The sequence below is a fragment of the Crinia signifera genome, chromosome 1 (assembly GCF_055691185.1).
Source record: "Crinia signifera chromosome 1, ASM5569118v1, whole genome shotgun sequence".
In the NCBI taxonomy this organism is placed as follows: Eukaryota; Metazoa; Chordata; class Amphibia; order Anura; family Myobatrachidae; genus Crinia; species Crinia signifera.
The window spans coordinates 454739259-454883437 of record NC_139217.1 but is presented as its reverse complement, the minus strand read 5'-3'; the positions used below and the strand labels follow the sequence as shown (position 1 = coordinate 454883437).

General features: G+C 46.5%; 3 protein-coding genes across 4 annotated transcripts in view; all 3 read right to left on the bottom strand.

The window, feature by feature from the left end:
• The window catches only part of MYO5B (myosin VB), a 169446-nt gene extending 167877 nt beyond the window's left edge, over nt 1–1569 (bottom strand). For both annotated transcript variants that reach the window (XM_083155107.1, XM_083155112.1), the window contains exon 1: nt 1327–1569. In XM_083155107.1, coding sequence (XP_083011233.1) covers nt 1327–1353 — 27 coding nt within the window. In that variant the 5' untranslated portion in view covers nt 1354–1569. The remainder of the gene's footprint in view (nt 1–1326) is intronic.
• Nucleotides 1570–34717: 33148 nt separating this feature from the next.
• Nucleotides 34718–50007, bottom strand: GOLPH3 (golgi phosphoprotein 3). The gene is made up of 4 exons (XM_083155097.1): nt 49599–50007; nt 39636–39767; nt 37013–37127; nt 34718–36467 (listed from the first exon to the last, which is right to left on the bottom strand). The coding sequence occupies exons 1-4, from the start codon at nt 49797–49799 to the stop codon at nt 36043–36045; spliced, it is 873 nt and encodes a 290-aa protein (XP_083011223.1). The 5' UTR covers nt 49800–50007; the 3' UTR covers nt 34718–36042.
• A 15485-nt stretch (nt 50008–65492) lies between these two features.
• MTMR12 (myotubularin related protein 12) lies at nt 65493–115768 on the bottom strand. The gene is made up of 16 exons (XM_083155091.1): nt 115599–115768; nt 102847–102907; nt 89991–90127; nt 87345–87417; nt 84568–84704; nt 80529–80622; nt 79250–79379; nt 77776–77851; nt 76830–76936; nt 75882–76006; nt 75227–75305; nt 74115–74185; nt 73220–73389; nt 72731–72901; nt 71549–71707; nt 65493–67991 (listed from the first exon to the last, which is right to left on the bottom strand). Exons 1-16 carry the CDS (start codon nt 115671–115673, stop codon nt 67416–67418), a joined length of 2241 nt encoding a protein of 746 aa, XP_083011217.1. The 5' UTR covers nt 115674–115768; the 3' UTR covers nt 65493–67415.
• Nucleotides 115769–144179: the final 28411 nt, after the last annotated feature.

Here is a 144179-nt window from a genome sequence, read left to right as displayed (position 1 = left end):
AATGAGGAGCATCATATATACAGGTGTGACACACAATCCAGCAAGTGACACCAGACAACGCAACACAGATTTAATGCATCCCTACCGTGTACATAATATTTATATCACAAAGTAAAGCAAATGAGTGTGGTCATACAGGGGTGGCAGACATGCAGCAGGCAGGTGACAGAGGGACATACGCAAATCACTGCATGTTTCTTCCGGAGTGACAGAAGCAGGACATCAAGGTGCTGTGTATGGCCCAGTGTGTCCCCAGTATAGCCAGGTGTATTTGTGTCCCCAGTGTGTGACCAGTATAGCCAGGTGCAGTGTACCAGTGTCCCCAGTATAGACAGGTGCTGTGTATCAGTGTCCCCAGTATAGCCAGGTGCTGTGTATCAGTATCCCGTCCCCAGTGTGTGACCAGTATAGCCAGGTGCTGTGTACCAGTGTCCCCAGTATAGACAGGTGCTGTGTATCAGTGTCCCCAGTATAGACAGGTGCTGTGTATCAGTATCCCGTCCCCAGTGTGTGACCAGTATAGCCAGGTGCTGTGTACCAGTGTCCCCAGTATAGCCAGGTGCTGTGTATCAGTGTGACCAGTGTGTGACAAGTATAGCCAGGTGCTGTGTATCAGTGTCCCATCCCCAGTGTGTGACCAGTATAGCCAGGTGCTGTGTATCAGTGTCCCATCCCCAGTGTGTGACCAGTATAGCCAGGTGCTGTATATCAGTGTCCCCAGTATGGCCAGGTGCTGTGTATCAGTGTCCCCAGTATGGCCAGGTGCTGTGTATCAGTGTCCCCAGTGTGTGACCAGTATAGCCAGGTAAGGTGTATCAGTGTCCCCAGTGTGTCCCCAGTATAGCCAGGTGCTGTGTATCAGTGTGACTAGTGTGTGACCAGTACAGCCAGGACCAGGTGCTGTGTATCAGTGTCCCCACTATAGCCAGGTGCTGTGTATCAGTGTCCCCAGTGTGTCCTCAGTATAGCCAGGTGCTGTGTATCAGTGTCCCCATTGTGTGACCAGTATAGCCAGGTGCTGTGTATCAGTGTGACTAGTGTGTGACCAGTATAGCCAGTTGCTGTGTATCAGTGTCCCCAGTGTGTGACCAGTATAGCCAGTTGCTGTGTATCAGTGTCCCCAGTGCGTGACCAGTATAGCCAGGTGCTGTGTATCAGTGTCCCCAGTTTGTCCCCAGTATAGCCAGGTGCTGTGAATCAGTGTCCCCAGTATGGCAGGTGCTGTGTGTCACTATTGTCCCCGGTGTGTGACCAGTACACCCAGTGCTGCCCCCAGGGATGGGACTGGAGTCTGGACTGGGAGTCCCAGCAGGTACAGTCACTCACCCGGGAGTACAGCTCGTACACGGACATGCTGATCCGGGCGGGGGGTCACTGCGCACTGTCCATGGGGCACCCGGTTTCCCTCCTGCGCGGCCGCCGGCGACCTTTAGCTCCTGGTCCCGGTAACAGAGTAGCTCCAGTCCCCGGCAGCGGCCGCTCCACTCCCCTCTCCACCTCCCGCCGCTCCCTGCACAGGTATATGGGAGGGAGGAGGCGGAGGGAGCGCAGCAGCGCCGGGCACAGCGGCGGCAGCAGGAGAAGCACACTCTGTACTACTGTATAACACACACACTCACTGTATAGCACACACACACACACACACACTCACTGTATAGCACACACACTCACTGTATAGCACACACACACACTCAATGTATAGAACACTGTATAACACACAATCACTGTATAGCACACACACACTGTATAGCACACGCACACACTCACTGTATAGCACACTGTACTACTGTATAACACACACTCACTGTATAGCACACACACACTCACTGTATAGCACACACACTCACTGTATAGAACACTGTACTACTGTATAACACACAATCACTGTATAGCACACACACACACACACACTGTATAGCACACACACACACACTCACTGTATAGCACACTGTACTACTGTATAACACACACACTCACTGTATAGCACACACACACTCACTGTATAGCACACTCACTATATAGCACAAACACACACACACACACACACACTGTATAGCACACACACACACTCACTGTATAGCACACTCTGTACTACTGTATAACACACACACTCACTGTATAGCACACACACACTCACTGTATAGTACACACTCACACTCACTGTATAGCACACACACACTGTATAGCACACGCACACACTCACTGTATAGCACACTGTACTACTGTGTAACACACACACTCACTGTATAGCACACACACTGTATAGCACACACACTCACTGTATAGCACACTGTACTACTGTATAACACACACACTCACTGTATAGCACACACTCACTGTATAGCACACTCACACTTACTATATAGCACACTCTGTACTACTGTATAACACACACACACTCTCTGTATAGCACACACACACACACACACACACTCACTGTATAGCACACTCACTGTATAGGACACTCTGTACTACTGTATAACACACTCACTGTTTAGCACACTCACTATATAGCACACACACACTCACTGTATAGCACACTCACTATATAGCACACACACACTGTATACCACACACACACACTCACTGTACTACTGTATAACACACACACTGTTTAGCGCACAAACACACTCACTGTATAGCACACTCTGTACTACTGTATAACACACACACTCACTGTATAGCACACACACACTCACTGTATAGCACACACTCACTGTATAGCACACTCACTATATACACACACTCACTGTATTGCACACTCACTATATAACACACACACACTGTATAGCACAATCACTATATAGCACACACACACTGTATAACACACTCACACACTCACTATATAGCACACACTATATAGCACACACACACTCTGTATAGCACACACACATACACACACACACACACACGGTATAGCACACTCACACACTGACTATATAGCACACACACACACTCACACACACTCACTGTATGGCACAATCACTATATAGCACACACACACTGTATAGCACACTCACTGTATAGCACACACACTCACTTTACAACACGCACACACACACACACATGTATAACACACACACTGTATAGCACACACACTTGACCCACTGTATAGCACACACACATCCACTGTATTAGCACAATGTATAATACACTCAATGTATAAAACTCACACTCACTGTGTAGCACACACACACACACATCCACTGTAGAACACACTAACTATATAACACACACACACACATATATGTTATATGTACTGCATAGTACAAGAGGTGCATGTGCTCTGCAGCTGGTACACTGTATATAGTAGTGAGTATATGTATGTAAGAAGGAGTGTGTGTTATACAAAGTGTGTATAACATACACTACATACATACATACATACATACATACATATATACATACTCCTACTATATACACTGCAACAACTGCAGCGCACAAACACACACACACACCTCTTGTACTTTGCAGTAAACACTACTACATACAGTGTACCTCACACTGCACCATATACTACTAGATACACACAGTGTACCAGGGGATGCAGTTACCATCCCGGCGGTCGGGATCCCGGCGTTCAGAATCCCGACCGCCGAAATGCCGACACTTTCTCCCTCCTGGGGTGTCCACGACACCCCAGGAGGGAGAATAAATTAGTGTGCCGAGCGTAGCGAGGCACCTGGCCCGCTGCGTGGCGAGCGCAGCGAGCCCGCAAGGGGGGGCGATCCACGTCCCCCCCTTGTCGGCATTTCGGCTGTCGGGATTCCGGCGTCGGTATTCTGAACGCCGGGATTCAATACTGAATCCTGTACCAGTACACACACACTCCTCCTGTATCACACACACTGCACCACATACTACCATATACACACTCCTCCTGCACCACATGCTACCATATACACACTCCTCCTGTAGCACACACTGCACCACAAAATACTACCATATACACACTCCTCCTGTACCACATACTGCACCACATACTACCATATACACACTCCTCCTGTACCACACACACTGCACCACATACTACCATATACACACTCCTCCTGTACCACACACACTGCACCACATACTACCATATACACACTCCTCCTGTACCACACACTGCACCACATACTACCGTATACACACTCCTCCTGTACCACACACTGCACCACATACTACCGTATACACACTCCTCCTGTACCACACACTGCACCACATACTACCATATACACACTCCTCCTGTACCACACACTGCACCACATACTACCGTATACACACTCCTCCTGTACCACACACTGCACCACATAGTAACATATATACACACTCCTCCTGTACCACACACACTGCACCACATACTACCATATACACACTCCTCCTGTACCACATACTGCACCACATACTACCATATACACACTCCTCCTGTACCACATACTGCACCACATACTACCATATACACACTCCTCCTGTACCACACACTGCACCACATACTACCATATACACACTCCTCCTGTACCACACACTGCACCACATACTACCATATACACACTCCTCCTGTACCACACACTGCACCACATACTACCATATACACACTCCTCCTGTACCACACACTGCACCACATACTACCGTATACACACTCCTCCTGTACCACACACTGCACCACATAGTAACATATATACACACTCCTCCTGTACCACACACACTGCACCACATACTACCATATACACACTCCTCCTGTACCACATACTGCACCACATACTACCATATACACACTCCTCCTGTACCACACACTGCACCACATACTACCATATACACACTCCTCCTGTACCACACACTGCACCACATACTACCATATACACACTCCTCCTGTACCACACACTGCACCACATACTACCATATACACACTCCTCCTGTACCACACACTGCACCACATACTACCGTATACACACTCCTCCTGTACCACACACTGCACCACATAGTAACATATATACACACTCCTCCTGTACCACACACACTGCACCACATACTACCATATACACACTCCTCCTGTACCACATACTGCACCACATACTACCATATACACACTCCTCCTGTACCACATACTGCACCACATACTACCATATACACACTCCTCCTGTACCACACACTGCACCACATACTACCATATACACACTCCTCCTGTACCACATACTGCACCACATACTACCATATACACACTCCTCCTGTACCACATACTGCACCACATACTACCATATACACACTCCTCCTGTACCACACACTGCACCACATACTACCATATACACACTCCTCCTGTACCACACACTGCACCACATACTACCATATACACACTCCTCCTGTACCACACACTGCACCACATACTACCATATACACACTCCTCCTGTACCACACACTGCACCACATACTACCGTATACACACTCCTCCTGTACCACACACTGCACCACATACTACCATATACACACTCCTCCTGTACCACATACTGCACCACATACTACCATATACACACTCCTCCTGTACCACATACTGCACCACATACTACCATATACACACTCCTCCTGTACCACATACTGCACCACATACTACCATATACACACTCCTCCTGTACCACATACTGCACCACATACTACCGTATACACACTCCTCCTGTACCACACACTGCACCACATACTACCATATACACACTCCTCCTGTACCACACACTGCACCACATACTACCGTATACACACTCCTCCTGTACCACACACTGCACCACATACTACCATATACACACTCCTCCTGTACCACACACTGCACCACATACTACCATATACACACTCCTGTACCACACACTGCACCACATACTACCATATACACACTCCTCCTGTACCACACACTGCACCACATACTACCGTATACACAATCCTCCTGTACCACACACTGCACCACATACTACCGTATACACACTCCTCCTGTACCACACACTGCACCACATACTACCATATACACACTCCTCCTGTACCACATACTGCACCACATACTACCGTATACACACTCCTCCTGTACCACACACTGCACCACATACTACCGTATACACACTCCTCCTGTACCACACACTGCACCACATACTACCATATACACACTCCTCCTGTACCACACACACTGCACCACATACTACCATATACATACTCCTCCTGTACCACATACTACCGTATACACACTCCTCCTGTACCACACACTGCATCACATACTACCATATACACACTCCTCCTGTACCACACACTGCATCACATACTACCATATACACACTCCTCCTGTACCACACACTGCATCACATACTACCGTATACACACTCCTCCTGTACCACACACTGCACCACATACTACCATATACACACTCCTCCTGTACCACACACTGCACCACATACTACCATATACACACTCCTCCTGTACCACACACTGCACCACATACTACCATATACACACTCCTCCTGTACCACACACACTGCACCACATACTACCATATACATACTCCTCCTGTACCACATACTACCGTATACACACTCCTCCTGTACCACACACTGCATCACATACTACCATATACACACTCCTCCTGTACCACACACTGCATCACATACTACCATATACACACTCCTCCTGTACCACACACTGCATCACATACTACCGTATACACACTCCTCCTGTACCACACACTGCACCACATACTACCATATACACACTCCTCCTGTACCACACACTGCACCACATACTACCATATACACACTCCTCCTGTACCACACACTGCACCACATACTACCATATACACACTCCTCCTGTACCACACACTGCACCACATACTACCGTATACACACTCCTCCTGTACCACACACTGCACCACATACTACCGTATACACACTCCTCCTGTACCACACACTGCACCACATACTACCGTATACACACTCCTCCTGTACCACACACTGCACCACATACTACCATATACACACTCCTCCTGTACCACACACTGCACCACATACTACCATATACACACTCCTCCTGTACCACACACTGCACCACATACTACCATATACACACTCCTCCTGTACCACACACTGCACCACATACTACCATATACACACTCCTCCTGTACCACACACTGCACCACATACTACCGTATACACACTCCTCCTGTACCACATACTGCACCACATACTACCATATACACAGTCCTCCTGTACCACATACTGCACCACATACTACCATATACACACTCCTCCTGTACCACATACTGCACCACATACTACCGTATACACACTCCTCCTGTACCACACACTGCACCACATACTACCATATACACACTCCTCCTGTACCACACACTGCACCACATACTACCGTATACACACTCCTCCTGTACCACACACTGCACCACATACTACCGTATACACACTCCTCCTGTACCACACACTGCACCACATAGTAACATATATACACACTCCTCCTGTACCACACACACTGCACCACATACTACCATATACACACTCCTCCTGTACCACATACTGCACCACATACTACCATATACACACTCCTCCTGTACCACATACTGCACCACATACTACCATATACACACTCCTCCTGTACCACATACTGCACCACATACTACCGTATACACACTCCTCCTGTACCACACACTGCACCACATACTACCATATACACACTCCTCCTGTACCACACACTGCACCACATACTACCATATACACACTCCTCCTGTACCACACACTGCACCACATACTACCATATACACACTCCTGTACCACACACTGCACCACATACTACCATATACACACTCCTCCTGTACCACACACTGCACCACATACTACCGTATACACACTCCTCCTGTACCACACACTGCACCACATACTACCGTATACACACTCCTCCTGTACCACACACTGCACCACATACTACCATATACACACTCCTCCTGTACCACATACTGCACCACATACTACCGTATACACACTCCTCCTGTACCACACACTGCACCACATACTACCGTATACACACTCCTCCTGTACCACACACTGCACCACATACTACCATATACACACTCCTCCTGTACCACACACACTGCACCACATACTACCATATACATACTCCTCCTGTACCACATACTACCGTATACACACTCCTCCTGTACCACACACTGCATCACATACTACCATATACACACTCCTCCTGTACCACACACTGCATCACATACTACCATATACACACTCCTCCTGTACCACACACTGCATCACATACTACCGTATACACACTCCTCCTGTACCACACACTGCACCACATACTACCATATACACACTCCTCCTGTACCACACACTGCACCACATACTACCGTATACACACTCCTCCTGTACCACACACTGCACCACATACTACCGTATACACACTCCTCCTGTACCACACACTGCACCACATACTACCGTATACACACTCCTCCTGTACCACACACTGCACCACATACTACCGTATACACACTCCTCCTGTACCACACACTGCACCACATACTACTGTATACACACTCCTCCTGTACCACACACTGCACCACATACTACCGTATACACACTCCTCCTGTACCACACACTGCACCACATACTACCGTATACACACTCCTCCTGTACCACACACTGCACCACATAGTAACATATATACACACTCCTCCTGTACCACACACTGCACCACATACTACCATATACACACTCCTCCTGTACCACACACTGCACCACATACTACCATATACACACTCCTCCTGTACCACACACTGCACCACATACTACCGTATACACACTCCTCCTGTACCACACACTGCACCACATACTACCGTATACACACTCCTCCTGTACCACACACTGCACCACATACTACCGTATACACACTCCTCCTGTACCACACACTGCACCACATACTACCATATACACACTCCTCCTGTACCACACACTGCACCACATAGTAACATATATACACACTCCTCCTGTACCACACACACTGCACCACATACTACCATATACACACTCCTCCTGTACCACATACTGCACCACATACTACCATATACACACTCCTCCTGTACCACACACTGCACCACATACTACCGTATACACACTCCTCCTGTACCACACACTGCACCACATACTACCGTATACACACTCCTCCTGTACCACACACTGCACCACATACTACTATATACACACTCCTCCTGTACCACACACTGCACCACATACTACCATATACACACTCCTCCTGTACCACACACTGCACCACATACTACCATATACACACTCCTGTACCACACACTGCACCACATACTACCATATACACACTCCTCCTGTACCACACACTGCACCACATACTACCGTATACACACTCCTCCTGTACCACACACTGCACCACATACTACCGTATACACACTCCTCCTGTACCACACACTGCACCACATACTACCATATACACACTCCTCCTGTATTACACACTGCACCACATACTACCGTATACACACTCCTCCTGTACCACACGCTGCACCACATACTACCATATACACACTCCTCCTGTACCACACACTGCACCACATACTACTGTATACACACTCCTCCTGTACCACACACTGCACCACATACTACCATATACACACTCCTCCTGTACCACACACTGCACCACATACTACCGTATACACACTCCTCTTGTACCACACACTGCACCACATACTACCGTATACACACTCCTCCTGTACCACACACTGCACCACATACTACCGTATACACACTCCTCTTGTACCACACACTGCACCACATACTACCGTATACACACTCCTCCTGTACCACACACTGCACCACATACTACCGTATACACACTCCTCCTGTACCACACACTGCACCACATACTGCCGTATACACACTCCTTCTGTACCGCACACTGCACCACATACTACCTTATACACACTCCTCCTGTACCACACACTGCACCACATACTACCGTATACACACTCCTCCTGTACCACACGCTGCACCACATACTACCATATACACACTCCTCCTGTACCACACACTGCACCACATACTACCATATACACACTCCTCCTGTACCACACACTGCACCACATACTACCGTATACACACTCCTCCTGTACCACACACTGCACCACATACTACCGTATACATACTCCACCTGTACCACACACACTGCACCACATACTACCGTATACACACTCCTCCTGTACCACACACTGCACCACATACTACCATATACACACTCCTCCTGTACCACACACTGCACCACATACTCCCATATACACACTCCTCCTGTACCACACACTGCACCACATAATACTGTATACACAAAAGACCTTAGTCTAGGCCGTTTGCAGCAGGGCTGCGTTCGCACGGGGACTGATGTTTTTGCTCTGCCCATGTGCATACGCAGGGTGCGTGCACCCATGACGAACAGACTGTTCGCACTTTTATATGCGGGCACCATCCACATGTTTCGATGGCTGGCAACCATCGAAAGATGTCGAAGGTTCCCCCTGCCCGGCGAATGGCAGGGGGAACCTCCCACATTCATTCGCAAACCCTGTAAGCGAGTCACCCTTGCGAATGGGTGGGTCCAGCCAACCATTCGCAAGGCGGGGTTTTGTGGACTCGCAAGGCTGCAAATTCACAGAATAACCAGAATAACCCCTATAGTGTACCACACACTGCACTACCACACTACCATATATACATAGTGTAACAGCACACACACAATGTACCGGGATGCGGTCAAAATCCCGACCGCCGCAATGCCGGCACTTTGTCCCTCTATGGGTGTCCATGACACCCTTAGAGGGAGAATAAAATAGTGTGCAGAGCTTAGCAAGGTACCGGGCCCGCTGCGCGGCGAGCACAGCGAGCCCGCAAAGGGGGGGGGGGCGATCCACGGCCCCCCTTGTCGGCATTCATAGATAAATCTTATGTGCAGCCGCCAGCGGCACATCGCGGAACCTAATGACCCATCCTCGGTACACTATTTAGGGACACATTTAGTATCCCTTTAATTATGGTATTTGTTAAATAAACTAACTGCTAGTTTAAACCTAATGACAACAGCTCCCACAAATCAGGAATACTAATAATGTACAATCCCTAATACTCCCCAGAAGCAGTAACTCCCTTGTAGAGACATTTGTAGCTTGTTGCGCCCCCTGGTGGTACATAAAACAGATTCACCATTGTGAATCTGCTGTATATCATATTCTTCTACATTGTTAATCCGGCCAGTGACACTTTTTAAATGTGTGTTACCAGGCAAATCTTTAAAATGTCCACTTTATTATCCTATTATTTCCATAGTTCCAATATACAGTATTGTATTCCATTGCCTGCTTTAAAAACTCTGTCACGGAGACGCTGGGAATCCCAAATTTGTCCAGAAACATACAGTAGTTGTAGCTTTGATACCTAAGCAGTTGGTGAATCCCCCTTATTCTATTGGCTGCAGCTCCTTCCTTTTGATGCAGCTTGATTTGATGTAGCTAGAGACTAGAGTACACCTGAAGGTGTGGTTTCGCTGTGATGCAGCTGGGGTATGACTGAAGGTGTGATTTCACTGTGATGCAGCTGGGGTATGACTGAAGGTGTGATTCAGCTGTGATGCAGCTGGGGTATGACTGAAGGTGAGATTCCGCTGTAATGCAGCTTGGGTATGACTGAAGGTGTGATTCAGCTGTGATGCAGCTGGGGTATGACTGAAGGTGTGATTCCGCTGTAATGCAGCTGGGGTATGACTGAAGGTATGGTTTCGCTGTGATGCAGCTGGGGTATGACTGAAGGTGTGATTCCGCTGTGATGCAGCTGGGGTGTGACTGAAGGTGAGATTCTGCTGTGATGCAGCTGGGGTATGACTGAAGGTATGGTTTCGCTGTGATGCAGCTGGGGTATGACTGGAGGTGTGATTCCGCTGTGATGCAACTGGGGTATGACTGAAGGTATGGTTTCGCTGTGATGCAGCTGGGGTATGACTGGAGGAGTGGTTTCGCTGTGATGCAGCTGGGGTATGACTAAAGGCATAGTTTCGTTGTGATGCAGCTGGGATATAAATGAAGGTGTGGTTTTGCTGTGATGCAGCTGGGGTATGACTGAAGGTGTGATTCCGCTGTGATGCAGCTGGGGTATGACTGAAGGTGTGATTCCGCTGTGATGCAGCTGGGGTATGACTGAAGGTATGGTTTCGCTGTGATGCAGCTGGGGTATGACTGAAGGTGTGATTCCGCTGTGATGCAGCTGGGGTATGACTGAAGGTGTGATTCCACTGTGATGCAGCTGGGGTATGACTGAAGGTATGGTTTCGCTGTGATGCAGCTGGGGTATGACTGAAGGTGCGGTTTTGCTGTAATGCAGCTGGGATATAACTGAGGGATGATTTCACAACTGGGACAGATGCTTAGGGCATTTGGGGCACACAAAGGGCAATATCATCAGGTAGTATACCTTTTTTGTAAAAGTTTGGAAAATCTTATACTTTGTGTGTGTGGGGGGGGGGCACCAAAATAATCCCTAGCCGTGGGGGTGAAAATCCTAGTTTCGGCCCTGTCCATAATGCTACCATGCAGGCCCTTAAGAGAATCAGTGGTGGATTTTCCCTTATCACTCTTGTTGTCACGTCACCCGGCAGCTGACAGTGATACGCACTGCAGCATCATTCGCTCTGTGTTAAGCAGCAGAGCCATGATGCTGATTAGTGAATGGCTCTGGCCATCCACCAATCCCAGTGGTGGGATGCTTCAACAACTGATTGGTGGATGTCTGGAGCTGTCCACTAATCAGAGCGCATAAAGCTGTAAGGAGCAGCACTGAGAGATGGCAGTATAGAAGGTAAATCTGCAGGTGGGTATAGTAATCATCAATGTAGTCACTCGACATTTGAGGTCTGTTTATTTCACTTTTTTGGAAGGGGGATGTACTGTATATATTGTGTATATACACTGCTCAAAAAAAAGGGGGAAAACTTAAACAACACAATGTAACTCCAAGTCAATCACACTTCTGTGAAATCAAACTGTCCACTACAATTTCTCATGCTGTTGTGCAAATGGAATAGACAACAGGTGGACATTATAGGCAATCAGCAAGACCCCCCCAATTAAGGAGTTGTTCTGCAGGTGGTGACCACAGACCACTTCTCAGCTCCTGTGCTTTCTGGCTGATGTTTTGGTCACTTTGGAAAGCTGGCGGTGCTTTCACTCTAGTGGTAGCATGAGACGGAGTCTACAACCCACACAAGTGGCTCAGGTAGTGCAGCTCTTCCAGGATGGCACATCAATGCAAGCTGTGGCAAGAAGGTTTGCTGTGTCTGTCAGCGTAGTGCCCAGAACATGGAGGCGCTACCAGGAGACAGGCCAGTACATCAGGAGACATGGAGGAGGCCGTAGGAGGGCAACAACCCAGCAGCAGGACCGCTGCCTCCGCCTTTGTGCAAGGAGGAACAGGAGGAGCACTGCCAGAGCCCTGCAAAATGACCTCCAGCAGGCCACAAATGTGCATGTGTCTACTCAAACGGTCAGAAACCGACTCCATGAGGGGGGTATGAGGGCCCGACGTTTGGCATTTGCCAGAGAACACCAAGATTGACAGAGTCTGGAGGCACCAAGGAGAACGTTCTGCTGCCTGCATCATCCTCCAGCATGACCGGTTTGGCAGTGGGTCAGTAATGGCGTGGGGTGGCATTTCTTTGGGGGGGACGCACAGCCCTCCATGTGCTCGCCAGAGGTAGCCTGGCTGCCATTAGGTACCGAGATGAGATCCTCAGACCCCTTGTGAGACCATATGCTGGTGCGGTTGGCCCTGGGTTCTTCCTAATGCAGAATGCAGGAGGGGAGGTAACTATGGTGTAACAGTGGGTACTTGTGTAGTTTCATGACGCTGTGCTACTTCCGGGTTCTACGCTCGCCACAAAATATGTCCAAAAAAGTAACTTAACTCCATGCCAACATGGATAGTTCATACCTCCACTATCCATGTTGGCATGGAGTTGATTTTAAATAGCGCGGCGAGCCACCGAGCCCGCAGCGTGGGCGAGCGAAGCGAGCCCCGCACGGAGACTCAGACGCATGGCGCCATGAAACTACACAAGTACCTAACAGTGTAATGTGGGCTAGGTGACATGAGGGAGATTGCTAGACTAATGAGGGAGAGAGGGAAATTGCTGCTATTTCAGGGAGTCTCCTGCAGAATGCAGGAGGGAGGCGGCTATACATTGGAGGCAAAGACAAGTTTATGAAGAAATAATTAATTTGATTCCTGTTTTTACAACTTTTGAAAATAATTCATATGTATCTAATGAACTTTTTATTTTTTTCTTACCCATTGTTAATGCAATAAAAAAAAAACTATTGGAAAAAAATAAAATAATATATATACTCACACAAGCAGGTTTCCCCTTCCCCAAATAGGCATGATACTTTTATCTGGCGCCTCTGCAGGGTAACATGACTTTTAAGCATTTTTTTTTAATTTTCACACAGTCATCATTATCAATGCTACCCTTACACCAAGGTCTGTGCCCCCGTTATTAATGTGGGCCATACATTTATGGAGGTATTCCCGGTGATGCCAATCAGCATCATATCACTGTTAACTGGCCAAGGCCCGGCATGTGCATTACCATTAATGATCTCCTACTACATGACTGTAATGCGTCTATAACCTGGGGGAGTGTCATTGGTGGCTGGAGGTATTATCCTTGGGCTGAGGCGAGATGTAGGACAATAGGCCATTCTGTTTATATGCTGTGGTTCTCCAGCAGAACAATGACGCCGTTGTGGCTACCTTGTGGCTAGTTAGCTCCGTGTTCATTGTCCTAGTTCCCTCAATAATCTCACTTCCTGTTTGTCAAAGTGGATCTGTGTCCCAGAGCAAGATCCCAGGATTGGTAAAACTGTAGACGAGCAGGTCCCAAAACAGTACCTGTCTATCTCTGTTCCCCAGTCAGGTGAGTCTATGAAAACATATTTAATCTCTTGAATCTCTCCTGAAGAGTCAGAGAAGGCTTATGTTTATACTGTGGCACTGGCATACCTCCGTCCCAACTTCTGTGTTGGGGAAATAGAGGGCGGGTCGTATGCAAATGAGGGTGCGGCTTATGCTAATTAGCCGCAACCTCATTTTCATACGAGAATAGACGCTGTGCGCATACGCACAGCATCTATTCTATTAGATTGGGGCAGGGTTGCCTAACCTCCCGGAATGGCCGGGAGGGTCCCGGAAATCGTGTCCCCCTCCCGGTCCCCCGGAAAGGGTGGCAATCCTCCCGCATATCCCCCCCAGCTCCTGCGATGTGTCCCTCGGCGGGGGGATCCGCAGGTATAATGCCGCGATCGCTGCATTTTAGCCCCGCCCCCCGCAGTGCAATGACTGAAATACCGGCATTGCCCGGCGGGGGGCGGGGCTAAAATGCCGTGACGCTGTAGACATGCCCCCAAAAGGGCATCATCTCTGTGGCCACGCCCACGGACCACCTCTTTTTCCAGTCCTGGAAATGGCCCCGCCCCCCTGCCTGACAGAGCTGGCAGTGGCTGCCCTCTCCAGGAGAGGGCAGCTCAAAAGTCGGCAACTATGGATTGGGGGGTCTCCCAACTGCCACCCCCCGCAGCGGGACAATGCCTGCTGCGGGTGGGACAGCGGGACAGGACCCGAAAATCGGGACTGTCCCACTGTAATCGTGACAGTTGGGAGGTATGCTGTGGTGATATGTGGCTGCCCAGGGCAGTTTAAGCGGTGGAGCTGGTGTAAGGGCTCTGGCAGTGGCGGAACCCATTTTACCGGGGCCCGGTGGTTCTCAAACTTGGTCCTCAGGACCCCAAACAGGTCACCTAGCAGGTATACAGGTGTGTGCATTACTCACCGACACAATTGAATCACTTGCATGGTATAGACTTATGTGATGTGACTGCTGGCAGGAGTGCCTTGCCCTGGCCAGGTCACATCACATACTTTGTTGTGGCCCCATTGTGGGTAATGGGTCAATGGGCCGGCCAAATTAAGGTCGACATACATTGGGTCGACCACTGAAGATTGACAGGTCTTAGGTTGACACATGAAAACGGTCGACATGTCTAAGGTTGACTGGATCAAAAGGTCGACACAAGCATTTTGTCAACATTGAAAAGATCAACAGTCAAAAGGTCAACAGGTTTTTTTTTTTGTCCCGAATGTCAACACCGTTGACATGGACACCAAAATAGTGCACCACATCCCCTCGCATGACTCGCTGCGCTCAACATGCTTTGGGCTCGGTGCCACTCCATGCCCTAGTGGATGGTAAGGCATGAAATATCGCCTGTCGGCACATGTCGGCTCAAAAAACACGTGTAAAACCCCATGTCCACACTGTATAATGTGCATATGCCTATTTTATTCATTTCTGATGCCATTTCGCTGATTTCTGGCATTTGGCATCAGTGGGGCTTACGTGTGACCTGCCTGAGTGGAGATTACAATTTTTATTCCCTATCATATGGACAGCCATATACAATATGGTTTATTTATTTTGAAAACAAGAGTACCTGGAGGAAACGTGGAGAGAACATGTAAACTGCACAGTTAGGGGCTTGGTAGATACGTGTTATTTTGCAAATACTGCATATCTATGAGAACAACCACTAGAAAAAATACACAAACAAATTGGTGATAAACTAAAAACAAAGTATACGGCATGTGACAATTCTGGAAGAGTGAATAGGAAAGCAGAGGTTGGATTAGTAGAGCTGTGCGGCCATCTTGTGGCAGTAAATAGGAACAGCAGAGCCTGCTCTTCATAACGGGCTCTTTATAGAAGAAGTATGTACTGTCAGTTATAGTAGAAAAAGGTAGGACTGTGGGGAGATAAGAGGAGGCCGTATAAATATAGATTATGGGCAGTGAAACGTCTCCTCATATTGTGATATGCAGAGTGATTATGGTTACATTTACTTACAATGGAGAAGTTATTTGCTAGCTAATATTTCCCAAAGATGTAAGAATGCTTGTCAGCCATACGTTTACACATTATGTAGGATTGCTTATAGACTTATAGTGGGACAGGTAACATTTGCTGTTCTACAAGAACATTTGTGGGTAATAATGGGGGAAATTTACTAAAGGAAATTTGTAAAAAAATAGGTGTATTTGTATTTAGAAATACACTTATTTTTTATATTTACTATCCCGAAAATACGGCAATTCGTATTGATGTGCTATCAATACAAATACGAATTGCCGTATTTTCGGGATAGTAAATGTCAAAAATAAGTGTATTTCTAAATACAAATACACCTATTTTTTACAAATTTCCTTTAGTAAATTTCCCCCAATATGGCTGTATGGGTGTAATATTGCCACCTTGAATGCTCCTATAGATGTTAAAGGACCCAACACAAATACCAGGACTGTTGAAGATATTTAGTAGCAAATAAAAATGCAATGGACTGCGTACCCCGTCTATATAGCAGTTTGCCGTAGTAACCGTGCCGGCTGACTAATTTAGAGGCAAACCCCGTCTATATAGCAGTTTGCCGTAGTCCCCGTGCCGGCTGACTAATTTAGAGGCAAACCCCGTCTATATAGCAGTTTGCCGTATGTCTGGCCCCTGGAGGTGAACGCTTCTTGTTTACATGCTGTGCTGTAGGAGAGATCATGCAGCTATGGAACGCCCACATGGACGTTCCAATTTTTCCAGTATAATCACAAGAACGGCCAGCATATCGATCATTTTTGGCAGTTTATCGATTGTACAGAAGGAATCGGGACAGCGTACACACCTATACAATCATACAGCCATTCGTCCCAGAACGGCAGAACGATTGTATATATGTGTACCCAGCTTAACTAATGCATGTCTAAAGCTGTGTACACACTAGGGTTACCACCCGTCCGGGATTACTCCGGACAGTCCGGTAACTGAGACCGGCGTCCTGGGTCCGGGCGGGTGGCTGTCCCGGACTATACAATGTCCGGGAATTGCTGCCGCCTGACATGAGGACGCTCCGTCTCACTCACTTTTACACTCTGCCGCGGCACGGAGGAGGGAGAGACTGTATGTCACTCATCATGTGCTGTCCGGCTCCGGCTTTCTGACTTCTTCATGTGCTTTCTGGCTCCTCCTCCTGCGGCGCTGCGTGACGGCGGGCGCACCCCAGCGTGAGCCAGTCCCAGTGCCGGATCAAAATTATACAGTTATCTTTCCTGGCAGCCAGTAGTCCACCTGCTGCAGTATTATATACGCTTAGAAGGGGTGTTCCTCGTGTGTGGTCCACTGGTGCCGGGTTGCTTCTGGCAGTTGGTGCAATGCTCCGGTGACAGCATGGCAATCTATATACAGTAACTCCGGAGAAAGCTTACTGCCAGCCCCCACACCCCAGACTGAGGAGGGCACAGCATTCATCACCTACGTGGGATGCAGGGAACAGTCCTGTCAAAAGGTAAACCAGGGGTGTGTGCACTGCAGGGAGTAGGGACGCCAGCTACCTGCAACACACCCCCTGGCTTTATCACACAACAGCCCGGTACTTTATACATCAAAGTGGGACTAAGTTCTCCACCAGCCCCACTGGAGATATATTAAACTATTGCATGCATATCCCCTTTTTTTGGTTTTACCTAATTTGTGAATATGTTTTGTTAATACATTTAGGCATATATTCAATGCCGTGGGCGAGCGGTGACTGCGAGCAGGACTTTTTGCTTGCAGTCACCGCTCTCCCTGTCAGTATTCAACTGACCCCCCTCATTCGCAAATTCCCCCTCGCTCCGTTTTTTGAGCGAGGGGGAATTTGCGAATGTGCCTCCAAAAGCTGCGAGAATCGAGGCTAATTACAGCGAGTTTGCTGCACTAGCCTCGGCTCTCGCAGTTTAGGGGAATCCTCGCCGTTCTGTGACTGCGAGGATTCCCCCGGAACGTTGCATAGTGCGAGCCGCCGGCGTGGGGGTTAAACTGCGAGGATCACTGGTTTTCTGTGATCCTCGCAGTTTAACCCCCTCGCATCGGCATTGAATACTTGCCATAGTGTACTAAATGCCCATTACGCATTATGGTGTTTGCTATAATGCGTAATGGGCATTATGGTGTTTGGTATAATGTGTAATGGGCATTATGGTGTGTGGCATAACGTAATGGGCATTATGGTGTGTGGTATACTATGTAATGGGTGTGTGACATTTAATCGGCATTACAGTGATTTTTTTTGTGGCGCGCACTGACTATGTTGTCCCTACTTTAGAAAACATGTCAGTCCTGGCATAACAAGTAATGGGCATAATGTGTAATGGGCATCACAGTGTATGGCATAACATGTAATGGGCATTATGGCATGTGGTATACTATGTAATGGGTGTGTGACGTAATCGGCATTACAGTGAGCTTTTTGGTGCCCGCCTTCGGCGCCCACTGTCCGTTTTGTCCCTACTTTACAAAATATTTGAGTCCTGCCATAACGAGTAATGGGCATAATATATAATGGGCCTCATGGTTTGTGGCATAACATGTAATGGCCATTATGCGCGCCTTGTCCATGTTGTCCCTCATTTGAAAAAAAATCGTTGAGTCCTGGCATAATGTGTATTGGGCATCACGGTGTGTGGCATAACTTGTAATGGCCATTAATGTGTGTGATCTAACATGTAACTGGCATTATGGTGTGCAAAATCAAGAATGAAATTGAAGCAAAGGTTAAAAAAAAAAATCAACATAAGGCGGGTCAAAGGGCGGGGCTGGGGCGGGTCAGTGGGTGTGTCAAGGGGCGGGCCAATGTCCGGGAATCTCTCAACAAAAAGGTGGTAACCCTAGTACACACGGTGCAATATCACTAGCAATATGGTCGCTGAGCGACCATATTGGCAGTGATTTGTTTGTGCTGCAGCGATAAATCACTGGGTGTGCACTCCCGTGTTTAGCCCCTAATGGTTGCTGGTCACAGAAGCTTGCTCCTGCGATCCGCTGTTTCTCTCTGCGGCTCCCCTGGCAGAGTCTCCTGTTCATCAGTGACCATCTCTGGTCGCTGATGAAAACTGGACACTGAGCGACATATTGCAGTGTGTACACAGTTTAACTTTTGTCAATGTCTAACTAGTGCATGCCTAACTTTTGTCAATGTCTAACTAATACATGTCTAACTTTTGTCAATGTCTAACTCAGGGCTCCTCAAAGTATTTTGCTCTGAGACTCCATCAGAAGGTAAAAAATAATGACAGGAACCCAGCAAGTTACTGCAGAAGGTCATCACATCACATGTGTAGTCAGCAGACAGTACATACATGGCAGCATTGTGGAGGCACAGAGTGATGGGAGGAGTCTAATATACCATAACCCATCACATCACACGTGTAGTCAGCAGACAGCACATACATGGCAGCATTGTGGGGGCACAGAGTGATGGGAGGAGTCTAATATACCATAACCATACTTGCCAACCCTCCCGCATTCAGCGGGAGGGTCCCGCTTTTAGCTTGACCCTCCCGCTGCCCCGCAAAGCCCCTCATACCTCCCGGTTTCTGGGATTATTTTCTGGAAATTCGGACTGCGCATGCGCGCGTCCGTACTGGCGGGGGGCGGGGCCTGTGTGGGGGAGTCACAGCCGGCCACCGCGGTGTTATGGGTAGCGGTGACCAGCTCCTGTGCGTACAGACCGGAAGTCTGTGCATCAGGTCATCTGGCACTGCAGTCGGGGCTTCCCTGAGGCTGGGCCCGCCCCCACACTCAGCTCCGTGTTACACAGACCAGCTCTTCCTGCCTCTCAGCCTCCCTCCCTCCCTCACCACAGCACATGGCTGGTTCCCTGCAAGTCCCTGACATGAGCAACAACACAGCCAGGTGAGTGCTGTGTACACTGAGGAAATGGGGGCTGGTGTATTATGTGTGTGTACTGGGTGTAATATGGGGCTGCTATGTATAATGTAATATGTTGTGTGCAATGTGCTGCATGTACTAGCTGTGTGTAATGTATTATGGTGTTGTGTACATTATGCTTTGTGCACAGGGTGTAATATGGGGGGGGGGGTTGCTGCTGTGTATATTTAAATGGGTGTAATATGGGGGGGAAGCTGCATGTGATATACTATGGTGTTTTGTACAATGTGCTGTGTGTACTGTGCAGGGTGTAATATGGGGGAGGGGGGTGCTGTGTATATGTAAATATGTGTAATATGGGGGAAAAGCTGCATGTAATATACTATAGTGTTTTGTGCAATGTGCTGTGTGTACTGCACAGGGTGTAATATGGGGGAGGGGGTGCTGTGTATATGTAATGGGCGTAATATGGTTTGAAGCTGCATGTGATATATTATGCATACTTGCCTACCCTCCTGGTGTTTGTTCCATTCCCCCCCCCCCCCCCCCCCCCCCGAAATGCACTGCGCATGCCCGATCGTCATGTCTCGGGGGCGGGGCCCTAGTGTCATTGAGCATGCCGGGTACCGCGCGGGGCTGTGTGGGTATCCGGCAGCAGCAGCAGAGTGAGCGGAAGCCGGGAAGCGCACGGAGTAGGAGGGCAGCGTGGACAGAGAGGAGCAGCAACTGTGCGTGGCAGCGGGACTGTGAGTGACAGCGGGAGCAGCGACCAGCGGTAAGTATAAGCCTGCTTTTTTTTTTTTTTGGTGGGAGGTGACTGAGTATGGGGGGTATATGTGCCAGGTATGAGGATGTATAAGGTGTGCCCAGGTGTGTATGTATGAGGTGTAATGCTGGGTGGTGACCGTGGGTATGGGGGTATATGTGCCAGGTATGAGGATGTATAAGGTGTAATGCTGGGTGGTGACTGTGGGTATGGGGGGTATATGTGCCAGATATGAGGATGTATAAGGTGTGCCCAGGTGTGTATGTATGAGGTGTAATGCTGGGAGGTGACTGTGGGTATGGAGGGTATATGTAGCAGGTATGAGGATGTGTAAGGTGTGCCCAGGTGTATATGTATGAGTTGTAATGCCGGGCGGTGACTGTGAGTATGGGGGTATATGTGCCGGACATGAGGCTGTATAAGGTGTGCCCAGGTGTGTATGTATGTGGTGTAATGCTGGGCGGTGACTGAGGGTATGGGCGTATATGTGCCAGGCATGAGAATGTAGAAGGTGTGCCCAGGTGTGTATATATGAGGTGTAATGCTGGGCGGTGACTGTGGGTATGGGGGGTATATGTGCATGGTCCTCCCTGTTTTTTTTTTTTTGGGGGGGGGGGGGGGGGGGCAGTAATCACTGCACTTATATACATAATGTATTGCAATCTGTCGGTTTTGTATACACGGATGTCTGCAAAGTGTTAGCCTGTTTAGTGATTGATACATCAAGAAAATGTAGTTTGTTCATGCATTTAAAAAGTAAATTTGATATTTGCATCTCCTTAGTTCAAGTCACTAGACACGCCTTTTGGTTGATGACACACCCCTTCAATGGTGCGCGACGCTGCGCTTGGTGCATTTTGCTAGCATCTAAAATCTCCCTCATTTTGCTTTTGAAAAGTAGGCAAGTATGACCATAACCCATCACATCACACGTGTAGTCAGCAGACAGCACATACATGGCAGCATTGTGGGGGCACAGAGTGATGGGAGGAGTCTGATATACCATAACCCATCACATCACATGTGTAGTCAGCAGACAGCACATACATGGCAGTATTGTGGGGGCACAGAGTGATGGGAGGAGTCTTATATACCATAACCCATCACATCACACGTGTAGTCAGCAGACAGCACGTACATGGCAGCATTGTGGGGGCACAGAGTGATGGGAGGAGTCTAATATACCATAACCCATCACATCGCACGTGTAGTCAGCAGCCAGCACGTACATGGCAGCATTGTGGGGGCACAGAGTGATGGGAGGAGTCTGATATACCATAACCCATCACATCACATGTGTAGTCAGCAGACAGCACATACACGGCAGCATTGTGGAGACAGAGTGATGGGAGGAGTCTAATATACCATAACCCATCACATCACACGTGTAGTCAGCAGCCAGCACGTACATGGCAGCATTGTGGAGGCATAAAGTGATGGGGGGAGTCTAATATACCATAACCCATCACATCACACGTGTAGTCAGCAGACAGCACATACAGTACATGGCAGCATTGTGGAGACAGAGTGATGCTAGGAGTCTAATATACCATAACCCATCACATCACACGTGTAGTCAGCAGACAGCACGTACATGTCAGCATTGTTCAGGCCCAGAGTGATGGGCGGAGCCTGAAATAACAGACAATTCAACAGATTTTTCAGACTCCTTGAATCACTGACTGAGATTAGAAAAGTCATCAGCCTGATGGTCAGCAACATGGAGTCGAGACCCCATGCTGAGAAGGTCGGGACCCACTTTGGGGTCAGGACCCACAGTTTAAGAACCGCTGGTCTAACTAATGCATGTCTAACTTTTGGCAGTGTCTAACTAATGCATGTCTAAAGCTGTGTACACACGGTGCAATATCACTAGCAATATGGTCGCTGAGCGACCATATTGGCAGTGATTTGTTTGTGCTGCAGCGATAAATCACTGGGTGTGCACTCCCGTGTTTAGCCCCTAATGGTTGCTGGTCACAGAAGCTTGCTCCTGCGATCCGCTGTTTCTCTCTGCGGCTCCCCTGGCAGAGTCTCCTGTTCATCAGTGACCATCTCTGGTCGCTGATGAAAACTGGACACTGAGCAACATATTGCAGTGTGTACACAGCTTAACTTTTGTCAATGTCTAGCTAGTGCATGCCTAACTTTTGTCAATGTCTAACTAATACATGTCTAAATTTTGTCAATGTCTAACTCAGGGCTCCTCAAAGTATTTTGCTCTGAGACTCCATTAGAAGGTAAAAAATAATGACAGGACCCCAGCAAGTTACTGCAGAAGGTCATCACATCACATGTGTAGTCAGCAGACAGTACATACATGGCAGCATTGTGGGGGCACAGAGTGATGGGAGGAGTCTAATATACCATAACCCATCACATCACACGTGTAGTCAGCAGACAGCACATACATGGCAGCATTGTGGGGGCACAGAGTGATGGGAGGAGTCTAACATACCATAACCCATCACATCACATGTGTAGTCAGCAGACAGCACATACATGGCAGCATTGTGGAGGCACAGAGTGATGGGAGGAGTCTAACATACCATAACCCATCACATCACAGGTGTAGTCAGCAGACAGCACATACATGGCAGCATTGTGGGGGCACAGAGTGATGGGAGGAGTCTGATATACCATAACCCATCACATCACACGTGTAGTCAGCAGACAGCACATACATGGCAGCTTTGTGGAGGCACAGAGTGATGGGAGGAGTCTGATATACCATAACCCATCACATCACACGTGTAGTCAGCAGACAGCACATACATGGCAGCATTGTGGAGGCACAGAGTGATGGGAGGAGTCTGATATACCATAACCCATCACATCACACGTGTAGTCAGCAGACAGCACATACATGGCAGCATTGTGGAGGCACAGAGTGATGGGAGTAGTCTGATATACCATAACCCATCACATCACACGTGTAGTCAGCAGACAGTACATATATGGCAGCATTGTGGAGGCACAGAGTGATGGGAGGAGTCTAATATACCATAACCCATCACATCACACGTGTAGTCAGCAGACAGCACATACATGGCAGCATTGTGGGGGCACAGAGTGATGGGAGGAGTCTAACATACCATAACCCATCACATCACACGTGTAGTCAGCAGACAGCACATACATGGCAGCATTGTGGAGGCACAGAGTGATGGGAGGAGTCTAACATACCATAACCCATCACATCACAGGTGTAGTCAGCAGACAGCACATACATGGCAGCATTGTGGGGGCACAGAGTGATGGGAGGAGTCTAATATACCATAACCCATCACATCACACGTGTAGTCAGCAGACAGCACATACATGGCAGCTTTGTGGAGGCACAGAGTGATGGGAGGAGTCTAATATACCATAACCCATCACATCACACGTGTAGTCAGCAGACAGCACATACATGGCAGCATTGTGGAGGCACAGAGTGATGGGAGGAGTCTAATATACCATAACCCATCACATCACACGTGTAGTCAGCAGACAGCACGTACATGGCAGCATTGTGGGGGCACAGAGTGATGGGAGGAGTCTAATATACCATAACCCATCACATCACACGTGCAGTCAGCAGACAGCACATACATGGCAGCATTGTGGAGGCACAGAGTTATGGGAGGAGTCTGATATACCATAACCCATCACATCACATGTGTAGTCAGCAGACAGCACATACATGGCAGCATTGTGGAGGCACAGAGTGATGGGAGGAGTCTAATATACCATAACCCATCACATCACATGTGTAGTCAGCAGACAGCACATACATGGCAGCATTGTGGAGGCACAAACTGATGGGAGGAGTCTGATATACTATAACCCATCACATCACATGTGCAGTCAGCAGACAGCACATACATGGCAGCATTGTGGAGGCACAGAGTGATGGGAGGAGTCTAATATACCATAACCCATCACATCACACGTGTAGTCAGCAGACAGCACGTACATGGCAGCATTGTGGAGGCACAGAGTGATGGGAGGAGTCTGAAATAACAGACAATCCAACAGATTTTTCAGACTCCTTGAATCACTGACAGATTAGAAAAGTCATCAGCCTGATGGTCAGCAACATGGAGTCGCGACACCATGCGGAGAAGGTCAGGACCCACAGTTTGAGAACCGCTGGTCTAACTAATGCATGTCTAACTTTTGGCAGTGTCTAACTAATGCATGTCTAACTTTTGGCAGTGTCTAACTAATGCATGTCTAACTTTTGTCATGTTCTTACTAATGCATGTCTAACTTTTGGTGTCGTCCTTTTGACTGTCTGGCTAGAAATTGTCTGTAGAGAAGTAGGAGCAGGCAGGGAAGCTGGACCGGGAGTCGGGGACAGTGTGGCCGCAGCAAGCAGTGAAGAAAAGCTGGAAGCCGCAGCAGCTGCAGGACAGACGGAGAAACAGTAAGTGAGGATGAGGATCACACTCACAATCAAAAAAAATATATATTTCTGCTGTTTCCTGAGGTGTCCCCGTGTATAATAATAATAATAATAATGCCATGACACCACAGGCTGCGCCTCCTGTATAATCATTTATGTGTCATGGCATTACTTTTATTATATTATACAGGGGGAGCAGTCTGTGGTGTCATGGCATTATTATTATTATACAGGGGGAGCAGCCTGTGGTGTCATGGCATTCATTTTATATTATACAGGGGGAGCAGCCTGTGGTGTCATGGTATTCATTTTATATTATACAGGGGGAGCAGCCTGTGATGTCATGGCATTCATTTTATATTATACAGGGGGAGCAGCCTGTGGTGTCATGGCATTATTATTATTATACAGGGGGAGCAGCCTGTGGTGTCATGCCATTCATTTTATATTATACAGGGGGAGCAGCCTGTGATGTCATGGCATTCATTTTATATTATACAGGGGGAGCAGCCTGTGGTGTCATGGCATTCATTTTATATTATACAGGGGGAGCAGCCTGTGGTGTCATGGCATTATAATTATACAGGGGGACCTACAGATACAACCGGCCCTTTGAGGGTGACCAAACTGCTGATGCGGCCCCCGATGAATTTGAGTTTGACACCCCTGGTCTAGATGCTGTCAACTATCTTTAGATGTCTAACTAGACGTGTCCAACGAAGCGTGATCGAATAGAACATGGACAATCTAGTTACTGTTGATGGGATTTGTGTACGGACACCGTTATAATAACATAGGGCACTAACAGGCAGAACGGCGAAGCTCCATTATTACAAATTCCAGCAGGACATTTTATTGTCGCCTACATTGGATTTACACATGAATTGTTTGGGCACTACATTGCAGTAAGAACTAATATAAATTCACTATTCATAACAACGGACATGGCATCACAAATTAATGTCCAATGTGTTAGTCTAATAGATCAAAAGTGAGGAGGATAATAACCTCCTCCAGTTATATCCACCAATCAGAACAAGCCTTTTATACAACGGATCCACACTCTGGGCATGATTCAGACCTGATCACTGCTGTGCGAATTTGCAGATCTGTGATCAGATAGCCGCGGCCCAGAGTGAAATCCCGCCCCGAGGAGTCTGCGAATGGATTCCGCAACTCAAATGATTTTACCAGTCTGTGCAAGTGTGCGTAACTCCAGACTTCCACAACACTGCAGGATTATCACGTCCAGTGTGGAGGTCTCCCCGAAAACACCTGGGCTTTCCTAGAAGACATCTGGTTACCCAGCTTATGACATTACTTTGAGAAACCCTGCAGGAAGGGGTGTGCATTATAAGACCGACGAGGTCTAGATCAGTGGTGTCCAAACCGGTCCTCGAGATCTACCAACGGTCAACATTTTGCAAAACACCTAGCTGGTGCACAGCTGTACTCATTACTAACTGTCACATGTCCCAGATCACCTAGCTGGTGCACAGCTGTAGTCATTACTAACTGTCACATGTCCCAGATCACCTAGCTGGTGCACAGCTGTACTCATTACTAACTGTCACATGTCCCAGATCACCTAACTGGTGCACAGCTGTACTCATTACTAACTGTACCATTCCCCAGATCACCTAGCTGGTGCACAGCTGTACTCATTACTAACTGTACCATTCCCCAGATCACCTAGCTAGTGCACAGCTGTAGTAATTACTAACTGCCACATATCCCAGATCACCTAGCTGGTGCACAGCTGTAGTCATTACTGTCACATGACCCAGATCACCTAGCTGGTGTACTGCTGTACTCATCACTAACTGTCACATGTCCCAGATCACCTAGCTGGTGCACAGCTGTACTCATTACTAACTGTCACATGTCCCAGATCACCTAGCTGGTGCACAGCTGTACTCATTACTAACTGTATCATTCCCCAGATCACCTAGCTAGTGCACAGCTGTAGTAATTACTAACTGCCACATATTCCAGATCACCTAGCTGGTGCACAGCTGTAGTCATTGCTAACTGTCACATGTCCCAGATCACCTAGCTGGTGCACAGCTGTAGTCATTACTAACTGCCACATGACCCAGATCACCTAGCTGGTGCACAGCTGTACTCATTACTAACAGTCACATGTCCCAGATCACCTAGCTGGTGCACAGCTGTAGTCATTACTGACTGTCACATGTCCCAGATCACATAGCTGGTGCACAGCTGTACTTATTAACTGTCACATGACCCAGATCACCTAGCTAGTGCACAGCTGTAGTAATTACTAACTGCCACATGTCCCAGATCACCTAGCTGGTGCACAGCTGTAGTCATTGCTAACTGTCACATGTCCCAGATCACCTAGCTGGTGTACAGCTGTAGTCATTACTAACTGTCACATGTCCCAGATCACCTAGCTGGTGTACAGCTGTAGTCATTACTAACTGTCACATGTCCCAGATCACCTAGCTGGTGCACAGCTGTACTCATTACTAACTGTACCATTCCCCAGATCACCTAGCTAGTGCACAGCTGTAGTAATTACTAACTGCCACATATCCCAGATCACCTAGCTGGTGCACAGCTGTAGTCATTACTGTCACATGACCCAGATCACCTAGCTGGTGTACTGCTGTACTCATCACTAACTGTCACATGTCCCAGATCACCTAGCTGGTGCACAGCTGTACTCATTACTAACTGTCACATGTCCCAGATCACCTAGCTGGTGCACAGCTGTACTCATTACTAACTGTACCATTCCCCAGATCACCTAGCTAGTGCACAGCTGTAGTAATTACTAACTGCCACATATCCCAGATCACCTAGCTGGTGCACAGCTGTAGTCATTGCTAACTGTCACATGTCCCAGATCACCTAGCTGGTACACAGCTGTAGTCATTACTAACTGCCACATGACCCAGATCACCTAGCTGGTGCACAGCTGTACTCATTACTAACTGTCACATGTCCCAGATCACCTAGCTGGTGCACAGCTGTAGTCATTACTGACTGTCACATGTCCCAGATCACATAGCTGGTGCACAGCTGTACTTATTAACTGTCACATGACCCAGATCACCTAGCTAGTGCACAGCTGTAGTAATTACTAACTGCCACATGTCCCAGATCACCTAGCTGGTGCACAGCTGTAGTCATTGCTAACTGTCACATGTCCCAGATCACCTAGCTGGTGTACAGCTGTAGTCATTACTAACTGTCACATGTCCCAGATCACCTAGCTGGTGTACAGCTGTAGTCATTACTAACTGTCACATGTCCCAGATCACCTAGCTGGTGTACAGCTGTAGTCATTACTAACTGTCACATGTCCCAGATCACCTAGCTGGTGTACAGCTGTAGTCATTACTAACTGTCACATGTCCCAGATCACCTAGCTGGTGCACAGCTGTAGTCATTACTAACTGTACCATTCCCCAGATCACCTAGCTGGTGCACAGCTGTAGTCATTACTAACTGTCCCATTCCCCAGATCCCCTAGCTGGTGCACAGATGCAGTCATTACTGTCACATGTCCCAGATCCCCTAGCTGGTGCACAGGTGCAGTCATTACTGTCACATGTCCCAGATCCCCTAACTGGTGCACAGCTGTAGTCATTACTAACTGTCACATGTCCCAAATCCCCTAGCTGGTGCACAGGTGCAGTCATTACTGTCACATGTCCCAGATCCCCTAGCTGGTGCACAGATGCAGTCATTACTGTCACATGTCCCAGATCCCCTAGCTGGTGCACAGGTGCAGTCATTACTGTCACATGTCCCAGATCCCCTAACTGGTGCACAGCTGTAGTCATTACTAACTGTCACATGTCCCAGATCCCCTAGCTGGTGCACAGGTGCAGTCATTACGGTCACATTTGTATGCTGCATTCATTCCTACTAAAGATGCACATGTGGCCTGAGAGACATGAACTGTTGGTAGATGTTGAGGACAGGTTCCACCACCCCTGCTTTAGATAAAACGTTGACAGTTACATGATCTACATGGATTTAAATCAACATGGTAAAGAGATAAACATGTAAATGGTAAATGCAAGAAACAAAACAAAAAGCAACCTGTCAACCAAGTCTGCATAAATAAATGTTACCCCAGTCATCATTACCTGTCTTTCTACTATCTTTCAATCCGCTGAATGTTCCTAGCTGAGCATTTAATAAATAATCCTTTAAGAATCTTAGTGCAGAACCCTTTCCATATAGGAATAAGGATGTGTCCTCATACACCTTTGCTGCAGACCGACCAAACAGCTCCTCTTGACACGCCAGGTCGCAGTGGAAATCTCCTATTGTAGAGCATCATTTTCGCTGAGTGCGTCTTAACGCAATGCAATGCAATGTGACTAGGACACATGAGGAGACTGTGCCCATTAACATGATGACACATATCTGTGTGCGACTGAATCTGTACATATAGCGCTACAATGTAGCGACTGCTTCCTTTTTCCAATACAATTCCTGTTCTGTATATAGACACGGCCACACGAGAAATATACAAGTATCGTATCACAGTAATAAGCACATCTCTTGCTGTATTGAGGCTAGATGTATCAGAACATCTGTAGTTTTTAGCAACAATAATAGTGTACAATCCTTTTTATTTGTATCTAAACATCAGCTGCTTAAACTGTGGCAAATGTATTAAACCTTTGGGTTCCAAGTGAAAATGTCAAAATAGGTGTGAAAATATCTTTTTTTACACAACACTATTTGAATTTATATAACAAATCTGAGCAACGCTGACATTTTTAGTGGGTATTTTGCACATCTCTCCGAGAAGGGAAAGGGGAACATGACAGAAACTTTCAAATATATCAAGGGTTTTACCAAGGTACAGGTGGGAGACATTCTTCACAGGAAGAGGAGCAACAGAACACGAGGACATGCACTGACACTAGAGGGAGGAAGATTCAGGGAAAATCTGAGGAAGAATTACTTCACAGAAAGGGTAGTAGATAAGTGGAATAGCCTCCCATCAGAGGTGGTAGAGGCAAATACAGTAGTACAATTTACACATGCTTGGAATAGGCATATTGATATCCTTACAAAAAAATAAGGATCAAATATGGTTTGAGGTAACATGTTTAAAAGAGGGGCAGACTAGATGGGCCAAGTGGTCACATTCTATGTTTCTGTGATGTTGGCACAAAGGGTTAATCCTTGTGAAGTAATAAAGTGGGCGGTGATAACGCAGCAGCCAATCAACTCTTAACTGTCAATTTTCAAACCCAGCCTGAAACAGGACTTAGGAGCCGATTGGCTGGTGCATGATCACCGCCCACTTGATCACTTCACCAGGATTACTACATCAGCCCCATTTTATCTACAAATAAAAGCAGAGAACCATCACAACAGCGGCAGCTATAGGATTGTGACTAGATCACCAATAGTCATGCGATAATAAGAAGGATTGTTTCTAGAACCATACAGCTATCAGTTAAGGTGCCCATACACGGTACAATTATTGTATACAATATCTCATCTCATTGCATAGGTTTTGCAATGCAATGAGATGAGATCTAGTACATATAATATGTGCAGCACATACTTTGAGCTTTGCGATGAGATGTGAGACGGGAGCGCGCATCTCACCGCACCCAGCAATCGTACTGTGTATGGGCACCTTAAGACTTGTAACTAGGTCTTACTATAAATATTTATACAATAGGTGATATGAGACATGAGTTTTTCACATTTTTTTGAGCCGACATGTGGTACTTCATAGCCTACCACTCGATAGGTAATGGAGGGAAAATAGAAGTGTGCCAAGCACGAACCATATGAGGTAACGAGGTACACCGATACAGTGTCCGTGTCGACTCATGTCGAAATTATTGACAAAAAAAAAAAACATGAAAAACTCAGTTCAACTTCTTGACTGACTGGAAACAATAACGCACAATGTGATGGTACATAGATAATTAAACCTACAATTTTAATACTAGGCAAACCAGATTTAATGTATGTACATTATCCCATGTAACACTTCTTAGAATACACTAAGACAATATAAACTCGGAGGGGAATAATCAGTTATAAATCAGAAGTGTGTACGGACGTCACTGTAATTAGTTTCTCTGACATCTTTGCAGATCTTTTCACAGATATTGCAGAAAAAAGGACATGTTTTCATATTAATAAAGTTGATTGAAGCGTGCACAACTGTAACCATTATCTCCTGCCACTTTCATCACGGTAATTACCTAGGATTGGATGGATCGTATACCTGGTGCAGTTGGCATTGTTCTTTAGGGAAACAGGGCACGAGGCAGAAAAAGCTTTGTATCTGGAACAATCCATGCTGCAATGCACAGGGGGGCACATACATTTACAGATTTTCTGTGCCGGGTAAATACGGTCTGCTTTTCAGTGTGGCCAACATTAGACTTAAATCTTACACAGTCATTTAGATTTCCATTTGAACACACCCCATGGAAATCCACATTACATCTGCCCCACCTGCAGTGTAGCATGATTTTCCCCAGATACACAGGGGTAGATGTACGAAGCAGTGATAAGGGAGAAGGCAACCAATCAGCTGCATTGTATAATTTTATATTATGCAAATGATATGTTACTTCAGTGCTGATTGGTTGCCATGGGCCACTTCTCCCTGATCACTGCTTCATACATCTACCCCACAGTTACTTGCTTTTTATTGCCTCACTTTCATTTCTGACTCAAGCCCAATAGGTCAGTGTAGTAAGGAATGAGTGGCAGCAGGAAAACATTCAATTGTGTGAAGCAAAATTCAGCTTTTCCGTTTATCTTCATTGATAGGGACACATAAGGGTGATTGGAAGTCTGACCATGTCAGGTGCTACAGCTTAACCTTCCGCGCTCCACGAGAATGTAGAGCTGAAAAGTCGCAGTCTGGCTATATTCGCCTGTTCAGACACAATACAAGCAAATTGGGACTCCATTTTTTATTTTTTTAGACTCACCAGTTTCAGCTTGGAATTGGGCCTCTAGAACAGGCATTCCCAACCACGGTCCTCAAGGCACACCAACAGTGCAGGTTTTAGTGATATCCAGGCTTCAGCACAGATGGTTTAACCAGAATCCCTCAGATACTAATTAAGTCACCTGTGTTCAAGCCTGGATATCTACAAAACCTGCACTGTTGGTGTGCCTTGAGAACCGTGGTTGGGAATGCCTGCTGTAGAGCATTTAGGACCTTATTCTGGTTGACTCACAAGACTGCTTACATTCGCAGGACCGCCCCCTACTCTTGCACACCGGCTTGCCTGCGTGGCTATGAATGGATGTTTTTGTAAAACATCCATTCGCAGTCTATGGGGTGACACCCACATCATCGGTTGCTGACCATCGAATGATGTGGAGGGTGCACACGTATCTAAGTGACTCTCAGGGTCACGTAGCTATGCTTGTACACTTGACAGAAACTGGGCGGGCAGCCGACATCCGGTGAGGTCAGCTGCCCGACCACGGCACCCATGTCAGGGCTGATTAAGAGGAGAATGCGGGGCGTTCCCATGGACACAACTACCCGCTGCCCCACACCGTTGGGTGCCTCTTTTAGAGTAGACATACCAGAGGTGCAAGATCTGTCAGTCCTCACTAATCCTACAATCGTCCCGCTTCTTCCAAGCCCACCTCGGAACCTGGCCAAATAAAGCGTTAGAAGTGCGCAGGTGCCATAGATCACAGAGCTATGCCCAGATCAGCCAATATCTCCATTCCAGGAGCTAGTCTTCCTCCACTAGGATACATCCCCCATGCCTGGGCCTATTAGTCTTTATCCTGGTATAGGTCATAGAGTCGACTAAAGGTCGACATGGCTAAGGTCAACAAGCATTGTCAAAATGTTGACATGAGTTTTTCGCAGTTTTTTGTCCACGCAAGCCGACATTGACACCGTATCAGTGTCCCGCTGCACTCACCATGCGCTTGGCACACTATTATATTCTCCCTCCACGACCTAGCGCAAGCCTGGCCGACCTGTGACTCTCCAGATGTTGTGAAACTACACATCCCAGCATGCCTTGCCACAGTTTTAGCATATAGAAAAATTGTGGCAGAGCATACTGATACTTGTAGTTTCAAAACAGCTTGAGAGCCATAGGTTGGCCAGGCCTGCCCTAGTGGATGGTAGAGTATGAAATAAAAAGAAAAAAGCAAAAAAAACCATGTCAACCTTCAGACCTATTTCATGTGTCAACAAGCCGTGTCGACCGTATCCCCTTTCTGCATAGCACGGATTAAACATGGCGGGGTAGTTATGTACATCCATGCATGAAGCTGCGCAGGACATCTCCATAACCCGGTAATTTGTCTTCATAGGCCACCTTATATTACCAATATTACAACACACATTTCTGTACAAAGAAAATGTATCCACTAGGCTTTAGACCAGGCATGTCCAAACTGTGGCCCTCCAGCTGTTGTGAAACTACACATCCCAGCATTCCTTGCCATAGAATTAGCATTCCCTAATAGCAAAACTGTGGCAAGGCATGATGTGACTTGTAGTTTCACAAAAGCTGGAAAGCCATAGTTTAGACATACCTGCTTTAGGCAACCCTACATTGCGCCTCAGAGGTTACTGCTCCGTACGGTCCAGGTCCGCCTCGCCTTAGTGTAAACCACGCAGCGCCCCTGAGATGAGCAGCCTCCGTCATGCATCGGAAACGGACACAATGTAAACCAGTAACATTCGAATGGACCTTTGGCAGGATAAAAGACACAAAGATCTGAAGTTTCAGGCACTTTAAAGATCATAGTTTATTTACTGTATAATAAAAAGCTAGTATACAGAGGGAATCTGATCATTGCAACAATCGCTACGACCTCATTTTTTTTGCTCTCCGTTAATGTTTAATCTTTGAAAAAGCCCCCGTGCCAATCCTCTGCTGTTCCTGTGACTACACGTACAGGTCCCGCTGGCAGCGGAGGGATGATTTAGCATTAACGTAATGTCTCATGAACAGGGAAAACGGTATGGAGAAAATGTAACAGGAAACACTGATCGCAAACATTAGTGTTCAAAATATAGATATCTATATTTTAATTAGTGTAAAATTGCCAGGTTACAGCGAAATCTGCAGTTGCAAAAAAATGCGCATGCGTTTATAGGACTAAAAATCTGTGTTTAAGCCTATACAGGAGGACAGTGCTAAGCAAGCACAAGGACCTATATGAAACGCACAAAAGAAATAAAAAATAAAATAAAAAATGCACTCAAAAAGAAAGACAAATTGATGACAAATATATATGACGATGTTGCTTACTGTACACGCGAACACGTAAAAATGACACATGTAGCGCAGCGAGTGTAGGTCACAGATGACTAGGATTTCACTGGTCTCCCTTACTATCAGAGCTTGAAATGTGCTATAGACGTTGGGTTGTACAACCAAAATACTTAGGACTTTTTCTCTATACAACAGCAACTATTTACACTATTTAATGGAATGTTCCCCCATCCCAAATTGGCTCCCCCCCCCCAAAAAAAAGAAAAAACAGACGTGTCCTTCCGCATACACTACAGAAACGCTTAGGTTTAAAAATGATGTTTACAGTAAATTTACAGAACAATGACGGCCGGCTGAGCTGCGAAAAAATGAAAGGAAAAAAAAAAAATTTGAAAAAATAAAATAAAAAATAGCAGTTAAAATGTTTTTCAGTACAAGTAACAAGTGTACAAAGCGAAGAAAAGGGGACAGAAGCGAATTAAACTTTGGTGACGTAAAGGCCTTTCTGCGACAACTCTGCAGAACTGTAAACCACCATGCGGGAATTCTAGGCGAAGCAAATTCCGGTGTGCATCCAGGTGTCTCGCTACAAACTAACAGAAATAAACCTACGTCTAAACAGGTTGTTGTTTAAGGAGTAGTGGAATGCCAATATGGCAAGAAGATCATGTCACTCACTCAACAGGAAGCTCGTCTCGTACCAACTCGCTCCTGCATAGACACAATTCGACGTCTTTCTGAGGCGAGTCAAAGTAAAAAGGTAAAATTACTGAGAATGTCGAGCGGAAACAACTGGTTTTAGGTAGAATGAACGCTGCCGTCCTCTCCGTTTATTTTGTAAAGGTGGCCACCACGGCCCAAAGAATCTCGTTAGCATTTGCCTTGGTGGCCTCGACTTCCGGGTCCAGATCGAGCAGCTGTCGGACTCTCTTCATGGCCAAGTCATACTGGTCGTCCAGGAGCGGGGCGAAGGCGTTCTCGATGACGTCGGAAGAATGGGCTAGGTAGATGAGGGCCAGCGCACGCTTGTCCATGCGATGAGGATCCTTCACCCATTTGTCAAGTACCGCTTCCTGCACCTTCTTGATGAGGCGCTGCTTGATGTTGTTATTGGTGAGCGGGTGCGTGGTCATGTCGAACAGGAGGAAGTTTTGCTTTTCGGTGGTCAGGACGCCTTTTTCCACTAGGTTCTTGGCCAAGCGTTCTCGCACATTTCGGAGCTGGAAGTGGAGCTTCAGCGGGTTCCAGGTCTCACCTGAAATATGAAATCATATTTTTTTAATGCAGAAAAGGAATGAGAAAGACGTCTTTGACAAAAGAACTGTACAGCTCGCACACAGATGACGCGTTTCAGTTTAGATTAGGGCCAGGATGGAAACACGGACACAGCAAGTCCGGACAGCTACATACTATGGGGGTTATTGTGGTTGATTCACAAGGCTTGCAGCCCTGCGAGTCTTCCAAACCCAGCCCGGCAAATGCCGGGCCACCCACCCCCCCTCGCAGCGTGTGTTCCCATGCACAGGCTGCAAATGGATGATTAACATAAACATCCGTTCGCATGCTGCGGAGAATACCCACATCCTTCGATGGTCGCGGACAATCGAAAGATGTGAAAGGTGCACCCATATGGTAATGCGGCTGCCCGGGTGCCCCTTGCTATGTTGGCTGCATGCACCCGGCGAACATCTCCACACTATGCACCTCACTAAGAAAAAACATCGGTCCCCGTGTGAACACGGACTAGCTGCGAACAGACCAGAATAAGGTCCTATAACACTACACCGATAGCAGACGTACCGCTGAGGAGTTCTATCCAGCTCTGCACGGTCTCCGGGGCAGGAGTTTCCTTTATGTGTTTTAGGGCTTCATCGAGCATGACATCTCCGGTCGGTGCGTCGGATTTACAGATAACCTTCAACAAGATAAAAAAACCACAAGACAGTCGGTATTGTATATAAACTTGTTATCTGAAAGGTAAGATGTCACACTCTTGTCTCTTTTCTGTAACAATCCTCAACAAGGAGACTAGACGTGTGTTATACCGAGGACAAACATTCGAACGCTTACCAAAATGTGCCAAATCTCAGTTGCCGAAACACTATGGATCTTGGGGTGTGAATTGAAAGGTCTAATGCACCTACGTAGAGTCAATGGGTCGACACCAAAGATGTCGGCATGGAATAGGTGACCACAGGCAAAAGGTCCACAAGGCCAACATGTCAACACATGCAAAGGGTCGATATGAAAAAGGTAAACATGAATTTTTCACGTATTTTGGTGTCAATGTAGACATGGACCCCAAAATAGCGTAGCTCGTTTCACTCTAGTTAATCAGAGGTTTAATCCAACATTGGACAATTTTATTGGATAATGGTATAAGTTTTATTTGTTATTATTTTGCAGTCGTGATCTAGTCAAGTACAGGTAAATTTTTGATTTAGGAGCCGCCCTTCTTCTAGATGCCCCAATACCACCACATCATCCCCTCATGGTGTGTTAGAGGGCCTCTGTCCGAGACATACGTGATCCTGTTGGCCGTGCTGACTTCCGGTATGGCTACAACTTTCGCAGACGGCTCCCAACTAATTTGCACTAGCCGTGGCTTCTGCCGGAAGGCGGGTGGCTAATTTGGGTCTGTAGAATTGGTAATTTACCCATTGTTATATTCCTCATTACGGCCTCAACTTGAGGTCGCCCCCGAGTGACTTTGGAAACCGGTAGTTAGATATTGGGTTTAGTCACCGCCATCCTATAAGTAGCACCATTGTTCAGTAGCGGTCAAAACACGTTGGGAGAGAGCGGCTGTACTTTATCCGCCACACAGTTTGACATCTAGCTTTGGGAACACCCTGGGACCATGGTATCAGGCCATTACATCGGCGCCCAGGTGACCCACCTTTATTTACATCTTGTTTAACAAACATGCCTTTAATATATGTGCTGGGTTTCATATTGTACTGGCTTTGAATACGGAGTCAGACAATCTTTATTGCATGACCCTATATGCCCTATGAGGGACAGCAAATTATGAAGGGACTATAGGAATCCAAATAAACCTTTATACAAGCATTTCTCTATACGTCCGTGTAAGTACAGTACAAATGTGACACCTGTATGACGCACTACATGGTATTGTCTTTGGTATTGGAGACATGTGGTGACTCCAGTTAAAGATACCTTGATACACGTCTTTATTGATCCTAGTGTGAGCACGGGAACGCACCTCTGTTGGTATTCTGATACCTACCCTCACACCCTGCCCTGATTTTTGCATAAATTAAGACATCGTGGACCATTTGTTTTATTTATTTTTTTCCACAAAATAATGTACTACGTTGTATACAAAAAATCCTATGTGCGATTCCCTGCAATCGCTAAGGTGGAACTTCTTTGAGAAATTGAGCCTAGCGCCAGGCATCACCGTTTGACTGTTGTATTTGATATAGAGAGAACTTTGGTGGTCTTAATTTTTTAGCGATGCCCCATGGGGCTTTTTTTATTTTTAAAACTTAAAATCACCCTCCAATATAAAACCCCTTCCAGATATTGGGGCAGATGTATCAAGCCTTATCAAGAGATAAATGCAAGGGTGGATAAAGAGATAAATGTCCAGCCAATCACCTGCTAACTGCCATGTTACAGGATGTGTTTGAAAAAAATGTCAGTAAGGAGCTGATTGGCTGGACGTTTATCTCTCCTTATCACCCTAAAGGTGCGTACACACATACAGATTTTCTTTCTGATCTATCTGGAGGGAACAAAAACCTGGAAATGTATGGGAGCAACTGACAATCAAAAAATTGTTCCCAAACACTTGAAAACAGACAGTGATCAGTCAGACAAATTGTTTCATCGTTCTGATAGAACAAATTTATCAAAGCATATATTTTTCCCCCCTGCATTTGGGTGGAATTTTTTGATTGTCGTATGCTCCCATACATTTCCAGGTTTTTGTTCCCACCAGATTGATCAGACAGAAAATCTGTACGTGTGTATGCACCTTTACATTTATCTCTTGTTAAGGCTTAATACTGTACATCTGCCCCATAATACCTGGTATTTCACTCCCGGTTTCAATCCTGGGATTTTGAATTGCGGGTGCTTGGGATTCGGGAGTGAAATCCCATGTAGACCCTTTCAGACATACACTAGTCCCAGGTTGATGCATGATTATATGAAAAAACCTGGGGTCTTCGCATATGTCTGAAAGGGGTATAAGTGAACTGTAAGGTGCACTCCAAATAAAGCCAAAAACATTTCAGCAGAATGCTATCCGAGCAAGGACTGAACAATGCATACAGGCTTCAGGTCAATGGTATTAGATTTGGCAGAGGCCGCACAGGTGAACAGACAGGGTGGCTGGGGCGGATCACGCCGTGCAGCATCTACAGAGGAGTAGGTTACAGTTTCCTATTCATACCTTTCTCGCAAGGAGACTTTTACGCCTCATTCCACCAGCCTCCAGGGTAATCCGTCCTCTAAACGCCAGCTCGATGAGCATGCACCCGCGTAGGCCAGCCGAGATACAGTCATTCCAGAAGGACGTATAGCCCTGGAAGAGAAGACAGACCCTCGGTCATGGGCAGCTCTTTATACAGTGTTATTACCTGCTTTTTACACCGCAGAACGCACTATAATAGAGAACGTCAGTAGATGACGAGATAATGGGTCAGGCCCAACTCATTTCCACTGTAACTATTAAATATGGATCACGATTAATACAGGAATGGGCTACATTCCTAATAGACTTAATTCATGTCTGCAGCCACCATGCTGAGAAGTGTGGTGGCCTCTGCCTGTTACGCCCAAGGCTATTCAATTACAGATCCCTTTTTTTATTCATTTGTGGCCTAAGGACAATGTTTGAACATAGACCGTACATTAAAATGACCAACGTGCTGGAATATACTCGGACACTTATGTATACAGTAAAAACAACGGCCTGTCCAATGTTCAGTAATAGGATAGCACTGGATAAAAATGATTTTCCACAAGCCCCTGGCACCAATGGGGTGTGTTACTCAAAGCGCGGGGACCAGAAATCTAATGCATTACAGTACATTTACCATAAATACATTTGAATTGTCCTGGACCACCATGTACCCAGGCCATTTTTACACGGCCCGGGTACAACATGCATGGGCACCCAAACACAACTGAATTGTTACCAATTCAATTGTGACTAATAAATAATTTGGGTGTGTAAACACTCAGCTTGTATGGCCAACAATGAAGTTGTACATTGGAAAAAAAAAATAAAAAAAAATGCATACACAGCTATTATCAAGGGGGTGAACGACTATCCATAGTAGGACACTATGGGAAGCCATTCACTCACCCTGGCCGGCGCATCACCACTCGGCCATACACACTAGGCGGCTTTGAGCTGAACACAGCTCAGCTGGCATTAGTGTGTGTGGGCATTTAGATAATCCCATTGTAGGAACATCATTATTACTGGGCAAACCTATACTCCGCTCATAAATTCATGTGGTAGGGAATATAGATTGTAAGCTCCACCGGGGCAGGGACTGATGTGAATGTTCAACTATTCTCTGTACAGCGCTACGGAATATGTGCGCGCTATATAAGAAACTGGTAATAAATACAATAAATAGGCAAGATCCTCACTTCATGGAGGCCTTGTAGCCTTTAATGAACCATTTCCCAATTGTGGCTCACACCTAATGGAAACGCCTCCTCACGGAACATCTACTCCTCTCTCACCCACCCTCCACCAGAGTGTCAGCAAGGGAAAAGCGTGATTACTGAGGAATGTGGTGCTAAATAGCAAGTTTCCATAGTAAATGCATTCGCTCTCCAATTGTTCTCCCACTAGAAAGACCCCACTGGCGGGCCACTGCTACCCTGGGAAATCTGCTGAAGACCAGGAATACATCAGAACGCTCTCATGACAACCTGGTCACCTCCAGATCGTCAGAACAATGGGTAGCAGGGATCACATGAAGCCATGTAACACCAGTAAAACCTCAGCATTCCACCAGACAAGTCACATGCTACAGGTAACCTAGCTGGATCCATGAGTCTGGGGCATGGCTCTCCGCAGCCCGTCGCTATGCAACATAAAGCCCGCCCTCTGTTAGCAACAGTCACTGAACCGCTAAAAATGCTCATTTGTTCTCAATATGCATTTAGGCAGCAATGTCCAATATGCTGGGCAGCATGTACAAAGAGTCAGGCAGAGCGCCCAAATGATTTAACCCTAATCATTTCTTAACATACCTTTCTAACATACATTGTGATTGCAGTAGTGCAGGGGCATTTAACACGCAGGCCTCCAGCCGCTGTGGAACTACACATCCCAGCATGTCCTGCCACAGTTTTAGTCATTTCAAAATGGTGCCAGGGCATGCTGGTATCTGGGTTGGGCTTCCACAGGTTGCCTACCCCCATCATGTACTAGGTACATGGTTTGTAGTGATTGTTCAACACTTAACGATATTGTTCAGTGACATCACCGGTAGGGATGCCAATCACGGGGCATTTTTCCAATCCCGGAAATCGGGATTGAAAAATGCCCAATCCCGGGATTCGCTTCCCTAGTAGAAAAACCCTCTGTGGACACCCCGCATATTAACTTATGGTGCGACCGGGAGGGCGGGTGGTGAAGCTGGGCGGGCGAAGCCAGGAGCCGGTGGGCGGGCACGCAGTGAAGACGGGTGCCGGGCGGGTGGTGTCGGGAAGCCAGAAGTTAGTCAGGGTGGGAGGGCAGGCAGCACGCTGTGCGGCCTGCGTAGCGTGACCTTGTCATCTGCGCAGAGCTGCACTGCCGGGACGGGAGTAGCCGAGCAGAGTCTGAGCACTCGCTCAGACGCTGGCCAGCATTAGACTGCGCATGAAATCCCGGGATTGGAAACTCCAATCCCGGCGTTTTTGAGGCCAAATCCCGGGATCCCGCCGATCCCGGGATTGGCCACCCTAATCACCGGGTCCCCCGGCGAACATACAATCACTGATAATATAGTCAGATTGGACTGCAAGTTCAGCCAATCAGGGTTACGGTTAACAATCCACGAAAGTGCACATCGATATAGTACACCGAGCAATATGCACAATTTCGTTACCAATAACGTTATCGTGCATATGGTTTATGCAGATCGGACAGCGCGTATCCAGGTGGGCAGACAGCGCATTGTTAGGCTGAATGACAACGGCGCCATCTGTATCATAATGTATTGTTACGGCTTGTAAAAACAATTGTTTTATGTGGTTTGTAAACCTGGCACTCGATGCCTTAATAACATTTTTTTATTAATAATAAACCACAGAAATAAGTGGTTAGTATCTATTAAGTAAGGGATCAGTATAGCGGTTATGTGTTGCCCTGAAGACCCCCATTGAAGAGCATCAAATAAAACATGACAAATAGATTTATTGGAGAGAATTAATGAAACCTTGGAGAAAGATAAAAGGGGGCAATTCATTCCAAGATTCTAACTGTCGAAACGCCCTGGCCATCGGAATCCCAGAAGTTTTTGCCGGCTTCCGACTCGAATTTGACTGTTGGTATTCAATGTACCGACAGCCAAGTGCCGGAAAGTCCTGGAATCTGCAAAAATTTACACGAATTTGAGAATCCACGGCCATTTCCAACAAAACAGATCCGAAAAGTAGGATCTGACACCCTCCGATGCTGTCGGTACCGGTAGCATTGCTGTCGGTACCGGCAGGAATAGTCAATATCAATACGGATGTTGTTTCTTCCACTGACTTTACTTCAAGCCTCCTGCCTGCTTCTGTTAGGAATGAGTTACAGACAGGGCTGTGAGGAGCCTCTAATATTTACTTAGGCAACAGGAGTTCATTTACATAGAGAACAAGTAAAGTTTTTTCAATGAACTCCAAGTAAATAACAGACGTGGCAGAGGTAGTGACAAAGACACATGTACAGCTGACCAGCCTAGTACTGTGTATAGGGGTAAACACCATCCAAAAACTCAGGAGGATGCCAAGATATTCCTGTCAGGACATTTGCTTCACACTGATTTCATGGTTGGAAATGGACACAAACCATATCACACAACAGACGAATACTACGACTTGTACAGCACTAAGAAATATGCCAGCACGGGTTCAGTACGATTTCTCGACATTTTACCGGCGGCCATTATACAGACAGTCAAAAACCAACACGGTCAATATACCAACATGTTCAATTGACGACAGTCAAAATGCTGACATGTGTTTCCGTGGTTTTTTCGTGTCTATGCCATGTTCCGGGCATGGTGCCTCGCTGCGCTTGGCACACTATTATATTCCCCCTCCAGGACCACTGGGATGGTAATGTATAAACAATTCTGTTTCTGGGCTAAAATCCCTTAAAATCTCAGGTCGACAAGTCGGCATGTTAAATGTCAGCATTTTGACTATGTCGAACAGGCATAACGAGTGTCGGTAAATTGACTGCTACCCGCTGGCACTATATACATCAATGATGCAATTTGTTAGTCTGTAGTATTTTAAATAGTATTAATTATATTACAGTTCAAGAGATTTTAAAGCACAAAGCTGGGTACACAGACGAGATCTGTAACAATTTTGCAGATTCCGACTGGTCGGAATGAGGAATAGCGCCTCGTGTGTGCGCTTGATGTTGCTGACAGTGCGTCATCAATCCTAGGGTGACCTGAGGTGAAGCAATGAGAACGGGGCATTAACACTGGATCCAGCTGCAATCATATGCTCATGGTGACCTATTCAGTACACACCCAACCGGTAGTTAATCCTCTCATTCCTCAGAAGAGCCATCACCAGCACCCAGTGTGCCGCTGGCCCCGAGACACTCTACTTCCCTCTGTGTTCACAGGTACCACTTCCTACATACACAGCCACGAGTAGCTCCATGTAAGGCCTTGCTACACAAACGTAAACTGGAGATGACGTTAATACATAAGTATATCAGGGCTCCCCACGCTTTATTAAATGGACTAAAAGGAAAAGCCAACTCTGCATCCACAATTCACACAAGATGTAGCCAAATACAGGGGTTTATTCTAGTTCATTTTTTCTGACAAAATCATGTGCACTGCAGGGGGGGCAGATGTAACATGTGCAGATAGAATTAGATTTGGGTGAGTTATTTTGTTTCTGTGCAGGGAAAATACTGACTGCTTTATTTTACACTGCAATATAGATCTCACTTTGAAGAAAAACCCCACCCAAATCTAATTCTCTCTGCACAAGTTACATCTGCCCCACCCGCAGTGCACATGGTTTTGTCCATCTAAGAAGGATTTTGTCAGAAAGAATGAACTAGAATGAGAAGCCGGGGAAGAGGAGACCGTTCTAGTCCTATGACTACACATTGTAGTGATCAGATCCAGCTGTTGGCATACAGATGCTGAATACTCCCTAGCTGTATGACGGGTACCGGATGGAACATGGATGGGAATACATCACCCCTGCCCTCTCAGGTAATATCTGCAATGTACTGGGCTGCCCTTCTGCATCGCACATTCCCGCACTGGAAAACCAGTCAGTATTGCCAATATTCATTCAGCTGATGAAACTGGAGTCTCCCCCCAGCCATTAGACCACTAGGAACGTACACCAAAATGCAGTATATAGGGCTCCATTCATAAAAAGAGAAAAAGCCCTTTATTAGCGCTCACCTCTAATGAACTGAGTTTTTTTTATCACAGCTTTTCTTAATTCAGAGATTACTGAGGAGAAAATGATTTCATTTGCATGCTACACCCCCGCCCTGTTAGGATTTCCCCATACCCACATGGGTACAGAGGACGTTATCGGTCTTCAATTGATAAGACCGCGGTAAGCTCCGCCCATTCTCTTTGCACACAAATCAGAACGCCATCACTCAGGCAGTATATTTCTGCTTCTTTCACAGCTTAGCATGTTGCTTCGCATCCTTTTGAGTACAGCATCTAATCACTGCATTTCATAAATGCCCCCTAAAACCCCGCCAATCCCAGCTGCTTATCCAACACAGCGCTCCCACATAGGTACATTCTAATCTAAAGCCCCATACCCAATAAAGGATACAAGATATCCCTCAGAAAGGGCCTTCTGAGCAATATTTTAAAATATCGTCTAATGCGTACTCTCAAACTTGCTTGCCGGTATATTTTGGCTATATAGCCACGGCCCAAATGTTCAGTGGGTCCCGGATGTCACCGAATTACATTCTTTACCAATATTGTGCAGTGTATACACTGAATTTGACCACTTGCTAACTATATCGGACAGGATAGCATTGTATATGGGGCTTAATATTTAAAGCTAGGTAATCTGTCCCTCTGATCACACACACAGAACAGACAGGGACTTAAGGGCCCTACACACAGGCCGACAAGCGTTCTGAGGGAAGCTACTTCGGTCTCTCTCAGTACACAGCGCTACAGAGCGCTGTGTGCTGAGCGAGGTGTCAGGGTCACTATTCTCCGATGAGAACACTGGCCCCGACCGATTAATAACCTGCGTGCAGGTTATTAATCACCGCCTGATTCAGACCAGTGTGGCCACGCATTTACTGTAAGTCGCTGTGTGGTCTAAACAAACACAGTGACTTACATGCAGTTTCAGGCATTTTTTTAGTGATTTAGTAAAATCTCTCAGAAAACGTCTGAATATCCGCCTGTGTGTGGGGCCCATTAAACCGTAGCCACAGTGTTCTCTAGTTCTATTGTCTTCAGTTTCTTGCTGTAAGATCTGTACCTGGCAGAACTATATATCAGTAAGAAAGTTAGCAGTACAGTGATTATGACTAAGGCGTACGTAGCGCTCCACCACTGGGACTCCATTCCTTCCACCCTGAGACGTCACTTCATCCATGACACAGCCAGACTGAAGGTGCGTTTTTCAGGTGCAATGCGCAGCACAGCCCCATCACACAGCTCATTAAGTATGTGCTGCACATACTTTTTGAACTAGGTTCAGATGGCATTGCATACAATCTAGTCTAAAACGCATGCAGTAATTGTAACGTGTATGGGCACCTTTAGGGACTATGTGGCACAAGGGGGCAATGGGCCAATGGCTAAACCCCAAACCAGAGGGTAACTGGCTGGACATCAGATATCTCAGCAGGGTGGTTGCTATCACCCTGCACAGACAGACAAGCCAACAATTACATTACGTTCATCACATCTAGCAGTTTAGGAGGTTTCTTGTTTCTACTCACAGGAGGGGAGAGCGATCTTCAATTACTAAATAACAAGACTAACCCAACAGCAAAGCTGTACAAGGAACACCGGCCACTATTAAATCTTCATAAATAGACCCGGCTGTGGGGGACCTTACATCGCAAATGCTGGGTGGCTTCCAGGACGCACCAGCGGCCATTTCCAGGGTGCCACCCGGCGTTTGCGATGTGAAAGCGGTATAAGTGGAATGTGTGTGTACTATAAGGAGGTATCTTAGGGATGAGACAAGTGTAATCACAGAACACATGCATGTTTCATATGCACCTTGGACACACTTAGGGTGATATCCTATTACACTTGATTGCTGATTGAGGCTCCCCGGGACTAATTAACCCTGATAAGCTGGCACGAGCAGAGTCTTTACTGGGTATGGCTTTACCTGCCTTGTTTGCTGCGGCTGGGTGAAAACAAGCAACTTTGCAATGACTTGAAAAAACAATTAGCCAACCAGTTGTTAAAAATAGCATAAAAATGCCCATTTAACACCCCCAATGTTTTAACGGAGGGTAATAGGATAACCCCCTATAGCCTAAAAGGTAATTTTCTACAATATTTTAAATAATTACATGCATTAAACAAAGTATGTGTACATTGAACCTCTAGAAAACAATTGGCATTCCCCCTATGGCTGTCACTACATGGTGACTGATAAAGCAATTTAATTGTTGTTCTGTTTGGGCGCAATGAGGGGACATTTCAGATTGCAGCCCCACATGCTGGTGAGCAGGCGCTATGGTTTCCCGCCCAACACTTTGGACAGCTAAATCCCATAATTATGCACGCAATCAGGGTGAAAAACAATATTTCAACAAAATATTAACGTGTTTGTGTGTAAGGTAGGGAATATGGAGTGTAAGCTCCGCTGGAGCAGGGACTGGCGTAAGGTTTCTTCCATATTCTCTGGAAAGCATAAACGCTATCCGATCCCACGGATCTTTAACGATAAACCTGACTGACTGGCCATGCAGTCCAATCTGACTAAATCATCAGTGACTACGTATTCCACAGAGTGACATCGTTCAGTATTTACCCACAGGTCATTAAGTTTTGTGCAGTGTTCACGGACCTTACATTTTACATTAGTAAGAAGTTTGATTGTAAGCTTGCAAGCAGGACCCTCTTACCTCTTTCACTAAGTACCCAGTTTTTTTTGCAAATTGTGTTGCTGTATAATAAGCTGTTAATAATAAAAATTGTTTACACAATATTCTAAACAAGTTTCCTGATGATCTGAAGCACTTTAGGTTCGCTGACCTCAGAGAACCCCATATTCTGACCCTGGACCAATAAGAACATAAAATAACATGAAACCTAATTATATAGCTCTCATGTACCCTTAACAGGCCATGTTTAATGGATTTCTTTACACATTCCGATTTAGAGGGTATCCAACTGGTTTCTACAGACAGAAATCCTAAAATTAACTACATGACCCGATGGGGACACCTGAGGGTTGGAAAGGACAATAATACCCAATGCTCCCACCACCTCCTAGTCCTGGGGTCCCAGTAAGGACGCTGCTAATACTACTGAATAATAATTCGGAGTATCCTCATAATAACACACAACATGGAACAGGGAACCCTATATACTAATGGCCAATGTTCCCTACTCTATGGATGCCACCAATACCAATAATAACATTATATAATGGCGCCCAGTGCCATCATCACCTACCTGCCCTGCAGCATACACTATGGATGCCACCAATAACATTATAGAATGGTGCCCGGTGCCATAACCTCTCTGCCTGCAGAATACACTATGGATGCCACCAATAACATTATATAATGGTGCCCAGTGCCATCATCACCTCTTTGCCTGCAGCATACACTATGGCTGCCACCAATAACATTATATAATGGTGCCCAGTGCCATCATCACCTCTCTGCCTGCAGCATACACTATGGATGCCACCAATAACATAATATAATGGTGCCCAGTGCCATCATCACCTCTCTGCCTGCAGCAAACACTATATGCCACCAATAACATTATATAATGGTGCCCGGTGCCATCATCACCTCTCTGCCTGCAGCATACACTATGGATGCCACCAATAACATTATATAATGCTGCCCAGTGCCATCATCACCTCTCTGCCTGCAGCATACACTATATGCCACCAATAACATTATAGAATGGTGCCCAGTGCCATCATCACCTCCCTACCTGCAGCATACACTATATGCCACCAATAATAACATTATATAACTGTGCCCAGTGCCATCATTACCTCTTTGCCTGCAGCATACACTATGGCTGCCACCAATAACATTATATAATGGTGCCCAGTGCCATCATCACCACCTCTCTGCCTGCAGCATACACTATGGATGCCACCAATAACATAATATAATGGTGCCCAGTGCCATCATCACCTCTCTGCCTGCAGCAAACACTATATGCCACCAATAACATTATATAATGGTGCCCGGTGCCATCATCACCTCCCTGCCTGCAGCATACACTATGGATGCCACCAATAACATTATATAATGCTGCCCAGTGCCATCATCACCTCTCTGCCTGCAGCATACACTATATGCCACCAATAACATTATAGAATGGTGCCCAGTGCCATCATCACCTCCCTACCTGCAGCAAACACTATATGCCACCAATAATAACATTATATAATTGTGCCCAGAGAAATCATCACCTCCCCGCCTACAGCATACACTATGGATGCCACCAATAACATTATATAATGGTGCCCAGTGCCATCATCACCTCCCTGCAGCATACACTATGGATGCCACCAATAACATTATATAATGGTGCCCGGTTCATCATCACCTCCCTGCAGCATACACTATATGCCACCAATAACATTATACAATGGTGCCCGGTGCCATAATCACCTCTCTGCCTGCAGCATAAACTATGGATGCCACCAATAACATTATATAATGGTGCCCGGTGCCATAATCACCTCTCTGCCTGCAGCATACACTATATGCCACCAATAATAACATTATATAATGCTGCCCAGTGCCATCATCACCTCTCTGCTTGCAGCATACACTATGGATGCCACCAATAACATTATATAATGGTGCCCCGTGCCATCATCACCTCCCTGCAGCATACACTTACTGTAGGTCGCCACCAATACCAAAAACGATATCCTGCCCCATATAATGTAATGACACCAGTAACACTATCACACAATACAGAACAACAACAAGCACCCTCACCTCCCTGTCCTTGAGCCCCAGCAGCAGCACCTCCTCCATGAGGGTGAGCCTGGCCTCCTTGTCCCCGGCCCTGTCCTCATCCTCCTGCTCCTCCCGGTCCCTGTCCCCGTCCGGCCCCTCGGCCGCCCTCTCCCGATCGCTGCGGGAGGCCTCGGTGCGGCGCTGCACTAGGCCGGAGTTGCGCTGGGTGACGGAGCTCATCCTGTGCTGGGCTTGAGGGAGGGCAGGGAATCACACGCTGGGCGGGCGGGGGAGGGCTATCTGCCGGCCCGGACTAGGCTCATCAGGCCCCGCTCTCCCCCCCGGTGCGGTCTCCGGTCCTGCGCTGCGGAGGAGGAGGAGGCGGCGGCTGCAGGATGCTCAGCCAAGATGGCGGCTCCCGTTGACGTCACCGCAGAATGTGGCAGCGGGGGAGGCGGGGCCTGCGTGGGGCGGTGACGGCGCGGTCTGTGGGCGGGGCTGGAGGGGGAAAGCAGGAGAGCCCGCAGCGCCCCCAGTGGTCAGGAACTGCAACTACATGATTATACTGCGTGCAATAAAGTAAACTGACACGCAGCCTGGCATATAGAATGCTGTAGAAGAACTACAAGGCCCAGCATGCTCCGACAGCCTTTACATGTGTTATTCTGTATCATGTACTGACACAGTGATCTGTGTCCTCACTGATATACCCTAAATGTGCCTCTCCAGCTGTGGGAACTGTGGGAACTACAAGGCTCAGCATGCCCTGCCGGCCTTACTGTAGCAGGGGCACCGTCCTCAGGCTCCCTGCGGTGTCACCTCATACGCCGGATTGGCTGATACTCGCTGTGAGGGGCGGCGAGTATCAGCCACATTGAATAGTGTATAAAGTCCCGTGACGGCGAATCTCCAAACTTGGAGAATCACCGAAAAAACACGGCGAGTGCACGGCGAGCGGCATTGCTCACCCTGAGAACTGAAGCCCAGACTTCATTTACACCTGAAGGTAATGGAGAATTATTTCTAAGAATTTCTATAAGTAAGGATAGTTAAACTAGTATGATGTATATAAAGATCTATAATATATCTTAAATAAGAGATACATCTGTTTGGAGTTTTTATGTGCTCTCCACCTTCGGAGACTCAGGAGTCCTGCTCTTTTCATAAACCAATTTATTAAGACAATACATACAAGGAAATAAAAATAAAAACCATAAAAACACATATATAAGAATCAAAAATATATTTTGTGCCTGTTTATAATAATTCTGCTTTGTTCCCTTTATGTGATCCTGCAGTAACGGAGGGGATGCAGTCGGCAGGACGACACACTTAAGGTTGACAGTCAATATGTCGAACTATTGCACCATGTCAATCTAAATTGTGTCGACCTTAAGTGTGTTGACTCTATAACTCATAGCTGTAATGGAGCCGGCTACCTGGCCTCATAAAACGACATCTATATTATACAGCTGTATATGGGACTTTACCAACCTAACGGCAATCTGCATTTCTTACATTACTAACTGCTCCATTACTACAGGATCACTTACAGGGGACAGAACAGAATCATTATAAACAGGCACAATGGGTTTGAAAAACTTAAATAAAGAATATATATATATATATATAAAAAAAAAAAAAAGTTTTATATGTGTTTTTAAACTTTTTTATGTCCTTGTATATATTGTCTTAGAACTTGTTTTGTGCAAAGTGCAGGTCTCCTGGGTCTTCATAAATGTAGAGCACATAAAAACTCCAAATAGATTCATATCTCATTAAAGATTTATTGGTACTCTTTACCTAGCACGGCGCCCACGATTTTGATCGTGGGCATCGCAGGTAAAAAAATCGCGGGCATCGCGGGCATTGAATGCACTAAAAATCGGGTGCGACGTGACCGACGCGATGCCCGCGATTTCCCATAGGGAACAATGTTAAATGTCTCAATTGACCCGATTTTCCTGTTCAATGCCTCAATTGACCCGATTTTTCCATAGGAAACAATATTAAATGGCCCACAGAGGCCAAATAGCCACCCTGAAGTGTGAAATGGCCCCCACAATTGTTAACGCCACCCCACGATCAACGTCAACTCGAAGCGTGGCGAGCGCAGCGAGCCCGCGAGGGGCGGCGGTACGCGTCCTACGACCTTTTCATACCCCCACTATCCACGTCGGCGTGGAGTTGAGAATAGAATAGTGTGGCGAGCGCAGCGAGCCACCGAGCCCGAAGCGTGGCGAGCACAGCGAGGGGACGCGGATACCTTCACAGGTAAACGCGTCCCTTCGCGGGCTTCACAGGTATCCGCGTGCGCTCGCCACACTATTCTATTCTCAACTCCACGCAGACGTGGATAGTGGGGGTATGAAAAGATCATAGGACGCTTACCGCCGCCGCTCGCCACGCTTCGGGTTCGCGTTGATCGTGGGGTGGCGTTAACAATTGTGGGGGCCATTTCACACTTCAGGGTGCCTATTTGGCCTCTGTGGGCCATTTAACATTGTTTTCTATGGAAAAATCGGGTCAATTGAGGCATTGAACAGGAAAATCGGGTCAATTGAGACATTTAACATTGTTCCCTATGGGATATCGCGGGCATTGCGTCGGTCGCGTCGCACCCGATTTTTTAGTGCATTCAATGCCCGCGATGGCCGCCGTGCTAAGTAAAGAGTACCGATTTATTAAAGATCTTTATGTACAAATACATTTTCATAAGATCATATTAGCGCAGTGGTTACTGTGTTCCACATTACATGTTGCTGTGATACAAAGTACCTCTGCAATTTGTGCTATGGTAACACCGTACTATAATGTCATTGCCATATAACACGGCTTTATTCCGATCAGATGATTTTTTTTAAATGTGGCCGTATTGTAATTATGTTTAATTATTAAAACAGAGAAAATAATATAAACACGATGACAATACAAACACAATGTATACAATATTAATAATAGCGACTTCCTTTTCTTTCCACACCTTTTTTTTGAGGAAGAAAAGTGGCCACAAGTGTGAAAAAGGAATTAGCAACTTGGACTATAATTTAGATGTGAAACATGTTTTAAGTATTGTTAACAAATTTTAAGCTACCATATAAACCTACTGAGCCTAGCCCATGTTAGCTGGCTCTGTGCAGTAGTGTTTGTGATGTCACAATAGACATTATGATGTCACAAACATTGGAAGGTAATAAATTGCAGCTCCTGGGAGGTGCAGCTCTGATAGGTGTAGAAGTCGCTGAGAGGAGAGGAGGTGTATTGTATTTGCGAGATGAATTTTCTATGTTCATTGATTATTCTTACGGTGACATTGTTCACCCTGAGAACGGAAGGTCAGACTATATATCCAACTCAAGGTAATGGGGAACTATTTCTATGTATTTATATCAGTAAGGAATTTATATAACATAGCATAGGAGAGCCCTATCGCTGATGAGACAGCCCTATGTATCACAGCGCATAACCGCCCACATTACATGGTGTTACCTGTTCTGGTAGCGTCATCTTCTTATGTTATTGCCATACGAGTACTAACATTGCTTTATTCCAGACATAGGGTTTATTTTTTATGTGGTAGTATTGTAATGAAGTTTAATTATTAAAACAGAGAAAATACTGTAAATACAATGTAAATATAACATGTATGTGTGTACCTTTATTAATAAAGTCTCATTTGTATGTATTTGTTTATTTTTAAAGGTGCGACTGAGATCCGTACCACTGAGGGAAGGGGCCTGAGATCAGGTACAGTACTATATGGATTTTTGCCTATTGTTTTGATGTACAATTTATATGTCACTGTCTGTATAGACATGGAACATGTATCACGTGCTTATCTTATCCTTCTCTCTTTCCTGAACAGGGATTCCAATGCTGGGAAAAGAACTATCCTTTGGAAACATCTTTTTATGCATCGCGATTCTGGCGGGACTCTATAAACTGTATAGGGTCATCCGTGAACTGTAAGTTACTAACATTATCTACACATTATGTTACATGACAGAGGTCTCTGGCCTCAAATATTTACTTTCCCTGAATCACTTGTCTCTGACACACAACGGAGGAAACCATTTTGTGGATGTAACCAATATTCTTACGGATGTAGCTGAACACCTCAGTAGGAGCCATTGCCTTGTGAGTAATTGCCATGAGGTGTCTCAGTGAGGTCATTGGTACCCAGAGACTGATAGGCTGCATTCCCGTGCCTGTTGGTGTAACCTACAAAATGGCTGCCCGGACTAGTACAGGAGGACACATCTAATTACCGGATCCCGGTATGTGGGATGTAATATGGAGAATGGGGATATTTTATTACCTGAGTTCTGGTCACATACATGTGATACCCAGATTATTTATGTGCAAATGACGGGACTGCTAAGTGTATGGAGAGCTGTAATGGTTTCACACCTCGCAGGGCAGCCTATGGCACCAAGATAGCAATTCATTATAAAATAAAGGGGGGGGGGGGAATCTTGGCAAATATAGAGGCCCCTAGGGGTGCAGTAAGGGTCACATCTCCTGCACCTTTGGTATCTGTGACCCTGGTGGGGAAGTACGAGTAGAAACAGAACCTTCCTCCAGGGGTGCGGATCACTTGGTCACCAGCAAGTTGTTAGACAGTCATTAGGTCGACATGCAGGAAGGTCGACGTGTTTTTTACTGTTTTTTTTACCCGAATGTCGACATGGACACAGGTTAAAGTGCACTGCCTGCGCTCACCATGCTTCGAGCTCGGCATACTATTTTATTCTCCCACCACGCCCTGTCGGCACAAAAAATAAAACAGTGAAAAACCCCATGTCGACAATTTGACTGTCGACCTAACCCATTTCGACCTAATGACCCTGTCGACCTAATAACCCCATCGACCTAGACTCAGGTCGACCTTCCTGTATGTCGACCTAGACACATGTCGACCTAATGACTGTCTAACAACTTGCTGGTGACCCAATGACCGTATCCCTCCACCAGTTATCAGCTGTCTATGTCGGTGCCCATACACGCTGCGATAGCAGTGTACAGTGCGATGGAATGGGATGCGTGCTCCTGCGGGCATCCCATCGCACAGTACAATAAGTATGTGCTGCACTTACTTTTCGTACCGCCAGAGGATCGCATTGCAAGCAAATCGCATGTGAGAACAAAACGCACGGCTGCTGTCGCAACCCGTATGGGCACCTTTAGTCCTCCATCAGACAAGATACAGCAGTGACGTTGTTTTCGGTGTAAAAAGCAAACAGAGAATTGGGAGATGTCTGCTGACAGCAGTGGCGTAACTATGAATTGGGCGCCCCCCCCCCACCGTTAATGGGGGGCGCCCCCCGCCCGCAGCCTTACCTGTCTTGCTGGTCCCGTCCCAGCTCCCTTGCTGGCTTCATTCTTCTTCTAGTGAGACGGACCAACACAAAATGTCCGCCCCCATACAGCAGACAGTTTCAGAGAACTGTCTGCTATATGGGGCAGACATTTTATTGTGGTCCGTCTCACCGTCTCACTAGCAAAAGAATGAAGCCAGCAAGGGAGCCGGGACGGGACCAGTGAAGTCAGGTAAGGCTGCGGGCGGCGGATTGGCGGGCGGCAGATGGACGGACGGGGGGGGGGGGGGCTAACTATAGCACCACAGCCCCCCGGCGCCCACACATGCACAGCGCCTCCCCACGGCCGCGGGGGCTGCGGTGCTATAGTTACGCCTCTGGCTGACAGTCCTTCTTTTCATCATTTTGCTTAAGGGGTGGCAAATAAAAAACATGGGTTCTCCTAAACTGGAAGTGGTTTGTCCAGATCTGGTTTACACGCTGACTGCGGGAACACGGAACTTACATATATCATACATCTTACTATGTGTGGGAACTGCAGAACAGGACAATGAGTTAGATAAGGAATAAGGCAGAACCAGAGTAGATCACAGAGATACGGAGAATAGGACTATTACTCAGTGATGTATATAACAGGGGAACATGTCGCTGGGCTGTGTGCAATATTATCACCTGACAGCTTCTCTTTGTTATATTTCAGCTACCAAGCGAGACAGAAATACCAAGAGGAACTGTACCAGAAAATGATGGAAAAGGTGGCAGAGGACGATATTGACATTGAGGCAGCTCTGGAGCACCATGTACATGGACAGCGGCTCCCGGAATATCACGTGGAGAATGAACTGGAGCACCACCATACCCACCACCACCACTACGGAGAACTTGAGGCTGAGCACCATACGCAGCATGCTGATAAAGACACAAAGTCAGCGAAAAGAACAAAAAAGCCCATGATACCGCAGATGGTGAAGAAGCCCAAACTCATGCAAAAAATCAAGAAAGCAGCACCCAAGCCACCATCGAGGGCAAAGATCTCCAAATTCATGAAAAAAGGCAGGCGCTAAACATAGAACAATTAGCACCTATGTAATAAGTGAATATGAGCACTAATGGTAATGTATTTGAGCCAAGTAACAATAAAATAAATATAATATATTTATTTTTAATGTTACTCTGCTCTTATACATTACCATTAGCGCTCATATTCACTTATTATAAATGGCCTATTCTAATGAAGCTGGGACTACTGCTTGTCTGTGATAATACCTGCTCAGGCTGGAAGGAAATCTGGGGATTAGGGCTACTGGCGACACCCCAAAAACAAAAACGACACTGGGCAGCCACCCCACGGGTGTGTTGGAAGAGCTGCTAAGATGATAATTATTCTTAAAATGATGACAGTGACATCCAACTCAGTGATAACTTATTAACCTGAAAATGTAAATCTGGTCAATGCCGGATACTACAGATGGTCAATGCTGGATACGCCAGCTGGTAATGCCGGATACTACTGGTGGTTAATGCCGGATACTACAGCTGGTCAATGCCGGATACTACAGCTGGCAATGCCGAATACTACAGGTGGTCAATGCTGGATACGCCAGCTGGTAATGTCGGATACTACAGGTGGTCAATGCCGGATACTACAGCTGGCAAATGCCGGATACTACAGCTGGCAAATGCCGGATACTACAGGTGGTCAATTTTGGATACAACAGGTGGTCAATGCCGGTTACAACAGGTGGTCAATGCCCAGTGGTGCAAGTAGAATTTTTTTCTTGGTGGTACTGATAGCCTCCACCAAAAATGGTCATGGTCATGTGTCATCAGGGGGCGTGGTCACACAAAGCTAGTGACTAAATGACAATAGAGGCGTGGACACAGGAGACAGGGAATGAGAAACTGGGAATGACTGGGGGTGGGTTGGCTCTCGCTTGGGGGAGAGCCAGGCAGCTTGTGCTTACAATAGTGGAGCCTGCTCTTCATGCTGTCGGCGCTGCTGATGCCTGTCAGTGTGACAGGCTAAATAAGCAGTAGCCGGTAGCTGCATACAGCACCAATCATAACGCTGGGTGGGCGGGCTGCGGATGCATTATATTTAGACTTAAAATGAAAATAGAAATGACAGTGGATCAGGGGTAAGTGGTACTGCGTACCTGCAACATATTTCTTACAGGTACTCCGTACCACGCCGTACCCCCTTACTTGCAACACTGTCAATGCCGGATAGTGGTAATGCCAAATACTATAGCTAGTAATGCTGGATACTACAGCTGGTCATACCGGACACTACAGCTGGTCAACAAAAGCAATCAGCCTAAGCTAATAAACAACGTGATTCTGTTTTGAATGTTCTATGTGAAATTCTGTGTACCAGTGTAGCACAGGCCTGTCCCAGTATAATACACAGGTAGTAACATTAGCCGCAGCAGCAGTAACTAATACAATACATAGACAACCTTGTGTCTTGGCTGTAATGTAAAGGGCTTGTGTCCTAAGCAGGCCAATATTACATACCAGGTATCACATCAGATTGCATACCTCCCAAGGAGGGTGCTAGCGTGCACCCAAAATTTAGGGGTATGGCCTCATGGCCAGGGGGAATGGCCTACGATGGCGGTAATGCAGTATGGGTGTGTTGCTGAAAGAGGTTAGGTATAGAGACCCGGCATCGCTCACATTGGAGGCCAAACAGATGGATGATCTGCACTATGTTAGACACGGCCGGTACACGTGTCAGTTGTGTGACAGTGTGCGTCTCAGTCCTTGCATATATGCACACAGGAATGTACACCAGGGAAAAGCTCTGCAGCAGAATCAGCATAAGGTCGCAGACGCAACTGCAGCAAATGATGCAAGGAGGTCACAACTGCGTCCAACTCAGAACCAGGCCCTATGAGGAGGGACCCCTTCCCCTGGCAGACCACACCCCCTCAACAATCCCCACCCCCACCATTTCCCAGGCTGGTTTCCATACCAATCTACAAATACAGGTTGTTCTCCCACATTGTTCTGTCCATGTGCCGCAGGTTTAGCGATAGGTGGCCAGAGTGAAATCCTGCCTTGCGAATAGATGTCCACGGCATATTAATCTATCACATCCGCACGCCGCTCACCACTGAATGCTTTCCCGCTGCGTGCCGGCCCTGAGTAACCCCGGATTTACTCAGCGACTGCGATGGAAACGGATTGTGGCCGCAGCTGACGTCACCACCTTCCCCCTAAGGTGCTCGGGCATGCCTGCAATTTTTCTGGCACTCCCATGAAATGCCCGGTTACCACCCCCCCAAACGCCACCTTCCTGTCATTCACCTTGTAAACTATTGATAGTCCGTCGCCACGCAAACTCACAAAGCAGCAATCTGTTCTGGATCAGGCCCTTCGTCTGATTATCAGTTTTGGTTTATTTTCAAATTCCTTTTTTGACATAGTGCCCACTATACTGTGTGTGGTATCTGACATAGTGCCCGCTATACTGTGTGTGGTATCTGACATAGTGCCCGCTATACTGTGTGTGGTATCTGACATAGTGCCCGCTATACTGTGTGTGGTATCTGACATAGTGCCCGCTATACTGTGTGTGGTATCTGACATAGTGCCCGCTATACTGTGCGTGGTATCTGACATAGTGCTCGCTATACTGTGCGTGGTATCTGACATAGTGCCCGCTATACTGTGCGTGGTATCTGACATAGTGCCCGCTATACTGTGCGTGGTATCTGACATAGTGCTCACTACTATACTGTGTGTGGTATCTGACATAGTGCCCGCTATACTGTGTGTGGTATCTGACATAGTGCCCGCTATACTGTGTGTGGTATCTGACATAGTGCCCGCTATACTGTGTGTGGTATCTGACATAGTGCCCGCTATACTGTGTGTGGTATCTGACATAGTGCCCGCTATACTGTGTGTGGTATCTGACATAGTGCTCGCTATACTGTGTGTGGTATCTGACATAGTGCCCGCTATACTGTGTGTGGTATCTGACATAGTGCCCGCTATACTGTGTGTGGTATCTGACATAGTGCCCGCTATACTGTGTGTGGTATCTGACATAGTGCCCGCTATACTGTGTGTGGTATCTGACATAGTGCCCTCTATACTCTGCGTGGTATCTGACATAGTAACCACTATACTCTGCGTGGTATCTGACATAGTAACCACTATACTCTGCGTGGTATCTGACATAGTAACCACTATACTCTGCGTGGTATCTGACATAGTGCCCACTATACTCTGCGTGGTATCTGACATAGTGCCCACTATACTGTGTGGTATCTGACATAGTGCCCACTATACTCTGCGTGGTATCTGACATAGTGCCCACTATACTCTGCGTGGTATCTGACATATTGCCCACTATACTGTGCGTGGTATCTGACATAGTGCCCCCTATACTGTGCGTGGTATCTGACATAGTGCCCGCTATACTGTGCGTGGTATCTGACATAGTGCCCGCTATACTGTGCGTGGTATCTGACATAGTGCCCGCTATACTGTGCGTGGTATCTGACATAGTGCCCGCTATACTGTGCGTGGTATCTGACATAGTGCCCGCTATACTGTGCGTGGTATCTGACATAGTGCCCGCTATACTGTGCGTGGTATCTGACATAGTGCCCGCTATACTGTGCGTGGTATCTGACATAGTGCCCGCTATACTGTGCGTGGTATCTGACATAGTGCCCGCTATACTGTGCGTGGTATCTGACATAGTGCCCGCTATACTGTGTGTGGTATCTGACATAGTGCCCGCTATACTGTGTGTGGTATCTGACATAGTGCCCGCTATACTGTGTGTGGTATCTGACATAGTGCCCGCTATACTGTGTGTGGTATCTGACATAGTGCCCGCTATACTGTGTGTGGTATCTGACATAGTGCCCGCTATACTGTGTGTGGTATCTGACATAGTGCCCGCTATACTGTGTGTGGTATCTGACATAGTGCCCCCTATACTGTGTGTGGTATCTGACATAGTGCCCCCTATACTGTGTGTGGTATCTGACATAGTGCCCCCTATACTGTGTGTGGTATCTGACATAGTGCCCCCTATACTGTGTGTGGTATCTGACATAGTGCCCCCTATACTGTGTGTGGTATCTGACATAGTGCCCACTATACTGTGTGGTATCTGACATAGTGCTCACTATACTGTGTGTAGTATCTGACATAGTGCCCACTATACTGTGTGTGGTATCTGACATAGTGCCCACTATACTGTGTGTGGTATCTGACATAGTGCCCACTATACTGTGTGTGGTATCTGACATAGTGCCCACTATACTGTGTGTGGTATCTGACATAGTGCCCACTATACTCTGTGTGGTATCTGACATAGTTCCCACTATACTGTGTGTGGTTTCTGACATAGTGCCCACTATACTCTGTGTGGTATCTAACATAGTGCCCACTATACTGTGTGGTATCTGACATAGTGTCCACTATACTCTGTGTGGTATCTGACATAGTGCCCACTATACTGTGCGTGGTATCTGACATAGTGCCCACTATACTCTGCGGGGTATCTGACATAGTGCCCACTATACTGTGCGTGGTATCTGACATAGTGCCCACTATACTCTGCGTGGTATCTGACAGTGCCCACTATACTGTGTGTGGTATTTGACATAGTGCTAACCAATACTGTGTGTGGTATCTGATATAGTGCCCACTATACTGTGTGGTATCTGACATAGTGTCCACTATACTCTGCATGGTATATGACGTAGTGCCCACTATACTCTGTGTGGTATCTAACATAGTGCCCACTATACTGTGTGGTATCTGACAGTGTCCACTATACTCTGCGTGGTATCTGACATAGTGCCCACTATACTGTGTGTGGTATCTGACATAGTGCCCACTATACTCTGCGTGGTATCTGACATAGTGCCCACTATACTGTGTGTGGTATTTGACATAGTGCTAACCAATACTGTGTGTGGTATCTGACATAGTGCCCACTATACTGTGTGGTATCTCACATATTGTCCACTATACTCTGCATGGTATCTGACAAAGAACGATTCATTTACACATATATACCCCCCGTTGCTTTATCTGTGGTCATGTAGTCCCAGAACAGACAACATGCTATGTGCTAATGAGCGCTGCGTGCAATCATACATGACCCATTCTACATATGTGCAGACCTACAAACATCAGGACCCACAGACTAGGATGTAAACCATTGGATTTACAGTAATGTACTAAACTGTATAAAGCAGTAAAAACAAAGATCCAGTCAAAAATGGGTGGAAAAACCACATGGCCCCTACTATACACAGTGCATCCAGAAAGTATTCATAGCGCTTCAATTCTCCCATTTTTTGTTATGTTACAGCCTTATTTCAAAATGGAACACATTGACCCCCTTCAGTGTTTTTTTTTGTGGAAGCGCTCCCCACTGGGTAAGTTTTTTATGGGGAGCGCTCCCTTAAAAAAAAAAACCACCACTGCCTTAATGGGTCCGGGCAGCGCCGCTGAACTGTCAATCAGCAGAGGGGAGGGAGCCAGGCAGCACCGAAGCTGCCGGAGTTCAGTGATTGAACTCAGCAGCCCTACCCGGCTCTAAACAGTGGCAATCCCGAGAATTTTTTCAGGCTTGCCAGACTGTACACTGAGGCATCCCCTGGATATTCTACACACAATACCCCATAATGACAACTTTAAAAAAGTTTTTGGGTGATTTTTGCTAATTTAATAAAAATGAAAAACCAAGAAATCACATGTATATACAGTATGTATTCGCAGCCTTTGCTCAATACTTTGTTGATGCACCTTTGGCAGCAATTACAGCCTCCAGTCTTTTTGAATATGATGCCACAAGCTTGGCGCAACTGTCTTTGGGCAGTTTTGCATCAAATTCAAGTCTGGGCTCTGGCTGGGCCACTCATGAACATTCAAAGAGTTGTCCTGAAGCTACGCCTTTGATATTGTGACTCTGTGACTAGGGTCGTTGTCCTGCTGAAAGATGAACCGTTGCCCCAGTCTGAGGTCATGAGCGCTCTGGAGCAGGTTTCATCCAGGATGTCTCTGCACATTTCTGCATTCATCTTTCCCTCTATCCTGACTAGTCTCCCAGTTCCTGCCGCTGAAATACATCCCCACAGCATGATGCCGCCACCACCATGCTTCACTGTAGGGATGGTATTGGCCTGGTGATGAGCGGTGCCTTTTTTTATTTCAAACAGGACGCCTGGCATTGACACCAAAGAGTTCAATCCTTGTCTCATCAGACCAGAGAATTTTGTTTCTCATTGTCTGAGAGCCCTTCAGGTGAATTTTGGAGGGTCTTCCGTCCATACAGGTCTGATCGCTGGACTGCTGCAGAGATGGTTGTCCTTCTGAAGGTTCTCCTCTCGCCACAGAGGAATGATGTAGCTCTGACAGAGTGACCACCTGATTTTTGGTCACCTCCCTGACTAGGGTCCTTCTCCTCCGATCGCTCAGTTTAGATGGCCGGCCAACTCTAGGAAGAGTCCTGGTGTTTGCCGAACTTCTTCCATTTACGGATAATGGAGGCCACTGTGCTCATTGGGACCTTTAAAAACAGCAGATATTTTTCTGTACCCTTCCCCAGATTGTACCCTGAGACAACCCTATCTCTACAGATAATTCCTTTGTGCATGCACAAACCAAGCATGAAGTCAATCAAACATTTCCACCCAAATGCAGGAAAACAGGAAAAAATATATCCTTTGATAAATTTGTTATATCAGAATGATTGATCACTGTCTGTTTTCAAGGGTTTGGAACCAATTTTTTGATTGTCATTTGCTCCCATACATTTCCAGGTTTTTGTTCCCACCAGATAGATTGGACAGATAAATCTGTATGTGTGTACGCACATTAAGGCCTACAGTCACCATCTATGGGAGTGGAGAAGTTAGCTCTGAGACGGATGCTTCCCATGTTGATATTGCCCAAGTCTATGGTCTCCTGAAGCTCTTAACAGCCAATTAATATGAAATAAATGAATAATTGCAGTCATTGATAAAACATGGATATTGCTTCTGCAGCAGATTAATAAGCACCTTGTTCTTATGGAAACACTGAATAGGCAAGATGTGGCAATGTACCTCAATGACAGATATTTAGTGTCTGTCTCCTCCATGGTAGAGCCCATTTATGGAGGGGCGCTGGGTCTCTGGGCCAGATGCACTAAGCTTCAAAAGTGATAAAATGGAGAGTGATAAACATCCAGCCAATCAGCTCCTACCTGCCATGCCGCAGGCTGTGTTAGAAAAATGTCAGGCAGGAACTGATTGGTTGGTTGTTTATCACTCTCCATGTTATCACTTTTGAAGCTTAGTGCATCTGGCCCCATGAAGACAGAGACTCTACAGGACCGGCTCACTCCTGCAGGCTCCTGTCCTCCACCAGCACACCCTCCCTTCTCTTCGGCTCTAAGGGCCTGTGTCACACACCGTTATACATGGCCAGCAGTAAGCGCTGAACGTATTGCCCTTCACTGCCAACAGCTCGCAGTGCGGGTATCAATGCCCAGGAGAAAGCTTTTTACTCACTAAAAGAACACTATGATGATCCAGAAGTGTATTCAAATAAAGGCAAGTCTACACTCTGATGAGAGGAAGGGGGAACTTTGTGAATATACCAAAATATGAATATGAAACACTAAATCCCAACAGAAATATACCTTAGCCCGGAGTCATTTAGAGCCTTTTTCAGTCAGACAGTTGTGTGTTCTCTATTGCTAGGGAAATAGTTCCAGTTACTTGGCTCAAACTCAACCACAGGTATTTCCCCAGGAATCCGGGCAGCACGCTCACATACCAGACCTGAGTCTTAGAGAGGAACATATGATATCAGTCCTGTTTGTTCTGGGACAAAGAGAATTCCGGACCCACTAGGCCAGTGATGGATTGATACTCCAGCTATTGTTGAACTACACATCCCAGCATGCCCTGCATCAGTTTTACTATTTGGCCATGCTGGGATGTGTAGTTCAACAACAGCTGGAGTGTCAAGGTTAGCCATCACTGCTCTAGGCAGTGGCAGAACTTGTGGTGCTAGGTGCAAAAATGTAATTTAGGCTCTCCCTCACAATATTCAACACGGTAGTGGGTGACCGTGACAGGCAAAGTGTGATCGGGAAAAACAGTGGGTGACAGGAATAGGGTAACAGGGACAGCGGTGGGCCCCTTAGTCCTCAGGGGCCCCAGTGCACTGCACTTGCTTCACCAATGGTTGTTCCGCCTCTGCCACTAGGACTTCAACTTTGATGCATGTTTATATCAATACATGTTACTTTCTCCTCAACAAAAGCAATGATCAGTCTGAGGTGTTCATAGCATTGGGGGTTATTCAGCCCCGACTGCTGGGCTGCTAATTTGCAGAGACCTGCAATGAAGTAACGCCACCTAGCCAGAGTGTAAGCTGCTGGGCAACACCGGCCCTCCAGATGTTGATGAACTACACATCCGAGCATGCCTTGCATCAGTTTCAGCATGGCCACATAGCAAAACTATTGCAAAGCATCCTGTGATGTGTAGTTCATTAACATCTGGGTGTTGCCCAGCCCTGACTTACTCGGTAGCTGCGATAGAAACAGGCAGGTCGGGCCGGAGAAGATGTTGCATGACTTCCCTCAAACACGTGGGTTTGCCAGGCAGAGAGTGGAGGGCTGCCCGGCTGTCTTCAGAGAGGGTCCGCGGCTATTTGAAATCTCATGCCGGGTTGCCAGCCAATAGGAGCTTGCAGCCCTGGCAGCCAATCAGAAACAGCCGTGGTGGGCTGTGAGCACCTATTGGCTGGTGATCCGGTGCAAGATTTCAAATAGCCGCTGACCCGCTCTGAGGATAGCCCACCATTCTCTGCCCTTTTGTCGCACTGGTTCAATTCTGCCGCTGCGGACAGCCAGGCAGCCGAAGCTTGGCACTGCGGCGGATCAGGCTGGCTCCAGCACGCGTGCTTTAAGGGTGGCGCCTAGCGCAGCCGCTTTTCTAGAATGTACCTGGAGGCGACCCCATCAGCGGCTGACTGCTTGCACCACCATGTATTCTGCTGCAGAGGCAGGAGACACAGCTGAACAGTCAAGTTCTGTAAAATACCGGTGACATATTAGTGTCACAGAGAGATCCGGAGATACTAAATGAATTATGCCATCAGCAAATAATATCATTGATAAATGGAGCCCTGAACAGTAACTGAATTACCCCAAAGCCTAGTATCCCCCCCTCCCCATACAGGACTGTAGTATATTGGGAAGTGAGCAGGATTATCTGTCTGGCTATTAGAATTGCTGGATAACGAATATAGGGCCTTATTCTAGTTCACTCTTTCTGACAAAATCCTTCTTAGACTGACAAAACCATGTGCACTGCAGGTGGGGCAGATGTTACTTGTGCAGAGAGAGTTTGATTTGGGTGGGGTTTTACTTCAAAGTAAGATCTATATTGCAGTGTTAAAATAAAGCAGCCAGTATTTTCCCTGAACAGAAACTCACCCAAATCTAATTCTCTTTGCACATTTTACATCTGCCCCCCTGCAGTGCACATGGTTTTGTCCATCTAAGAAGGATTTTGTCAGAAAGAGTGAACTAGAATAAGGCCCATAATGACCAACGGCATACAGGATAAAGAACACAGTAACGCACGCATTTGTTTACCATTTATAGAAAATAAAACATTGACTGCTATGAGGACAGCGCAGGAACCGTACATAAAATTCAGAACCACAAATAAACTACATCGATAAAAAATATATAATTACAAAATAGCAAATATATTACATCTCTCTTCCATAAAATGAATGAGGTAAAACTATTTTCCAATACACCAAAGCATTTCAGGCAGGGACGCCAGGCATTCTACTCGCGTTCCGCGCAGGTTGCGCCGGCGGTGAAGCGCTACAGCTAAACACCTTGCTGCCTGCCGCTGCTGTTGAGTGTAAGGCATGGATAGGTCCCCTTCAGCATACACCAGCGAGGTTACAAGGCATGGCAGTGAGCATTAACATACATATTAATCATAGAATCTGTGCTGGGGGGGAAATCAACAAACTTACCAAATACTTTTTTTTTATAGATATATACAGATACCCGATTGCACGAAAAAACAAACAGTTAAACATTTAAATTATACGTCCAACGCCAATATACCTCTCTACTATAAGACAATTTGGCTCTGGAGTAACGCAGCAATAGTCCGGTGACTACGTCGGCGTGAAACAGGTTGAAAAGAGAAAATGATATTTACGCGGTGTCACTCAAATGGACTTAAGCCAAATGTCATGAGAAGTCTTGCACCAGTGTTAAGTTGATTTGTGCTCAGTTTCCTAGAGATGATCCCCAACGTCATAGGGAACAATGGGGCAGATGTATTAAGATCGGTGAAGAGATAAACTGGAGATAAAATGGAAGGAGATAACACACCAGCCACTCAACTCCTAACTATCGTTTTTTAAACATGTCTGTTTGGCTGGTACGTTATCACCTCTTACTTTATGCCTTCATCAGGTGTGATACATCTGCCCCAATGATCCCTCTCTTTTTATATGCGTTAGAACGGTATTCTGATATAATGCCCCTATAGGGTTGGTTATTTAGTCAGTAATCTAGGAAAATAAACTAAGATATCTTGTGAGATCATATGGAAATTGACTGGGAAAAAAATAATAATGGGGGTAGTTAATTAGTGGAGGTCATTTCTCGCAATTAATTGGCTGTTCAAATAGTCTCGATACCAGCATTTATCTGGAATTATCTGAGCCGCGAGAACACAAGGGTCCAGACAGTAATCCCAGATCCTATGTGTTATTGCACAAAAAAAGGCCTTTTTACTACTGGAAAAAATAAGGGAGCGATAATTGGATATCCTAATAATGACCATCGGTCAAAGGATGAACTGTTAGTCTGTTTTATTTTTGGGGTACACAGCTTCTGGCTTTCCAGACACCAGGGTTATAATTCTACAGAACATTCCTTATTACTGGTGGATAATTGGTCCCGATTTCTTTTGCCCATTTCTACAAGACAGATTTGTATGTTGTTCCCCGTGAACCGTTCATAATTGACTTCGTAATCTATTTACTGAGCCTTGAACAGAGATGAAGTACCAGCCAACCAGCTCTTCTAGGTCTGTACACACTGCGAGATATGCAGCACCGCCGATAAAGCTAACAATATCGACGTTGCAGAAGAAAATAAACAACCCGCGGGTAAAAACACTGATCGATGTCATTCAGTGCCGTCACCGGGACTCCCGCCGATTATGCAGTCACTGTCTGAACATGCAGTTCAATCTGATGGGTGTTTGGACGGGCGGCGTCTCAGGCGCTCGGCAAGCTGAATCTGGCCCTTTATCTCTCTCTGCTTTATCCCCGTCCAAGGCTTATTAAATAGACTCCTTGGTCTGTAAACAAGAGTTACTAACCTACAGATTGTCGGGGTCCCTCAATAAATGAATAGTTTGGAATACGGGTGGCCAGTAACACAAAAACCTTTAGAAATAAATTATAGATTTGGTAAGCAGGATATAGACAGCTGCCCGATTGCGGTATACGGCATGAATCATATGCTGCCCAAGTCAAAGTACTCGTCCTCCCTGGTCACAAGTTCATCTCCCGCTTCCCAACTCCGCCACGTGGTGGTGGATATGGACGGTCTAAAGGAGCTTATATGGAGCAGAGCAAACGGATACAGTGATGAGCGGCGGACGGACTTCTTGCGCCTGGTTTCCACGTCGTTTTCCTTGATGACCGGATAGTTAGAGGTCGGCCTCTCTTTGACCTTCCTCTTTAGACTCTGAATCTCATCCATCAGCTCTAAAATTCTCTGCATAGCGGACACATTGCCGCCGCCTAAAACCTGCGCTTCGGGAATCCAACGCAGGTGGCGCTGGGCCCAGATGCAGATATCAGGTCCCTCTATGTGTGGCAGGATCAAACCATGAAAGTCCACCGGTTTCCGGTGCCAATCCTCGTAGAAGACCCGGTAGTTACTTGGCACTTCGTCGGAAGAATTGATTAGTTTGCTGATCCTTTTGCCCAGGAGGCTTTTTATGAAAGGTCCGGTTTCTTCCTTGAAGAATCCTCTTTTATTGGAACTTTTTGATTGGGTAAGCGGCAGAGATAATTGCCGCTGATGCTGTGAATAAATAAAGTAGAATTAAGGTCACACAAAACTTGTATTAACAATGAAAAAAACAAAAACATCGTAGTAGGTGATTGCAGCAATTTACAAGAAGATTAGTAAACACTTTTTCCTACTTTTTATTCAGGAGGATAATACATTAGAATTATTTTATAATTGTGCACAGTGATCACCATGGCAACCACTGTCACAGCGCTCCTCTCTGCTCAGACTACACAATAAAATGCTCCTCTCTGCCATCACAACCTGCTGTGGATGTAATTAGCACATAGGCTGGATGTCCCCCAGTGAGATTTGAAAAGGAGAAAATAAATACTTCAAATTGTATCTATATGCATCCAGAAAAAGTCTATCTTCAATAAACTATAGACACAAACATATCACTCAGGTCAAGATTAACTAACCATCATTTATTTATCTGGAGGATGAATATTACTTTTAGAATTAATGTTTTACTTTACATTTAACCTCATTCCAGTAAGTGTTTTGCATTTTAAGACTTATTTATCAAACTTTATTAATATAGTATCTACCCAGTAGCTAGAGCTTTATAGAGGTTTGCAGCGTTCTCCCAAAATTGCCAAGTAAAGGTGCCCATACACTAGTAAGATTTATCTTCAGATCTGGCTGGCTGGAACAAAAACATGGTTATGGATGAGTGACAGTTTGTCAGTTTTCCAGCATTTCCAAGCAAATGGTCAACTGTCATTTGCTCTCATCCATAACCATGTGTTTGTTCCAACCAGCCAGATCTGAAGATAAATCTGCATGTGTATGGCCACCTTAACGCAATAATGAAAACCATTGGTTATAGGATCTGTGTTACCAGTTATCAATAATGTGCGAACAAGCATATTCCACAGTACTGAGAATATCTGGGCAGTCACGTCAGTCCTCTCCCCAGCGGAGCTTACAATCTATATGATGACGGTACAGTGAGGTTTTGTGATTTTAACCCTTTGAGGGACAACGTTGCTGTGAGGGATCCTTAAAAAATATCCGCTAAAAACGCCAGCGCCGCTCACAGCGGCTGTTCTTGTAGTATAAATAAATACAAATACAGCCGTCAATGAATTGAAGTTGAGTTAAATATTGCACCCAAAAAACTTTTTTGGGGGATATTTTGAGGATCTCACAGCAACGTTGGCACAGAAAGGGTTAAGCTACTTTCAAAAACACCCCTGCAACTCCAGCATACAAGCCTTAAAACAGCTTTTCGGTACTCTTTACCTAGAAGGGCGCCCATCGTGGGCATTGCATGCACTAAAAAATCGGGTGCGATGCGACCGACGCGATGCCCGTGATTTCACATAGGGAACAATGTTAAATGTCTCAATTGACCCGATTTTCCTGTTCAATGCCTCAATTGACCCGATTTTTCCATAGGAAACAATGTTAAATGGGCCACAGAGGCCAAATAGGCACCCTGAAGTGTGAAATGGCCACCCCAATTGTTAACGCCACCCCATGATCAACGTGAACCCGAAGCGTGGCGAGCGCAGCGGTACGCGTCCTACGACCTTTTCATACCCCCACTATCCACGTCGGCGTGGGGTTGAGAATAGAAAGTGTGGCGAGCGCAGCGAGCCCGAAGCATGGCGAGCGCAGCGAGCCCCGCGGATACCTTCACAGGTATCCGCGTCCCCTCGCGGGCTTCACAGCTGTCCATGTCCGCTCGCCACGCTTCGGGCTCGGTGCGCTCGCCACACTATTCTATTCTCAACTCCACGCCGACGTGGATAGTGGGGGTATGAAAAGGTCGTAGGACGCGTACCGCCGCCCCTCGCGGGCTGCGCTGCGCTCGCCACGCTTCGGGTTGACGTTGATCGTGGGGTGGCGTTAACAATTGTGGGGGCCATTTCACACTTCAGGGTGCCTATTTGGCCTCTGTGGCCCATTTAACATTGTTTCCTATGGAAAAATCGGGTCAATTGAGGCATTGAACAGGAAAATCGGGTCAATTGAGACACTTAACATTGTTCCCTATGGGAAATCGCGGGCATCGCGGGACCGCGATTTTTTACTAACGATGCCCACGATCAAAATCGTGGGCGCCGTTCTAGGTAAAGAGTACCAGCTTTTCTGTCCAAACACCACCCCATACACCTGTCCCACATCTTGTAACCCATTATTATGCATCATGCTGGGGTTCTGAACCAAGACCTGACTTTTCATTGAGAGAGAGTGTGAATAGCGAAAAAGTTGCATTTACCCACATAAACCAGTTACCAGAACTAACGGAATCCCCCCTCCAGTAGTGTTATTCTGTATATGTATAAACGTGTGCTTGAACCCATTATAGAATTATATTACAATTATTTTCACATCAAGTGTAAAGGGTATAATATATTTTCATTATTACAATAATATTTACTGGTAAATTAAATGAGCTAGTTGAAACCCTAAAAGCACGAACTATCAGGTTTTTTCACCTGACTGGTGTCAGGCAAAACAAAATCCCTGATAAGCTGCGATAACAGATCTCTACGGGAACTTCTCTTACATCCTATGTGTTTTTGGCCGAAAATAGATTTTTTTTTTTTTTGTTCACATAGATCGAGAAAAAAAATGGGTGTGGATTGTTTTATCGAACACACTTAGGGCGACAGTCATTAGGTCGACAGGTGGGAAGGTCGACATAGGTGAAGGCCGACAGGTGTCTAGGTCGACATAGGATTAGGTTGACATTGTTTTTTACCCGAATGTCGACACAGTCGACATTGACACCGTTGGACGTCAACCGCAGCCCCTCGCATCACTCGCGATGCTTCGGGCATTGTGCCTCGATGCGCTCGGCACACTATTTTATTCTCCCACCACGCCCTAGTGGATGGTAGGGCATGAAATACCGCCTGTCGGCTCAAAAAACAGTAAAGAAAACCATGTCGACCTTCCGACCTAACCCATGATCACCTAAACCCATGTCGACCCTGTCCTATGTCAACCTAGACACCTGTTGACCCAACGGTGTCGACAATACGACCGCATCCCAAAAAAAAAAAGGACTTCAATTGAATTGTCCGAAAAACCAATTGGGCAATAAGACCTTTTTTTCCTGCATGGAAATTTAACGGGCTTAATTGAAGCCTTTAGTCTCAAATTTATTAGTGTTTTATTTAAAAATGACTTACTGGAGAGACTGGATTAGTCATTATTATGAGAAATTATTATTTGAACACGAATATAAATGACATATTTAATATTATAATCCTAGAAAAAGTGTTGTGCTCAAAAAAAGTTGATCACATTTATTTTTGCTCCACTGTTCACTATAAAATTAGAAACAAAACAAGCTTTATTAGTATATAAAAAAATAAATAAAAATCAACGAACCAGAATCACTAAATAATGCGCCATATTAAGAACAGAATATAAACGTGGTTCTTATTTGGGAAAATTCTGATATTAGTGGAATAAAGTGCCCACACTGGAAGCTGTAGCTATTCCTGTACATATATGGTAAACCCATCACCGAATCCTTCACCGCTATATACACAAATTAAGCTTTAAAGCTTTATAAATCCTCCCGCAGCTAAAATAATACACGTTACCTTAGAGCGAGGCGCTTTCCGGCTTTTCTCCAGCTTGGCCTTCCCTACGTACAGAGGGTTGTTTAAGAACGACAGAGCTTTCAATTCAAACTGCACCGACCAATCCCAGACGGTGTAAAAACTCAAAGGTCCTCTTTGTTTGCCCAGCCCGTCCTCGGCCTGCCAAGGGGAAACAGAAAGCTTGCAGATTCCAGCTGGAGGAACGAGGTCACAGCTTAAGGAAACATTGCCTCAATCACTACATTGCCCTTAGTGACTGAATAACGGGGTCATTCCCGATGCGCACTAGTCACACATCACCGTTCTGGCTATTCACTGTATGAGGAAGAGACTACATACACTTGCTGAGGACGTATACGACTCTGTACAATCACAATGTCAAGAAAACGAGATAATGGACACAACCACTTAAACAAGCAGCCAGGTCTAGTTTATCCCTTTCATACAACGGCATGTCCTTTTCTGCCAGTTTTCAGCTCTTTTCCTAACCCTGTGAACCCCAAAATGTCCTGCTCCTCCCACTTCTCAGTCTATTCCTGTTACCCCCACCAATCTGTATGCCAGTGCCCAGCTTTTGTGCCCTAAAACCCACATTATCTAATTATATTAGCTTGCTTGCTTCCTTGCCCCAGAGATTTGATAACCACAACACCCTTCAGGGTGTACTCTCCTGCCACACGTCCCCAACACTGCCCCTTCCTTACCAACACCGGCACCTCTTTTCTACCAAGATGCCACTGACCAAACCCAATATCCTATGTCTTGCTTTCATACCAAAAGTTTCTAGCTCCGCCTAGGTTTTACGTTTCCTTCTTATCAGCTTGTTCAAAACAGATATATCTACTGTGGGTACCAGCCAATAAGCCAACGCAAGTTTTTCACAATTTTTTGAACTTTTAATGCTTTACCATCCACGTGGACTTAATTGGGAATCGTAAAGTACCCACGCTTGACTCATTGGGGGTATGCGTGCTAAACTAAAGTGTCGACATGGACACAAAAAAGATGAAAAACTCTTGGTGACTTTTTGATGGTGTTGACCTTTGGCCGACGTCAAACTACTGACAGTCAAATCTCCCGATGATCTCTATGATCTATACCCTCCACTGTGTCTTTCGCACGAAATCACTTTCCAGGTGTCTATGACTGGTATGTTTTTGACAGCGGTAAAGGGATTCTTACCCACTTGTGTGCGTCTCTTTGGTATGGGGAATTGAAGAAGAAAGTGCTGAAGATGGGGATGTTGATGCTGTCCGATAGGACAGTTAGGTAGGTCTCTGAGAACTCGAAAGCCAGCGGGTACTGCTGTACTAATTGCCACACACAATCCAGGAAGAGCAAGAAGACAGGAGCCTGCAATTCACAAAATAAAAAATGAGCGGAGACTTGGGAAATGCGGCCTGGCATTTAGAACACATATATAAAACTAGCCTATCTGCAGGGTGATCCTAGTAGAGGAACCTAGGCCGTTAGCTTAATGTGGCATTGACACTTGACGCCTGCTTTCAACATGTAGAGGCAACCGCTTCCCAGCTCCTCGAGGATAGAGATCAGCTGACTGGGACACTGGGCTAAAATACGCCCTCAGGACCTTCTAGGAAGCCTGAGGGCAAATATTAGGATTTTTACAAGTGTTTTACAATGTCAGGATGGAATTACCCTTTATCTAACCTCATTGTCGTTTTTCCTGAGATGGTTGCATCTGTCCAGAAAAGCATGTCCTCCCATCACCCACTCTTTCTGGATGAGGCTCTGGAAGCCGTGCCGGGTGCGGAAGTGTGGATCCATCATGATCTGCACAAGACTGGCAATCAGGCAGCAGAAATCGGAGGCAGTGTCTTCTGTAGGATGTGAAAAAGGGTACGTAGTTTAGATTTCACCCAAGACAAATCTCTGCGGACAGTTTGAAGGACACTGTGGCTCCTAGACATTGACCAGCAAAATCAAAAAGCTCAGTGACCCACAGGTGATCCTGAACCCTTTGACTAAACATTAGCATAGTAAGAATAGGGGAGGAGGAGCCTGTGCTGCTGCTCCAAACATTAACTCTTTGGTGCCAAGACTCCTCCATCTCACCCTATACCCATTGCCCCAGTGTCCCCCATAGATGATGGAGAAAAATAAGACATTTATGTATGAGGTCACTTTTTACAATTTCTTTAAAAACGCTTTTTCACCATTTTGGTAAATTGCCTTTACTGCGTGAAGAGAAATAATAATAAGAAATGCTGCCATTTCAGCTGCAGCTAAGCGATTCAGTTTGGCTTGTCCAGGCTACGGTATTGATTACCGGGCTGTCATCTGTTTGATATAGCCAATATCACCAACCCAAACCTGCAATAATTGGGCAAAATGTAGAGAAGCCAACCCAACCTCTTCTCCAGTTTCGAAGTCTCCAGAGAAAAACATCTTGTGTGGGTGCTGCATAAATGCTGATTAACATGTTAGAAAGAGGCACCCAAAAAGTCAATAACAAGGCTTATCAGTAAAGAGGTTAAGTCTAGGACCCCTTAAAATGGGATTTATTCACTCATATGAGAAACGGCTAGCTCTGTCCCAGGCTTACCTTTAAGGACCACATTGATTCTTTGACTTTCCAAATATTCGATGACTTCGATTGCTTTCTTGAGGCACTGCCTGGAATAGCAGAAGAAAGAGGAGCACACAGTAATACACAGCAGGCAAGAATAGAACAGAACACTAACTACGTGAGGGTACTGTACGTCCATGGGCTCTCATCTACACACTGACACCAAAAAACACATGAAACTCATATCGTCTTTCCACGTCAACCTAGATACTGTCGACCCAATATACAACACGCGGACACAGAGGCTGCATTTACAGTATCATCAGTTCAGCCTTCGATACAATAATGTACAGTGCAGCCGTTTAGAGGGAACCACTGAGAGGAAAGCCAGTTGGGGTAATGTACTTAAAGCTCTCCTATTACATCCGGGTATCGATTTCAATTCAATGTGATGGAAAGGGATTTTCCTTTGTGGACCGGCACATTGCATCCATCCAGGTCAGTCTTGTACCGCATAGAGCAGGTATGTCCAAACTATGGCCCTCCAAATGTTGTGAAACTACAAGTCCCATCAGGCCTTGCCACAGTTTTGCTATTAAGGAATGCTAAAACGATTGCAAGGCATGCTGGGATGTGTAGTTTCACAACAGCTGGAGGGCCATAGTTTGGACATGCCTGCCATAGAGCCACTGGATGTTATCTAGCACAAATCTCAATGAACAAGTCACAAGAATACAAGGGGGGGGGGGGGGGGGTGGATTTTAATCTGCTATACCAGAACTTGGTGAAAAACCCATTTTCAAAAGAAACCTTTACAAACCCAATGCTGCAATAACTAGTTTTCACAAATAAATCAGATGTAATAAGCTTGGAGAAGTGATAAAGTGAAAGGCGATATCGCAGCAGCCAATCAGCTCCTGTTACGTTACAGACTGACCTAGGAAATGACAGTTAGGGGCCATTATCGCCGGACACTTTATCACTTCACCGGGATTAATACACCTGCCCCTCGGTGCCTTTGCGAGTTGGGGGTAAGTGGGGATTCTTCAGCAGGTGAATAGAGGTGAAGCCTGGGAACTGTAGCTATGACAACCCCTACAGGGAACTTCTATTCCGCAATCATCAAATCAGTCCTTTTGGGAACATACCTTATTATTTCAAGCCAATTGCAGGTTTCCAATAATGAGAACCACTTGGAGTCTGTGTCCCAGAAGTCAGTCGCGTTGTCTGCAACATGAAAAATAACAATGTACATTTAGGCAGCAACTGCTGTGTTTCCCATCATTCACTGCATGCACATATACACACACACACACACACACACACACATCCACCCAACGTATGCACTGAAAAACCTAAACCGTGGACTGCATATTGCCAGGCATAGGCCTTATTGTCATAAGCCATTTATCATCAGACAGCCCACTGTTAATAAATGCGTGGAAATCAGCTCAGCACACAAGGAGACTGCATCCAGTGAAGGGTGAGCGTGCACTGTCACGGATAGGGACTGGGAGGGAGGAGACTGTCCCGTTTTATAGCCTTGTACAAGCTATAGACATGTAGGGGGATAAGTTAAGATTCCCTTGCATGTGCTGTCCATTCTGATCACCCCCCCTCCCCCCCCCCCAGTGATGTCATACCCAATCCCTGCCATTGGCTGGAAGACCAAAACAATGGCCCTCTAGTGTTTGTTAGTGTTTTGTGAAAGCTCTACAATGTAAAATAAACCAACCATTACCCTTCCCACTATACAGCTGTGAATGTAATGCAGAACTGAGTGTAGGGTACTCTTCAACTTACCTATCAGAAACAGCTGCTTAAACCGGGTATAGGCCACCTGGATTTCGGAGAGGGATGGGAGACTAACCGATAAATCCTCAATCCTTACTTCCTCATAGGGAGGTCGGTAAAGGGTCTTCTCTACACTATTAAAATGAAAAAGAAGATTATGTATGAGAGTATGAAGATCAATTAATAGGTATCATAGTAGCAAGTCTGTCACTGATGGCCAGATCAATAGATTGGAGACCCCGTGTGCAACCTTAGTTTGGGCCCTGACACTTGCTGGCAATATCTGTGGTGCAGATGCAGAGGTAAGTCATTGGAATGGGTGCGGAGTATGTGGTGTGCGATATACACAATGTACCCGTTATTGATACGTCACAGATTAGAAACTAACTACATTAAATATTTTGTTTTAAAACACGCGTGTCATCTGCCACAGAAGGAAGCCATTTTGTTGATTTCACCAATAGACATCAGAATGCAGCCATTTTGTGAGAGACCAGTATTAATGAGCATGGCTCTTGTGGAGGTAACGGGTGCCTGATAAATTGAACACCCTGATCTCTATGGGCAGACGCTGGCCATCTTGGTATGAGAATGCGGGGATGGTTAGAGTAGTGTGTGCGCTGCACTTACAACTACCCATAGGGATCAGTGCTCTCTATGGGCCAGATGTATGAAGCTTCAAAAGTGCAGAGTGATAAACAGCCAGCCAATCAGTTCCAACGTGCCATTTTTCAAACCCAGCCTGTAACATGGCAGGTAGGAGCTGATTGGTTGAATGTTTATCACTCTCCCTTTTATCACTTTTAGAAGCTTGATACATCTGGCCCTATGTGAGATTTCACATCAACCTATGGGGGAAGGGGGGCGGATACTGATGGAACAGACAGGATTTTATGATATAATGGGTATAGAAATCACCCTTACACAGCAATGTACAAGACAGATAAGAACACACACCTGTCCAGAAACGTCCTCTGCTCCTGTATGGCGAAATCATCCACTTCCTTAGGGAGGGAGGCCATCTTTACCAAAGCCAACCCATGCGGAGTGGACCAGCACCAAATCTAACAGGGAAGAAAGAAATAGGAATATTGTAAACATGTTCTAGATGACGGAATGTTCTAGACGCAGTCCGGCAGACACTTTCAGGGATTCAGTATGTTACCGGAAGTCCCTTGCTTCCAGTGCCATGGAGGCTCTGCAATAAGGTAAGTAGCTTCCTGCTCCAGGCCAAAAACTATGGTAACCCCAATTGTTAACATTTATAACAGATCCACTCTGTGCTAAAGTGCTGTCACCACTTCCTTGACATATATGTGTGGTAAACACAGTCCACTTGGAACAAGGCCCTTACCTGTCTCCTCCAGGGGAGCCATGAGGATCTTCTTCATCTGGTTGTACAATACGGTTCATTTGACTACAGCAAACAGATTTTCTGTCTCAGGACCTTGCAAATCAGTTGCTGGGTCTGATTCAGATGTAGATGTCACCAAACCCCGCCCCCCAGTACGGCAAACCCCGCAATTCGCAGGTCTTCAAGGAGGGGGTAGGACAAAATGACATGATTTGCATCTTTAGCACTGCCCCTTCCCGGAGAAGCAGCAAATCACTGTAATTTACCGCTGCGTCCATGGAGATTTGGGGGGGTGCCGCCAGTATCCCGGAGGGTTGCCCACCTTTCCAGGGGGACCTGATTTTCGGGAGCCTCCCGACCATTCCAAGAGGGTAGGCAACCCTGATCTAATCCAGTAAATCAGCTTTATGAAAACAGGGATTAAATATTCCTACACAGCAGGGAATATAATGTCCTCTTACGTCACTCTCCTATTCTACCCCTCAGCCCCATCCGGTATATGTATACAGCAAACGAGATCGCTTCATCCATCTACCTACAAGTACTCACAGGAATTCCCCTCCCCTGGAATTTATACACGCACTCCTCCGGCAGGGACAGGGGTACAACAAAGTAGGGAGGTAACCTACAGGAAAGGGAAAGTATTGCAGCATTAATAAATACATACTGTGTTCAGGGCAGATGAAAAACCAATACAATGCTAAATAATAAGGTATGTTTTGGTGGAACAAATGCTTCGGTTTCCTTTAGGTCCCGCAATAGTTATGCAGAGTCTGTTCCACCCAATCAAAATGAGCAACAAGTCTCATATGATTGGGTACTGACTGCAATGACCTAATCTAGGACAGCGAGAGGTATTAACCCTTCCAGCACATAGCAACCAGCCAACCTCTACCTATCATTTTATAGATTTTGATAACTTGTAGCTAGGAAATTGATTGGTTGCTTTGGGTAAATTCTCCACTCAAGGCAAATTACATCTCCCGCTTAACTTTCTGTATTCTGACAGAGGAGGAGAAAAAGGGGGTGTAGAGGAGGGCAACAGTTTCAAACATATAGCTGTACAATATAACCTTAGTGTGGTTTTGGAGACGTTTTTTGGGGTACATCCTATTAACGGCTATGCGATGTCCTATAGTCAATCCCATTTCTTAGGTAGGAGAAAGGGAAGCATTGAAGTCGGACAAATGGCACCCACACACTTCCCAGCATAGATTATAACAGGAGTCAGGAGGATCGGAAATACTTTTACACACTAAACAAGCACAGATACAATGCAGTTACAGGCAGGGCAATGAGTTTGATTCAGATTGATTCTCACAAATGCGGTACGGGGACCAATGTTATGGGACTGCGCAAGCGTATTGGTGAAAATTTGCATGTGCAGAGCCGCTGTGCGAATGAATTCGGGGAGTATCCCACTTGCCGAGGCATCAGCGCAAGTAGGGGAGCGGGCGGGGGCAGACACCCGGGCCAGAGCAGGAGAACGCAGGTTGGCTGGGAACACTGGAGCGGTGATGAATGCTCAGGCTGGGTGGCTGATGTCACATGACGTCAGCCTCCCGCCCCATCTTCGTCCAGGCACTTGTAAATAAAGTCAGCCCTAGACTGACTTCTTTGCGTACTGGGTTACCGACCATCAAAATGATTTTTTCCCCCGTACACTCGCATGCAAAGGGATGTGTGAGCATGCAAATGCGGACGTTCGCTCAGGGAAGGTGAGAGTTCACTCGCACAATGGGCGGGGCCTAACCGCTCGGTAAGCAGCAAATGTACGCTGCTTACCGTGTATCCTGACACCTCCGCCTCTGGGCAAGTTTCAGAAATGATTAATAATAATAATAATAATAGGAGCTACAATTTTTTTTTTTACGTTTTTCAGTAAATCTACAATATATACGGGGTGTGAGGATGGACAAAAGTACAGATTGTAGGCTGCTCAATGTGTCATTATCTGCTGACCTGGCGAGTCATCGGTGTAGGACAGCTGGGAAACAGCGATGGCTTAGAACACAGCACGTACCTGTCCGACACCTTGTACGCTTCATTGATTGACAATACTTTGTAACACAAGTTTCCCTTGGTACGGTCCAACTCCAGCCGCCAGTCATTGTGCTTGTCAAACATCGTGGTTTGGTCCTTAGCAGATGCCGCTTACAGAACAAAACAAAAACACAGGATTACAGAATAATATTAATACTAATAAATAATAATACTTTTGTTTTTATTACTGGTGTTCCTAAGGGAATGTGAGTGCCAACAGAACAAATGCTACCCGGCACTTGAACTTTCTTTGTTCATAAAGTGGTAAATGGAATGAAGAATATACTGTATGATAAATTATATGTTTGGGTTCCCGCCTGCAGATAAACGCCCCTGTGCGAACTGCAGTGTTACACGGAGAATGCCTTACTGTACATGCCAATAGCAATGCAGCCTTTCTCCCCACCAGCCAAGTGTAAGGAAGGATGTAACAATAGGGACCTAAGTGATGGCACAAAGCGCAATACTCAAAGTCCAATCATTGTCTGCCTCTAGAAACGCTCAGGTGTAATACTACCATTAACCACAGGGGTCAGACTGGCTCTGGCTTTTGTTGTCCAACTGCCGCGACAGATAAAAGGTAACTTGTCAGTTGCAGAGTTCTGGTTCACTTCGGTTTTAAAAAAGTTGCAAAGTTCTATGGACGGATGTCATAAGTAGAATGTGACACTAGCTGTAGGATAGAACAGTGGTTCTCAATTCGACCGACCCTCAGGACATCGAACATGTCACATTTTCCCGGTCACCCAGCTGCTGCACTGATGTATTCATTACTCAATGACACATTTTACAAGATCAACAGGTGGCGCTAATAATGTTCCCGCTAGAATCCGATGCATGCAGGGTGACAGGGTGCTTGGGCTAGCGGTAAGGAGTGGCGGCAAGGTCTATGTCACTATTGGGGAGGGGGTCTAACCCCTCTACTGCGTGTGCTCCCATCGCCGTCACTGATGGGGGCATGTCCAGCACCTACGGAGGTGCAGGGCTTTCTCCAACCTCTATCTTTAATGTGAATAGATGCCATGCCGTTGGCATCTATTCATCTGGCGCCAGCGGGCAGGCTGTTTTAAGAGGGTGCCTTTAAAGGGGCAGCATGCATTTTGCCCTTTAGAAAGCCTTGTAAGGAACACTAAGCGAATGATTCTTGGAAGACATGAACTGTTCGGGGTCCTGACGACTGAGTTGGAGAAGCTTTAGCATAGAACAATCCCGACATTTCCGGCTAACGTGCTTTGGAACATCGCTGCTTAGGAACTCACCTACGTAACACGGGGCGACTGCTGTATACGAGAACAGGAAGAGACGTTTCAGGAGCTTAGGACTAAGGGAGTGATGCGTTATCCCGCTGACAATCTGAACGAAAGAACAGAGTGAATGGAAACCGGTTAAACTATTTTTTTAAATATATTTAATATTTTGAACACACTCAAAATGAAATTTTCTCCACGTTTGCGCAAATACAGTTCCAAGAAAAAGTATGTGAACCTTTTGGAATTACCTGGATTTCTGCATAAATTGGTCATAAAATAGAAAAAAAACACAGTCTGCTTAACGTAAAACCACACAAACAATTATATGTTCTCATGTTTTTTAATTGAACACACCATGTAAACATTCACAATACAGGGTGGACAAATAGGTCTAGGCCGGTGATGGCTAACCTTGACACTCCAGCTGTTAAACTACACATCCCAACATGCCCAGCTACAGTTTTACTATTTGGCCATGCTAAAATGGATGCAGGGCATGCTGGGATGTGTAGTTCAACAGCTGGAGTGTCAAGGTTAGCCATCACTGCCCTAGGCTAATGACTTCTGCAAGAGCGAATTCAGGAGTCAGCCGACCTGGAGTACAACCAATGAGACGAGATTGGGGGTGTTGGTAAAAGCGGTCCTGTCCAATAAAAAAACAAATAAGTTTTCTATTCTCGAGAAGCTTTGTCTGATGAGAATGTGTGTGTGGTATCAGGGTAAGCAGACTTGTTTGTCTATTGTTGAGAATTATTAAGATGAAGATCAGAACACATTTTATGACCAATTTATGCAGAAATCCAGGTAATTCCAAAAGGGTTCACATAATATAGAAGGAAAACCAAATAAGAAATACATTACAAATGCATGTAATGGAGATTTCACGTGCAAGAATTGCCCCAAACTGTGAACTGCAGCGCTTGGTAATCATTGGTTGGCATGGTGAACAAAAGCTCAGCTGAAGGTGGCGATGCCATGATCTGCAGTCAAAGACATTGGTTGGCAAGGTTTGCTAATATTAGCTGTTAAAGTCACTCTTGTACATAATCACTTCTAGGTCTACTTGCCTCTAGAAATATCCTATATACAAAAAAATAAAAAAAAACTGCTCCTCAGCTCTATGGGGGAAATTCAAGTGTGTGCAACGGTGACCACTAGATGCCACTCTAAAAGAACACAGTTATACAGAAGTAATAATATTATAATAAAAACAGGACTCCTTTATGGTAAATAGACTTTCCCAGTACAGGCCACATAAAAGTTGCATTATGATGATCTAGCAAAAGGAGGGAGAGGGGAAAGTGGACTCTCTTTGTGGGGCACTCTTGTTTTTAATGATGAATTAATAAGTTAAAAATTAACTTTTATTGTTATTGTTTTAATATAGGGCGGACATACTTTGTCCAACAGAAAACACAGTACAGACAGAGACAAACGACATAAATTTTGCAGTGAGCTTAAAGTAATACGCTGTGCAAATCACGTTCTATATCGGAACGAAAGGTTCAACAACTAAGAAAATTGCAGTGAGCTTATAATTGATATGCTATGCAAAAGTTGCAACTATTGCACAGCATATCAATTATAAGCTCACTGCAATTTTCTTAGTTGTTGAACCTTTCGTTCCGATATAGAACGTGATTTGCACAGCGTATTACTTTAAGCTCACTGCAAAATTTATGTCGTTTGTCTCTGTCTGTACTGTGTTTTCTGTTGGACAAAGTATGTCCGCCCTATATTAAAACAATAACAATAAAAGTTAATTTTTAACTTATTAATTCATCATTAAAAACAAGAGTGCCCCACAAAGAGTCCACTTTCCCCTCTCCCTCCTTTTGCATGTACATTTTGGACTCAGGGGAGCACCACCAACACATAAAGACCACTTACTCCGTAAGGTATATCACGTCTATAAAGTTGGTCAAAGGCAACTCAGGCCGAACCCCACCAGAGCGGTTAAAGGGGTCCCCCTTGACCCAATTCACACTCGGCGGGGAGAACCTTGTGCGGCTCTCAAACCCCCTTCTTTCTCTGATTATGATGATCTATAAAGATCTTTCAGGTACAATTACTGTGCCGGAGATATAGGAGAAAAATCCCACCACATACTTAGATTGTGAGAGAGTGAGAAAGTCAGAGGTAAATTTACAAAGATGGGATGTTGTCCATAGCAACCAATCACATTCTATTATCTTCTAGAGAGTGCAAAATAAGTAGAATCTGATTGGTTGCTATCGTCAATAGAACTCCCATCTTAGGGCAGAATTCAATGAGGCTGATTCGCCATGTTCTACGGCGAATGTGTGCTATTTTCATGCTCAGTCTAAGGTGAATCTTTTTACTGAAAAAGTGAATCACCCTATTCAACGTGCAATATTCACCAATGGCGAACAGTGAATGACGGACAATTCGCCGTCTGATAGTCTCCGCAATTCGCTGTGGTTTTTCAATGTGATTCGCCGTGAGTGTATTCAATGATCAGATGGTGAATTGCTTTCTAAGTGTTTTTCGCTATGTGTCACCATGTAGCAATCACCATCTTTTCATGGTGAACTGAACTGTGATCTTTTAAAATAAAGGTTTTTTTTTTTTTTTTTTTTGGTGTAAAAAAAAAAAAAAAAAAAAATCTGGAATTTTATTGTGTGAAGGGGCATGTTATTTTTATTCATGTGCTTACAGCACATGAATATATACAGATGGAGCCGGCCTTATCCTTGCAGTGGATGGCATTTCTACCGCCATCCACGCCGGCGGCAGTCTCTCGCCAGGAGCTTGGTGGGGGTCCCCAATGCCCTCCCCACCGTTTCCAACGTCCCCCTTGCCGCCCTGACCCCCCCCCCCCGAACTGGGCAGTCTCTCCCCAACACGGAGACGGGCAGGGAGACGCCGCCGCGCCGCGATACTGGGACGCGCGTGCGCGTGAGACGCACGCACATCCGAGTCTCTCTCACCGGCGCAAGGGGTCTGGCGAGCGCCGGCCAAAGAAGAGCCCTGCTCCATCTGTACTGAATTTATTTATTTTTTTACACATAACAGCCAGCAGGGGGCCGAGAGCCGCTCATTAGATATTCATATATTCACTGCTCCCGATCATTACATATGCACGATCGGGAGCAGTGCTAGCGGCTCCCTACCTGCGTCCCCTGCTAGCTCTCCTGGGGGGGGGGGGGGGCAGTTTCTGCTGCCTGTGTCCCCAGGAGCCCTGCTTCTGCCCCATAGTGTCCGGTGCAGACAGGAAGGCTTCCATCTCCCTGCCTGCCGCCGTCCCCTGGCTCCCTGCGGCGGGTTAAGAATCACCGTCAGGGGCAGCGAGCCCCTGCGGCATGGAGTACGGTGACAGGGAGGGCTGGCAGCGAATGCTCCAGCCCTCCGGAACACGGTGACTGTGCATCGAATCCTAAACAGGATTCGCTGCACATGCCGAGTATTCACATTGAATACTGCCCTTAGTAAATGCACCCCCACAGTCAGATAGCACAAGCAAATATTCTTGATTATGGTTATGGTATAGCGGGTCGACCCGGTGTCGATCAACCATTTTATGGTCAACCACCCTTAGTCGACCCCGCTGAGGTAGAAGGCTGAAAATAGTAGGCGGCCCCTAGAGCGGTAGTAACGCTAGAGTATGATTGGCGGGACCATGGTCAGCGGGAGTTTTACCAGATTTTTTTGGTGCCGTATGTCAGAGAGGGACACTGTATATGCGCAGAGTGTCCCCTTGCACGCATGGCTGCACTAGCCATGCTTTGGGCACAGTGTCTTGCTATGCTCGGCACACTATAAGATACTAACTCTATGTCCACTTGGACTGTAAAGTATGGTCCAAGTGGGCCTGCACCAAAAACAACCCTGAAAAGCTTCTGTTCGTCCATGGTCCTGCCGATCACACGATGGCGTGTAACGTTACTGCCTCTCTAGCAGCTGCCGACTATCTTTAGCCATCTAACTCAGCGGTGACGACTAAGGGTGGTCAACCATAACATAGTCTCCCTTTATTAGGCGAGCACAGAGCACGGATTCCGACGTCTATGGGCAGAGATATATTTACCCGTTTCACTTCCTCCTCTTTGCTGTAACTGAGACAGAAATTAAACACTCTGAAGTCCTTGCAGTAAATGATCAGTTTCTTTGGGACTTTCTTCAGAGCCGTCATCGAGATGAGAACTTTCTTTTTATCATCGAACACTGGAAGGAGACGGGAACAGAGCGGGATTATTGTACATAATTGGTTATGGAGATCTTGCGCTCTAACTAGTACAAGAACATCTCCGCTAATCGGCCAGCACATCCCGATGCTTTGTCCATTTTCCAGAGTCGTTTTACAAAAAAAAAACACTGGACAATCAGAACAGTGATCGTTTATTTAGATTTTAAAAATGAAACTCTACATTTAATATCTAACCCCTCAAATTGCATTGGATACCTACATACTGTATAATGGAAACAGCCATACTGTTTGTTAGGTAGCAGTGACGGTACTTGTGTAGTTTCATGGCGCTGTGCATCTGAGTCCCCTTGCGGGGCTCGCTTCGCTCGCCCACGCTAGGGCTCAAATCAACTCCATGCCAACATGGATAGTGGGGGTATGAACTATCCATGTTGGCATGGAAAAATAACAGAACATCAGGATCTGTAATCAAGTACTGACATTCTGTGGAACGCTGACATCAGTGTTAGTAATAGGGGTTAGTATAATGGAACTCTACCTGACGTGACTTCACAAGACCAGGAAGACACTGCTGCACAGTGGTAAGTAGTGCTCACTGTGGGCCCGATTCAGGACTGCGTGCTAAGCAGTGGACGTTCACTGCTCAGCAAGCGGCTTAACGCTGCCTGCCCAAACTCGTCTGAGTCCCCCGGCAGGCACCGGCCCACCCGCATTTCCAAAGGGATGCCCATAAAACACTGGGCGTTCCTCTGCCCGCCACCCTCCCTGCCCGTGTGAACGCCTCGGCGGGACCAATCACTAATGAATGAGGCCCTGTAGGTGATGATCAGTGAGGGCATATTTCACTTTTGAGGGGCAATATTATCTACATCAGGGGTTCTCAAACTCGGTCCTCAGGACCCCACACAGTTCACGTTTTCCAGGTCACCCGGCAGGTGCACAGGTGCATTCATTACTCATTGACATATTTTAAAAGATCCACAGGTGGAGCTAATTACTTCACTTGTGATTCTATGAGGAGACCTGCAAAACATGCGCCGTGTGGGGTCCTGAGGACCGAGTTTGAGAACCTGTGATCTACATGATTTATTATTACAGCTACTGGAGCAATATATCAGATCTAACATTTTGCCCGTCAAAATGAACATATGCCCTCCTCCGAATCAGCAGCGATCTACGTCTGCTATATACACACTTCTGTATCAGCCAACCACAGACAGGCAGAGCTAAGAGAACGTGTGTGTTCTTAGTACAGGGAGTTCCAGATGCTGCTGCTGCCGGTATTGGGGTTAATAATTAATCTCCCATTGATGTGACGCTGCATTAGGTCTAATCTTGTTTGTTGAAGCCAGAACAATGGGGAAATCTGAACAACAACAATGACCTTCAAAGATAAAATACCCGCTGCAGAGGCTGTGTAACTAATGAGGGTGTGCGGAGACCGGACGGGGCTCATACGACCTGTTGCTGCTGGACTTGTGCACAGAGCCGGCCTGGTACAGTGACACTGGCGAATGGGCCCAGCAATTCCACACTGTGCGTGGTGGACGTACGATGCACAGTCATGGCCCCTGTGGCTTCTCATTCAGTCACACAGACAAAGCAGTAACAGTATGGACGCTCTCCAGGTACATAGTCCTTTGCATATGAAGTAGACATTTCCTTCCTGCTACTTAGCTGAAATTAAAGAACTCTCAGTTCATGTTTTCTGATATATAGGGAAATCACATCGTCAGCCAGTGAGCCGAGAGCACACACACACACACACACACACACACACACACTTGTGGTTGATCAGCTTGAATTAGGCGGGTATAGTGCAGTTACTCTGCCTTGGTTCTACCCAGTGAGAGCATGAGTGAGGGGACCAGGTGCGTGCTTTAATAAACAGCTGCTCATTCCAATATACAAGTAATGCCCACTAGTTAAATGCAGCCACCAAATATCCTGGAGCCCTAAGCCAGGGACCACGGCATACTCCGTGGCATCTTCAGCTAGCTGATGGTGGCGGCAGGCTGCTGGGGCTCCATCTCAGCAGCAAGCTGCTGTATGTAAGGACCTCAGGGACTGATGTCCCTGCAGCTGGGATCCCGGGCTCCAACCCGAGAGGGCGGGACCGGTGTCTCCCCCCCCTCCCCCCCCCCCCGCAAGATTCCCACGTTGGCAGGCTGACAGTCACAAACGGTCAGCCTGATACAGATAGTAAACTCTGGAGCTCCAGATTGTGTGTCCTGGGCACATTCCTAAAACTGGTCTGGGGGAGGGGCATAGAGGGGGAAGAGCCAGTGACACATAGGGACGGCCAATCATCGATGGTTCATGGCCGATGTAAAAAAAAGTTTTGTCATCAATGGGAGGAGGACCAGATGGTTTCCCTCCATCGATGTCAAAGCCTAACCGAATAGGGTTTTAGCCAAGGGCCCGTGACACGGAGCATAGCTCCACCCAGACACCCGTAAAGCCCCACCCACAGGTTCTGATTAGCCCAGGGGCTAGTCAGACACATAAAAAAGTGATGGCCCTCGATAGTTAAAACCATTGATGGCCATACATCATAGTATGCTACCATCGATGGCAACCAAAAATAGCAAAAAAATGGAAAAAAATAAAAACACGATACCAAACAGAAGTATGTCATGAACAGAGCAGCGATTTACCTCCATATAACTGGTCCACACACTGCAGGGTGATGTCGTTCTCACCGAGAATCTTGTTCTTAAATTCTGGAGTCTGAAGGGCAATGAGAAGAAACAGAAGTCAGGCCCTGCGGACTAACAGCCCGGAGACCGCAATGCATCACATACATCTGGCTATAGAGGACAGACAGGACATGGACACGTAAGGCACCACTATTACTATGAATCCGTGATGAAGTCTCGTGCCTATAGTACACAAAACCAATGCCCCAAACGTAAACCACTGCTCTATAAATAGACAGGCAGACTTTCTGTACCGCCACTAATTATTCTCGGTTCCCTATTTAAGACATTTACGCAGTACTTGAAAAAAATAAATTGGTCCGATTTGTAGGTGCGTGTGCAGCCAAATAGCGATTGTGATGTAGCTAACTTGTCAATGGTAACCTAGTGCATGTCGCACGCTCGTCAATGGCAACCTAGCGCACATTGACCGCTCGCCAATGGCGACCTAGCGCACATTGACCGCTCGCCAATGGCGACCTAGCGCACATTGACCTCTTGGTGTTAACGTATCATCCGCATTCTCTTATTACCGCCATTGTGCCCACTTTAAAGATCAATAGCCAACTTCAAACTTGGGAATTTATCATTTCAAATCAACAAAAATAAAGTTAGACGTTAGCTGCATTATTCTCGGCACCACGATACATGTGGCGTATGGCGATAGGTAGGGGACAATGTAGTTTATACTTTAGAAAAATAATAAGACTGAAGCCAGGCACAAGAAGCACAATATCCCACTGTATTTGCGGAGCAGACAATGCTGTGGAATTAATTCAATCAAGGGGTATCCAAAAAGATCAGGCAGTGGGCAGGAAGCCCTGAAGTTCTGGCAGCAATGCCGCTTGGATTATCCCCCCCCCCCCCCCCCCCCCCCCAGAGAAGCTACAATCCCATTTACTATGTACAGGATGTTCTCCTGCACCGAATATTTCCATAAACATTCAGCCACATTCCTGCTACTTATTACACCTAGCCCTTCCGCCCTGCAGGTGCCTCAGTCTCCGATACGCCTGGATTAGTTATTTACTCCCTGCTTATGGAATTAAAAGACCACCGATGCCAGCACAAACAGTCTCCCAAGAATTCCTTGCTGATGCCAAGGACCGCCGAGCTGGCGGACGGACATTAGAAACGGGAGCAGGCAGAAGCAGCAAAGGACTCCTCTAACTAAACGTCCTAAAGGGAACCCAGCTCTATTCTTTCAGGTGTTTGTTCCTGATGCAAGAATTGGACGATGTTTGTATAATAATCCTGATGAAGGTTCTGTAAGAGAATACAGTGACCAACACTTACTGAAAAGTACAGTCATCGTTAACTGACTTCAAACTTGCTAAATATTCCCCCCAGTGGATTTGGCATGAAAAGTCGGCGGTCGGCATCCCGGCATTCAAAATCCCGACGCCGGAATCCCGACAAGGGGGGACGTGGATCGCCCCCCCCTTGCGGGCCCGGTGCCTCGCTACGCTCGGCACACTAATTTATTCTCCCTCCGAGGGTGTCGTGGACACCCACGGGGGGAGAAAGTGTCGGGATTTCGGCGCCGGGATTTTGAACGCCGGGATCCCGACCGCCGGGATTTCAACTGCATCCCCCCCCAGTCATTCCGCCCCTCCAACTGTTCATCAGAGCTCCTCTTAGGGGTTAATAAAAGCTTTTAAAGCTGAAAGAGGTGATGTTGCCCATAGCAACCAGATTATGCCTATTTTCTAGGATGCAATCGAGAAATGATAGACGGAATCTGATTGGTTGCTATGGAAGACATCACTGTAAAATGTACCCTTTACTGTCTGAACAGCATTAGGGGTTACTGGGGGAAATGTATGATGCAGCGATAAGAGTGAAGACGTGTTCCAGTTGCCTATGGCAACCAATCAGCTTTGAGGTAGCCATTATCAGGTACATTCTATAATCTTATAGGTTGGAAGGCATTGGTTGCCATGGGCAACTGTTACATTGGCATACTTCTCTCTATTCACTGGTTCAGACATTTCCCTCTTAAGCGGACCATACATCGGGACGACCAGCATCAGATCCGAGTCCTCTGGCAATTTGCAGCACACATGAGGCCAGATGCACTAAGCTTCAAAAGTTATCAACAGAGAGCGATAAACAGCCAGCCAATCAGCTGCTGCCTGACATTTTTCAAACACAGTCTGTCACATGGCAGGTAGGAGCTGATTGGCTGGCTGCTTATCTCTCTCCATTTTATCACTTTTGAAGCTTAGTGCATTTGGCCCATGATCGAAGGATCGACTTCATGATCGGAGGGACCACGCATCAAACCTAAACCCCTCACGATGTGCACAAAAAAAAAAAATAAAGCCTGCGTTCGGGCCTGAAATCGTTCTGATGTATGAACAGCTTTAGACACCAGGGGGTATATTTAGACACCAGGGGGTATATTTAGACACCAGGGGGTATATTTAGACACCAGGGGGTATATTTAGACACCAGGGGGTATATTTAGACACCAGGGGGTATATTTACTTAACTGTATCACATAATTATTGCGCTATTCTGTGGCCAGAACCACCACCAAGAGGCAGCTCTTCGTAAATATAGAGCCAGGCCTTGCTAACAGGGGGCGGGAGGACAACTCACATTATCGTCCGGTAGCTCGTCACACAGAAAAGCGATCTTGAAGTTTGTGCAGACGAGTCTTCCACAGACCCCGCGCTGGGAACCTTCGTCCTGGGTGCACTTGAACACATTGCTGGCTTCGCAGAGCAGCGTCTCACCTGTACAAGGTACACAGCACAAGGGGTTATTACCACAGCAAGATATACGCAGCAGGACGCTAATAAGCATTCATTTATTCTAACGCTGTATACTGCGCTGTAGATACGAGGCACCGGGAGACCACCCATACAAGGCTGCAGAACACGGAGTGTAAAACGGTGTCTGATATCACATCACAAGACTGGCAGACGCTATTCCAAGGCCAGTACTGAGGTACACCCATGTCAGAGCTGCTCAAAATGTATTTTGGTTAGAGGAATTGATTATTAATGCGCTCAGATCCGCGGTATCAGGCAGAAAACCTGGGGACGCAGCAATTACACTACGAAACATGCAGTGATATGGATTAAAGGGCCTGAACTCTAGCGCTTACAATCTAGGAAGAGACGCTGACACTAACAGACAGGCCGTTTATGCTTTATGCTTGTGTTAGTTCTATGGAGATTAGTGCAGTTCTGAATGTACTATGGGACGTATACATGGGGCGACTGTGCTGTGCGATCTGATGCTAGTTCGCTCAGCACTGCACAGCGATGCGTGCTGAGCGATCTGTCAGGGTCAGAGCGGTGAAAACACAGGCCCTAACCAGCCATCTGACTAGATTTGTCCCGACAATAGCACTGTGCATCCCTATCGCAATTGTCCCAAAACACAGAGTGATGTAGGGTCATTTTCTAAGCAATCTAGTCAGAAAATGAACTGAAATTGCCCCGTGTGTCTGGACCATAGCGATAGGAATGCGCGGTGCTATTGCCAGGCGATTTATATCCTGCTTGCAGGATAAATCTGGTCAGATCGCCAGTGTTCTCACCGCTCAGCACACATCGTTGACACAATGCTCAGCAGTGTCGCCGCCCTGTGTAGGCCCCATTAGGTGATGAGATTTGTAAACAGAGCATGGTAACACTGCGCCGTCGGCATGCACATTCCCACATCACTCAGGATTATTATCTATATACCAATACACACCATAATTAGCACAGCAACACACATTAAAAAGAAATGACCAGAGTTGTCATTTACTTGTTTGTAAACACCCTCGTGCATGGTTTTATTACATGCACGTCACCTTTCTAGCGTCCATCTGTGGGTTCCCGCCAGGTATTTATAACATAACATCAGAGTTGTTTTCTCTTGATTGACCTGGGACATGACAGAAAAAGCGCCTCTGGAGGTAAAAATCGCACCCAATGCAGATACAGCTGGGTTTATTTACTAAAATGGGATGTTGCTAAGAGCAACCAATCAGAATCTACTTCTATATTTAGCGCCGTCTAGAACAGGCATGTCCAACGTTGGCCCTCCAGATGTTTTGAAACTACACATCCCAGCATGCTTTGCAATAGTTTTAACATTCTCTAATAGCAAAACTGTGGCAATGCATGCTGGGATGTGTAGTTTCATAACATCTGGAGGGCCAACGTTGGACATGCCTGGGCTAGAAGATAATAGATCGAATCTGATTAGTTGCCCATAGCAACAGCGCATCTGAAATTTGAACTCCCATCTTATACCGCAACTTTTAGAGCCAGCATCAGGTTTGCACATTGAGGGCCAGATGTACTAAGCTTGAAAAGTGATAAAATGGAGTGATCAACCACCAGCCAATCAGCTCCTACCTGCCATGTCACAGGCTGTGTTTCAGGGCTTAGTACATATCACTCTGAGTCAAATGTTTTTGGACAATTCAGGGACTTTATCAAGTACCACGTACATTTTAAAACGGTATATTAAATGTTCCGAAATGTAAAAAATAAACACAGAAATGTTATGGACTAGCGTCAGTGTTCTTGCGACCTTGGCTCGGTGTGTCTTTTTGCTGGACACTTTTTGCCTAAACTAAAAGCGGATCCTGTCACATGTTTGAGACTATTTTTAATATTTAACTCTTTGAGTGCCAAGCGAATTTGTCAAAATAGGTGTGAAAATTGCCAAGCAAATCGTTTTATTTACCAGAAGGACCTGAAATGTAGGGAATATCTTTTTATTTTATTTATATACATTTTTTATTTGAATTTATATAACAAATGTGAGCAAAGCTGGCATTTTTATCATAATGTTCACATCTCACACATGTTGGCATTCAAAAGGGTAAAAAAAACCATTGCTACAGATTTAGCAGTCAATTAAAAAATAAAAAAAACCCACACACTTGATTTTTGCATGAATACCATTTATATTCAGATCTGGAGATAAAAGAGGAGGAAATGCTTGAAATGCTTAAAATGCTCTCTCCCATAATTCAAGTTTTGGGGGGATACAGTCATTAGGTCTACAACAACTAGGTTGACAAGCATTGGGTCGACACCCCTAGGTCGACAGGTCATTAGGTCGACATGGAGTTTTTAACTTTTTTTGAGCCGACATGTGCCGACAGGCGGTACTTCAAGCCCTACCAATCACTAGGGCATGGTGGGAGAATAAAATAGGGTACTCTTTACCTAGCACGGCGCCCATCGCGACCATCGCATGCACTAAAAAACGGGTGCGATGCGATGCCCGCGATGGCCGCGATTTCCCATAGGGACCAATGTTAAAAATCAGATTGGTCGCGATTTTTACATAGGAATCAATGTTAAATGGGCCACAGAGCCCTAATAGTCCCCCTGAAGTGTGAAATGGCCCCCACAATTTTTAACGCCACCCCACGATCAACGTGAACCCGAAGCGTGGCGAGCGCAGCGAGCCCGCGCGGGGCGGCGGTACGCGTCCTCCGACCTTTTCATACCCCCACTATTGAGAATAGAATAGTGTGGCGAGCGCAGCGAGCCACCGAGCCCGAAGCGTGGCGAGCGCAGCGAGCCCCGCGAGGGGACGCGGATACCTTCACAGGTAAACGCGTCCCCTCGCGGGCTTCACAGGTGTCCGCGTTGCCACGGACACCTGTGAAGCCCGTGAGGGGACGCGTATAACTGTGAAGGTATCCGCGTGCGCTCGCCACACTATTCTATTCTCAACTCCACGCCGACGTGGATAGTGGGGGTATGAAAAGGTCGGAGGACGCGTACCGCCGCCCCTCGCGGGCTCGCTGCGCTCGCCACGCTTCGGGTTCACGTTGATCGTGGGGTGGCGTTAAAAATTGTGGGGGCCATTTCACACTCCAGGGGGACTATTAGGGCTCTGTGGCCCATTTAACATTGTTTCCTATGTAAAAATCGCGGGCATTGAGCCAATTAACGCTAAAATCGCGACCAATCTGACTTTTAACATTGATCCCTATGGGAAAATCGCGGGCATCGCGGCGCACCCGTTTTTGATTTACCCGCGATTTTTTACCCCCGACGCCCGCGATTATAATCGCGGGCGCCGTGCTAGGTAAAGAGTACCTAAAATAGTGTGCCCGAAGCATTGCGAGCAAAGCGGTGCACTTGAAACTGTCGACATTCGGGTAAAAAAAAAAAACAGTGAAAAACCCCATGTCGACCTTTGGGCTGTCAACTTTGCGCATTTCCACCTAATGATTGTGTCGACCTAGACCCGTGTCGACCTAGACCCATGTTGACCTAGTTGTTGTAGACCAAACGATCCACACCTGTTTTATGAAACAGTGTATAATGACTGGGTTTCAGTTTCGTATTAGAGCAGGAAGTGCATAAAATGACGCATTGGAGTAATTGCAGCGCCTATATCTGTACAGCGCATGTAACCAGAGTCTCCCAAAACACTTCGCAGTCCCGGCCTGGTGGCAATCCTGTGGCTCTATCACCGGTTATGAAACTACACATCACAGAATGCCGTGGACACAGTTCTAGCATTGCCTAATAGCAAAACTGTGGCAGGGAATGCTGGAACTTGTAGTTTCATAACATCTGGAGCATGTACCTTTGTTACGTGTTACTCCGGAGCTCCTACTCCCAACTCTGTCCCGGACCACTACAGCACCAGGACCGCCAACTCGACCCCTTTCACCAGGTCCGCGTACCTGGACTTCCCAATGTATTACTGCAGTCACCTGTGTTAATCACACTCCTCTAATCAATAATGGTAAATTAAGAGGGAAGCCCAGGTCCATTGTTGATCCTGAAGGAATGGGTCATGGATTTTGGAGTGTACACAGTACAGTACAACCGTCCCAGCCCCACTAACTGGGGCAACCCAACATGCTGCATTCGGACTTTACATTGGCCAGCACGGAGGAGTCAGAAGAGTGCGTTTGTGGCTTTTTAAGTAAAAAATCTTTATTGCATCACAAATTGACAAACATTAAATAGAAACACAAAGGAAAACAATAAATGATTACAAAAACACTGAGCAACGCACTTCCTTATTTGTTAACCCATTACGAAAGTTTATGACCTGTGTGATTATCCTTTTTTTTTTTTTATCTTCGCATAAAAACTGGTGGCAAAATAAATTCAATCATTTAAATTGGTCATTTAAATAAACAGAGTACGAGATGCAGACAAGGGAATGTTTGGGAACATCCAACGATCCATGTGGGCAAAGAGCGAGAATATAATAGCATGCCAATATAATAGCACCATACATGTCGACAGACACCACCCCCCCAACAAAAAAGTGTGTTGACCATTTTCTTGTCAACCTTTTATGTTGTTGAACCACACACCCCAGCATGCCCTGCAACTGTTCTAGCATGGCCAAATAGCAAAACTATTCCAGGCGTCCTGGGATATGTAGTTCAACAGCTGGAGTTCCAGGGTTCTCCATCATTGACCTAGACCATCTCGACATTTTTCATGTGTCGACCTATGGGAATCATTGCTGCTAGCTGCTCTCAGTATATTACGATGACTGGTGCACCTGTAACACGGAGCGATGCGGAAACTGTGCACCATATAAAACGTCCCTGGACCGCTCTCGCTCTGTGGGGGCCTATTCTGGTTCATTCGCAGGGATGCAAATTCACCTTGCGAGTCCACGAAACCTCGCTTTGCGAATGGTGGCCTGGCCGCCCACCCATTCATAGCCTGTGTTCACATGCACTGGCTGCAAATGGATGGCTGACACAAACATCCATTCACTGCCTACAGGGAAACTCCCACATCGTTTGATGGTCACGAACCATCGAAATTCTGTGGAAGGCACGCGCACATCTAAGGTTGCTCAGAGCTTCTGAAGGAAGTGGGCGGGCAGCTGACATCCGTTGATGTCAGATACCCGCCCCTGGCGCCCACGTTGATTTCCATGGGAACGCCCATGAAACGCTGGGCGTTCACATGGGCAAATCCCCCGGGCCGCCACCTTCCAAAGTAGGGTGCGTTCACCCGGCAATAAGTCTGTTCACCGTGGACGCACGCACATGTCAAAAACATTGCGCTCGCATGTAATTTCGCATTAGAGCGTACGGACCTGAATACATGATTATTTCCATAGCAACTCGTCAGGTGTGCAGACTGGTTGCCCTTAGCAACATGAGTCTTTTCAGGTACGCTATTGTTCAGAACAGTCCCGAAGCAGGAAACAAGGATTTCGTTGTATTATTTTACATTGTGTTTATTTATTCCATATTATATGGTGAGAGCTGCACACAGGAAGATGATGTCACATGATACAAGCTTATTGTTCCCCATTTCCTTCATCTTAATAAATACGGCGTGAGCGGAAGGCCTACCGCACACCACATCCTAGCGAGGAAATAACCTGGGGAGCCCCTGACAATGGGACCAACTGTGCAAGAAAGAGTTTGACAGGAAATGATCTGTAACACGCAGATAGAAGGCACAATCCTGAACTTCCGGCTCATCGTAGTGAGAATGTTCTATTCTGCTACTCCCGGTGTGGGTCACCGATGGCGCTGCAGATATGGGTGAGCAGAAGCTGGCAGGGATATCTGGGGCTTGTAGTTCCACAGCAGCAGGTTCTGTGGAGGCGGATCCAACCTGTAATTCCATGAACTGCTTGCGTTGTTACCTATTAGGTTATAATTATTTGGGAACATTGTTGTCAAACCATTGACTGTCTGCATTTGAGCTGCCCAGGTGTTCAATTCGGCCAGGTCCGGAATGCCACACCCCCTGTGCCAGATAGTATGCATGGATGTATGTATTTATGGTATATTCCCTATATTTACATTAGAAAAGAGACGTTTAAGGGGGGACATGCTCAACATGTACAAGTATATCAAGGGCCAATATAAGGAACTGTCACACACCCTCTTTTCTACTAGAAAGGAATCTAGGACGCGAGGGCATGAGTATAGATTAGATGAAAAAAGATTTCATTCAGCTAGTAGAAAGAATTTCTTTACGGTCAGAACAGTCAAACTCTGGAACTCTCTTCCCAGAGAGGTGGTAACGGCTGGCTCATTAAATGCGTTCAAGGCAAAGTTGGACAAACATTTACTGGAGAAAAACATCCATGGGTACAAATAAGAAATATAATTTGTCTGTAAAATACCAGAACCTACCAAATCAGCAATGGATATCTATACCAGGTTGAACTAGATGGACGCAAGTCTTTTTTCAGCCTTACCTACTATGTAACTATGTATAGGGTTGGTTATGTGCAACTGCGCTTTTGTTCTAAGCATGCGTGTAGTAAAGGACAATTTTGATATAGAATGGGAGCGCTAATGAACTAAAAAATGATGACTGTGCTTGCCTGTTGGGAAAAAAAGATGGGTTAAAATAGTTGATACTTTAGTAATGTTTACAGCTTTTTTTAGTAACTTTGTTGGTGGGGGAACAGGATATTTAGAGCGACACTGGGGTTCACGCTAGAACAGCAACCTACACTTTCCCTAGTCCACGGGTGGGGGTCCGTGTGGCGCTGTCAGATGTTTTGTTTGGGTCTCCGACCTCCATCCAGCTCAGACCGGAAGTTCGGGTAGCATCGTCCCGGCTAAGGTATCGGCGCTCCCGGCTTCTTTCATTCAATGCGTTTCAAGGTGTACTCTTTGTCAAGGACCAAAGACCCCGGGGGAAGGGTGTAGAATAGGGTCCCAGACAGTCAGGTCCATGTAATTTTCATAGATCATCGCTAGCAGTGTATGCAATTTGCGGAGGTACGCAATACAGGGATAGCATATGGGGCCTTATTCTAGTTCACTCTTTCTGACAAAGGGCCATATTCTCTAAGCTTCAAAAGTGATAAAATAGAGAGTGATAAACAGCCAGCCAATCAGCTCCTGTCTGACATTTTTCAAACACAGTGTGACATGGCAGGTAGGAGCTGATTGGCTGGCTGTTTATCACTCTGGATTTTATCACTTTTGAAGTTTAGAGAATCTGGCCCAAAATCCTTCTTAGATGGACAAAACCCATGTGCACGGCAGGTGGGGCAGATGTAAAATGTGCAGAGAGAATTATATTTGGGCGAGTTATTTTGTTTCTGTGCAGGATAAATACTGTCTGCTTTATTTTTACAATGCAATATTGATCTCACTTTGACGTAAAACCTCACCCAAATCTAATTCTCTCTGCACAAGTAACATCTGCCCCACCTGCAGTGCACATGGTTTTGTCCAGCTAAGAAGGATTTTGTCAGAAAGAGTGAACTAGAATAAGGCCCATGGTGTAGAGTACAAATCCAATGTCACTTCCAGAGTATATCCCATCAGAGAGTTTATCACCTGCGCATCAAAGAATGTGATATACCTTCTTGAATGTGAACATGGACAATATATTGGTAGAACGAGCAGGATGCTCAAAGAACAACTTGCTGAACATGTGAGAAATATAATAAAGGGTTAGGATCTGCACCATGTATCCATGCACTTTAAAGGCCCCCATACACTATACGATTTTGGGACGATTTTGGGACGATTTCGGCACTTTGGGCCGACAACCGGATGAAATCGCCCCAAAATCGCAGGTGTGTGATATATGATCCAATCCGATGCGCGGTCCCGTGCGCATCGGACCGGATCAGGGAGGTCGGACGGTCAGCAAATAAGATCATCCGACCTCCCTGTATGCTATGCATATGCATGCAGACACCGGGGGGGCGGGGGAGCACGGCGGGCAGACACACTGACCTGGCCGGCATACTGTGATCACAAATAGCAGCGCTGCCGCTGCGGGACGGGACGCACAGTGGCGGCTATTAGATTTTTAAAATAGCTGTCAAATGACCGGCCGTTCTGTGATTGGCTGAGAGCTCTCTCAGCCAATCACAGAACGGCCGGTCATTTGACAGGTATTTTGAAAATCTAATAGCCGCCACTGTGCGTCCCGTCCCGCAGCGGCAGCGCTGCTATTTGTGATCACAGCATGCCGGCCAGGTCAGCATCACTCGCCGCACCCGGCACCCGCCGGGAACTCATTTGTGAGCCGCCGCCCGCCCCCACTACTGCCGCCGCCCGCCCCACTGCTCCTCACCGCCCTGCAGCTCCCCATTTGTTTTACATGTGATAAATCGCAAGCGATTTATCACATGTAAAAACTGGCTCATCAAGTGCCAAATTGTATGTGAGCCTCCCGGGGAGCGGCCGGGCGGCTCACAGGAGAATTGGGTCCGACTTGTCCTAAGGACAAGTCGGCCTAATGTATGGGGGCCTTTAGACCCACCACGATTGTAAGATCGGGGGTCTAAAGAATTTTTGTGGGATTGGAATGTGCAAACCTATTTGGAGGGTTAACGATCTTGATTGGAGATAGCACAGTCTGAAATGAAAACTATCTTTACACTACAAACTCTAGTTCCATAGGGGTTGAACGTGGAATTTGAGTATAAATGGTTTATATAAATTTGTTTCAGTCTTGCTTGCAATTTTTCACATATTTTAACCTTTATTTATTGTTTGTCCCTTATACCCGGCTTTAATTTTTGAGCTTCTTGATGACTAATAATTAAATACTATGTGTATACCTTAATGTATTAGTATCTTTATATAATAATTGTTTATCTATAGCCTTCGGTATAAGAATTGTCCGCCTATAGTAACGTATGTAGCAATGAGGTGGTTAATGCTCCGAATAAATGAAGCCGGGTCTAGGTGCTAAAGGATTGGATGAAGTGGCATCATGTGATCTAAGGAGGGACCTTTAAAAATCATCTGGGAAGAGTAGCGGCTTATCTTGAAAAAGGGTGCAGTCGGCACCAGAAACGCGTTGATCCAAAGAAGCCGTAACACCAGGACCGGGATAACACACAAGCCGCAAGAGAAGGTCCGTATGTGTCTGCAGCACTCCGTGGCCAACCTCCGTCAGCGGCTTCCCATCTCTCCCGGACTTTGTTCTATGAACTGTCAACAGACATTTTTTATTCTTTTAAACCTTTTTATTGTGAGTTCCGTGTTGTGAATAAATTATTTTATGGAAGTGGATGCTCCTTGGTGTCAAAGAAATCTTTTGAGGAACGTGAGGAAGAAATTTAATGTAAGTTTCTATCCATTTAAACTTTGAGAAAAGTGGAAGTGGCATTTATCCTGAGGTGACCAAAGATACCTGTCAGTGTACGCGAGACAGAATTCTAATGTAAGTTCCGTGATCCTTTCTGCATTGAACTGAATGCAGTTTGAAAACTGAAAGATGCCTTTATGCACACACCAGCCAGAAATGTAATGTGAGTTTCTGTACCGAGAAAATGGAATGATCTGAAGTAGAGGATTTAAGCCGTCAACCTTTATATCATATCCGAATCTCCCAGAGTCTACAGCCCTGATTTATCTCAAACTTTGTATTTTGGGTTTGGAAAACTGACCCCATTCTCTCAGTTTTCCAACTTAAACACCCAGAATGGGGTGCTCTCCCTCCTGCACTGCTCTTCGTATTGCCCAGAGTTCCAGAATTCCCAGTCTCAGTGTAGAACGTCAGAGGGAGCGAGTCCAGGCTCCAGCTGATCACTCAGATGTAGCATCCTTGTCCTTCCTGTCACCAGGTTCCAGCTCATTCCCGTCCTTCAGAGACAGAGTATTTCCCAGGCTCTGTGTACTCCCAGATGTCCTCCCTATGCAGTTTCCATTCCATGGTGCATTACTCTGAGCACTGTGCCTGCCAGTCACTTCCTACCCGCGCACTGTGCTATTGCTGTGCCTGCTACTTCCCTGCTCAGTATTTCTACGAAGCCATCAGCTCATCTACCCCACTGCGTGTAGGTTTACCTAGCCATTGGCACATCTGGATAGCCAGGCCTAATGCCAGCTTAAAATCCACATTTGCACATTATTCAGCATCAGAACCTTGTTACCTCATTTGTTATTCACAATGCACAGCTATTGCCTTATACACCATCATTGGGTACGTAACGCTGCCCCACAGCTAGGGCGTGCAGAGTACGTAACGCTGCCCCTCAGCTAGGGCCTGCAGAGTACGTAACGCTGCCCCACAGCTAGGGCCTGCAGAGTACGTAACGCTGCCCCACAGCTAGGGCGTGCAGAGTACGTAACGCTGCCCCACAGCTAGGGCCTGCAGAGTACGTAACGCTGCCCCACAGCTAGGGCCTGCAGAGTACGTAACGCTGCCCCACAGCTAGGGCCTGCAGAGTACGTAACGCTGCCCCACAGCTAGGGCCTGCAGAGTACGTAACGCTGCCCCACAGCTAGGGCGTGCAGAGTACGTAACGCTGCCCCACAGCTAGGGCCTGCAGAGTACGTAACGCTGCCCCACAGCTAGGGCCTGCAGAGTACGTAACGCTGCCCCACAGCTAGGGCCTGCAGAGTACGTAACGCTGCCCCACAGCTAGGGCCTGCAGAGTACGTAACGCTGCCCCACAGCTAGGGCGTGCAGAGTACGTAACGCTGCCCCACAGCTAGGGCGTGCAGAGTACGTAACGCTGCCCCACAGCTAGGGCGTGCAGAGTACGTAACGCTGCCCCACAGCTAGGGCGTGCAGAGTACGTAACGCTGCCCCACAGCTAGGGCCTGCAGAGTACGTAACGCTGCCCCACAGCTAGGGCCTGCAGAGTACGTAACGCTGCCCCACAGCTAGGGCCTGCAGAGTACGTAACGCTGCCCCACAGCTAGGGCGTGCAGAGTACGTAACGCTGCCCCACAGCTAGGGCGTGCAGAGTACGTAACGCTGCCCCACAGCTAGGGCCTGCAGAGTACGTAACGCTGCCCCACAGCTAGGGCCTGCAGAGTACGTAACGCTGCCCCACAGCTAGGGCGTGCAGAGTACGTAACGCTGCCCCACAGCTAGGGCGTGCAGAGTACGTAACGCTGCCCCACAGCTAGGGCGTGCAGAGTACGTAACGCTGCCCCACAGCTAGGGCGTGCAGAGTACGTAACAATACGGCCCCATAGTTAGGACAGAGTATATAATACGGCCCCATAGTTAGGACAGAGTATATAATACGGCCCCATAGTTAGGACAGAGTATATAATACGGCCCCATAGTTAGGACAGAGTATATAATACGGCCCCATAGTTAGGACAGAGTATATAATACGGCCCCATAGTTAGCACAGAGTATATAATACGGCCCCATAGTTAGCACAGAGTATATAATACGGCCCCATAGTTAGGACAGAGTATATAACACCGCCCCATAGTTAGGACAGAGTATATAATACGGCCCCATAGTCAGGACAGAGTATATAATACGGCCCCATAGTTAGGACAGAGTATATAACACCGCCCCATAGTTAGGACAGAGTATATAATACGGCCCCATAGTCAGGACAGAGTATATAATACGGCCCCATAGTCAGGACAGAGTATATAATACGGCCCCATAGTTAGGACAGAGTATATAACACCGCCCCATAGTTAGGACAGAGTATATAATACGGCCCCATAGTTAGGACAGAGTATATAATACGGCCCCATAGTTAGGACAGAGTATATAATACGGCCCCATAGTTAGGACAGAGTATATAATACCGCCCCATAGTTAGGACAGAGTATATAATACGGCCCCATAGTCAGGACAGAGTATATAATACCGCCCCATAGTTAGGACAGAGTATATAATACGGCCCCATAGTTAGGACAGAGTATATAATACGGCCCCATAGTTAGGACAGAGTATATAATACCGCCCCATAGTTAGGACAGAGTATATAATACGGCCCCATAGTCAGGACAGAGTATATAATACCGCCCCATAGTTAGGACAGAGTATATAATACGGCCCCATAGTTAGGACAGAGTATATAATACGGCCCCATAGTTAGGACAGAGTATATAATACCGCCCCATAGTTAGGACAGAGTATATAGTACCGCCCCATAGTTAGGACGCACAGAGTATATAATACCGCCCCATAGTTAGGACAGAGTCTATAATACGGCCCCATAGTTAGGACAGAGTATATAATACCGCCCCATAGTTAGGACAGAGTCTATAATACGGCCCCATAGTTAGGACAGAGTATATAATACGGCCCCATAGTTAGGACAGTCACCTTTCCACTTTCCCTTCATTCATTTCAAAAGTTCCACAATCTGAGCCAATTATGTCAGTTCCCTGCAAATTATTATTTCAAGTCACATATGCTTTCCCTCTATACACATTACTTTGATCTCCACTCAACCCACACATCCGTTTCCAAGGCGTCTTGGTAAAGTCATGTTAAGCTATGTAGGGCTAGAAATGTATTCATCATAAAACAAAATTGACTCCTCTTTCATGTTCCCCCACACCACAATAATTCCTCATACGCCGATGAGCATGCAGTACTGCTGTACAGTTACACCACGCAACACCCTACTCGTAATTACTTTGGCGCGCCCAGTTTCATAGTCATTCATTCAAATCACTGAGTTCTAAAGCGACGAACATTCTCCCACACTCGTCCTTCATATGGTTATCCTACACATACGCTATACAGTACTGATCAGCAAATGATCCAGAACATAAGAATCAAGTACAGCTTACCTGGTAACAGCAGGACATCATCCACCTTCCCCGCTTGCTCCCTTTCTTTGACTTCTATCTCCTGTTGAGGAGGAAACCGTTTAGCATATGAACAAATTCATTGGTTGCCTTGTACAGTTTAGAAAACAACAGTGCAACGCTATTAGTGGTTCATCCAGCTGGAACCAATGGCAGCCATGCCTGTGATCGAGCGCCACAATCACGGGGAATGGGATCATTCGTCAGACTGCATTTAGGTCTACAGTCATTAGGTCGACCCCACTAGGTCGACTGGCAGGAAGGTCGACCTGACTTAAGGTCGACATGGGCCAAGGTCGACATGACTTAAGGTCGAATTTGCATAAAGGTCGACATGGGGAAGGTCGACTGGTCATAAGGTCGACATGGGTTTTTCACTGTTTTTTTATCCGAATGTCGACACAGTCGACATAGACACAGTTGGCAATGAGAATCGGACCCTCGCATCGCTCGCGATGCTTCGGGCACGGTGCCTCGCTGCGCTCGGCACACTATTTTATTCTCCCACCACGCCCTAGTGGATGGTAGGGCATGAAATACCGCCTGTCGGCACATGTCGGCTCAAAAAACAGTGAAAAACCCATGTCGAACTTATGACCAGTCGACCTTCCTCATGTCGACCTTTATGCAAATTCGACCTAAAGTCATGTCGACCTTGGCCCATGTCGACCTTCCTGCCAGTCGACCTAGTGGGGTCGACCTAATGACTGTAGACCTAAATGCAGTCTGACGAATGACCGCATCCCAATCACGGTATCCCAAAGATTCTATAGTTTCGTACATGCTATTATGGGGCTGCATGATTATGGGGTGATCAGGCGTGCTTTCATTGGCATCGCTACCACACAACGCTGGCATCGCCCCTTCGAAATCTCAACCCGACCTCAGCCTTTTTTTCCTTGTGTGAGCTCATAAATCATTCTCATGGTCTATATGCCATATACAGACCAGTTCGCTTATCACTGTGAGATATCTGCGGTATAGAGCCACATGCGTCATAGTCAGCTTGGAAACAGAACATTATTGTGACAGCTCAATGGTAAGAAAATTTTATTTGTCCAGTCAATCATTCTTCCGAGGGGATAGGGTCACTGCTGCAGGTCGACACGGTTAAGGTTGACTGGGCCGGAAGATCAACACAACCATTAGGTCGACTCGACAGTAAAAAGGTCGGCATGAGTGTTTCATCTTTTTTTTTTTTTTTTGCCGACATGTGCTGACAGGCGGTATTTCATACCCTACTATCCACTATGGCATGGTGGGAGAGTATAATAGTGTCCGTGTCGACATTCGGAACAAAAATAATTGTGAAAAACTCATGTCAACTTTTTGACTGTCAACCTAATGCTTGTGTCGACCTTCGTCCAATGCATGTCGATCTAAATAGGGTCGACATAATGACCCTTACCCCTTCGACATGTATACTGTACCGAACAAACAGGTCCTCGTTTGGAGAATATTCCCTTATGGAATGAATGTAAGGCAGGCAGATAATGAATGCACACCTACACAAACATAGCACCGAGAGGACAGGTGTAAGGGGGCTTATGGTGCAAGACACCAGCTCAGATACAAAGCTCCAACGTCACAGCGAAACGTTTCAGGTTAGTGTACAGGCCCTGTTGCGAAAGTACATGTGGATCACAGATTATCTGGGGTGCCCAGAACCTGGCAATCACTGATCTTGCTGCTTATCCCTGCCGGGAGTCTACGGCCAATTAACAGTCTTGTTTCATTTAAATTATGTTTTTGTGTGTTTTACAGCCAGGGGTAGTGCCATAAGTGCTTAAGCAATGTTTCAAAGTTAAAGCCAATGATTACCATGCTAAAAGGAGAACGGCGTAAAAATAAGCAAAGTATGCAGGTAGAGATCAGTATTCTGGGTGCATTGGTATCTAGCAGGGATGGGGAACCTTCGGCCCTCCAGCTGTTGTTGAACTACACATCCCAGCATGCCCTGCAACAGTTTTACTATGACCAAATAGCAAAACTGTAATAGGGCATGCTGGGATGTGCAGTTCAACAGCTGGCGGGCCGAAGGTTCCCCATCTCTGGTATAAAGTGTGCTATATACCTCATCAGCCCGGGATTCTGTAAAATGACAGACCTCAGTCATCTGTGGCATGAGCTCACCCACACTGCGGTGTACAGAGCTGGAGCCGCCACAGGCTGGTCTAACCACAGCTCCCAAATACACAGTACAGTCACAGCACCACAGGAGGCAACAACCACAGCAGTCACAGGATCTGCACAATATGCCGTGAAGAGGACGATGCGGAGTCACCCAATGCCAGACAAAGAGCGGCTGTTCCCAGCATTTCCTTCCAAGCAGTTTAGAATTTAGTATTTTCTATGGCACACAAGACGTTCACCATCTGTTCCCAAGCTCTCGCTCCTCGTTACACATTCACCTTTGCTTTTTCGTTGATCCCTTGGTTTCCCATGTGCCTGCATAGCGGAACAGTACTGACAGGGCATGGGCTAATGCAGCGATGTATGTAGCGGATTAGGAGTGGGACCCTACAGATGGCTGCGGGGATATTACACGGTATATATACTGTGCAATATTTGTGCGTTTCAGGAATGAATGGATTTTATGGGGCAGGACAGACCAAGGAAATAAACAGTGGTATACAAAGCATCCCACCAACACGGCCGCAGAGGTGATTTAGCACCTTCTATGCACAGGAATATTTTTTAGTATAATAATAGTGCTGCTTGCTGTGTGCATCGGGGTGATCAGTAGCAGTGGTGGGAGAAAGAAGAGGACGAGACAACAGAACAAAACAACTAAAAAGAACACTTCCGGATAAACAGGGCGACAACTACTGTAATTATACCTTATTGTGTTTACACTCAGATCACTTGGTAACCAAAACACAATGGCTGCTAACGAGGAGCAAACTGCGACTACTCTCCCAACACTCACTTTCAGCATGAACAAGTTTAGGGGCCGGGGTAGTCACAAATTAGGATCTCTGCCCTAGCTTTGGCCAAAAGGCTTGAAAAGGTCTACATCAGTTTGCCCTGCTCCAATGTACATTGATTTGCCAGGATAAGCCTCCTAAAAGCCTGGCTGTATTCTGGTTCACTTGCAAAAGCAAATTCTCTCTCTAATGGACAAAACCATGCTGCACTGCAGGGGAGGCAGATGTAACATGTGCAGAGAGTTATATTTTGGGTGGGGTTTGTACTTCAAACTGATCTCTATATTGGATTGTAACAGTAAAGCATGTACTATACACAGAAACAAAATAACTCTCCCAGATAGAACTCTATCTGCACATGTTACATCTGCCCCAACTGCAGTGCAGCATGGTTTCGTCCATTAGAGAGATCATTTGTTTTTGCAAGTGAACCAGAATCAGGCCCTTAGTGTTAATCCGGCACTAACCATTAACAGTAACTGTGTGCCCCATATGTTCCTGTCCTATTACCAGGCCCTAGATTGTTATTCAGACAATCTCTGACCTCATCTCTCTTTACACTCCTGCCTGTCGTCTTCGCTCCACGAATGCATGCCACCTCTCCTGCCCACTGATTACCTCCACCCTTCTTAAGCTGGCCATAGACTATGCTGCAATTACATGAAAAGAGCCCAAATAAACTGTAAATCGCATGAAAAACATCCAAATTGCATGTAACATGCGATCCCTGAGCACATTGCATCAGAGCCTAAAGGTGCCCATACACTAGTAAGATTTATCTTCAGATCTGGTTGGTTGGAACAAAAACATGGTTATGGATGAGTGACAGTTTGTCAGTTTTCCAAGCAAATGGTCAACTGTCATTTGCTCTCATCCATAACCAAGATTTTGTTCCAACCAGCCAGATCTGAAGCTAAATCTGCGTGTGTATGGCCACCTTAAGAGTTGCACCGGCTGCAGGAGCGATCTACAAATAGCATAGAATCCTGCTACCCCAGAAGGTCCTGAGCAGCTCAAAATGGATTGCGGGCAACTTCCCCGCTGTGAGAATTCGCCCTTGTCTATGGGGGCCTTTAACTCCAAGATTTTGCACGTGCTGCTCCTTTTCTCTGGAACTCTCTACCTCTCCCTATCAGATTCTCCACCTCACTATAAAACGTCAGATGGGCTCTCCAGACCCACTTCTTCCCCAAACCCAGCCACATCTCATCCTTACTCTCTACCCCAGGAGTAGCAAACTCCAGATCCTGAGTGATCAGTTTCCAGGTAACCTCACAGAATCATAAGTGAATTATCTCCACCTTTGGCTCTTTTAGTGTGTCGTGAGAGCACCTGTAAATCAGCTCTGTGGCCTATAGCATGTGAACTGTTCAGGACTGGAGCTGGCTACCTCTCATCTACACCATACTCTCCAACATGACCCATTCCGTTAGGTACAAAATGCTCTGTTCCTGGCTTTTCCTCTTATGGTGTGTACACACGTTATGGTGCCCATACACACTACGCTTTTTTGGTCCTATTTGATTTGATTTTGACTACAAAAAGGATGTGCCTGCACATCCTTTTTGTACTTTACTATATCGGGCTCCCGGGGACGCGCATCGCGTCGGATCTGAACGCGGCAGACACTTAACACTCCGCGATTATCGTATATGCGATGTGTTTTGTACTTAAAAAGTACAAAACGCATACGATAATCATAGCGTGTATGGGCACCTTTAGATGTGCCTTAAGATCCTATCCACGATCTGATCAGATAGGATCGTGGGTAGGATCTTAAGGCACATCCGATTTGCATCCTATCTTGACTATATAGTGCAGATCTGCACTATATAGACAAGGCAGCCAAGACTTTCTGGCTTCCGATACGTGAACGCGCATCGGGATCGGATCGGGATCGCAAGGGTTAAAACCCTTGCGATCTGCATCCGATGCCGATCCAATGTTGACTATATCGTCAACATCGGAAAGGAAATCGGACCGTGTGTACACAGCATTACTGTATGATTGCCATCAACCTGTGTACAACAAATTATCTGATGTGAAGGATGTAAAAACACATGTGATGGTAATTATACAGTAAATCCCCATTACACAGGGGATGCGGTCATTTGGTCTACTGCATTATGGTCGACAGTCATTAGGTTGAATCCATTAGGTCGACATGACTCTAGGTCGACATGGGAAAAGGTCGACATGATTCTAGTTCGAAAGGTCATTAGTTTGACAGGTCATTAGTTCGACAAGGTCATTAGTTCGACAAGGTCATTAGTCCGACAAGGTCATTAGTCCGACAAGGTCATTAGTTCGACATTGTCTATGTCGACATTCACAAGGTCGACATGGAGTTTTTCACTGTTTTTTGCGCCAACATGTGCCGACAGGCGGTATTTCATGCCCTACCATCCACTAGGGCGTGGTGGGAGAATAAAATAGTGTGCCGAGCGTAGCGAGGCACCGTGCCCGACGCATTGCGAGCGCAGCGAGCGATGCGAGGGGATGCAGTGCACTTTAAACTGTGTCCATGTCGACTGTGTTGACATTCAGGTAAAAAAACAGTGAAAAACCCCATGTCGACATAGACAATGTCGAACTAATGACCTTGTCGAACTAATGACCTGTCGAACTAATGACCTGTCGACCTAGAATCATGTCGACCTTTTCCCATGTCGACCTAGAGTCATGTCGACCTTTTAGCATGTCGACCTAATGGATTCGACCTAATGACTTTCGACCATAATGCAATAGACCAAATGATCCCAACCCTTACACAGGGTACGATTTATCTTCTATTCAATCGAAATCGAATCGCATGCCGCCATGTACACATTCCATTGAGACTATATAGTACAGTATAGGACATGCTTTGGGAACGATTGCGGCTGAAAACCATTCAATTTTGATTTGATTTTGCCTATATAAGCAAAAATCGAACGGAAAGTTAGATGATGCATAATGGTCGACATGGGGTTAGTTCAACAGGATCATTAGGTCGACAGTCAAAAGGCCGACATGGGTTTTTCACTTTTTTTGTCCCGAATGTCGACACACTATTTCCCACCACACCCTAGTGGTTGGTAGGGCATGAAATACCGCCTGTCGGCTCAAAAGAAAAGTGAAAATCCTTATGTTGAACTAATGACCCTGTTGACCTTCAGCTGTGTTGACCTAGTGACTGTATACCGTTGGAGGGTATGCTACCCCATCAGTGTCATCCTTGTGTTCAGGAGCGGCACCTCTTCCCTCATGTGCTTTTGCTACTTTTATTGGAACCATCTACTCCTCCATACTCTCTCCTACAACATCAAATCCCTCAGTATTCTGACACTCTGATACTTATATCAGCGTCATCTGCTGGTGCAGCCAAGTTTATCCTGCGCTTGTCCTCTATCGTGTTGAACTGTAACACATCCTGTTCTCGTTTTGCATATTTCTATATGTAATCGGGCGCTGCGGATCCCTTGTGGCGCAATGTAAAAGCATCATACTCCATTCTAATAATGGGTTTGTTAGAGGCCAAGTGAAATAAATGTATTTACTGAGCTCCTAGTTTATTTCTTTAACATAAATAATGTAAGCCAGTTATGGAGTTCAATACACCTACTAATAAAACACACGTGAGTCTGCTCTCCCTTCATCTAGCTCAGATCTAAGGGGATATTATACTTGCCCTCCTACATAACCACACCTGTCTCCGGTAACCTGGCAAACAGGTCTTACCAGGGTACAGAGAGAGCGGAGAAAAGTTTCACAATCATTCCAAACTTCTACAACTTTCAGTAGAACACCAGCAATTATTGTACGACCCTGTCCAGCAATTACTGTCTGACCCTGTCACCGTACACATCAGGAGTACATGGAAAACTGAAGAGCTTCCCATTGCCAGGGTTTGTATGCTCAGCAAATAACATGATGTACTGTAGTGCGCTGCTCAGCATAAGATGTACTAGTCCCAGGCTTCCGTTACACAATCACCCTGTGGTCACACTTTTCTCCAACGTGGAATTTTCTTAAATCTGTATTACCACCTAATTGCTACATGGCCCACAAGCCTGGCATGGGGCTGCCCAAAGCTCCAGTAGTCCCCTAGTGTAGGTATCTCTGTAATTGCGCCCATTTGGGCATCATGGGGGGGGGGGGACCCTGGTAATGTGGCAGGATATTATCGCATAAGAATTGGTGAAACCGATATGATAAGATCGGCTGGAATAAACGTACAATGGCAGGCCGCAACACAGACAGTAACTGTGGATGTATTTTAGAGGTAGATTTATTAAGCTCGGTGAAGTGATAAACTGTCTGGTTTTTATCACCAGCCAATTAGCTCCTACCTGTGTTACAGGTTTCGATTGAAAAATGACAGGTAGGAGTTGATTGGTTGGTGATAAAAAAAAACAGACAGTTTATCACTTCACCGGGCTAATAAATCTCCCCCTGCTGCTAGTAGTAGGTGGACTGCAGGCTTCTATAGCAACATATAGGAGTGCACTGTTCAGGCTCCCATACACTACTGCCACATCTCCAAAGGGGGGCGGGGGTTGGGGCGGGAGAGTCACAGCCAACCACCTTGATCCGCCGCCGCTCAGCTTCCCAGGCGACAGGATCGCATGCGGTACTTTGCCATGTAATGTATTGCACGTGATCCCAGTCAAGGCTCCGGCCCCGATAGATCTTTACTACAGCACTAGCGATCTAGGGGCTCCGATACGATGCGCACAGGACCGCGCATCGCACCGGAGCTTAAACGCATCCGATTTGCCAATTTTCATCCAATTTATCGGCCCGGTGCTTCGAAAGCGGATGAAATTGGACAAGTGTATGGCCTGCTTTAGTGCTCTCTCCCCTCTCGGATCTAATGAGACTGCTGGAGGAGTGCAAAGGTTGTGCAAGGCATCATTAATACCATTTCTGGGACTGGTTATTGTGTAACTGCACAAATGAAAGATTCTACAACACAAATATTTAGTAGGTCAAAGTGACAGGGAGATGGCTACAGATAAGGGTTAATAAAACTGTTCTGGAAATATCATCCGCGTATTACACACACTGACTGGTTCACCGCACACAACACCAGGCTAACATCTGGGCTCTGTGAAGAGCAGTGGTAAGGCCATTTGGGTTTCGACGGATGTGGTTCATTAGGGGTTTACATCCACCCCCAAACAAAACAAAACAAAACAAAAAAATCACGTCGAACCTATGCTGTGTCAATCATTATCACCTTTTGACTATGTCAACCAGTAGTTGTCAACCTAAGGTCAACCCACGGTCCAGATACCAACAAGCAGTTTGTGTTAAAGGAACATAATAAGCATTATGACCTCACAGCCTGAGGTTATGAGCTCTCTCACACACACACACACACACAAAATGCCCTGGTCATGAACTGAGTTTGTATTCCTCCCCCACCCCTACCTGTGCAGGTGACCTCTGGTTTTCTCCCACACTCCAAACATATACCGGTTCTCTGAAACGCTGCCTAATACCTGTGTGCTGACACAAAACACACATCATTGGGAGCGACTGCAGTCCTACCTTTTGCCTGCATTTCCTCTGGGTTTATGCAGCCCAGAACCTGTATAAATCACAGGTGTCCCAGATAAAAGGGATATTATGACAAGAGAATACCTTCAGGGGACTTGCCTTCATTGTACTAACAATCATGTACTTGCTGGCAGTTATTTTTTGGGGGGAGTAAAAGCATGGGTCATTGCACCTGTATTATTCACCAGCGTCAAACTGTAAGCTAAGGAAAAGGGGCGCGGGAGGTCGTTCTCGTATCGCTTCATTGTGACCAGTGCTGTCCATACGTTCCGCACCATTGCTCTACACTGGCAAACAAGGTTGGTCACCACACAGCATGGGCGGATCGATGAGGGGAAAAAGTAGTGTCCTATATATATATATATATAAAGTTGTCATTTCATTTTCAACCAAAAAAAACCTCTTTTTGGCTACTATAAAATCAAGCATGTTCCCACATTCAGTATTATGTGTATTGGGGCTCACCCCCGGCAAACAACCACCACTGTGGGCCCAATGTATTGAGCTTCAAAATGTGATAAAGTGGAGAGTGATAATCAACCAGCCAATCCCACCCTAACTGCCATTTTTCAAACCCAGTCTGTGACATAGCAATTAGAAGCTGATTGGCTGTTTTTTTTAGCACTTTCCATTGTATCACTTTGAGGAGATTGATACATCTGACCCTTAAAACGAAAAATAAATGAGAAAACTTGTGATCAGATTGGAAGCCGCCACTCGGGGCGTTGTGGGTTGTAACTTTTGTGCTGGTCGATCTAGTCAGCATTAGAGTCTGAGCAATGAGTGCTAACCAGTGTTTTCTTTAGCACAGATCTGAATGGGCAATGGTGACGCATAGGACCACGCACCACCATAAATACAGGGCATACACACGGGGCGATATGTGCTTAATTTCAGAGCAATCAAGACAGATATTATTAGAAATATAGGTACTTGTGTAGTTTCACGGCGCCCAATATATCAGATGCAATATCGGTCGATATATCAGATGCGATATCGGCCGATATATCGATGCGATCCGATATATCGGGCACCGTGAAACTACACAAGTACCGAAATATTATATATTTTATAGATTTTGGATCCCTGGAGAGCACATCTGGTTTGACCACCCTATACTGGTCTGAACTTTTGTTCCCAATTGTCACCATATTGGGGGCCAATCTTTCTGAAAAAAAATAAAAAATCAGCATTGGATCCCCGCTCAAACTAGTTCTGCTGATTTGCTTCCTTCGCCCCTGATGAAGTTACTTCAGTGACGAAACGCGTTGGGACAACAACATTCTATAGAAGTTCAATCATAGTTTATGAAATATCAGACATTATACTGAATGTTTTTATTAAAATTATCATTTGTTTTTAATCACTATTGTGTTACTGCAATTGTTATTAACACACTCTGAAACCCTTTTCTTTCATATCTAAAATTCCTCAGATCCCGCCTAACAGGTGTACACACACACTAGTAAGCCCCCACCAGCATGTGTTAAGAGATGTAGGTTCCAACTGGACCAACTTCTCTTCAAAAGGGCCGCACATTACTCTTAATTGATTCATTTAATCAACGGAAGAGGCAGCTATCAGCAATAACATACGGAGCAGGCCTTTTAAACAAGTGCTACAACGGATCTTAAATAAATATGACAAGCAGGGCTGTAAGTGAAGGCCCAAATGCCCGCATGTGGCCCCAGGGCCACCTGTAGCCCATAACTGACATCTTGGGTCACACAAATATACACACAGTCATTTTAAATAATAAAAAGACATTGGTTTTGTGGTTCACTGCCACATATAATAGTGTTCATTCTAGCACCCTGCATCTTTCAAACCCCATGCAGCACCTCTTCTCTGTCTGGGGTGTCACCCTCTGCTGTGCGGCTTGTAGCACAGGTCTGGTCTGCAGATCAGTGCAGAAATACAGATCCCACTGTGCTAGAACTACCACAGCAGAGCAAGACACCCGAGGCAGGCAAGAGGAACTGCCCAGAAGATGCAGGGTTCTAGAATGGCCACTATAACAATCAGATCAGGTCTCCCAATCCAGCTGTCTGGAATGCGGTGTAGTTATTACATATACACAGTAACTGGCTGGTTGCGTGACTGCTAGACACACCTCAGCAACCGCAATGTCTATGAAGACCTGAAACCCATCAGAACTCATCCCAGGGACGCTTATTAAACTTCACCCTGAAAGGAAAGACTGACGCCTGCTCCCAGGTGCATCACATCACATCTAATATACAGTATATAATAATTAATAAGGTCTTCGCTCCAACTTCATTATTACAGCACTGTTGTTTAAACTATAGTAAAGTTCTCAAGGATATAATTAAAAGCAATTACTCAGCGTTGTTTTGTCTATCTGCAGGTTACGCCACTATTCATACAACACGCAGTACGGAATTAGCACCAGGCACGTGCAGTATACATAATGTATTGTAGACGAGAGAACAGGCATTTCTGCTTTGGTGTATTACTGGCATGGAACAAGGTGGCATGAGCGGGTACATAGTGTAGATTAGCAGTTAGAAATGATTATAGATGGCACGTATCATGGAATCAGTGACGCAGTGTTATTTACTGGGAGAGACACCAGAATCAGTGATTAGCTGTGGTAGAGGACGCCAGTGATGCTCTGTATGTTATTTATATGCCTGTGATTCACAGGGCCATGAGGAGGCAGGGAGATGGCTTGGTAGTGACAGTGGATATAGATGCCAATAGGTGGCCTGTGAGTTGGGCACTGGGGCAGTGTGTTGCAGGTAAAGTGGCACTGGTCGTGGTAAAGAAAAGGTGTAAGGATGGACAATTATAGGCAGACACTGGCTACAGAGACACTGATCAGAGTTAAAAACATGACAGTAACGGGCAAGCAGTACATATAGCGGCACTGGTCAGGGGTAGTAGCACAGGGAGGAAAGTGCTAACAGGGCAGGTGGGGCACAGGGTCTGTGCACGAGTGGAGAACAAGGAGAAAAGTGCCTGCAGGGTGAGTGGGGCAGAGACTGTGGGCGCATGGAGGAGAGTGCCTGTGTGGCAAGTGGGACACAGAAGAGAACATCTGGGGGGTGAGTAAGGCACAGGGTCAGTGGGGAAAGTAGGGCAAAGGGAGGAGAATGCCTCTGGGTAAATAGGACACAGTGTTTGTGGGTGAGTAGGGCACAGTGAGGAGCGGGTCTGTGGGGTGAGTGGGGCACAGGTTCTGGGGGGTGAGTAGGGCATAGGGAGGAGAATGACAGTGGGTGAGTGGTACACAGTGTCTGTGGGTGAGTGGGCTGTGGCGTGAGTGCCTGTGGGGTGAGTGGGGCACAGGGTCCGTGGGGTGAGTGGGGCACAGGGTCCGTGGGGTGAGTGGGGCACAGGGTCCGTGGGGTGAGTGGGGCACAGGGTCCGTGGGGTGAGTGGGGCACAGGGAGGAGAGTCTGTGGGGCACAGGGTCTGTGAAGAGAGTGGGGCACAGGGTCTGTGGGGAGAGTGGGGCACAGGGTCTGTGAAGAGAGTGGGGCACAGGGTCTGTGGGGAGAGTGGGGCACAGGGTCTGTGGGGAGAGTGGGGCACAGGGTCTGTGGGGAGAGTGGGGCACAGGGTCTGTGGGGAGAGTGGGGCACAGGGTCTGTGGGGTGAGTGGGGCACAGGGTCTGTGGGGTGAGTGGGGCACAGGGTCTGTGGGGTGAGTGGGGCACAGGGTCTGTGGGGTGAGTGGGGCACAGGGTCTGTGGGGTGAGTGGGACACAGGGTCTGTGGGGTGAGTGGGACACAGGGTCTGTGGGGTGAGTGGGACACAGGGTCTGTGGGGTGAGTGGGACACAGGGTCTGTGGGGTGAGTGGGACACAGGGTCTGTGGGGTGAGTGGGACACAGGGTCTGTGGGGTGAGTGGGACACAGGGTCTGTGGGGTGAGTGGGACACAGGGTCTGTGGGGTGAGTGGGACACAGGGTCTGTGGGGTGAGTGGGACACAGGGTCTGTGGGGTGAGTGGGACACAGGGTCTGTGGGGTAAGTGGGACACAGGGTCTGTGGGGTGAGTGGGACACAGGAAGGAGAGTGCCAGTGGGTTGAGTAGGGCACAGGGAGGAGAGTGACCGTGGGGTGAGTGGGACACATGGTCTGTGAGGTGAGTGGGACACATGGTCTGTGAGGTGAGTAGGGCACAGGGAGGAGAGAATCCGTGTGGTGAGTGGGGCACAGGGAGGAGAGCGCCTGTGGGTGAGTAGAGCGCTGGCTGGCAGTGTAGCACCGGGACAGGTGACAGCCGGTCACTCACCTCCGGCGTCAGGTAGGACACAAATGACGGCTGTTTGGGGGACTTCAGCGCCCCTACCGCTCCGAGCCCCAGCATTTCCCCGGCTGCCGGCCGCTCTCCTCGGTTCGGTACTGTAGAAACTGTCAGACACCGCCCTCTCCAGCGGATACACCGGCCACCCCCACCCCCGCTCTCATTGGCTCAGGTAAACTGACAGGCCCCGCCCTCTCTAACGAGAACACTAACCGCGCCCATCTCCGATCTCATTGGCTGTCACTTAAGACATGGGGTGGTTACGAGCATGTCCAGGAAACAGCGCCTGATTGGTCTATCAACAATGTTGTTATTTTCCTCCCGTGGTTGTAAGAATGCGGCTGCTGATTGGCTGAGAGCGGGACCTGATTGTTTGAGAGCGGGACTTGATTGGCTGAGAGAGGGTCCTGATTGGCTGGCTATATGTCACTGATATTTATTTTCCGGGTTAGACATTACAATGAGTAGTCCCACATTCAGTATACTGACTCAGTACTGTGGGAATATGGGGCATGAGGACAGATGATGTACCATGGAGAGTATCAGCACCCTCCTGACATGTTTCAAACACAGCCTGTAACATGGCAGCAAGCAGCTGATTGGCTGCTACTTTATCTCTCTCCACTTTATCACTCCATGGCTTAGTTACAGTGGTTCTCAGACTTGGTCTTTAGGTCCCCACACTTTCCCAGGTCATCTGGCAGCTGCACTGTATAACATTTTAAAAATCCACATTCCTGGAAAACATGAACTGTGTACAGCAGACATATCCAAACTCTGGCCCTCCATCTGTTGTGAAACTACAAGTCCCATCATGACTTGCCACAGATTTGCTATTAGGGAATGCTAAAACTATGGCAAGGCATGCTGGGATGTGTAGTTTCACAACAGCTGGAAGGCCACAGTTTGGACATGCAGGGTGTACTACAGTCTCCCCATTATAAGGGAAGTCACTCATACCTATCAGCTTTTATACAGGTCAAATTGGTACAATATATGGGAGGACCATAATGCAGGAGACTTGCTTAGATTTCCGGGGACCCAGGGAGTGCGACCCAATTTTCATAAGCCTCCCAGCCATACTATGCATTCCAAGCACCAATCTTACCTATTTCAGCAGGACAGTCCCGATACACGGACACTGTGCCGCTGTATAGATAGCTGGTGATCTCTGAATTAATGCCTCAGGCATGCGCACGCCATCTAAATAGTGCCTATGGGCTGCCTAGCTCTTCGGGGAGTTTTAGCCAGGCCCCCAAAAAGCACCAAAATGGGGGACAAGATGTGAGGCCATGGCCCTACCCACCCAAAGCCATACCCCTTTTCAGCATGTGCCAGTTTCTGGCATGGTAGTGTCTAGTTCACATGCAGTTTTGGTAATTTTCCCACCATGCACTGGGTCCACGTATACCTGGAGGGGGAATATAAATCTGTGGCGAGCGAAGCGAGCCACCGTGCCCGAAGCGTGCGAGCCTGCAAGGGTACAATGCTGCAAAAATAAAACAAAATAACTGACACCCAGTGGCGGATTCAGCTGAGGACCAGGGCTTTCCAACGAGCCCAGCCCCGTGACTCTAGCCCCCCGGGAACCGGAGATATCGCCTGGCAAACCTGTAACGTTTTTTCCCCATAGGATAATATGGGACCCGTCAATTCCGACCCCCACCCGGTTCCGACGGCTGCCAGTTCCCGCCCTGGCATCATAGAAGCTTGTGGTTGATTTCATTCAATTCCAAATCGCTGGGCCTTCAATATGATATCAGGCTGGTCCAAATCGGTCAATCGGTTCCAGAGATATTGCTTGTAAACCGATTTTTTTATTTTTGAAATGTAATTTCATGGCTGTTCATGTTATTTGAGGGCAGATTACTCTGGAACCAAACGTTCCAGTTTCACTGGACCAAAATCATTCAAAGCTCACTCAAAAGTTCTTCAATATAATACTTGTCTCATGTAAATGGGTCAGTTGGTTCCGAAGATATAGCCGGTTAAATGAGATAACTGGTTAAAGGGGGGAGGGGTGGATTTCTCTCCCCCTCACGCCAGAAAATGCAGGGACTAGGCTGGTGTAAAAGGGGCCAACCTGGGAATGCATTTTCTGGTGTGAAAGGGGTATTATTTCAAATAGCCGGGACCTGCAGTGCTCTGAATACAGCCAGGCTCTGCCACTGTCAGTGGCTATCACTTCTGCCTGGCGGCGGCTGTCCCCCATTTACCACGAGCATGTATTCCCCCTTGGCAATGAGCATGTAATCCCACATGGCAACGAGCATGGAACCTCTGGCAATGAGCATGTAGAGAAGCAGCATTTATGTAGCATAATTTTTAATAGGCATTATGGTGTTTGGCATAACACATAATGGACATAATGGCGTGTAACTTAACGTGTAATGGACATTATGGTGTAAATGTTTAATGCGAGCCTTTGGTGGACAATGTCCCTGTTTATGAAGTGTATTGTGAATTTTGGCTCAATCCGTGTGGCATTATGTGAATTCTGTCTCAATCCATGTGGCATTATGTGAATTTTGGCTCAATCAATGTGGCATTACTTGAATTTTGGCTCAATCCATGTGGCATTATGTGAATTTTGGCTCAATCCGTATGGCATTTTATGCATTTGGCTCAATCCGTGTGGCATTATGTGAATTTTGACACAATCCATTTGGCATTATGTGAATTTTGACACAATCCATTTGGCATTATGTGAATTTTGGCTCAATCCGTGTGTGTTATTATGTAAATTTTGGCTCAATCCATGTGGCATTATGTGAATTTTGACTCAATCCATGTGGCATCATGTGTAAGGGGCAAGTATAATGGGGTCTAGTATTTTGTTGCATAATGTGTAGAAGTTGTATATGGTGTTGACACGCCCCCTGTTGAGTTGCCACACACCCTTTTCTGGAGCGCGCCTTTGGCGCGCGCACAACTACATCCTTCACTTTTGTCGCCATGGTGGGCCTGCATACTTTAAATGCCAGGGCCTATTTTTAATTCCATTCCCACCCTCTCCTGCCGCTCTCTTAGCATGTACACTGGCACCACTAACACCGCCCCTCCCCCACCCAAACCCTTTTTTATCATGGTGCCCCCCCCTGTCATTTTATCCTGGATCCGCCTTCGGGTTTGCGCTTTGCGTTGATAGTGGGGGTGGAGTGGGGGTACATTTAACATTGTAAGCACCCATCAGGGTGCTTGTACAATTAAAAAACGCATCGCATCGTATCACATCGCATGCGGCTATATGGCATGCGATGCGATCAGATGCTGTAAGATGGACATCGGGGGCGCCGTGCTAGGAAACAAGTACCCAAAGCTTTTATTTGCAACGTTTCAGTGCTGCTAGAGCATTGTCATCAGGCCGTTGACAATGCTCTAGCAGCATTGAAACGTTGCAACACGGAGGCTGCCAGACGCCAGGAGTCCTGTGTTAGCAGTCGGCGGCAGCAGCAGCCAATAAGATATGCACACAGACCTCTCTCTGGCTGTCTGTGTGAGGACGATCAGTAACCCGCCACATGAACCGCCCATAGGGCGTGTCACTGAGCATCCTCACACAGACAGCCAGAGAGCTCCCCCTTCCACCGTGGCCACCGCTCCCCCATCCTCACTGCTTCTTGTAGAGAGAAATATGCTCTCCTCCTGGGCCTGACAGATTAAAGCAGCGCAGGTACTGTTTATTCTGTAGCTGCGCTGTCTCTGTGTGTGTGGGGGCGCCAATTTTTTTTTTGCTTTGGCAGGGGGGAGCTGCATTTCGAGATACGCTGCTGGGTCAACCTAATGTATGTTGATATTTATAGGCTCGATCATATTCCCTGATGTCAGGGTTGCCGACTTTTACAGTCTCCTCTCCAGGAGCACCCTGGAGAAGAGACTGTCAGCAGCACTTCTGGGGGCGGGGCTGATGGAGACATTATTAGTCCCTGCCCATAGTAACGCAAATCCCGCAATTTGCGGGTCTCTGAGGAGGGGCGGGGCTAAATAGACACAATTTGCGTATTTAGCTCCGCTCCCTCCCACGAATCACGGCAATTTAAAACTCTGCCACCGGGGAAATGCAGGGGTCCGCTGGTGGGGGGTTGCCCACCTTTCAGGGGGCTGGGAGGGGGACCCGATTTTCAGGACCCTCACGGCCATTCCGGGAGTGTAGGCAACCCTGTCTGAGGTACATGTTTGTTTTACAGCAATGAATTAATGGAGCAGATAACAACTCAGCCAGAAAGTACAGGAGCAGACAATGGTGTCTTGGATAAACTGGGTCAGACTGGCGTCACTGTGGTTCCTTATAGCCCAGAAATGAGTTAATTACTCACGCACTTTATTTTAATGAGGTGTTTTTTTCATGTGTGCTACTTTAACTAAACTGAATGGGGCCAGTACAGCCTCTCATTTACTCTAATTTACTAAAAAAGCAGGTTAACATGAAAGGGGAAATCATTATTTTCTATGAAAACCATTTATGCAGAACAGAGAAGTTGATCTTTTAGACGCACAACCAATCGCGTGTCTGCGGCTGTACATAGAGGAGACCGAACCTCACACTGCTGTTCTCCGGGGGAAACAACCCTCAACCCTCACAATGTATGAAATTGTCGATTTATTTCGAAATACCAAATCACATCATTGAATTATACCCAGTGTACAAATGTGGGAATAAATGCATGCATGTGCCCTGGAAATTAAAATACAATGCATATATATATATATATATATATATATATATATATATATATATATATGATGTAAGATGGACTGCGCATTCGCACAGTCTTTTGAGCACATGTGCAAGTCCACTATTAATTCTGCGCCCCGTCACCCATAGGGTAAACAAGCCCGCCCACCGTCTCCACGGACTTATATTTGCGAGCCCTGGAGAATTAATTTGATGGTGGCCGACCATCCAATCATTTCTCCTGAAGCGGGTACATGCATCCCCCATAGAAAGCTGTGAGGATGCGGCTGTGTGGGGAGAACAGAGGAATCGCAGCAGGTATCGGAAATAGTTGCTGTGTCCCGCCATCATATTACCACCGGCGAATCGCACACGGCGAATCAACAGATATTCGCTGTTCATTTTCAGCGAATTGTCTCCATTGAATAGGGCAAATTGTTTTTTTATGAGACAAAATTCGCCATTACCCCGGCGAATTGCCAGATTCTCTGTAAAAAACAGCGAATCTGAGGCATTGAATACTGGCCATAAACTGTAACCCAGGAATTAGCTTACCACTCCCATTCAATCTGGTCCCGGACATGGGACTAAGGGCCGCATTTATCAACTACAATTTGCGGCTAAATCCGCGAAAACACCCCTTTTCGGGGGTTAACCGCAAATATTAAGTATCCCCCTAATGTATCACAGGGGGCCGCAGCAGGAATCTCCGATCCCTGCTGCGATCCCCCCCAGCAGCGCCGCCGGCCGCATCCCCCATAGGTTTCTATGGGGGATGCGAAGCTGCTCGATGTATCAACATCGGGCAGCTCGGCATCGCACCCCTGGGCTATCGCCATTCTGATATGGCGATAGCCCATTGTAGCCTATGGCTACACATCGCACTGCCCGAGCGGCAGTGCGGTCAGCGGGGTCGCGGGGGGGGTCAGCGCGTAACCGGGCATGCGCAGACCCCCCGGCTTCCGGCTCCAGGCATCGCAGGGACGGGCTCCTTTCGGAGCCCTGTCCCTGCGCCTAGCAGGTAATACATTCGGGCAAAATGATCGCATTGGTGGTAATATTACGTCCAGATCGCATTGTAAATGCGATCAATGATAAATGGGGCCCTAATACTGTGCGAGTAAGGGGGCTTGTAGTGAGTATACAGTAGGTCTCTGGGGTGGAGTTCTCCTATATATGGGTTCTAATTACAACAATCATCATACAGTAAAATCTTAAAATGTCTAACAGCTAATGGGCCAGATTTTCTAAGCTTCAAAAGTGATAAAATAGAGAGTGATAAACAGCCAACCAATCAGCTCCTGTCTGACATTTTTCAAACACAGCCTGTGACATGGCAGGTAGGAGCAGGGGCGTAGGGAGGGTGGTTCCAGTGGAGCTTGTGCTCCAGGCGCTAGAACCTCTAGAGCAGTGATTTTCAACCTTTTTACCTTGCGGCACACTAAATAAGATTTTAAAATTGCCAAGGCACACCATGAGATCCCCACAGGGCAAAACACATTGGCCCCCACAGGAAAAAAACAAACATATTGGCCACCATATAAAAAACAATCACACTGGTCCCCACAGGTAACAAAAATAAAATACATTGGACATTTACATGAGAAGAAGAGACCAGTAAATAACAGTTGAACTGGTGGTGGCTGTAAACTGGTTTGGGCATCTCTAGATCTGGGGCACACTTGAGAACAGCTCAAGGCACACTAGTGTGCCACGGCACAGTGGTTGAAAAACACTGCTCTAGAGGGCACCTTCTCTCCCCTCCCAGTTACAGCGTAGCAGCAGTGGCCGGCTTCTTTCTCCCTCGTGTTAGCTTCTTACCAGCTGCAGCAGCAGCATGTCTGGAGGCTGTGCTGTCTGCAATGCATATACCTGACAGCCGGCTGGATGCTGCACAGGGGCTGATGGTGCCGTGTCCGCTGTCCAGGGCTCTGTGAGGGGGCGGGGCTTATTGGCTCGCGAGGGGCGTGGCTTAGCAGAACATGACCTGTGGCAGTATGTGGGGTCTAGAGTACTGCTGGCTGTTTGCTGGGTGCAGGCAGCAGCATCCCCACAGTTCCTTCCCACTCCTCCCCTTCCTTCCCACTGTCCACTATCACTATCATTCAGCCTGCAGAGAATAGCTCCGCCCCCAAACACACAGAGGAGCTGGTGGTCTGATGCAGCTAATGCTGCTGCCTTAGAAAGAGGAGGGCTGCCACTGCCAGTGATAAGGAGCATGGCATGCAGCTGTACAGCTTTATCCTGCAGCTGCTACTCACAGTAAGGGATTGTTTTTTTTTTTAGGCCATTTAAGCCCTTACCGACGCAGCATGTTTTTGCCTTCCTGACAGAGCCCTTTTTTTCAAATCTGACATGTATCACTTAAGTGGGGATAACTTTTTTTTGCTTTTACTTATCCCAGTGATTTTGAGATTGTTTTCTCGTGACACATTGTACTTCAAGTTAGTGGTAAATTTTGGTCGATACAGTCTGTGTTTTTTTGTGAAAAATACCAAAATGTCGTAAAAAAATTGAAAATTTTGCAATTTGCAAAATGTTAAATTTTCTGCTTGTGAGACAAATAATCATACCACTCAAAATAGTTAATAACTAACATAGACCATATGTATACTTTATGTTTCCATCATTATTTCAACCTTTTAATTTTTTTGGACACTAGGAGGCTTAAAATATGAATAGCAAATTCTCAAATTTTCAAGAAAATTTCAAACACTGATTTTTTTTAGGGACCAGTTCAGTTCTGATGTGACTTTGAGGGACTTGTATGTGAGACACCCCCATAAATGATAAAAACATAAAACAGCATTTTGGAAGTTTGTTAACCCTTTAGGTGTTTCACAGGAATTAAAACAAAGTGTAGGTGAAATTTGAAAATTTCATTTTTTTTGCAGATTTTCAATTTTAATACATTTTTCTAAGGAACACAGTAGATTTTACTAGAGAAATGTGACTAAAAATTGATTCCCCCAATTCTTTTGTTTTCATAAATATCCTATATGTGGCCCTAGTGTGCACGTTGACCAAACCACAGGCTTCATAATAGAAGGAGCACCTACTTGATTTTGGAGCCTCCTTTTTATGAGATTATTTTTTAGGCAGCATTTAGGTTTCTAGGCACCATAAGATGCTAAAAGTTAGGAACCCCCCCACAAGTGACCCCATTTTGCAAACTACACCCCTCAGGGAATTCATCTAGGGGTATAGTGTACATTTCAAACCCCCAGGGGTTTCACCAATTGTGGTACAACTGGGCTGTGAAAATGAAAAATTACATTTTTTACACAAAAATGCAGTTCTGGCTCAAAATTTTTCATTTTCACAAGGAATGAAGGAGACAAAGCCCCCTAAAATCTGTGCCCCAATTTCTCCCGAGTACGGCAATGCCTCATATGTGACCAAAAAATACCATTTGGGTGCATGGCAGGACTCATAAGGGAAGGAGTGATATTTGGATTTTGCAGCACACATTCTGGTGGAATGAATGGTGGGTGCTATGTCGCATTAGCAAGACCCCCGAAGCACCAATACAGTGGAACCCCCCACAAGTGACCCCATTTTGCAAACTACACCCCTCAGGGAATTCATCTAGGGGTATAGTGTACATTTCAAACCCCCAGGGGTTTCACCAATTGTGGTACAACTGGGCTGTGAAAATTAAAAATTACATTTTTTACACAAAAATGCAGTTCTGGCTCAAAATATTTCATTTTCACAAGGAATGAAGGAGACAAAGCACCCCAAAATCTGTGCCCCAATTTCTCCCGAGTACGGCAATGCCTCATATGTGACCAAAAAATACCATTTGGGTGCATGGCAGGACTCAGAAGGGAAGGAGTGATATTTGGATTTTGTCGCACAGATTCTGGTGGAATGAATGGTGGGTGCTATGTCGCATTAGCAAGACCCCCGAAGCACCAATACAGTGGAACCCCCCACAAGTGACCCCATTTTGCAAACTACACCCCTCAGGGAATTCATCTAGGGGTATAGTGTACATTTCAAACCCCCAGGGGTTTCACCAATTGTGGTACAACTTGGCTTTGAAAATGAAAAATTAAATTTTTTTACTCAAAAATGCAGTTCTGGCTCAAAATTTTTCATTTTCACAAGGAATGAAGGAGACAAAGCACCCCAAAATCTGTGCCCCAATTTCTCCCGAGTACGGCAATGCCTCATATGTGACCAAAAAATACCATTTGGGTGCATGGCAGGACTCAGAAGGGAAGGAGTGATATTTGGATTTTGCCGCACAGATTCTGGTGGAATGAATGGTGGGTGCTATGTCGCATTAGCAAGACCCCCGAAGCACCAATACAGTGGAACCCCCCCACAAGTGACCCCATTTTGCAAACTACACCCCTCAGGGAATTCATCTAGGGGTATAGTGTACATTTCAAACCCCCAGGGGTTTCACCAATTGTGGTACAACTGGGCTGTGAAAATGAAAAATTACATTTTTTACACAAAAACGCAGTTCTGGCTCAAAATTTTTATTTTTCACAAGGAATGAAGGAGACAAAGCACCCCAAAATCTGTGCCCCAATTTCTCCCGAGTACGGCAATGCCTCATATGTGAGCAAAAAATACCATTTGGGTGCATGGCAGGACTCAGAAGGGAAGGAGTGATATTTGGATTTTGCCGCACAGATTCTGGTGGAATGAATGGTGGGTGCTATGTCGCATTAGCAAGACCCCCGAAGCACCAATACAGTGGAACCCCCCCACAAGTGACCCCATTTTGCAAACTACACCCCTCAGGGAATTCATCTAGGGGTATAGTGTACATTTCAAACCCCCAGGGGTTTCACCAATTGTGGTACAACTGGGCTGTGAAAATGAAAAATTACATTTTTTACACAAAAATGCAGTTCTGGCTCAAAATTTTTCATTTTCACAAGGAATGAAGGAGACAAAGCACCCCAAAATCTGTGCCCCAATTTCTCCCGAGTACGGCAATGCCTCATATGTGACCAAAAAATGGCAGGACTCATAAGGGAAGGAGTGATATTTGGATTTTGCAGCACAGATTCTGGTGGAATGAATGGTGGGTGCTATGTCGCATTAACAAGACCCCCGAAGCACCAATACAGTGGAACCCCCCCACAAGTGACCCCATTTTGCAAACTACACCCCTCAGGGAATTCATCTAGGGGTATAGTGTACATTTCAAACCCCCAGGGGTTTCACCAATTGTGGTACAACTGGGCTGTGAAAATGAAAAATTACATTTTTTACACAAAAATGCAGTTCTGGCTCAAAATTTTTCATTTTCACAAGGAATGAAGGAGACAAAGCACCCCAAAATCTGTGCCCCAATTTCTCCCGAGTACGGCAATGCCTCATATGTGACCAAAAAATGCCATTTGGGTGCATGGCAGGACTCAGAAGGGAAGGAGTGATATTTGGATTTTGCCGCACAGATTCTGGTGGAATGAATGGTGGGTGCTATGTCGCATTAGCAAGACCCCCGAAGCACCAATACAGTGGAACCCCCCCACAAGTGACCCCATTTTGCAAACTACACCCCTCAGGGAATTCATCTAGGGGTATAGTGTACATTTCAAACCCCCAGGGGTTTCACCAATTGTGGTACAACTGGGCTGTGAAAATGAAAAATTACATTTTTTACACAAAAATGCAGTTCTGGCTCAAAATTTTTCATTTTCACAAGGAATGAAGGAGACAAAGCACCCCAAAATCTGTGCCCCAATTTCTCCCGAGTACGGCAATGCCTCATATGTGACCAAAAAATGGCAGGACTCATAAGGGAAGGAGTGATATTTGGATTTTGCAGCACAGATTCTGGTGGAATGAATGGTGGGTGCTATGTCGCATTAGCAAGACCCCCGAAGCACCAATACAGTGGAACCCCCCCACAAGTGACCCCATTTTGCAAACTACACCCCTCAGGGAATTCATCTAGGGGTATAGTGTACATTTCAAACCCCCAGGGGTTTCACCAATTGTGGTACAACTGGGCTGTGAAAATGAAAAATTACATTTTTTACACAAAAATGCAGTTCTGGCTCAAAATTTTTCATTTTCACAAGGAATGAAGGAGACAAAGCACCCTAAAATCTGTGCCCCAATTTCTCCCGAGTACGGCAATGCCTCATATGTGACCAAAAAATACCATTTGGGTGCATGGCAGGACTCAGAAGGGAAGGAGTGATATTTGGATTTTGCCGCACAGATTCTGGTGGAATGAATGGTGGGTGCTATTTTGCATTAGCAAGACCCCCGAAGCACGGTGAAATGATGAACCTAATAATCCATAAATGTGTGGTATATTTTAAAGCACTCCTTCATACATAGGCCGGGTTTGTCGGGGCAAGTTTCACAGTGGAAAATAGTTTGCTTTCGTATTCCCTTTTTATAGCAAACTTTGCACCTTTTTTGTGTCCTGCCCTTTTTTCCAGTGGAGGGGATTTCGTTAGGAAAATGCTGCCCTGATACAATACGGGGGCCAGTACTAGAAGTACTGGGGCCAGTACTAGAAGTACTGGGGCCCTCTGCCTGCTGGTTCCCAAATATTAGGCCCTTTATGACTTCCTCTTGAAAGTGCATAAATGTCCCCGTCTGGCTGGTAGAACGGAATAGTACGTAAGCGTTATACAGTGCCATCTGGATGATATACACGGCCAGCTTCTTATACCAGATTTTTGTTTTCCGCAGGGCACTGTACGGCTTCAGTACCTGATCTGAAAGATCCACTCCGCCCATGTACTTATTGTAATCAAGGATACAAATAGGTTTTGAGGTGTGGGTACTGGTACCTCGTACAGGGACGGAGGTGGTACTGTCTCCGTGAATTGTTGTCAGTATAAGGACATCCCTCTTGTCCTTATATTTGACCAACAACATATTTTCGGTGCATATTCCCCTGCTTTCACCCTTTCTCAGTAATTGGGCAACGTGCGTTTTTGGGAGGCCTCTTTGGTTCTTGCGCACAGTACCGCAAGCTGCTGTACCTCTTGAACCAAGGGCCTTAAACAGGGGGATGCTGGTGTAAAAGTTATCCACATAGAGGTGATAACCCTTATCCAGGAAGGGGTGCACTAAATCCCAGACAATCTTTCCACTAACACCTACGAGGGAGGGGGGGCATTCTGGCGGTTCAATTCTTGTGTCCTTCCCTTCATATACCCTAAACTTGTGGGTGTACCCTGAGGTACTTTCGCACAGCTTATACATTTTTATGCCATACCTTGCCCTCTTATTGGGAAGGTACTGGCGGAATTTAACCCTTCCTTTAAAATGTATAAGTGACTCGTCTACACAAATGAATTTTTGGGGGATGTACATCTCAGCAAATTTGGCGCTGAAATGATCAATGACCGGCCTGACTTTGAATAGCCGGTCAAAGGTGGGATCATCTCTGGGTGGGCACTGTGCATTATCGTTGTAATGCAAAAATTTAAGGATCGTCTCAAAACGAGTCCGGGTCATGGCCATACGATGAAGTGGGGTGCTGTACAGAACATCTGTACTCCAATATTGCCTAATTTCTGGCTTTTTAACTATGCCCATATGTAACACCAGACCCCAAAACGTCATCATCTCTACTGCATCTACAGGGGTCCACCTAGCAAATGATGACGTGGGGTTTTGGGCAATAAACTGCTGGGCATATAAATTACTTTGGTCCACCATTAAATTTATAAAATCATCAGAGAAAAAGACTTTGAAAAAGTCAATTTCTTTGAGGCCTGTACTATCAAATTGGATTCCTGGGTTGGCCAAAAACTCAGGAACCTGGGGCTCAAAATTGTCTGGTGGTGGGGTCCATACGAGATCAATCATTGGGGGGGGGGGTCTCAGCTGCTCTACGGGGGCGTCTTTGAGGGGGTCCCTCATCACTAGAGGAGGAAGAGGAGCTTAAGACAAATGCCAATTCATCGCTTACTTCACTGGCTGTGTCAGTGTCAGAGGCAAGAAGGGCATATGCCTCCTCCGCTGAAAACAGTCTTTGCGATGATTGGGACATTTTTATTATTTTTAAGTGTAGTGTATAGTGTAGGGGGGGGGGGGTACAAACTTTATTTCAACACGGGGGGTATGTAGTGTGTATGTAGTGCTTTAACACGTGTAAGTTAAAAGAAAAAAAAAAAAGCTCCTGCGCCAAAAATTGAGCACAGATGTTGGTCAGTAACGTCCGTCACTGATCAGCGCTCAGCGGGCACAGGACACCCACAAAAGCACCGTGGGTGTAAAAACAATTTTAAAAAAAAAATCCCACAGCACTCTCCAAAAAAATAAAATAAAAAAAACTGCTGATGAGGCAAAGGCAACAGAAATTTGATATAAAAAAAAATATTAGATCAACCCTGTGCCAAAAATGCTGATCAGTGATGTACGTCACTGATCAGCGCTCAGCGGGCACAGGACACCCACAAAAGCACCGTGGGTGTAAAAACAATTTAAAAAAAAAATCCCACAGCACTCTCCAAAAAAAATAAATAAAAAAAACTGCTGATGAGGCAAAGGCAACAGAAATTTGATCAAAAAAAAAAATATATTAGATCAACCCTGTGCCAAAAATGCTGATCAGTGATGTACGTCACTGATCAGCGCTCAGCGGGCACAGGACACCCACAAAAGCACCGTGGGTGTAAAAACAATTTAAAAAAAAAATCCCACAGCACTCTCCCCAAAAAAAAAATTTAAAAAAAACTGCTGATGAGGCAAAGGCAACAGAAATTTTATAAAAAAAAAAAATATTAGATCAACCCTGTGCCAAAAATGCTGATCAGTGATGTACGTCACTGATCAGCACTCAGCGGGCACAGGACACCCACAAAAGCACCGTGGGTGTAAAAACAATTTAACCCCACAGCACTCTCCAAAAAAATAAAAATAAAAAAAAACTGCTGATGAGGCAAAGGCAACAGAAATTTGATCAACCCTGTGCCAAAAATGCAACACTGATTAGCAGTGAGGGGCAGCAGGCACACAACTGTGGGTGCAACCTGACAGGGTATATATATAAAAAAAAAAAAACTGCACCCCAAAAAAGGTGCTGATCAGTTAGTTTATACTAATCAGCACAAAAGGGGGGCAGCAGATACAAAATGATATCACACAATTTCTGACACAATGACGCTGCTGCTGCAGCAGCAGCAACACTCGCACCAGGAAGTCACAGGAGCTGGCAGCACGGATGCCACCAACGCTGATCAGGTCAGTATAGGGCACAGATGGGCACGGAGACCGCTCTGCACGCTGTTCCTGACCGGAATGGCGGCTGCAGAGCTGTCTCCGGTATTTTCTATGTGGTGTAATGGCTGTGATTGGTCCGTTGTTCCGACGGACCAATCACAGCCTTTTGGGGGCAGGTGGGGTGACACCAGTGTCACCCTTACACCCGGTGGTGATTGGTGCTGTACTTAACAGCACCAATCACCAACGATCCCTGTGTCACCGGCGAACGTTATTCGCCGGTACACAGAAAACGCTGTAATTGGCTGTTCACATTGAACAGCCAATCACAGCGATCGCCGATGGGCGGGGGCATCGCTGCCCCCCCTGGGCAATGAGGGAAGATGTCTGCTGTCAGGGACAGCAGACATCGTCCCTCTGTCACCGCGTCTCTAGACGCGGTGACAGTTACAAGTCATGACGTACATTTATGCCATGTGTCGGGAAGTACATCCCGACCATGACGTAAATGTACGTCAAATGTCGGGAAGGGGTTAAAGTCACTTTACCACTCAACATCTGTGTCCTACCCGGTCCCCAGCTTTCCCCGCTGTACTTTGTCCGTTACATTACAAACAGCGTACCGAGTCTGTCAGCGCACCCTGCGCAGTGTGTCCCCTGCGCTGCTGGGTGAGAGCAAGGGATCCCACACTGTGTAGTATATATATATATATATATATATATATATATATATATATATATATATATATATATATATATATATACATATATGGGGCGCCGTAGCGAATCTGGCCCAATGTGTTTAATCAAACATTGCATGTGTCGTGCTGCCGGAATAACTCCCGGCGTTATGGAATTTACATGTATGTCAATCCGGATTACGGATTGCGGGAACGAGGCTGTAATTGAAAACATTTTCTTTTAGAATCCCCATATGACCAAGGGCTCACCTCTCGCAAGGCATGCTGGGTCACACAATACGGAAATGCACCAAGCTGTGGGGTCATGTGAAAGGTCATGAGAAGTACTATAAATAGTCTAGAATGATAAACTACTAAAACAAAGTGGTTATGATTTTAGTGTAAGTAACATGCACCAGTAAATAAACACAGTTATGTCATACACGGCTCATCTGTCGTCCTTGGGGCCTGATTCAGACCTGAATGCTGCTCTGCAAAATTGCAGAGCACTGCAATCAGATAGCCGCCACCCAGACAGTGGCAAATCCCGCCCTGTGCAAGTCTACAATAACTGGCGAATCTCTTATCGCCGGCCAGCTGCAAATCGATACGCAACGCAGTCACCATTGAATCTGTGGAGATGTGCGGAACTCTGACTCTTCCACAATGCTGATGTCGCACGCCCTCCCTGAAAACACCTGTGTTTTTCCCGACACTCCCAGAAAACATTGGGTTACCACCCACGGTTTCCTGTCAGTCAAGTTGTGAGGGGATGATGAGTAGATTCATTGCTGATTGGTGGCGCTGTTTGGGCTTGTGCATGTGTGCTACAATTCGTATGCATGCGCAGACATTCGATAATCGATAGGATCGCGTGTTTGTACAATAGCAATCAGGTCTGAATAAGCTCCTTGATTTGGATCGTACTCATACTAGCCTACTGTTCTGCTCTGTCAACCACGAGAAGCCTGGCGGAGAGATGTTTCTGACTGGAAGTGGGGTGGGGCACGTCATTAGGCGCCACTCATGGAGAATGCCGCAATTTGTAGGTCACTCATGATTGGGCGGGGACAATCAATGGCGTGACTATAAATTTTTCTGCTCTTAAGGGATACACCTAGATATATAAGCAAGAACTGGGAGTGCCTAACTGGGCAGGGCCGTCTTAACAGCAGTGTGGGCCTCTGGGCAAAGCAATGCACTGGGGCCCTTACCCATTCTCCCCTCCTAGGGGTGGGGGGTGCTATCAGCAGCAGCTTTGATGTCCCACGGGTGGCAGGGGGTGCTCTATCTTCCATTCAACATGTATGACCTGGAGCAGTAACTTCTGCTAATTACGCCTTTACTGCACAGGTGGTGGGAGGGTGAACACTAACGTGTGGAAGGGGGCACTGAGCTGAATGAAGGGTCCCTTGTAAATGACTTCCAGGGAGGTAGGGGGTGTTTTATACTCAGGGGCGGGTTGGATATTGGAGTGGGCTTAATATTCGTCATTTTCCGGTGGAAGGGCAGCTTGTTTGACTGCAGATATCGCCATTATCTGGAAATAGATTTCTTAGCCTTCAATAGAATAAAAACCTAGAGTCCCAACTTTCAGGAGGTGCTGGGAACTTGGGGATCAGAGATCAGGAGCCAGAGCAATCCATTGACAAAAATAGAAAACTGTACACCAGACGTTTGGATCTGGAGCGGGGACCGGCTGCTGGAAGGCTGATATCTCTGGTTCTGGGCATGATAGAGACAAGCAGCTAGTGTCCTCAGAAAGGGGAGAGTCCCAGCTTTTGGAATATACTCTCAGAAAAACTCTACGTCCAAGACAATCTGGAAAATGACAGGGAATTGCAATTAACAGGTCAGATGTGGACTGCTGCTTTGAAGTTGGATATCTCCAGTTCCCCAGTGCCGATTTTCAAAATTCTGATATCCATGGAAAAAGGGGACTTATCAGCTATCAGCATAGGGCCCTTATACACCTGGGGCCCCTGGACAAGTGCCCATTAAGCCAGTGCTGCAAGTATGGCGGTACGGGGTGGTACGGCGTACCATTAAAAGAAATACTGCCGGTACCCCGTACCGCCATAACAAATCTGCCCCAAAGAGTTTAATGCGCATGCGCGCATATGTAAGTGGCGGGGGGCGTGGTTTTCGCCGCCCCGCCACAGCTGATTGCTTTCGGAGCGGAGGGGAGGGGAGCGCATTGCGCTTCTCTCCCTCCCCTCCCTGTGTCACTCTGACTAGGCTGTCAGGCGACAGCCAATCAGCGCTCGCGGGCTGGCAGCCAATCAGGAGCCAGCCCGCGAGATAGAGAAAGCCAGGCATAACGAGACGGGAGATGCGCTCCCTCCCCCTCCCCTCCCCAGGGAAGCAGAACAGCGGGGGACTATAGGGGGGAGAGGAGGACCTGATTGGACCGGACACAGCCAGCACTGGTGAGTTGTGCTGCTGTGGGGGCATTTATGTGTGGCACTGTGGGGGCATATTATATCTGGCACTGGGGGCATATCTGGCACTGGGGGCATATGTGTGGCACTGTGGGGGCATATATCTGGCACTGGGGGCATATGTGTGGCACTGGGGGCATATCTGGCACTGGAGGCATATGTGTGGCACTGTGGGGGCATATGTGGCACTGGGGGCATATGTGTGGCACTGTGGGGGCATATGTGTGGCACTGGAGGCATATGTGTGGCACTGTGGGGGCATCTGGCACTGGGGGCATATGTGTGGCACTGTGGGGGCATATCTGGCACTGGAGGCAAATGTGTGGCATTGTGGGGGCATATGTGTGGCACTGGGGCATATGTGTGGCACTGGGGGCATATCTGGCACTGGAGGCATATGTGTGGCCCTGTGGGGGCATATCTGGCACTGGGGGCATATGTGTGGCACTGGGGGCATATCTGGCACTGGAGGCATATGTGTGGCACTGTGGGGGCATATGTGGCACTGGGGGCATATGAGTGGCACTGTGGGGGCATATCTGTCACGGGAGGCATATGTGTGGCACTGTGGGGGCATCTGGCACTGGGGGCATATGTGTGGCACTGTGGGGGCATATCTGGCACTGGAGGCAAATGTGTGGCATTGTGGGGGCATATGTGTGGCACTGGGGCATATGTGTGGCACTGGGGGCATATGTGTGGCACTGGGGGCATATCTGGCACTGGAGGCATATGTGTGGCCCTGTGGGGGCATATCTGGCACAGGGGACATATGTGTGGCAATTTAGGGGCATATCTGGCACTGGGGGCAAATGTGTGGCATTGTGGGGGCATATGTGTGGCACTGGAGGCATATGTGTGGCACTGTGGGGGCATCTGGCACTGGGGGCATATGTGTGGCACTGTGGGGGCATATCTGGCACTGGAGGCAAATGTGTGGCATTGTGGGGGCATATCTGGCACTGGGGGCATATATCTGGCACTGGGGCACTGTGGGGGCATATCTGGCACTGTGTGGGCCTATTAGTAATGGGCATCAGTTGTGCGGTGTAATGAGCATTATGGTGTGGGGAATAATGTGTAACGGGCATTATGGCATGGGTCATATGTATTGGGTGTGTGACGCGTAACAGGCATTACTGTGTAAACTTTGGCCGTGTGCCTTTGGCGTGCAATATTCCAGCCACTCCCCCTAGTGTCATATGACCACGCCCCTGGTCACACCCCCTGACCACGCCCATTTTTCGGCGCGCGCCACAGTACCACTAAGACCTTTTTCCTACTTGCACCACTGCATTAAGCCCATACAAAAAGACGGCCCTGTAACTGGGGTCATACAACAGTGAACTGGTCTATTACCCAGATCACTATTTTAACAGGAGGCTCTGGCCTATAGGCCTGCCTGACTGGGGTTCAGAGGGATCTGGACCTAATTCCCATATAATTCATTCATATAATGATGCTCAGGCCTTAAACTATTAGGGCCCAACTTCCCTCATAGTATAAAGTGGGTGTTGGACAGGAAGACCATACCAAGGGGGCGAGGGAGCTTAGAGCCTGATTCAGACTTTTTGCTACGCTGCACATATTCGTTGCCTAGCGAACAATTAGGCCAGCTCCGGAGGAGTATTTGTAGTGTCCACCTTTGAAAAATGTATTAAAGGATCCCAGCAATAATAGAAATAATATTCTCTGAAAAGAGGTAGTTTGTGGCAGAAGATATTAAGATGTTAAAAATGAATGAGGTGGCCGTTCTAGATAGTGTAACGATTTCAACAGATGTTTAAGGGTACAGGCAATTCCAGCACACAGCAAATGCCCAATACTACCTTGGCTGTTGGTATCTGGTCCTCAAAGATTCTTGTGCCCGCACAGGGCAGAGAGCGTCCGGGTTTGTTCACCCTGCTCGTACTCTCCTGCAGCAACGGAAACGGACGGTGTCCTCTGCGGCTCAAGCTCCACCCGCCCGGTGGGATTCCTCCGTACTCGGTCCACCAGAAAGGATTTTTCGAAGGGAGCGAGCCGCACCATGAAGTTATAAGGCCTGGTATAATGCGGGAGCTGCAGTGATGTTAGATCAGCTGTTCAGAGCCTGTAGTAATCGCCAGGAGATGTAAATGATGCTGGATATTGCTGGACCTGTTAGAGTCCAATTAAAAGGTGGCACTTGTTCCGGATGGCCAATATAAACCCTTGACGCGTTTCTCCGATTAAAAGCACTGCGGTTTCATCAGAAGGAAGTGTTTTTTGGGAGCAAAGGTCCTGAGTATTTATCAGATGAACTCTCCAATCGTGATGGTGGAATCAGAAATCAAATTAGTAATTCCAGGTGTGTGTTAACCCTTGGTATAATGGGTTACAGAGAGCGGACATACTATGCAACTATGAATTATAAACACTTGATGCTGTTGCCATGGTCCCTCCCCCAAGCCAGCCACGTTGCAGTGGTATTGTGCATGAGCTTTTAATTGCGCATGAGCATATCATATGAATTTTTTTCATCAAATTCTTTTGATGCCATGGTCGTTTACGATCGCATCGAAAGCTTAGATGGGCGGATGCCCAGCCATCATTTGATGGTGGGCTACCTATGTCCATCCCTACCTACAAATTCCTGGAGGGTGCAGCCTGATGGCCAGGTACAGTTAGTAACTGTAGAGCTATACAGAAATTGTACCACGGTCACCGCTCATTCCCAGTGCAGTTTATTTCAGAAGTATAACTAGCAGCAGAGGAGCGGAACTCCCCATGCATTGTCAGCTTCAGCCCAAGTAGCAGCAGTAGCACAGAGTAAGCTACGGAGAGGTCAGGCTTCCGTGTAGAAGAAGGGAAGTATCTCATAGTTCTGCATCCTGAGCCCCACTAAACACAGGGCTTACAGTATATGTCAGATCTTGACATTTACAGGAAAAAGCCAGACAGGAAGGGAATAGTCAGTTCAAGCCTGAAAGTAGCACAGCAATGCCTCATCAACAAAAAAAACACCTTAGCAGTGCCATCTTGTGGTAGTATGGCGTAAGTGACCTTAAGGGTGGCTTGGTAAGGGGAAGCTTGTAAACTTGAGGTAATATTAGAGCAACATGGAGCAGTTATGGTATTTAGGATCTACAATGTCTAGGTCTACAGTCATATGGTCGACGGGTCCCAACAGTCGGGATCCTGACAGGCATTTACCCGACGTCGGGATCCCGACTGTCAAAACACGACAGCCGGGTTCCCGATGGCCACCTGCTATTTTCCCTTGAGGGGTCCATAACCCCCATAGAGGGAGAATAGAATAGGTGGCGTGCGCAGCATGCCACCGTGCCCGCAAGGGGCTTTGTTGAGCTCACCATGCTGTCTGAGTCCGGCCAGTCGGGATCCTGACGTTGGGCTAATGACTGTCGGACCCCTATATCACACCCAAGGTCGACCACTATAGGTCATCAGTCAAGAGGTTGACAAGAGATCTCATACAGCTCTCTCGTGCTGGAGTAGTCATTGTGGTTGACCTGAAACCTAGACACGTCCTGTAAGGATAGAAGATCAGGAAAGGTGACTGACAGGACAGACACCCTCTCGACCGAATCAATTGCCAACAGGAAAACTGTTTTCCAGGTAAGCCAGCAAAGGTCCACCGACCTCAATGGTTCAAACAGGGCACCCAGAAGAGCGGTGAAAGATCCCACGGCGCAACCAGGGGAAGAAAGGGAGGCTGGATACGCAGGACACCCTGCATGCAAGTGCGGATATCATGCAATAATGCAAACCTCCTCCAGAATAGGATTGAGAGAGCCGAGACTTGCACCTTAAAAGAAAACAAGCACAGTCCAGTCTCCAAACCCTTCTGCAAGAATGACAGAATCACCAGGAGTGCAACACCAGGAAAAGTAAGCCTGCCAGATGCGATCCTAAGCACCTGTCGAGGAAGGGCTTGTGGGCCTTGAGCATAGTTGATATGGGCCTTGAGCATAGTTGATATGACCCTTGAGTTAAAGCCTTTGGCTCTCAACAAGGAGGTCTCAACAGCAGGGCTGCCATCAGAAATTGTGGGGCCCAGGACTGACAAAATAGGAAGGCCCCCCTCCCCCATAGTTAAACTTACCGTAAATCCTTTTATCCGAGTCCACAGGTGTCACTGGAGTAACAGTGGGGATAGAACAGGGAGCACGGGCACTTAAATTAGTGTGGCCAACTCCTCCCCTTCTACTTCCCCTCCTAGGCAGTCACAAGGATGTATATGAAGGGGAAAGGGGAATGGAAGGTCACTGGTGCACTAGTTACACACTGATATATGTGTGAAATTGTAAGGAGATATTATATTCCACAGTAATAGTAATTATGAACAAATCCGTCCCTTAACAATACCTTTTGTGGAGGTGCTCCCCTGAGAGAAAATAAACATGCAAAAGTAGGAAAGAAAAAAGTACTCTCTCTTTGTGGGGGCACAACTTTTTAGTATAATTAAAACTTAACTTTTAATGGTATCTAATTATTGCAGAATAAAATGGACATACATGACAAAAAGATAACACAAACACACAAGGAGCATCTGATGTGCTCAAAAAAGGACCCACCTTGTGGGTAACCTGTAAGGTACACACGATCTTGAAGTAGCGATAATATCTTAGTATGCTTGGAAGAATAGGAGTGTCACACAGTAAAAATGATTAATCTAGTCACGATTGCTTGTTAATGTGTACGTAAATCCTAGCAATTCTGTCTACCATACAATCTTGTATAGTGAATGAACGTAAATACCCACTAATATTGATATGTTACCAGTATTGTATTATTTGGAAACAAACACAATTCTGAAATTGATAATGGTCATTATCATCAGCAGGTCTTATCTTCAACTGTTTACCAGATAGCAGATTCACACAGTAAATTACTTGGTCCGTGTATCAAAAGAAAAATAGTTTCAAAAAGATTCAACCAGTAACCATTGCTTTGTACAGAAATCTGTCACGCTATGTCTAGCACAGGTAGACTGAATAATACAGATGATTCAAAACAGTAACCACTGCCTTGTACAGGAATCTCTTGACACACTATATCTAGCACAGGTAGGCTGAATAAAGCAAACTCCTATACTTCAAGGTTATAGCTGGGAAACATTTGAAATTAAAATCAAGATAAACAACCGGAGACCCTTGTGTATCAAAGAGAAAAGTGGTGCTAAAGTAGTAGCTCCCTCTGGGATAGGTCTGTCCTCAACAATTGGATCAGACTTGTTACCGTGACCGTATTTGAATCCCTTGGGAGTGGAGTAGAAGCTGGTAATATCTACTTTCCCGTTTGTGACCTATTTTCATTACCCTGTTAGTCAGAAGACCATTGCAGGATTCATGCTGGTCCTCCTGGAATGAGTATATACCATATGGAATAAGTGCAAGATAGTCAGTGGTTGTCACTGTCCCCTTATCCGCACTGCTGCTACTCACTTGCCAGTAGCAGAGGTGAGGAGTGAGCGACGGGGCAGGGGGTGCAGTGACGCCCAAGAAGGATTGTACCAATTAGTTGTATAGGTGCGTGCCTATGTAGAGGCTACAATACACTATAGGGGTTTCCTTGTCACGGGTACGCTGCTGTCTCCCACTTACCTAGGCATTGGTGGGAGGTGAGCGATACCACTGTGACATGTGATACCCAGGGTTTAGCGGGAGAAGGTTCTGAAAACACGGCTTTAATAAGCGGTGTTCCAGGAGAGGAAAAAATATATAGTGAGGGCTCGGTTGCTACCTGACCAGAGGCTGTCTATCACGGGATTCCTCCTCCTGTAGCCTCCGTGTGACGGGCGTTCGATGTGCTCGCACTATGGCTCTAGATCCCCAGGGTGTATTCACTGGGTGTGTGGGCTCTGGTGGCTCAGCCGGGTAAAGTCAGCGTCTGTCACATTCTCCTCCGGCTCCAGCGTGAGCCGCGTGTCGGGCAGTACCCCGGCTTGCAGTCAGTCAGTTCCTCCTCGTCACTGATCAGCTGTTAGGTGCAGCGGTGACGTGGGAGAGGGGGCGGTACGGGATTCCCCAGCCTGCACAGACGGCCGTTTCGCTATGGCGCTTCGTCAGTGTGTGCTGCTGTAGCACAGCGCACAGGATTATATGCTGTTGAAATTAAAATAATGATTGAACTAATTAGTGAGGTGTGTTGTATAGCTATTAAATTTAAGGGTGGCATCTTGTCTCAGTATTGTCTGGATTGAAGAAAGTATTGACACGAAATGTAGCGCTGAAATTATAGTTAAACAATTAGGAAATAAGTAACAATATAATTTGATTATAAAATGACTCCTTGTTAGTATCAATTGGAACTGGAATTCACCATTGATTCTAATGGGGGAGATGTGGTCTCAGTAACCATCACTGTAATACCAGGGCGGACTTAATTATAAAAAACGGATTATTGCCAACATTAATAGGTTATCATAAGGGAGAAATTTGAATATAGATGTGATAATTAATTAAGCAGCCCTTGTGTGTGTGATCCAAGTGCTACTAACAGTGGCAATTAGCATTATGAACCATGAATGGTTGGTTCTGAAAAATATAGACTAAAAGAAAATTGTGGCGAGACAGGATTAAAATCAATATTAAATTAAATTACCAGCTTTAATCACTCAATGGGGGATTAGTCCAATAATTTTAATGATGTGTATGTTTAGGGGTGATAAAGTGTGAGTATAACGGTGTGTGGTATATTACCATAGAGATTGATAGTGGTATGTGGGATAAATAGTTGGAAAAATATTGTGATCTCATATTTTTCCAACTATTTATCCCACATACCACTATCAATCTCTCTGGTAATATACCACACACCGTTATACTCACACTTTATCACCCCTAAACATACACATCATTAAAATAATTGGACTAATCCCCCATTGAGTGATTAAAGCTGGTAATTTAATTTAATTTAATATTGATTTTAATCCTGTCTCGCCACAATTTTCTTTTAGTCTATATTTTTCAGAACCAACCATTCATGGTTCATAATGCTAATTGCCACTGTTAGTAGCACTTGGATCACACACACAAGAGCTGCTTAATTAATTATCACATCTATATTCAAATTTCTCCCTTATGATAACCTATTAATGTTGGCAATAATCCGTTTTTTATAATTAAGTCCGCCCTGGTATTACAGTGATGGTTACTGAGACCACATCTCCCCCATTAGAATCAATGGTGAATTCCAGTTCCAATTGATACTAACAAGGAGTCATTTTATAATCAAATTATATTGTTACTTATTTCCTAATTGTTTAACTATAATTTCAGCGCTACATTTCGTGTCAATACTTTCTTCAATCCAGACAATACTGAGACAAGATGCCACCCTTAAATTTAATAGCTATACAACACACCTCACTAATTAGTTCAATCATTATTTCAATTTCAACAGCATATAATCCTGTGCGCTGTGCTACAGCAGCACACACTGACGAAGCGCCATAGCGAAACGGCCGTCTGTGCAGGCTGGGGAATCCCGTACCGCCCCCTCTCCCACGTCACCGCTGCACCTAACAGCTGATCAGTGACGAGGAGGAACTGACTGACTGCAAGCCGGGGTACTGCCCGACACGCGGCTCACGCTGGAGCCGGAGGAGAATGTGACAGACGCTGACTTTACCCGGCTGAGCCACCAGAGCCTACACACCCAGTGAATACACCCTGGGGATCTAGAGCCATAGTGCGAGCACATCGAACGCCCGTCACACGGAGGCTACAGAGGAGGAATCCCGTGATAGACAGCCTCTGGTCAGGTAGCAACCGAGCCCTCACTATATATTTTTTCCTCTCCTGGAACACCGCTTATTAAAGCCGTGTTTTCAGAACCTTCTCCCGCTAAACCCTGGGTATCACATGTCACAGTGGTATCGCTCACCTCCCACCAATGCCTAGGTAAGTGGGAGACAGCAGCGTACCCGTGACAAGGAAACCCCTATAGTGTATTGTAGCCTCTACATAGGCACGCACCTATACAACTAATTGGTACAATCCTTCTTGGGCGTCACTGCACCCCCTGCCCCGTCGCTCACTCCTCACCTCTGCTACTGGCAAGTGAGTAGCAGCAGTGCGGATAAGGGGACAGTGACAACCACTGACTATCTTGCACTTATTCCATATGGTATATACTCATTCCAGGAGGACCAGCATGAATCCTGCAATGGTCTTCTGACTAACAGGGTAATGAAAATAGGTCACAAACGGGAAAGTAGATATTACCAGCTTCTACTCCACTCCCAAGGGATTCAAATACGGTCACGGTAACAAGTCTGATCCAATTGTTGAGGACAGACCTATCCCAGAGGGAGCTACTACTTTAGCACCACTTTTCTCTTTGATACACAAGGGTCTCCGGTTGTTTATCTTGATTTTAATTTCAAATGTTTCCCAGCTATAACCTTGAAGTATAGGAGTTTGCTTTATTCAGCCTACCTGTGCTAGATATAGTGTGTCAAGAGATTCCTGTACAAGGCAGTGGTTACTGTTTTGAATCATCTGTATTATTCAGTCTACCTGTGCTAGACATAGCGTGACAGATTTCTGTACAAAGCAATGGTTACTGGTTGAATCTTTTTGAAACTATTTTTCATTTGATACACGGACCAAGTAATTTACTGTGTGAATCTGCTATCTGGTAAACAGTTGAAGATAAGACCTGCTGATGATAATGACCATTATCAATTTCAGAATTGTGTTTGTTTCCAAATAATACAATACTGGTAACATATCAATATTAGTGGGTATTTACGTTCATTCACTATACAAGATTGTATGGTAGACAGAATTGCTAGGATTTACGTACACATTAACAAGCAATCGTGACTAGATTAATCATTTTTACTGTGTGACACTCCTATTCTTCCAAGCATACTAAGATATTATCGCTACTTCAAGATCGTGTGTACCTTACAGGTTACCCACAAGGTGGGTCCTTTTTTGAGCACATCAGATGCTCCTTGTGTGTTTGTGTTATCTTTTTGTCATGTATGTCCATTTTATTCTGCAATAATTAGATACCATTAAAAGTTAAGTTTTAATTATACTAAAAAGTTGTGCCCCCACAAAGAGAGAGTACTTTTTTCTTTCCTACAGTCACAAGGATGTGCCCGAAGGGAGCTGGAGGAAAGAACACTCTTCCCAGAGGAGGTTAATATAACACACAGTAATAATTAACCAGTATAGGTTGAAAATGAAACAGAACAGTGAGCATAACACTGAAAAATACACACCACACAAGACAAACCAGGCAGTTCCAACAAACATGACCGGAACCTAACCTGGCAGGTTATTCCTAACCTAACCTCGGGTATTCCTTACAGATAAGAAACAGCGCAGAGGAGGGCATCCAGTGACACCTGTGGACTCGGAGAAAAGGATTTATGGTATGTACAAAATCCCTTTTTTCTCCATCATCCACTAGGTGTCACTGGAGTAACAGTGGGGACGTCCCAGAGCTCCCAGCACGGGTGGGATGGCGCTGAGACCCCCGTAACACTGATCATCCAAACGGCAAAGCTGGAGCCGCAAAGGTGTAAAACCGGTAGAACCGGACAAAAGTCTGACGACCAGACCAAGTGGCAGCTCTACAGAGCTGCTGAACAGAGACCCCGCGTGCAGTCACCCAAGAGGGTCCCACCGAGCGCGTAGAATGCACAGTAATGGAAACAGGAGGATGTTGAGCATTTGTGACATAGGCCTGATGGATAGTAAGACAGATCCACAGAGACAACGTCTGTTTCGAGGCCGGGCAGTCCCGCCTGACCGGATCATATGTGACAAATAAGGCATCATACTTCCTTAGAGATGCCGTTCTAGACACATAAATCCTAAGAGCTCTGACCACGTCCAGAGTACTGTCCTCAGGAGAATCCTCCTGAAAGGCCGGCACCACAATCAGCTGATTGATGTGGAAAGCCGATACAACCTTAGGCAAAAAGGAGCGGCTAGTACAAAGTTCTGCCCTGTCCGCATGGAAGAGCAAAAATTGAGGGCGACACGAAAGAGCCCCCAGATCCGAGACCCTTCTGGCCGATGCCAAAGCCAGGAGGAGAACAGTTTTCCATGTAAGGTACTTAAGGTCCACCTCTTCTAGCGGCTCAAAAAATGCAGACTGCAAGAAGCCTGGGACTAGAGGAGCCATAGGTGAACGAAAAGGTGGTTGCAGCCGCAATACTCTGAAAAAAAGGTATGAACCTCAGGTAAAAGAGCCAACTTCTTTTGAAAAAAAAAAAAAAAATGGATACAGCCGACACTTTCACCTTCAGGGTAGACAGACATAACCCTGCAGCTAAGCCGGCGTGCAGAAAAATAAGAAGTCTAGCCTTCTTGAAAAGAGTAGCGGAAACTCCACGTCCCTCACACCAAGACACGTAGGCTCGCTATATGCGATGGTAATGCTTGGAGGTAACGTCTTTCCTGGCCTTCATCGTAGTAGGTATAACAGCCCGTGGAATTGCTGCTTGCCTTGGGATGGACTTTTCAGCACCCACACCGTCAAATGAAGCTGACTTAAGTCTGGAAAGATGAAAGGCCCCTGACTGAGTAGATCTTCTTGAAGAGGCAGGGGCCATGGTTCGTCGATCAGCAGAGATGTGAGGCTGGTGTACCACGACCTGCGCGGCCAATCCGGAGCTATTAGTAGGACCGAGACCTCCTCTCTCCGAATTCTCTGCAGCAGCCGAGGTAACAGTGGAAACGGAGAGAAGATGTATACAAAGTGGAACGGCCAAGGGGCCACTACAGTATCCACTCCCACCGCCTGTGGATCCTTCGTCCGAGCGAAGTACCGGGACAGCTGTTAATTGTGGCAAGACGCCATGAGGTCCGCCTGAGGACACCCCCACCTGTGAACCAGGCATTGAAACACCTGGGGGTGGAGACACTATTCTCCCTGGTGTACGTCTTGCCGACTTAAGAAGTCAGCCTCCCAATTTTCCACGCCGGGTATGAAGATGACCGAGATGGCCAGCACGTGATCTTGAGCCCATAGGAGGATTCGACTCACTTCCTTTATGGCTGCGCGACTTGATGTAGGCAACGGCCGTGGAATTGTCCGACTGCACCCTGATAGGGTTGACCCTGAAGGAGATGGCGAGCCTGCAGGAGAGCATAATATCCTGCTCTGAGCTCCAATACATTGATTGAGAAGAGAGCCTCCTGCGGAGTCCAACGTTCCTGGAACTGGTGATCCAGGGTGACTGCTCCCCAACCGCAAAGGCTGGCATCCGTGGTGAGAAGTATCCAATTCCAAATGCCTAATCTCTTTCCTTCCCTGAGGTTGGAGGGATTCAGCCACCACAGGAGAGAGTGTTGTACCCGCACCGACAACCTTACCTTGTGATGTAGGTGCAGGTAAGGGCCTGACCACTGTCGCAGAAGGTAACATTGGAACGGTCTCGACCAGAACGGACCGTATTGGATTGCCTCGAAGGAGACATCCATCTTCCGTAGTAACCTGGTGCATGTGAGGACCGACAACTGCCTGGTCAGAAGCACTAGGCGGATTAAGGCCTGGAGTGATTGTATCTTTTCGTACGGCAAAAAACTCGCAGCAGTGCAGTATCCAAGATCATTCCCAGAAACTGTAGCCATTGTGAGGGCTGAAGCTGGGATTTCTGAAA

Coding starts and splice junctions, on each gene's coding strand:
- GOLPH3 (XM_083155097.1), bottom strand. CDS start 49,799: ATGAGCTCCGTCACCCAGCGCAACTCCGGCCTAGTGCAGCGCCGCACC. Junction 39,768..49,598: donor TGGGGCTCAAGGACAGGGAG/GTGAGGGTGCTT, acceptor CTTCTCTTCCAG/GGCTATACGTCCTTCTGGAA. Junction 36,468..37,012: donor CTGGATAGAACTCCTCAGCG/GTACGTCTGCTA, acceptor TTCATATTTCAG/GTGAGACCTGGAACCCGCTG.
- MTMR12 (XM_083155091.1), bottom strand. CDS start 115,673: ATGCTGGGGCTCGGAGCGGTAGGGGCGCTGAAGTCCCCCAAACAGCCG. Junction 77,852..79,249: donor GCGTACAAGGTGTCGGACAG/GTACGTGCTGTG, acceptor CCTTTCCTGTAG/GTTACCTCCCTACTTTGTTG. Junction 75,306..75,881: donor TAAGCAGCTGTTTCTGATAG/GTAAGTTGAAGA, acceptor TTCATGTTGCAG/ACAACGCGACTGACTTCTGG.